We start from the raw sequence: 110,006 nt of genomic DNA on the forward strand, positions 1-110,006 counted from the left end.
TATTTGGCCTGTGTCCTTAAACCTCCATTGCTGAGAAGCGAGGGAGTCACGTCTCTCTTTCAATTAAGTTGCTGTTTAATTTACAACTACATGGCAAAGATGTGTCTCTTTGATAACCTGAGCATCTGTCCCTTTCCCCTTTGAAGTAGATTTCCTGGAGTTCTGGACAATGTCCTTATGGCAGGGATCTGCCAAGGATGTGAGAAAAGTATCTTATCTATATCCTGTTCTTTCTATGTACCTCATCTTTGGAATGCTAATGAGGATCTGTAGTCTAGGAAGTAGGGCTAGTTCAAACCGGTTCTGCAAAGTTCAAAGGGCCTTTGTTCTCTACCTGGCCACATGGCTTTTGGGGGCTCTTGGGAGGAGTGGCGCTGGACGCTGTTCATTGGCTGATTTGAATCTTTGTAAGGCGGGTTTCTGTGTCAATAAAGTCCCTGGATGAGAGAGGGAGGAGGTTCTTCTTCCCTTTCTCTCTCAGACAGGTATTGCTGGTCAATTTCCTTGTCTGTCCTTTTTGAACTCACTCATCGTGGCTTAAGCAGAAACGCCACACTGCACTGAAGGTGTGTAAAAATTCAGGTGTGGTGCTTGTGAAATATGAGCTGTAACCTATTTCTGATCCCGTGTAGATCCATCATTCCTGATGCAGAGCCCACAGAAGATGAAGTCCCTTCTGTAGTGCTCACTGATACCTCCTTGGGTGCCCTTTGCCCTTTGCCCGGAGATTGAATTTGTGGGCTTTTTACCGAGGGATGGTGCCAAGCACGTGTCAAGGTGTGTGCATGCCAATCTGAACTTTCCCCCATGGTTCAGTACAGAATTCTCAAGGTTTATTTCTGTAGATCATGACATACGTAAAAGTGGACACGGCATCATATGAAACACGCCCCTCGGTTAACTTTCTTGACCCTGGTGCAAGTCCTTGCCTTGAATGTGCCCTGGAACTTGAGGTCCAGATCAGCACAGTGATCAGGCGTTGGCAACAACATTTGATTCACATCTGCTGTGAAAAGAGTGGGTTCCACACAGACCGTACTAAGAACCTTGGAAAGATCATCACTTTGGCCATTTCTTACTGGGATTGTATCGTTTCAACTACCAATGACCCAAATGTGAAACAGGCAGGAACTTAATAGGAAAGAACCAACAGAACAACAGAATAAAGAGGCGATAATGAATGACTTATCCCAAAGACCCCCTGCCCTCTCCATCGCCTAACATTGGCTCAAAAGAATACTTGCTTCCTAGGTTAACCATGCCTGGTTAGCTCCCACAGGATCCATCAGGGACCTTCTGGTCACCAACCGACATGCCGCTTTGCTTCTTTAGGCTCTTGCTGCTTTCCTTTCATGCAATAAACCAACCTTTGTCCATTCCTCCCGTGAGTGAACTTATTGGGGCCCAAGGCAAGGCATGAGCAGGGGGGCTTCTCCTGAGGCCACCGTCCTCCCTCCTTCCCCATGCCAAGCAAAGGATTTTTCATTTACCCGAAGCTGTGGTGTCATCTGGGATTCAGGCCACATTCTCTGTCACACATGGTCACACATCTCTGGGATATATGGCTGGCCACAGTGAGAACATGACATGGATCAACCCAGCCCATCAGAAAGGTGTTCTCCAAAGGTGCCGAACCAACATTTAATGTCAAAAAGGAAAAGGAAAAGGAAACCACAGTTTTAGATATGCCCATTCTGTGGGGCAGTCAGGGTCAAGACTTTCTTTTGGGGGAGGTGTTCTAGGCTTCATTAATCACATCCAACGGGCTTTCCCGACTTACCTTGCCTCCCTTTCTTGGGATCTGCAGAAGCGTCTGTTGCTCTTGGTGGGACAGGAGACACAGGTTCTTCTCCCCAGACTGGAACGGAGACTTCCCTGCTTCCAGAGGAGTCCTGCACCTCCAGGTTTTATCCCCTTCCCAATGGGCAGCGCTTGCCTGACGTGGCTCAACTTGGCCAATCAGAAAGATGGTGACACCAGGATCTAGGGGATCAAGATCAGGTTTTGACATCCTTCATCTGAGTAGGGTCTGAGTGGGCTTGTGTGGTTTCTGACTCTCTCCCAAGAGGAAATAACGGCACCTCCTTGGCAGGAAATCGTTTTTAGAAGAAGACATCCTCATTCCATTTACCCCATTTAGACAACCTATGGATGCCAAAGTGAGCGCTGATACTGGCAGATCCCAACCACATCAGCTAAGCTCCAAAATGAACACTTTGTGGTCAGCCTTGTGGAAGGAGGGGTGCTTCCTTTTTGAAATGGCCTCCATGGAAATGTCTCTGCCTCCCTCCCCTGGCATCTTTTCAGAGGGTAGGCAAGTTAGCAGCAGTCAGACTGGGTTTTCCTGAGCTCTGCAGCTTTGACTAGTCGCCTAAACCAGATGAGGGTAGCCCATGGGTCACAAACCCTTAGTGAGTTAGGGACTGCATGCAAAAGCTGGCTCCGGCAGGTTGAGTGGATGAGGCCAAGAATGGATTCAACGGTGAAGAAGGAGGTTCCTCCACATGCTGTAGAGGGAAGTGAGGGATGGATGGGGGCTCATCAACCTGGGAAGGTAGCTCTCCTAGGAGAAGGAAAACTCCTAAACCTAAACCTTGCAGGATGTTTTTAGGAGAAGAAAAGGCTGAGGAGTAACCCTACCCAAATTTGGAGTGGAATCCCTAAGGCAATTTTTGGATGGCGCCTTGTATACCTCCTTCCGGCAACAACAACAACTTATTATTATTATTATTATTATTATTATTATTATTATTATTATTATTTATTTGTACGCCACCCATCTGATTGAGTTTCTCCAGGCACTCTGGGCAGCTCCCAATAGAGTGTTAAAAACAATACAGCATTAAATATTAAAATCTTCCCTTAATAGGGCTGCCATAACATCTCTTTTAAAATAGGATAGCTGCTTATTTCCTTGAAATCTGATGGAAAGGCGTTCCACAGGGCGGGCACCACTACTGAGAAGGCCCTCTGTCTGGTTCCCTGTAACCTAACTTCTCACAATGACGGAACTGCCAGAAGGCCCTCGGCGCTGGACCTCAGTGTCCGGGCTGCATGATGGGGGTGGAGAGAGACGTTCCTTCAGGTATACAGGACTGAGGCCACTTGGGGCCAAGCTGGTGCCAAATGTATTTCTCTGCTTTCCTTTGGTCCACATCAGCGAGACTGAAGGGGGGAGGGTCTTGCTGTCTGGGCAGCCCAGGACCTCCATACACACCGCCCAGGCTTGCACCCTGAGGAGGTCAGTTTGGTGGTACGGACGCAATGGTTTAACTTCACCTCCAGAGACTCACTCCTCTGTCTCTTGAGACCAACAGAGGCCAACAAGAACAGCAACCATTCCCACTCTCGTTTATCGGAATTATCTATGAGCTATGTAAGTGGAGTGCCAGAGGGCAGCTAAGGCTTACTGGGCACGATAGCTCTGTTCTCCCTCCTCTGTCATGGACAATCATCCTCTGAATGCCAACTGTTGGGAATCACAAGTGGCGAGTGCTCGGTTGCGCTGCCCTGCTCCTTGTGGGCTTCCCATGGGCTTCTGGTTGGCCATTGAGAGAACAGGATTCTGGACTCTGATCCAGAATCATAGAATCATTGAGTTGGAAGAGACCACAAGGGCCATCCAGTCCAACCCCTTGCCAAGCAGGAAACACCATCAAAGCATTCCTGACAGATGGCTGTCATGCCTCCGCTTAAAGACCTCCAAAGAAGGAGACTCCACCACACTCCTTGGCAGCAAATTCCACTGTCCAACAGCTCTCACTGTCAGGAAGTTCTTCCTCATGTTTAGGTGGAATCTTCTTTCTTGTAGTTTGAATCCATTGCCCCGTGTCCGCTTCTCTGGAGCAGCAGAAAACAACCTTTCACCCTCCTCTATATGACATCCTTTTATATATTTGAACATGGCTATCATATCACCCCTTAACCTTCTCTTCTCCAGGCTAAACATACCCAGCTCCCTAAGCCGTTCCTCATAAGGCATCGTTTCCAGGCCTTTGACCATTTTGGTTGCCCTCCTCTGGACACGTTCCAGCTTGTCAGTATCCTTCTTGAGCTGTGGTGCCCAGAACTGGACACAGTATTCCAGGTGAGGTCTGACCAGAGCGGAATACAGTGGTACTATTACTTCCCTTGATCTAGACACTATACTCCTATTGATGCAGCCCAGAATTGCATTGGCTTTTTTAGCTGCTGCATCACACTGTTGACTCATGTCAAGTTTGTGGTCTACCAAGACTCCTAGATCCTTTTCACATGTACTGCTCTCAAGCCAGGTGTCACTCATCCTGTATTTGTGCCTTTCATTTTTTTTTTTTTATTTTTTTTTGCCCAAGTGTAGTACTTTGCATTTCTCCCTGTTAAAATTCATCTTGTTTGTTCTGGCCCAGTTCTCTAATCTGTTAAGGTCATTTTGAAGTGTGATCCTGTCCTCTGGGGTATTAGCCACCCCTCCCAATTTGGTGTCATCTGCAAACTTGATCAGGATGCCCTCAAGCCCATCATCCAAGTCATTGTTGAATAAGACTGGGCCCAAGACAGAACCCTGTGGCACCCCACTAGTCACATCTCTCCAGGATGAAGAGGAGCCATTGATGAGCACCCTTTGGGTTCAGTCAGTCAGCCAGTTACAAATCCACTGAATGGTAGCATGTGAAGTTCTTAAGAGAGCCTCTTGACCTCACACAGGTAAACTGACGTAGACTCTCAGTCCCTCCCCACCCCTGACTGCACCACCAAAGCACACCCGCCTTCCGTCCACAAGATTGTTGGCCCCAAAGCTTAATGGGCATGGGACACGGCCAAAATAAATACTCATTTTAGGATTTGCTTGTTCCAAACATGCATTAACTGTTAATTTGAAGTCTTTCATTTGGCACCTGCGAGAGAGGAATGTTATTTCCTCCTGTGGGAGGGAGAGAGCACCCAGTTGGAGTTGGGGGTGGGGTGGGGGTGTAGGGCCCAGAGTTCAAAGAGTTCAGAAACTGAGGTGTGTTTTTTTGTTCTTGAGGGCATGTTAAAATCCATGAGGACCTCCAGCTCTTTGGAGAATGACAGTTGCATGATAATTCAGCAAGTCCAAATCTGAACCGAAAAAGGCTTACATTGCTAGTGTTAACACAAAATAAAATAAAATAAAATCTTTCCAGTAGCACCTTAGAGACCAACAAGGTTTGTTCTTGGTATGAGCTTTTGTGTGCATGCACACTTCTTCAGATACACTGAAACAGAAGTCACCAGACCCTTATATATAGTGGGAGGGTGGGGTGGGGTATTACTCAGAAGGATAGTAGGAGATGGGTGATTGGCTCAATGGGTATCATAAACCTGTTGACGACTGTTAATGACTGCAATCTCTTTACATGGTTCATTTTACATATCATAAATCCCTGCATATTTTATATAAAAAAACTCTATACCATTCAGTATTCCATTATTATGGCATCCAACATAACTTATTTACACTGTTGAATTTATATTAATGCTGCCAGGGTTTTCAGGTGTATACAATTCTTTTCCATATATTCAATAAACGCTTTCCAATCTTCTTTAAACGTATGCTCTTCAAGAAGAACAAACCAAGTGTTTCACAGAGGAGGTGAGACCCCACCTCCAGAGAGATAGGAGGGCTGTGGGAAAGAGTGGCCTTTGCTGCTGCAAGGCAGACTTGATCATTGGAGTAGGAAAATCTACTGTTGCAGAAATGCTACAGAACATGGGCATTGAAGCAGAAAAGTCAACCTCACTGTGAGGGAATTTTAATTATTTTTTAAAAAACGTTTTTGATCATTTTAAAATCTGTATGACTCCAGAGTCTGCTTCTGTGTGTGTCACATTCCTCCAGGGACTTGTCCCCTGCACTGGGTGATCTTCCTTCTCCCTACGGATCCCCCTCACCTTCAATACTGTTTCAGTACAGTTCTCTCTTCTCTGTTGAGAAATTCCTCATCTTGCCCAATAGCTTGAAGTGTGCAGGCTTCACGTTGTCCCACCTTCTCTTTCAGCAACGCAGCTAGGTCACACTCGCTGCAGGTGTACTTGTGTGCATTTTCAGCCAGGAAGACAAGCATGGCTCAAGTGTTGCAGGGCACGGCAGCAGCTCCCTCGCCAGCCATGACTCTTGGTCCTATACACACCGTGAGACAGCACTGGGCCAGTCCAGGGATGTGGAGTCTCTCATAGCAGCCCTAGAACCATTTACAGTATAAGGTAGTGATGGAGCCAAGGCTGGTGTTTGTGATGCTGATGGAACTGCCCAGAGAACATGGAGGTGAGCCATGGGGTGGTAGAAGTTCAAAGCAACTCCTTCTCTTTCCACAAGGCTGACCACAAAGTCTTCATTTTGGAGCTTAGCTGATGTGGTTGGGACCTGCCAGTATCAGCGCTCAGTTTGGCATCCATAGGTTCTCTAAATGGGATAAATGGAATGAGGATGTCTTCTTCTAAAACCATCTCCTGCCAAGGAGGTGCTGTTATTTCCTCTTGGGAGAGAGTCAGAAACCACACAAGCCCACTCAGACCCTACTCAGATGAAGGTTGTCAAAACCTGATCTTGATCCCCTAGATCCTGGTGTCACCATCTTTCTGATTGGCCAACTTGAGCCACGTCAGGCAAGCGCTGCCCATTGGGAAGGGGGATAAAACCTGGAGGTGCAGGACTCCTCTGGAAGCAGGGAAGTCTCAGTTCCAGTTTGGGGAGAGGAACCTGTGTCTCCTGTCCCACCAAGAGCAACAGACACTTCTGCAGATCCCAAGAAAGAGAGGCAAGGTAAGTCAGGGAAACCCACTGGGTGTGATCTTTGAAGTCTAGAACTTCCTACCCTGCCCCAAAAAAGAAGGTCCTGATCCTTTTGGGGTATATCTAAAGCTTATTGGGTAGATCTAAAGCTGTTAACTGACTGTTGGGGATCTCCAGCACTTTGGAGGACAGTTCCTATGGCCAGCCTAGCCACAGATTCTGAATTCAGGACTCTTAGCTGTCACCCAAGCCCAGCAATGGTGCTAAGGGGGAGCCAGACCCCCCCCCCATGTCTCCATTACGGGCTCCTCACTCACTGCCTTCTGTTCTCCCCCTTGCAGGATGCTCCTCGCTCGGACTTGGCTGCTGGCCCTGGTGCTCCTGGCCGGATTTTGGGTGACCCAGAGCTGTGATTCTGATGTGAAACATTCTAGTAAGACCTGGGGAGAGGCAGGGGAAAGTGGGGCTGGTCTGTGGGCGAAGCAAATGGTTCCCCTCCCTGTGATCACTCTTATTCCTCCCCAAACCAATAGCTTATAAGCTGCTTTGTGATGGCGAAAACTTGGGCGTCCTCTTACTCAATGAGTAGGGGGGTGATATTTATCTGTAGGTTAACTGCTAGTTCTTAATATGAAGGAAACATAGAAGCATGTTGGTGGCGACTGGGCGAACAGGATGCTGGACTAGGTGGGCCCTTTTGGCCTGATCCTGCTGCGTCAGGGCTATTCCTGTGTTCTTACTTCTCCCCGTCTTCTTTCCATCAAGCTGTTGCTCCAGCTCTCAACTTGGCCAGAGGCCGCCCAGCCTGTCAGTCCTCCACTTACTTACACCCCAGAGATCCGTCAGCCGGCAAAGCTGTCGATGGGAACTCTGACGGCGTCTTCTTTCATGGCTCCTGCACCCACACCAACTCTGAAGATGGACCGTGGTGGTACGTGGACCTGGGGGAGCAGTATTACATCTCCTCCGTGGTGGTGAAGAACCGCTTGGACTGCTGCGGCAGTAGACTCCTGGGAGCCCAGATCCGCGTTGGAGACTCCGTGGCTGACCATGGACAGTCCAACCCCCTGTAAGTTCCAGTTGCCTCTTCCTTCCCCACTCTCTCCTCAGCAACTACATCTTGGGAGACACCCTCAAGGTCACTTGCTCTGGATTAGTACACACACACACACACACACACACACACACACACACACACTTGCATATCATACATCCCTGCATATTTTACACAAACTAAACCAATCAGTGATCCATTATTACATCCATCAAAACTTATATATACTGTTGAATTTATCTTAATGCTACCAGCATTTTTAAATGAACACATTTTTTACCCATATATTCAGAAAACATTTTCCAGTCTTCTTTAAACGCATGTTCTTCTTGTTCTCTTATTCTATATGTTAAGTCTACCAGCTGTGCGTATTCCATCAGTTTAAGTTGCCATTCTTCTTTGGTTGGGACCTCGCTCGTTTTCCGTTTTTGGGATAAGAAGACATGGGGTGCGGTAGTGGCATACAGAAATAGTCTTTTTTGACACCTTGGAATTTCCCTCTGAATTATCCCCAACAAAAGGACTCTAGTTTTCTTTTGGAAATATACTTTTAAACATTTTTTTCAATTCATTATATATCATTTCCCAATACTCTTTTACCCTTTTACAATACTTCGTTACATCGCCAGCACTTATCTGATTTAGACTTACACATTTTAGCAAGTCTGCTCGGAGTTAAATACCATCTGTAAATCATTTTCAGGCAGTTCTCCTTCAGAGTACCATGCTGTGGACTTCAAATGGCTCTTCCAAAGTTTTTGGTTAACTTCTAGTTGCTTTTCCCTATACGTAATGTGGGGGAGACAGAGCAAGACTTGGTTCTGGCCATATTTCAAGACCTGCTTCTGTGTGGAATGGCAACAGCCATTTCCTGCTTCTTCTCTGACTCTTCCACTCGGATGCTGTTTCATAAGTTTCATAAGCCCAAGGCTGAACTTCTAATCTTTCCTCCCCAATGCCCCTCCCTCTCCATTAACCTCCCTTCTTCCCTGACACTCCTATCTCCCTCAGCAAGCACAAAGCTGAGCTGTTCCCTTTGACTCTTCTCCATCCTGCCCCCTGCACCAGTTATTTGGTACATAGTCCACTGGTGGGCTGCCCACTTTCCCTTTGACCCTCTAGACTTTGGACTGCAGCTCCCATCATCCATAACTATTGGCCATGCTGGTTGATGGGACTTGTTGTTGTTGTTGTTGTTGTTTAGTCGTGTCCAACTCTTCGTGACCCCATGGACCAGAGCACGCCAGGCACCCCTGTCTTCCACTGCCTCCCATAGTTTGGTCAGACTCATGTTGGTAGCTTCGAAAATACTGTCCAACCATCTTGTCCTCTGTCATCCCCTTCTCCTTGCACCCTCCATCTTTCCCAACATCAGGGTCTTTTCCAGGGTGTCTTCTCATGAGGTGGCCAAAGTCTTGGAAGCCTGTACTTCCAGTGAGCACTCAGGGCTGATTTCCTTCAGAATGGATAGGTTTGATCTTCTTGAAATCCATGGGACTCTCAAGAGTCTCCTCCAGCACCATATTGATGGGACTAGAGCCCAACAATATCCAGAGGCCCACAGATTAGCTATCGTGTCATACAACAACATTGACCATGCGATTCTCAGAGATGGACTGTGTGGGATGGACTCTGAGGTTCTGTTCCTACCCGCACGGACAAGTCCAGAGAGTGTCATCAGGAAGTGCTTTAGGAATCCCTGGCAGCTGTGCTACAGGGCTCCCACAGCCATGGAAATACCCCAGAGGGTTGACGGAGTCATTCTGAATTGCTTCCACCCCAAGGCTGACCACTTGTTTCCCTCTGCAGCTGTGGGAAGATTACAGATTATGGCCGTGGCTCCATCAGTACCTTCCATTGCCAAGGGATGAAGGGTCGATATGTGAGCGTGAACCACCCCGGAGAGCCAGCTATCCTGACGTTGTGTGAGGTGGAAGTCTATGGGACAAAGCTGGAGGATGAGCCTTAGAGATCACCAGCCATGTGTCGTGCGGAAAGGGGAACGGGCAGAACTGATGGATCCGGTGTTGGTTGTCCAATAAATATCCTTTGAGCAGCCTTCTTTTGCCTCTCCAGTTTGTTCCTCAGAACCAAGGGAGGTCTTGATTCTGCCTGTGCCAGGGAGCAGAGCCCTAGGGGAGCCCAAGTGACACCTATGTTCAGTTGAAAGAATATGTGCAGCTTGCAGACTTAACATATGGAACATGTATTTCCCAGACACAAGCACTGCTCACCTTAACCACGTCTGAACGCTCCCATGCTGGTCACCAGTCCAGGCTCTCCTTTGGGCTGGTGATTTTCAGGCACCCCACTTGTCACTTTCCCCCAGGATGATTCCCTTGATCGACCAAGCTTGTTACTCCACCAAAAAGAGAAATTGGGTTCATCGGACATGACTTGTTTTTGAGAAACCCATGCTGGGTGTTAGGAATCACAGCATCCTTTTCGAAGTTCTCGCAGACTGACTGTTGAATTATCTGTTCTAGGACCTTTCCTGGTATCAGTGTCAAGCTCACTGGTGGGTAGTGACTTATATGCGGAAATAAACCAGGTGGAGGTGCCCATCTGTTCTATGGCACAGAGCAACTGCCTTCCTGCATTGCAGTGGGTTGGACTAAATGACCCTTCAACTCTGCAATTCTCTGACTAGGCTAATTGTGGTGCTTAACTAGTCAGCCCAAGCCATTGCCTGACAAACAGATTGGTTTGCAAGCCTGTTCTTATACATTCTACCCACACAGATGCAGGTTCCCAAGAATTGGAAGGGATCCAGGGCATCATCCAGACTGACCCTGCTAAACCCACATCATATACCAAAAATGACCAGGGCTACCAAGACCCTCGTCCCTAGCAAATTCCGAGCAAAAGTTATCACAGTGGGCAAAAATGACACCTTGTGCTTTTTGGGTGGGGCAGGGGGAGACATTTCCCTCTTTATTTTACAAAGTTCAACACTGAAGTCTTACACAAGGCTAGTGTTTGCCCAAGTAAGCCTTGCACACCCCTGATAAACAGGTCTTGAGCAATACCTCTGTAATCATAAAAACCCCCAAAAGATTCAGGACAAACTGAAGAAAGTTCAGGAGGAGTGGCATGATTTCTGCAGCCCTGTGGGGTGTGTGCCCTTGGCGGGGGCCAAGTTCCCTAACACCTGTTTGTGCCCCTGCTGGTGCTAAAATCCTGCTTGCTGGATCCCCACAGACAACTGTTCAGCTGGACAGGATGCTGGACTAGGTGGGCCATTGGCCTGATCCAGCAAGCTATTATGTTGTTGTTGTAAAAAGTGGGTGGTGCTGGAGCCATGGGGGTCTGCCTCCCTGTTAGCATCAGGAACAGTCAAAAGATGGGCAAGGTGGGCTCAGAGCCAGAGACCTTCGGGGGAATCAAGAGCCCGGGGGGGGGGGACAGGAGTGGTGCAAAATGTTCCTCTTCAGTCCTTGTCCGCATGGAAATGGGGTGAGCAGGAGAGAAAGAGAGAGTTCTGGGAAATTACGGGGGAAATGGCAACGCTTGCATTAGCATGCTACTGTTACATGTTTTCAAAAGTCAGCCTGCAAGAGCAAGTTTGGGGAAGTCAGTGAGGTGTGGTAGCTGTGTGATTAAATCTGTGGTTCGGTGACCCTTGAAATGGGGAACCTGGAAACTAAGGCAAGAGGATGAAAGGTTGGGGCAGGAGACCGCTCACTTGGATTTCATGCGCTTGGGGTCTCTTGCCTGAACTGTGAGGTTGGCAGGACGCATTCCTGGTCCAAAGCTCCCTGCAGTGAACTCTTGGGCTGTTGTTCCTTGACAGGTGGGAGAAGCTGCAAAGATCTAATTCACATTAGATCAAATCTCATTCACATTCAGACTTTCTTCTTTACCCTGAGACCCAACAGACTTCTAACATGCTTTCGGGGGGAGGGGGGAATACAGCATGGTAGCCAACTAGGTTTTACTCAGAGCTATCATTTAAATTAACAGACATAACTTAGGGGCCATCACACTTTTGCTTAACCCATATTTTGATTGCATTGTGTACTAATTAATTTCCCCGGGGTCCAAGGTCTTTTCTTGGTTCAGCAGCCAGTAATTTTTCAAGGAAACATGTTTATTCTTTATTTTATTTTATTTTATTTTATTTTATTTTATTTTATTTTATTTTATTTTATTTTATTTTATTTGACCTGGGTGAAAGAAAGCCTTGTTTCACCCCTGCAAAAGAGGAAGGTCATCCTGGGGGTGTCCCAGGATAGCCAGTTGTTGTAAAATATGACCATCCCATAGAGAAAGATGACTCACGTTTTCACCATCAGGACAGCAGTTTATAGGTCATTGGTTTGGGGAGAAATAATAATAATAATAATAATAATTTATTATTTATACCCCGCCCATCTGGCCGGGTCTCCCCAGCCACTCTGGGCGGCCTCCAACAATCAAAATACAATACAGAGTCACAAATTAAAAACTTCCCTAAACAGGGCTGCCTTTAGGTGTTTTCTGAATGTCAGGTAGTTGTTTATTCCCTTGACTTCTGATGGGAGGGCGTTCCACAGGGCGGGCGCCACTACCGAGAAGGCCCTCTGCCTGGTTCCCTGTAGTTTTGCTTCTCGCAGTGAGGGAACCGCCAGAAGGCCCTCGGCGCTGGATCTCAGTGTCCGGGCTGAATGATGGGGGTGGAGACGCTCCTTCAGGTATACAGGACCGAGGCCGTTTAGGGCTTTAAAGGTCAACACCAACACTTTGAATTGTGCTCGGAAACGTACTGGGAGCCAATGCAGATCTCTCAGGACCGGTGTTATGTGGTCCCGGCGGCCACTCCCAGTCACCAGTCTAGCTGCCGCATTCTGGATTAATTGCAGTTTCCGGGTCACCTTCAAAGGTAGCCCCACGTAGAGCGCATTGCAGTAGTCCAAGCGGGAGATAACCAGAGCATGCACCACTCTGACAAGACAGTCTGCGGGCAGGTAGGGTCTCAGCCTGCGTACCAGATGGAGCTGGTAGACAGCCGCCCTGGACACAGAATTAACCTGCGCTTCCATGGACAGCTGTGAGTCCAAAATAACTCCCAGGCTGCGCACCTGGTCCTTCAGGGGCACAGTTACCCCATTCAGGACCAGGGAGTCCCCCACACCCGCCCGCCTCCTGTCCCCCAAAAACAGTACTTCTGTCTTGTCAGGATTCAACCTCAATCTGTTAGCCGCCATCCATCCTCCAACAGCCTCCAGGCACTCACACAGGACCTTCACCGCCTTCACTGGTTCTGATTTAAAAGAGAGGTAGAGCTGGGTGTCATCTGCATATTGATGAACACCCAACCCAAACCCCCTGATGATCTCTCCCAGCGGCTTCATATAGATATTAAAAAGCATGGGGGAGAGGACAGAACCCTGAGGCACCCCACAAGTGAGAGCCCAGGGGTCTGAACACTCATCCCCCACCACCACTTTCTGAACACGGCCCAGGAGGAAAGAGCGGAACCACTGTATAACAGTGCCCCCAGCTCCCAACCCCTCTAGCCGGTCCAGAAGGATGTTATGGTCGATGGTGTCAAAGGCCGCTGAGAGATCCAGCAGAACCAGGAAACAGCTCTCACCTTTGTCCCTAGCCCGCTGGAGATCATCAACCAGCGCGACCAAGGCAGTTTCAGTCCCATGATGAGGCCTGAATCCTGATTGGAAGGGATCCAAATGGTCCGCATCTTCCAGGCGTGCTTGGAGTTGTTCAGCAACCACCCGCTCAATCACCTTGCCCAAGAATGGTAAATTTGAGACTGGGCGATAGTTGGCCATATTGGCCGGGTCTAGAGATGTTTTTTTAAGAAGCGGTTTAATGACCGCCTCTTTCAGCGGGTCTGGAAAGATTCCCTCGCAGAGGGAAGCATTCACCACCGCGCAGAGCCCATCGCCCAGCCCTTCCCGGCTAGCTTTTATAAGCCAGGATGGGCAAGGATCTAGGATACAGGTGGTCGGTTTCACTCGTCCAAGCAGCCTGTCCACATCCTCGGAGGTAACAGATTGGAATTGATCCCATGAAACATGACTAGACAGGGCTCTAGCACTCTCCCGCCCCGGCCCTGCTCCCACGGTGGAGTCTACCTCCTTCTGAATCTGAGCGACTTTATCTGCAAAAAACTTTGCAAAAGCATTGCAGGAGATCTTGGGGTCCCTACCAGACCCCGGTGATAAAGGTGGTTCTGCTAGGTTGCGAACCACCTGGAAGAGTCTCCTGCTGCTGTTTTCCCTGTGTGTGTCTTGGGGGAAAAGACAGTTCTCCCTGGGTTTCTCCCTGTGTGTGTCTTGGGGGAAAAGACAGTATTTGGGTTTGTGTCTGACCCACAGACAAGTTCCCTTCTTACAACTCTTACCAACACCTGGCGGTTCAGGCTTGCAGCTCTGGGCATCCTTTCAGGCTTAAGGAAGCTGAAGTTCTGTCCAAGTCAGGGGAACCTAGCAGATGGCTTCACAAAACCTTTGAGATTCTAGATCCATGAATTTGCCCAGTCTTCTAGTACTCTATCCTTTCTCACCCTGCCTTTCTACCCCTCCCCCTCCTGCTTTTTCTCCCAGCGATCCATGTCTGTTTGTGACATCACAACAACTTTGACATCACCGTAGCCATTACACTTGGACATCATCGTAGCCATTGGCAACAACTACAGAAACAGCTGCACAACCCCCCCCCATTGGGAGGGGGCAAGAAAAAACACTACTTTAAACATGTATGCATTTAGAAACTTAGCGTTGCATTTGTTTTATATGAAACCAGGCAGACACAGTTTTGCTTTTTAAAAAAGGCATTTATTTAGGAATATATATATATATATATATATATATATATATATATATATATATTTAATAAGAATTTATTGGATTTTAGTAATAAACATACACAAAATACAAATATATACACTACAAAAACTACACAAAATACACACAAACACAACACTTATTTACTCATCCTTATCCTCTTTATAATCCTAAACTTGGGACTTCCTCACATCCTCTCTTTTGCGTTCATTTCTAATCTTCTTTAGTAACTTTGTAACATTGTAAAATCTACTTTCTTATATCTAATCTTAGTCTTACAATTATAATCAACATATGTTACATCTTAAATCTTATTCTTATCCAACAAAACATCAAATTCCACATCTCAACTTCTTTTATCCTTTCTTCACTTAACTTTGTTATACTGTAGCCTATATTTCTTCTGATTCCAATTTCAAATATAAAAAACACACCTTAACAAATACCTAAATGTTTCTTCCATTCTCATAGTCCGTTTTCCCCTCTGGTTTCGGAGTTCTGTGGTCAGCCTTTATAATATCCCCTTCAATTCATACTTTACCCCACCCCCTCCTGTCCATCACCACCCTTCCCATTACCTTTCCCATCCCCCACAGGTCTCCCCCCCCCAAATTCCCCCAATCCAGTTTCTTCGTCTTCTATTATTTCCTTCATGTTCAGTTTTACTTCTTTTTCTTCTGTTATTTCTTCATGTTCAGTTTTAAACTTAGTATTCCTCGTTGTAACTTCCTCTCCTCCAGAATGTAGCATTCTTCTTGATAAGTAGTTACTGTAACTTTGTCATAAAGTATCTCTCCTCCACTCTCAGCTCCGTATTGCATTTTCCATGATTGTTGTTCTCGAACCCTTGGGCTCCCACCCCAGGGGTTCACTGTATTGTCCAAACTGTAGGCTCCCTGCCTCTCACGCCAAGGGAGCCTTTCTTGTTTTCCAACTTGTGTGTCCTCCTTTTCAGCGAATCCCTCTGGATCAACATCCTTTCCATCTTTTCCATCGAGTGGGTATATAAAACAATTCTCTAAAGTAGTTCCAACCTGGGTAAACTTGTCTATAACTTTCTGCTGAAGTAGTTGAAATTCTAACAATAGTCTTTGCTGGAATGGTGTCATTGTTGAGTCTAGCAAACTTCAAGGACACCGTGGGATTTGAGTAGGCAGGGAGTGATGGGGTCTCAGTAATTTTCCAACTGCGCGATCCAGTCCAAAGCCGCCATTCCTTGCCTGACCCAGACTCCTTGGCCAGAGGGTTAACGGTATCTTCCCTTTTAATTTGTAGCCCACAAGAAGAAATAAATCAAACTCTCAGTCTACCCCCCAAACAGGGTTTTCTAAAGTATACAAAATCAGCGCTAAACTTTTAAGCAAGTCTTAAGCGGCTCCAGCTCCTTTGACGTTACTTTGATCTTGCCGCTGTCAGAGAGAGACGGACTTCCCCAGTTTAATCTCTCTCTGTAAGCCAAATTTTAGACTTTTATTTTCAAATTATACTCCGTACTTACAGAGACCTTGTTTTGAGTCCAAATAGAGGAAAAGTGGAGCGCTCAAAATCCATCAGTGCTCGCTGCTTCGTGTCTTCGGTTAGCGATGGTTCTTCAGCGCCGCACCGGAGCCTGGCTCGCTCAAGCCTCCCTTTTACAAGGGTTGCTCGAGAGCCAGGTCGGCACATCTGGCGCCCGATAGAACCCAAGCCCTCGGGATGCCCCTCCCGAGGTTTAACGGAGCCCGCAGCGCAGTTGCGGTCACTCCAAACCCCCGAAGACACCGGAGCCGAGATGGCTCCCGACTGCACGGAATGGCGCTCACACCGGAAGTTTATTTAGGAATATAAACTGCCTTGCTTCCGTCCTGCTGTTCTCTTCATTACTTTCACGATCGGTCTTGAGAAAAACCTCACCAGCTTCCTGGAAGGCAAACAACACGGTGAGTGGGATGGCCTCCGTCCAGCAGCCTCAGCCAGACCCTCCACTGGCTGCTGCCTGGCAACTTCACCCCGGATGTCCTTGTCAACTTCCACTGGTTTCTACCCATGAATATCCACTGGTGCCATTCACCCTGCGCCCAGAGGATGGCATCTGCCACCCCTGAGCACGTATTTCCCAGCCACAAGCACTACTCACCTGGACCACGTCCGAACGCTCCCATTCACACACGCAGACACACGCCATTCGAAGCCTCCCATTCACACACGCAGACACACACCATTCGAAGCCTCCCATTCACACACGCAGACACACGCCATTCGAAGCCTCCCATTCACACACGCAGACACACGCCATTCGAAGCCTCCCATTCACACACGCAGACACACACCATCCACCATCCCATGAAGAATGTCTGTGGACGCATTCACTCACCAGCCGCTCTGCATTCATTCATTCACACACACACACACACACACACACACACACACACACACACAGCTTCAAGTCATGAATATCCACACAGCCTCTGTCAACTGACTTCCAAAGGTGACCTACAGCCAGCTGACATCTGCAGCACCTTATGGCACCCACTGGCTTCTGAATGCAAACTCCACCAGCCAGCTTCTGCCAGGTCTGTTTCCAGACACCAGTCAGCTCCTGACTCTGGAAAGTAGCTGCTGTAATAAAAATTAGGTTCGGCCCCAGAAGGGAGTCCACGAACCCGAGGGAGAGCCTCAGCAGGGCTCCCCTCCTGTCAAGAGCACCTAAGAACAAATAGAGACGATAGAGAATCTCCCAAAGAATCTCCCAAAGCCCTTTATTAGAAAACTGCTGCAGCAGGGTGTTTTGCAAGCAAAAGACCCCCAACAAAGGCGCGCAAGCTCCTATATAGACTTTTGAAATTGCCCCCCCCCAGCTCAAGACCACCCCTCCATACATCACAAATAGGGAGGGTCTGTTAGCAGTGATCTGAGCATCCTGGATCCTGCCCCCCTGCCTCCTCTTGCCCTCCACCAAAAACCCATCAAGTGAAGCAAAAGATATTTACATTTCCCTATTTCCCAGCCAAGTTATGGTAATCACACCCTTTTGTCTGGCACTCAGGTATCAGGATGCCAGAGATTATCACTCAGGCAGAGGTCTGCTGAGTAGCTGGAGGGGCAACCTCCCCCTTTGTTCCTGAGACAAAGAAATACTTGGTCAGTTGGGAGTCAAAATGGAGTGAGGCCTGTCTTCCTGTGCTGTTTTTCAGACATGTGGCCTTATTTGTTTTGGCACATTAATAACAATTATTATATATAAATAAAATACCTTAAAATTCTTACAACACTGCCTTCAAGCTGCGATCCCACCCAGCAAGCAAACTTGCCTTCGCCCTGTTCCTCGGCATCCCATTGCGCGATGAGTGCCCCCTTCCTCCTGCCATTTTGCCTCCCTGAGGAAGGAGACCCCCCCCCCCAGACTGACGTCTGTGCTGGGAAGAGGGAGAGGCCCACCTTTATAGCCATGCAACTGACAGGTCCGTTTGTGACATCATAGACAGCCCACAGCCAATGGGAGCAGCTGTGGACGCAGCATCACCATAACCTCTTTGGGCATCACAACTGTGGCTGCACCTCAGCAGTGACTTATTTCTTTGTCTGTTCATTATTAAAAATACCATTGGTCCCCACCATTCACCTGTACTGATGCTCAGGTGGGGGAGATGTTTGGCCCAGCTGCTCCGGGTGTCTTCACACCCACCCCACTGGGAACCCGACACTTCCTCCTGGGACAAATCCTGCCACTCTCAGCTCATCCTGGCTGGCACCGTGGGGCCCAGGGCAGAGAGGGGCCCCCAAAGAGTGCGAGGACCTCCCACCTGGCTCTGACCTCCAGGGGGGACCTCCAGGGGGGACAGGAAAGAGGGAGGTGGATTTGGGAGGCATGGAATCAAAAGCGCTCATGAGAGAAGGTTGAAGGTGGGCAAATGCTCACATGGAAGCCTTTACGCACAGGAGCATGTATTTATGCACAATGTGGACACAGGTGTCATGCATGTCAGGTAAGTTTGGACAGAGTAAATAGAGAGCTGCCGCAGCCCCAGTGTGGATTGGAAGCGGCTTATGTCTCATTTTGGGACCTTTAGACAACACCCTCCTCATCCAAGTGGCAGCCCAGAGCTCCCCCCCCCCCGATTCATATGAAGTCCCTTTGTGTAGAACATGCTCTTGCACAGAACAGCCTAATAATAATAATAATAATAATAATAATAATAATATACATTTTTGCTCTTGCAGGTGCAACAGGCAGGAAAGGAGAAGTATTAGACTTTCATTCTTCTTGGAGTGATAGATTCACGTCTCTCCCCCCCCCCCCCTAATGCCTTTTCATACAAGGAATCAGGTACCCACGCCTGCATGAATGCCCTGGGGTGGACACAGTGGCACAGTGTGGGGGCCACAGGGGCAGTTGTCCCGGGAGCAAAATTGTTAGGGGCGCAAAATTTCAACACCCGGTGCTGCCTCAGTACAGCTGCACCCTTCTGTCGCTGGGCTCTGCTAAAACGACTTCTCAGTGCAAAGCAAGAAGGGACCTCTCCCCACAGCAGAATGGCGCTTCTTAACCCCCCCAGATGATGCCAGGTGCTGGCAACCCCCTTGCATCACCTCTCGCTCATTGGCTTCCGCTTGATCCATGCCCCCAGGGGCAGCACCTGCACTATGGAACTCCCTGCCACTTGAATCTACCCTTTTCCATGCATGCTGAAAATTGTTAACTTTTTTTAAACAAGCCAGCCTAGATATTTCAAAGGTTTGTGTGTTTTCGTCTAGTTTTTAGTTTTACTGGTTTTATGCTTCGAATGTTTTAAAAGGTATGGGGTTTTTGCAGTTTTTACTGATGATTTTATTGTTTTGTCAACTGCCTTGTGGTTTTTTTTTACAATTAAGTGGTGCATAGATGTTATGAAATAAATTAATAAATATTCTGTCTTGAAATATTGCAGTTGTTTTTGCCCTGGCCTCATTTGTGGTGAGGGACATTCCCCTTTTCTGCTTTTCTCTTTATAGGTAAAGGTAAAGGGACCCCTGACCATCAGGTCCAGTCGTGTCCAACTCTGGGGTTGCGGTGCTCACCTCGCTCTATAGGCCGAGGGAGCCGGCGTTTGTCCACAGACAGCTTCCGGGTCATGTGGCCAGCATGACAAAGCCGCTTCTGGCGAACCAGAGCAGCGCACGGAAATGCGGTTTACCTTCCCGCCGGAGCAGTCCCTATTTATCTATTTGCACTTTGACGTGCTTTCGAACTGCTAGGTGGGCAGGAGCTGGGACCGAGCAACGGGAGCTCACCCCGTGGCAGGGATTCGAACCGCCAACCTTCTGATCAGCAAGCCCTAGACTCTGTGGCTTTATAGGAAGTGATAAATGCTGAGTTCATGCAGCGCCCAATTTCTTCTGAAAACGACTGAAATATCCACAGGTATTGGGAAATGGCTGGTTCTATCGCTGCTTTACATTTCGGTGTGTTCAGGAACAGACACACATTCCTCAGAATAACAGAGCGGGTGTTCCGTCTGGAGATTCCTCTCTCTTTCTGAATAGCATTAACAAAACTCCACAAAGCTCTCATGCATAGATTTATTGAAGATAACCAAGGCACATGTAGAAATATCACTCACATTCCAATAGGCTGTTCTATGGCGAGAAGCTTTTTATGAATTTCTCTGTGGAGCTCTGTAAGGACAAAGTGAGCCTGCCCTTCTTCTTGGGTATTGCCAAAACTAGACTGCTGCTAGATTACAAAGGAGGAAGGGATGTACAGGGGAACTTTGGCTCCCGAACGCCTTGGAAGCCAAACGTCCGGCGTGGCTTCTGATTGGCCACAGGAAGCTCCCATAGCCATCATGATCAAGAGCCACACAATGAACAAGGATGAATGAAACTGATTAATGCTGCAGTTGCTGCTCTCTGGCACAGGCAAAATCCTAGACTCTCTGGGTTTTCAGGCCCCAAGAAGTCAGCTGGAGAGACGAAGGGAGCCCTCTCGATGGAAATTTATTGGAGAGACAACATCCATTTCATCACATTTGCCCTTCCCTCAAAGCACACACAGGTATGGACCTCTAGCACTGGTCTTCTGCCTTGATGCCATACACCTCCACCTCACACAAGGTCAAGTACTCTTCGTGGTCAGGGATCTGGACACTCACATAGCGGCCCTTGAGCCAATCACAGTTGAAGACACTGATGGATCCACTCCTGTTGTCTGTGATGGTCCCACAGCTGCAGGGAGAGAAAGAAGGTCACCCGTAGGGTGGGATCCATGTGGAATCTCCATCCTAGACTGGAGAAATGCACTCCTAAGCTTACAGCGTTCCTAATGATACCGCAAGAATGCGCTCTCCCTCTAAGGCTGGCCTCCTGGGCAGATCTCGTATCATTCGAGAATGTTGCTGCTACCTGTCATTATAGTCTAGACCAGGGGTAGGCAACCTAAGGCCCGGGGGCCGGATGCGGCCAAATTGCCTTCTCAATCCAACCCGCGGATGGTCCGGGAACCAGCGTGTTCTTACATCAGTAGAATGTGTGCTTTTATTTAAAATGCATCTCTGGGTTATTTGTGGGGCATAGGAATTCGTTCATTTTTTTCCTCCTTCAGTCCGGCCCCCCACATGGTCTGAGGGACTGTGGACTGGCCCACCGCTGAAAAAGGTTGCTGACCCCTGGTCTAGATCCAAAATAACTACCACCTGCTTGTTCCATCTCTGTTCCCAAATGTGGATCAGAGTCTCTGTTCCGCCCAGAAGAGCATAGTTTAAAAAGGAGACAGAACCCTCAATTTCTCCTACTCCCCAATTTTGACTACAAAGTGGAACTCTTAAGAGGTAACCAGTCCACATATCTGCCATGAACTGGCTGGATGCAGAGAAGCGGTGGGAGGCATCAGTTGGGGAACCCCTGAGGGAATCCCCTGGGGAAGAAGGCTCAGAGTCGGGGGACTGGTGGTGGGACAATGATACATGGAGAGAGGGAGAAGAGGGAGCCGACTGGGAGGAGGAGGAGGAGGTGTTGGAAACTGAAGAGGCAACAGGATTTTGTGAGCAGGAAGAGGCTGTGGCAGAGGGCGGTCCAGACTCAGAGGCAGGAGAGGAGGGGGCCTAGGAGACAGAGATGAGGCCGGCTATGGTAGAATCCAGGTGTCTCTCTCTCTCTCCTCCTGCAACCAGCTCCCCACCCCCTTGGTCTCCCCGAACACACAGAGAAATGAAAAGAGCAGAGGAGAGGTTGGTTGTGCACAGACGCAGTCTCTGATTGCTTGGGGGAAACCCTGGAGTGGAGGGGACTGTGGGAAGTCAGGGACCTTCAGTCCTCGCAATTGCCTCCTTGGGGCAAGACCTACTGGGAAGAGTTCCTGACATCACCAGGCCTGCGCTATCTTGGTTTCTTTGAATAAAAGTGGAACGCTCAGGAACCAAGAGGACAAGAACTTTTAAAAAATAATAATAATAGGGGGGAATTATTATTTATTTGCATTGTAAGCAAATGGGAACATTAGCAGGATTTTAATCTCACTTGTAAGGTAACAAAGATTATGGATATACAGTATTAGATGGACAAAAAATGTGGATAATAGATTGATGTGTGGTTGCAAGCGTTGGCATTACACCCAAGGAGGGGGCGGGGGGTGCCATGAGATTCAGAGAAATCTCTTTATATAGATTTGTAATTGACTTTGCTGTAAAATTATATTTGTAAAATCAAATAAAAATTATTATGATGATGAGAGAGAGAGAATTTCAATGACCATGGTAGGTTTTTTTTTTAAAAAAATTGCTGACCTACTCCTGACATACATCAAATGATATTGGATGGATCTGGGATGTCTTTGTTACAGGGATTGAGGGTGTGGGAAATGGAACTTACAGGCTGTTGGACTTGCTACGGTGAGCCATAGCGTTGCCTACACGGATCTCAGCTCCCTGGAGTCTGTTGCCGCAGCAGTCCTGGCGGTTTTTCACCAGCACGGTGGAGATGGCATACTCGTCGCCCAGGTCCACGTACCACCAGGGGTCCTTTTCCTTCTGCGTGTGGGTGCAGGAGCCCGAGCTGAAGGCCGCGTTACAATTCCCGTCCACGGCTTTGATTCCTCCTGTAAAAATCTCATGTCGGTAGATGGAGGACTGGAAGGCTGGGCGGCCTTTGGCCAAGTTGTGAGCTGGAGCGTGATCGGAAGGAGATGGAGGGAGAATAAATGGTTAGAGGGTTATACAGCCTCCATGTATGCTCCTCTCTGGACAAGAACAGGGAGCAGCAGAGACCAGGGGAGGCTTTGCAAAGCCCTTCAGGAGGACCCCCCCTTCAGTGATCAAAGAAGCTGCAACAGAAGAGGGAGGAATATTGCCACACTGATATTAAAATAGTTGCATTGCCAGATTTTAATTTTTCATGGCCATCCAACCCAGAGGTGAGGTTCTGCATTGTTTAAAGGCTTTTAAACCACCTTGGTAGAAAGGTGAACTGAACAAGCTCAGAGACGCGGCTTCTCCAACCTTGGAATGGCTATTGCAGGGTGCCAGAGTTCATGCCTCCCCCCCCCCCACCTCCCTGCATTTTGGGGGGAGCCCAGTCCTGCCATAAGCTGGTGGTACTGAGAGCTAGAGGCTGAGTCTGGTCCTTTCTCCTTCAGCCTGACACACCTCGCAGGGCTCTCGTGAGGATAAAATGGGGGTTGTCATTGTGCGGTGTAAGGGCAGGTCAAAATTGCAGTGACAACAAAGACGTTGCCCTCATTTCCTCCCAGTGAGAATTACATCTCAACACGATGTCAGAGATTTCAAGTGTGTTGACTGACTGCCATCCTAGTATATAATATCCCAGCACCTTCACCCACATTTCACCTGAAGGAATGAGCTACCAAGATGGAGGTCGCATTGGGAAAATGGGAAATATAAAGGTGTGCCAGCTCCCCCTCCCTCTCCCCAAGCAGTCCTGAAGGATAATGTAGAATATAGTCCTACGAGGGCCATCTTGGTACTGAGTACGAAAGCACACTGAACATGCTCAGAGACCGGCCCTCTCCAGCCTTGGCATTGATGTCAAAGGATGGCATTGTTCATGGCCTCCCCAGACCCATTTTTGGGGCATGCCCAGTTGTGCAATGGGTTGGTGGTACTGCGAGCTGGAGACAGCACCATCAGGATGTCTCTTGGAAACAGCAGCCACCTCCGTGCTTCATCCTGTCCTCTTCCTGGGGATGGATGAGCCTCAGTCGGAACGCAAAAGGGGGGAATCTGCTGGAGGGGGCAATGGAGGGGCAATGCCAGGGGCCCTTCCCAACCAAAGGAATGCACATGCCAGATAGTTAACTCTTTATTATCAAAGAGAACACGGTTGCTGCTGGAGCTCTGGAGACCTAGGCATGCCAGTCTAGCATCTTGGTAGGTATTTCCAGGTCTGCACTTTAGGGAGCGGTTGCAGCAACAGGGGACATTTCCTCTGCCTCCGTCCGACTCTTGCCTCCTGGCGGGAACAGTTCCTCCCAAATCACTGCCCCCCCTCCTGAGTTAGGCACCAGCCCCTCTTCCCCGGGCGCACACTCAGCAGCATCCTGCCAGTCCCTGGCAGGAAATCCCATCACTGCCTGTAAGCCTTTGGTTAACTACTTTTCTATGAATAAATGTGATTTCCCCACTGGATGAGATGTCGCCAGTTTGGGGAGGAATAGGAATGCTTTGGTGGTGGTGGTGGGGGAGAAGTATCACTTGGGTTGGGGTCTGACCCACAGGTAAGCCCTCCCTTAGCAGCTCTTACCACTTTGCCATTCAGACATGCAGCTCCGGGCGTCCCCACGTGCTGCCAGGAGCGCCAGGGCCAGGGACCAAGTCCAGGTGATGAGCATCCTGCAAGCGGGGAATGGAGACGGCCGTGAGGAGGAACCCGTGAACAGGGGCGTTCCTAGCCCCTTGGCCACCCGGGGCGGGAAGCGAAGAGGCACCCCTGGGGGCGGGGCATCGTGACGCGTGCGTGCGTCATGACGTCATGACGCACGTTCACAGCGCGATGCCAGGCCCCCGGGGAAAAAAAGGAACATAGCAGGCGCTTGAGAGCGCCCGCTTTGCTCCCCCCCTTCCCTTTTGGCTTCTTTCAGTGCCGAAAGGGGAGGAAAAAAGGAAGCAAAGCGGCGCTTTAAGCGCCGGCTTTGCTTCCCCCCCCCCATTCAGTGCCGAAAGGGGAGGAAAAAAGGAAGCAAAGCGGCGCTTTAAGCGCCGGCTTTGCTTCCCCCCCCCCCATTCAGTGCCGAAAGGGGAGGAAAAAAGGAAGCAAAGCGGCGCTTTAAGCGCCGGCTTTGCTTCCCCCCCCCCTTACAGTGCCGAAAGGGGAGGAAAAAAGGAAGCAAAGCGGCGCTTTAAGCGCCGGCTTTGCTTCCCCCCCCCCCTTACAGTACCGAAAGGGGAGGAAAAAAGGAAGCAAAGCGGCGCTTTAAGCGCCGGCTTTGCTTCCCCCCCCCTTTCAGTGCCGAAAGGGGAGGAAAAAAGGAAGCAAAGCGGCGCTTTAAGCGCCGGCTTTGCTTCCCCCCCCCCCCCATTCAGTGCCGAAAGGGGAGGAAAAAAGGAAGCAAAGCGGCGCTTTAAGCGCCGGCTTTGCTTCCCCCCCCCCCATTCAGTGCTGAAAGGGGAGGAAAAAAGGAAGCAAAGCGGCGCTTTAAGCGCCGGCTTTGCTTCCCCCCCCCCTTACAGTGCCGAAAGGGGAGGAAAAAAGGAAGCAAAGCGGCGCGTTTAAGCGCCGGCTTTAATAATAATAATAATAATAATAATAATAATAATTTATTATTTATACCCCGCCCATCTGGCCGGGTCTCCCCAGCCACTCTGGGCGGCCTCCAACAAATATCAAAATACAATACAGAGTCACAAATTAAAAACTTCCCTAAACAGGGCTGCCTTTAGGTGTTTTCTGAATGTCAGGTAGTTGTTTATTCCCTTGACTTCTGACGGGAGGGCGTTCCACAGGGCGGGCGCCACTACCGAGAAGGCCCTCTGCCTGGTTCCCTGTAGTTTTGCTTCTCGCAGTGAGGGAACCGCCAGAAGGCCCTCGGCACTGGATCTCAGTGTCCGGGCTGAATGATGGGGGTGGCTTTGCTCCCCCCCCCCTTTCAGTACCGAAAGGGGAGGAAAAAAGGAAGCAAAGCGGCGCTTTAAGCGCCGGCTTTGCTTCCCCCCCCCCTTACAGTGCCGAAAGGGGAGGAAAAAAGGAAGCAAAGCGGCGCGTTTAAGCGCCGGCTTTGCTCCCCCCCCCCCTTTCAGTGCCGAAAGGGGAGGAAAAAAGGAAGCAAAGCGGCGCGTTTAAGCGCCGGCTTTGCTCCCCCCCCCCCCTTTCAGTACCGAAAGGGGAGGAAAAAAGGAAGCAAAGCGGCGCTTTAAGCGCCGGCTTTGCTTCCCCCCCCCCTTACAGTGCCGAAAGGGGAGGAAAAAAGGAAGCAAAGCGGCGCGTTTAAGCGCCGGCTTTGCTCCCCCCCCCCCTTTCAGTGCCGAAAGGGGAGGAAAAAAGGAAGCAAAGCGGCGCTTTAAGCGCCGGCTTTGCTCCCCCCCCCCTTTCAGTGCCGAAAGGGGAGGAAAAAAGGAAGCAAAGCGGCGCTTTAAGCGCCAGCTTTGCTTCCCCCCCTCCCTTTCAGTGCCGAAAGGGGAGGAAAAAAGGAAGCAAAGCGGCGCTTTAAGCGCCGGCTTTGCTTCCCCCCCCCCTTACAGTGCCGAAAGGGGAGGAAAAAAGGAAGCAAAGCGGCGCTTTAAGCGCCGGCTTTGCTCCCCCCCCCCCTTTCAGTGCCGAAAGGGGAGGAAAAAAGGAAGCAAAGCGGCGCGTTTAAGCGCCGGCTTTGCTCCCCCCCCCCCTTTCAGTGCCGAAAGGGGAGGAAAAAAGGAAGCAAAGCGGCGCTTTAAGCGCCGGCTTTGCTCCCCCCCCCCTTTCAGTGCCGAAAGGGGAGGAAAAAAGGAAGCAAAGCGGCGCTTTAAGCGCCGGCTTTGCTCCCCCCCCCCTTTCAGTGCCGAAAGGGGAGGAAAAAAGGAAGCAAAGCGGCGCTTTAAGCGCCGGCTTTGCTCCCCCCCCCCTTTCAGTGCCGAAAGGGGAGGAAAAAAGGAAGCAAAGCAGCGCTTTAAGCGCCGGCTTTGCTTCCCTGCCCGCTTTCTCTTTCGGCCGCCGTTTGTTCTGTCGCCCCGGGAGCAGCAGCACCGCACACACTGTGCGCTGCTTCTCCCACGGCAACGGAGCGAGCGGCGGTGCGTGGGGGTGAGAAGCGGCGGCCCCTCCTGCCACTCCCCACGCACCACCGGTCACCCCAGGAGCAGCAGCGCTGCACAGACGGGGTGCTCGGCTGAGCGAGCACCCGTCCGTGCAGCGCTGCTGCTCCCGGGGTGACGGAGGGAGCGGCAGCGCGTGGGAGGGGCCGCCGCTTCTCACCCCCACCCGCGGCTTATCACCCTGTCACTGGGGGCGTACCGCCCCTACCGCCCCTCCCCAACGACGCCCCTGCCCGTGAAGAAGCCACAGGAGTCTCTGCTTCCCTTTTGCACCAGGAACAGGAAGAAGGTGGGGAAGGTGGGCACAGAGCTGGCTAGGAATTCTAAGAGGAGGCCTTCGGATGAATCAAGGGCCCTCCTGGCCTTCCTCAAATGGAGGAGCATTTTAAGGCAAGTGGTGTTCGTGCTCAGTCCTCCTCGGTAGCATGGCTGAAGGAGGCAAATCCTCTGTTTATTTTTTTATTTTTATTTTTTTAATTAAATTTTATTATACAGCAAAATCATACACATAACTCAACAGAATACATAACAATTTCAAAACACACACAGAAAGGAAACACACACACCTCTATATACAACCCGTACATAATTTAACAATATTAAAAGAATAATCCTAAAAAGAGGGTCAAAGGACAAACGAAAAAGATAAAAAAAGAGTGGGATTAGGAGGGAATGGGAAAAAGGAAGGGGGGGAGGAAGAAAGAAAAAAAAGGGGGGGAAAGCAAAAGGGGAAAGGGAAAAAAGAAAAGAGAAGGAGTAAAAAAAACTACATTAATTTTACAACTTACAACACTAATACAATATACAAATACATAAATTGGACTTCCGTTCGTGTTCTTTGTTTCTTTATCTTAACCTTTTTTTTTTCTCACACAGGTCTTGTTACATCCAGTCTAGTCTTCTATTTCTTTCTAATGATATGTTGATATTCAGTACCTACGCAGATTTCACCTTCCTATTGCCAGGAGATTTTGATGTTACTGTACTGGTTTAAATAATCAATAAAAACTTCCCATTCTTTTTGTGTTTTTTGTTTGAATTGACCTCTCATTCTTCCCGTCATTGCCGCTAACTGCATATATTCTGTCATTAAAGCTTGCCAATCACATATTGTGGGGATACTCTCTCCCTTCCAGTTTCTCGCTAAAAGAATTCTGGCCGCTGTGAGGGCATACATTGTTAATGATCTTTTTTCTGTCTTAATTTCTGGAGGTAGTATTCCCAGGAGAAAGGTTTCTGCCTTTTTCTTTATAGAGATTTTCAGAAGTTTTTTTAATTCATTATGAACCTTTCCCCAGTACTCCTTAACTTTCTCACATTCCCACCACATGTGGAAGTACGTTCCCAAACTACTTTTACATTTCCAACACAGGGGCGACTGATTTTTAAACATTTTTGATAATTTGACTGGGCTATAGTGCCACCTGTATATCATTTTCATGACATTTTCCCTTAAATTAATACAGGCTGTAAATCTGATGTCATCTTTCCACAGTTTCTCCCATTGCGTCATGAGAATATTGTGCCCAATATCTTGAGCCCACTTTATCATGGCACTTTTTACCAGTTCTTCTTTGGTTTCCCATTCTAGTATCAGATCGTACATTTTGGAAATGTATTTTCCTTTAGATTGAATTAACTGCGCCTCAAATTTAGATGTTTCATTGGCTATTCCCTCCTTTTTATCTGTCTTGAACCTTTCATTTAACTGGAAGTACTGTAACCATCCTGTCAGTTGATTACTTATCTCTTTGTACTCTTTTAATACAATATTTCCATTCTCCTCCTTTATTAATGTTCTATATCTTGCCCATTTGCCCTGCATATTCTTCCTCCTCACTGTGATTGTTTCTATTGGCGATGTCCATAATGGGATTTTTGGCTCCAGCATCCATCTATGTTTTGTCCAGATTTTAAACAGGGACTTTCTTATAATGTGGTTCAAGAAACCTTTATGGGCGCTTACCTTCCCGTATAACAGGTAGGAGTGCCACCCAAAGCGGTTATCAAACCCCTCCAAATCTAATGTTTCGGGATTTTCCAGATCTATCCAATCTTTTAACCATGTTAAGGCAGCAGCTGTATGATATATCTCTAATTCTGGAAGGGCAAAGCCACCTCTCTCTTTTTTATCTATAAGGATCTGATGCTTTATCCTGGGTTTTCTCCCGCTCCAGATAAATTTAGATATGTCTTTCCTCCATTTTTTAAAGCAGTCCATCCCTCCTAATATAGGGATGGTCTGGAATAAATAACACATCTTAGGCAAAATATTCATTTTCACCACAGCTATCCTTCCTGTTAGCGAGAGGTACAACTTATTCCATGTTTCCATATTACTTTTTATTTCATTCCATGCCTTGGTGTAGTTGTCCTGGTACAGATTGATGCACTTTGCTGTGATCCACACACCCAGGTATTTAACTTTGTTTTTGATTTCCAGGCCAGTTATCAATTGTAATTTTTTAGCTTCTTCTATTTCCATATTTTTAATTAAAAGATTTGTTTTTTTCCCATTCAGCTTGAATCCAGCTAAGTTCCCAAAAGTATTAATCGTTTCCAGTGCTGCTGGGATACTGTTTTGAGGTTCCTCAGTAGTGATTATTATATCATCCGCGAATGCCCGGATCTTATGGGATGTTGCTCCTATTTTGATTCCTCTAATTCTTTCATTATTCCTAATTGAATTTAGCAGAGTTTCCAATACCAAAATGAATAGTAATGGAGAGAGGGGACACCCCTGTCTCGTGCCCTTCTCAATTGCAATTCTTTCCGTAATATTTCCGTTGATTATTAAGTTTGCACTTTGTTTATTATAAATTGCTCCAATCCCTCTCTCAAACTCCTTTCCTAATTTCATTAATTGTATTTGTTTCTTCATAAACTCCCATGAAATGTTGTCGAACGCTTTTTCAGCGTCGATCAACATTAGGGCTGCAGGTTTATCATGATTAAATTCCAGGTATTCTAGGATATTGATAATATTTCTAGTATTGTTCTGGATGTACCTTCCCGGCAAGAAACCCGCTTGATTATGATGTATTATGTCCTTCAAAATCTCTTTTAGCCTATTTGCCAATATTGTTGTAAAAAGTTTGTAATCGCTGTTTAATAGCGATATTGGCCTATAGTTTGTCATCTGTTCAGGGTCCCCACCTTGTTTCGGTATTAATGTAATAAATCCTTCTGTCCATGAGCTCGGTACATCACCCTTTTCCATAACCTCATTGAATAGTTCTTTTAGTTGTTTACATATTGTATCCTCTATCTTTTTATAAAATTCAGCTGGTAATCCATCAGGGCCTGGTGTTTTCCCTGCTTTAGATTTCTTTATTGCGTCTTTAATATCCATTATTGTTATCGGAGCATTCAATATTTTTATTTTATCTTCTGTAATAATTGGTAGTTTGTGATTAATTAAATATTGTTCCATATCTTCTATATTCTGTTTTCCTTTTTTGTACAGATTTCCATAATGTTTTACAAAATTTTGTATTATTAATTTCGGGTCATCAATATAATTTTCTTCAATTTTTAATCTTGTAATTAGCCTCTCGTTTTGTTTTTTCTTCAACTGCCACGCTAAGAATTTGCCTGGCTTATTCGCAAATTCAAAGCAGCGTTGTTTCATTACTTTTAAATTCCATTCTAATTCTTGATCTATTACATTAGAATATTCAATTTTTAATAACCTAATTTCTTGTTTCAATTTCTCATTTTTTTGATCCTTATTCAATTCTTTCTCCTTCTTTTTTAATTCCTCCATTATTTTATTCTTTTTCTCCTCTTTCTTTTTTCTACTTATAACATTTTGTTGAATGAAGTAGCCCCTGATAACTGATTTTCCTGCATCCCACGTTATCTGTCTGTTGACCTCTTTATTCCAATTATGCTCAAAATATTCCATCATTACTTTTTTGGCCCCAATTACTACGTTTTCATCATTTAGTAGGGTAGTATTTAATCTCCACCTTCTCCTTCCTTGCTGGACTTTCCCCCTTAATGTCAATGAGACTGGGTTGTGGTCTGATATCGTTCTAGGTGAAATCTCTGTTTTCCCTATCCTTTCAATTAGTTCTTTCGTCATCCAAATGGCATCAATCCTACTGGCCGAATTGTTTGGTTCTGAAAAGTACGTAAAGTCCTTTTCAGACCTATGCTTGAATCTCCATACATCCACCAAGTCCATGGTTTTGACCAACTCAAAGAAGCTCCGAGGTAGCTTCCCCTCCTTTTTCCCTTTTTTACTTGTAGATCTGTCTATCTCTGGATCAATAACTCCATTAAAGTCACCCATGAGTATCATTTTCCTCCCAACGTACTCCAACATTTTCCCCTCCAGTCCTCTAAAAAATTCTGCCTTTCCTTCATTAGGAGCATATATTCCAATTACAATTATTTCCTCTCCTTGAGCAAATCCTCTGTTTAAAGGGGGCAGGTCAAGGGTGCTGGACCAAGAGAGAAGGTTAGCTGATAGCCCTGAGAGGCCTAAGAGAGAATAAGGTTAAAGACAAGGCAGGGAGGGGAATTGCGATCGCCAGCGGACAGTCTGGCATGTCTACACTACCCTTTGGAGAAGCACAAACTCGGGACGAAAGGGAGAAACATGCTAAGAGGAAGGCACACTCGGCAAACTCTCATTGTGATCAATGTCCCCACTGTGGAAGGAGGTGTGGATCCAGAATTGGCCACCACAGTCATCATCATCTACGAGGGATCGCTAAAGAAGAAGCATTGCTTTATTCTAGTTGCTTCTTGCTTAACTCCCATAAGAACTGTCTCTCTCCAGAGGGATAGAAATACCTAACAGACTTCTAGCCTGCCTTCAAAAAATACTTTTTTCTGGACTCAAAGCCTTGGAAGTTATATTGGTTTCAAACCAGATTGAACATCCAATATGGATATGCCCATTCAAGCTCTGGACTTCAGACATCACACCCAATGGGTTCCCCCCGACTCACTTTGGCTCTCCTTCTCAGGGTCAGCAGAAGTCTCTGTTGTCCTTCCTGGTGGGTCAGCAGCCACAGGTTCCTTCCCCCCAAACTGGCTCAGAGACCTCCTTGCTTCCACCTGAGTTCTGGATCTTCTATTTGGCAGTCCTGTTTTTATCATCTTCTGAAGGGGCAGCTCCTGCCTGGCTCAGAATTACCCAGCCAATCGGAGAGATGTTGATACCAGGATTGAGCCCATCAAGATCAGGTTTCCATATCCTTCTTCCAACTGGGCTTATGTGGTTGCTGACTCTCTCCCAAGGGGAAATAACATTTTGTTAAGGGTTATATTACTTAATCTGCAATAGCCAACAGCCAGGAGCAAGGAAGAAGTTGCATATTTGTGGGCAGGTGAGAAGATTATCTTGATGCCCTCAGCTGCTACAAGGTGTGCATCTGAGCCCACATGCATGCCCAGCCCTCGTAGGTATTCAACAACAGCTTTGAGAGGACCAAGATCTTTTGCTGGAATTTGTATGTGTGTCCAGTATTAATACGTGTTTGTCATGGACTGGTTGGACGCACAGGAATGGTGGGAGGAGCCAGCTAGGGAACCACCAAGGGAAGAAGGCGCAGAGCCCGGGGAGCGATGATGGGGAAATGATGAGTGGTCAGAGGGAGAAGACTGAGAAGAGGAGGTGTTGGAAGCTGAAGAGGTAACAGGGTTTGGCGAGCAGGAAGAGTCTGTGGCAGAGAGAAGTCCAGACTCAGAGGCAGAAGCTGAGGCAGGAGAGGAGGGAGGCCTCTTCATATACTGAATATCCTCCTTTGATAACTCTGCTCTTAACCGATACTTGCAGAGTGGAGGCCCATTCAGGATTTCCTGCTACGTGACTTGAGAGGGTCTCTGAGGTTAACTAGGGGCTGCTGTATTGTTCTCTGTTTCAGACATGTGGTTTATGTGCTTATGTATGTGCAGTTACCTTGTGTACTTAGGACACCCTAGAATTCTTTTAACACTGGCTACAAATAGGACGCGGGTGGCGCTGTGGGTTAAACCACAGAGCCTAGGGATTGCCGATCAGAAAGTCGGCGGTTCGAATCCCCTCAGCGGGGTGAGTTCCCGTTGCTCAGTCCCAGCTCTTGCCAACCCAGCAGTTCAAAAGCACATCAAAGTGCAAGTAGATAAATAGGTACCGCTCCGGCAGGAAGGTAAACGGCGTTTCCGTGCGCTGCTCTGGTTCACCAGAAGTGGCTTAGTCATGCTGGCCACATGACCCGGAAGCTGTATGCCGGATCCCTCGGCCAGTAAAGCGAGATGAGCGCCGCAACCCCAGAGTCATCCGCGACTGGTCAGGTGTCTCTTTACCTTTACCTTTACAAATAGGTAAAAGAGTCCATGACCAAGTAACACAAACCCATGCTAAAAGAAAAGAGAAAAGGGGAGCGTGTGGGTATATCTGATTTTGAAGCCTAATGGAACACCAAGTCAGGGTTCAGAGATCTGTGCCTCTTGCACGTGTTAAACTCAGCCCTTTGAAATCCTATACCAGCCGAGCACAGAAATCTCCCGCCCATTCTTTAGGTCCATATCCAGCGAGGGAAAGAGCTGATCCCTGAGGAGCAAAGTAGGGGTCCCATTGGCACTTGTGAGCTAGCTGACTATTGAAAATTTGAGGTTCAAGTACAGTTGGGTTCCAACTCTTCTCTGTGGAGAGGGGAAGGGCTTTCTGAGTAAGCAAATTATGACAGCGAACAATAAGAGCCATTCTCCCAGAGATTCATATGTTTGCAGGTGCCACTCTTGGGATATCCGAATCAGACATCCGTGTAGTGAGGTTAGGATACAAATCCTTCATGTTTGGGTAACTGAAGGGTCCTATAACAAGTGTTTTGAGCCAATGCTAGCTTATGGAGGGGTCTTTAGGTTGAGTAATTTGTTGAGTAAGACCGATATTCTGTTCTTTCTTCCCTATTGCAGTTCTTCCTGTTTCCCCTCTTGTTTAATCTGCATCGGGGCATACCCAGGATCAAAACTAGGGGGGGGGGGGGGAAGCCATGGTCGTCCAGGTTCAAAAACAAAAACAGCTTCAAAAAACAGAAAAACTCCCCCCCCCAAACAGAAAGCCCCAAATGGCAGAAAAACTCAGTTTCCCAGGATCCTCAGTCCTTGCAAAGGAACTACTCACCATGCAAGGGAACTCAGTTTGCCAAGCTCCCTTGCAACGATGAATCCTGGCAACGATGAATTCGCCCCCTGACACTGCCCAAGTCTCAGCCTGCATCCCCGTTTGACCAAGCAGGGTGCAGGCTAGGATCCGGTCTCTGATAGGCAAGCCAGCTCTTTGTCGGCATGAGGGAGGGGGAAACAGCCGGCGCAACACACACACACACACACACACATAGTGGCCAACTGCCTCGACAAGAGCGGAAGAGCGCAATTGTTATTGAGATTTTGGGAGGGGGAGAAAGACCAGTCTTGAGCTTTTTTTCCTTTTAGGCTGCCTATAACCATTTTATTTTATTTTTGCTTCTGGGGGGGGGGTCAGCTGCCCCCCTGCCCCCCTGGTAAGCCCATGATCTGCATACTTGGGGGTTGAAGGGATATATGCAGATATATGATGCCACTTAGACAATCTCTATAAGGAGGGGCCTGACACATACAAATAAATGATAATGAGTGAGAATGATCAGTGCTGCAATGCCTCCTTTCTGGCACAGACAAAACCACAGACTCTCTGGGTTTTGGGGGCTCAAGAAGCAAAAGGGAGAGATGAAGGAAGCCTGCTCAACGGGCATTTATTGGAGATACAAAATCTATGAAATCCCCTCCCCCCCAAACAAACAAACAAACAAACAAACAAAAAACCGCCACCCACAGGGTGCTGATCCCTAGCACTGGTCGTCCAGCTTGGTGCCATAGACCTCCACCTCGCACAAGGTCAAGTATTCGGCCCGTCCTTGGATGTTGACGCTCACATAGCGGCCCTTGAGCCAATTGCAGTACAAGGTGCTGACAGAGCCAAGGCTGGTGTCTGTGACGGTCCCACAGCTGCAAGGGGGGGGGGGAGAGAGAGAGAGGGAGAGGGAGAATCAGCTGTAGGGTGGGTTTAATGTGGAATCTCCATCTAAACTGTGGAGGAGTACATTCCTAAATATATGCTATTCCTCATGATCCCAGTCAAAGGGTGTGATGCCCAGTCTTCCCCAAAAGCTGGCCTCCCTGGAGTTAATAAATAATAATAATAACAATAATAATAATAATATATGTATACCCCCCCATCTGGCTGGGTTTCTCCAGCCACTCTGGGCAGCTTCCAACAAAATATTAAGACAATAAAACATCAGACATTAAAAACTTCCCTGTACCGTACAGGTCTGCCTTCAGATGTCTTCTAAAAGTCAGATAGTTGTTTATTTCCTTGACATTTGATGGGAGGGCGTTCCACAGGGAGGGAGTCACCACCGAGAAGGCCCTTTGCCTGGTTCCCTGTTACTTCACTTCTCGCAGTGAGGGAACAGCCAGAAGGTCCTTGGAGCTGGACCTCAGTGTCCAGGCAGAACAATGGGGGTGGATAAACTCCTTCATATCACTCACTACCTTTCATTGTAGTCCAGATTAATTACTACAAAATCACCACCACCCACCTTTTCCATCTTTAGTCACTGTCCCACCCTTGTAAAGGGGGCAGGATGGAGGTTGGGGGAAATGGAACTTACAGGCTGTTGGACTTGCCATGGTCAGACACAGAGTCTCCTATACGGATCTCAGCTCCCAGGAGTCTCTCACTGCAGCAGCCCTGACGGTTTTTCACCACCACGGCCGAGATGGCATACTGGTCGCCCAGGTCCACGTACCACCAGGGGTCCTGGTCTTGATTAGTGTGGGTGCAGGAGCCCGAGTTGAAGAGCCCGTCACAATTCCCGTCCACAGCTTTGATTCCTCCAGTAAAAATCTCATGTCGGTAGATGGAGGACTGGAAGGCTGGGCGGCCTTTGGCCAAGTTGTGAGCTGGAGCGTGATGGGAAGGAGATGGGGGGGGGGAGAATAAATGGTTAGAGGGGTATACAGCCTCCATGGGTGCTCCTCTCTGGACAAGAACAGGGAGCAGCAGAGACCGGGGGAGGCTTTGCAAAGCCCTTCGGGAGACCCCCCCTTTCAGTGATCAAAGAAGCTGCAACAGAAGAAGGAAACCAATGGCTGCCACAATTCCCATCCACAGTTTTGCTCACTCCTGAAACATCCTGGTAGGAAAAAATTGCAGTGACAACAAAGACATTGCCCTTATTTCCTCGCAGTGAGAATTGCATCTCAACACGATGTTGGAGATTTCAAGTGTGTTGGCTGCCTGCCATCCTTGTATATCTCATAGCACATTCACCTACATTTCACCTGAAGGAATGAGCTACCAGACTGAAGGTCGCATTGGGCAAATAGGAAATATAAAAGTGTGCCAGCTCCCCCTCCCTCTCCCCAAGCAGTCTTGAAGGATAATGTAGAATATAGTCCTACGAGGGCCATCTTGGTACTGAGTATGAAAGCACACTGAACATGCTCAGAGACTGGCCATCTCCAGCCTTGGCGTTGATGTCAAAGGATGGCATTGTTCATGGCCTCCCCAGACCCATTTTTGGGGGTGCCCCCATGAACAATGGGCTATTGGTGCTGAGATCTAGACCAGGCATAGGCAAACTCTGCCCTCCAGGTGTTTTGGGACTACAACTCCCATCACCCCTAGCTAACGGGACCAGTGGTCAGGGATGATGGGAATTGTAGTCTCAAAACATCTGGAGGGCTGAGTTTGCCTGTGTCTGATCTAGAGGCTGCACCATGAGGATGTCGCTTGGAAACAGCAGCCGCCTCGGAGCTTCATCCTCTGCCTGTGGGTGGAACAGCCTCAGTCCGGACGCATAAAAGAAGGAATCTGCTGGATGGGTCCAATGGAGGGGAGATGGTGTCCCCCCATCACAACTTGTCAGGTCTGAACCCTTCGGATAACTAATTCAGGCTTTGCAATCTTAATATTGGGTAAGATGGCTCCCAAGTTTCACTGTCACAACAGCAGCTTAGAGGTCACTGGTTTGGGGGGAATAGGGGTGCTTTGGGGTGGCGACGGAGAAGTATCATTTGCATTTGGGTCTGACCCACAGACCAGCCCTCTTTTGAAGCTCTTACCAATGCCTCGCAGCTCAGGCTTGCAGCTCTGGGCCTCCCCACGCCCTGCAAGGAGCGCCAGGGTCAGCATCGAAATCCAGGTCAGGAGCATCCTGGAAGGAGGGGAGGGGAGACAGCAGTGAGGGAGGGGTCTGTGCTGGGGCCACGGGGGTCTGCCTCTCCCTGAGCCCCAGGAAAGTAAAAAGAATAATGAGGAAGGTGGGCTCAGAGTCAGTAAGGAATGCTGGGAGGAGACCTTTGGGTGGATCATGAGACTTGCTGGCTAGAGAGCTCCACACCTTCCCCGAAACGGCCAGGGAGAGCGAGAGTGTTCCTTGTCAGCATGGAAACAGGGTGAGGGGGAGAGAGTTTGGAGAAAGCGCTGAAAAATTATGAATGGTGAAATTTGCATTAACAGTGCTATAGGAATTCTAAGGTCTTACATATATATAATATAAATGTACATAAATGTACAAGGCAAACACATACATAAATATATAAACCACATGTCTGAGACAGTACAGGAGAACAATCCTGAAGCCATTTTGGCTCTCCCAAATTGACCATCAAATATTTCTCTGCAAGGAGGAAGGAAATGGGAAAAGCTTTCCAATTGTCTTTGGACTGTAGGGGCTGACACCTCCCTGTAAATACAGCTTGGCAAGTATCTGTTAAGCTGAGCACACTGTCAATATGCATAAGAGATTCAGGAACTAAATATTGACCATCTCCAAGGAATGGCCAGGCTACCCAGAAAAGGCAATTGATAAGGCATTATCAGGTATCCTGGCAGACAGGAGAGAAGCAACACAAATTTCTGGTGGGGACCACCTCTTTTTGTGATGTATGTATGATGTTTTGGGGGGTGGTCTTGAGCTACTGGGTAGGCAATTTCAAAAGTCTATATAAGAGCCTGCACACCAATGTTTGGGGTTCCTCTCCTCCCTCCCTGTGTGGGGTGAGTGAAGACCCTGTTGCAACAGTTTAATAAAGATCAGGCTTACTAGCTGCTTTGCTTCTCAGTATTCTCTGTTTGGCCTCTGTTATTTTCTCCTACTGATTCAGTCGTTCAGTCATGTCCGACTCTTCATGTCCCCATGGACCAGAGCACGCCAGGCACCCCTATCCTCCACCGCCTCCCGCAGTTTGGCCAAACTCATGCCAGGCGCTTTGAGAAACTGTCCAACCATCTCATCCTCTGTCGTCCCCTTCTTCTTGCGCCCTCCATCTTTCCCAACATCAGGGTCTTTTCCAGGGAGTCTTCTCTTCCCTTCAGGTGGCCAAAGTACTGGAGCCTCAACTTCAGGATCTGTCCTTCCAGTGAGCACTACTGATAGAGAACCTATATAAGGACTCTATACGGACTCTTGGGTACCCCATACAGGAAAAAAGGAGCAGTTTTTTCTTATAACAACAAGCGGGTTTGTGTACCCGCTTAAGAAGATGCAGTTTTCAAAAGCCAGCCTGCAAGAACTCACAAGAGGAAGTTTGGGGAAGTCAGTTAGGTGTGATTAAATCTGTGGTGTGACAATGGAAATAGGGAACCTGGAAATGATGTGGCAAACTGTTGAAAGGGTGGGGCAGGAGACAGAGGACTTGGGTAGCGCGTGGTGCTGATAACGAGAATAAGACAAGGGAACACAGAACCAGTGAAACGGCAGACACACAAGTAAATGTGTGAAAGATCTGGATTTTGTGTGCTTGGGGGTCTCTTGCCTGAACCATGAGGTTGGCAGGACACCATTCGTGACCAAGAGCAAACGCTGCCTGTTTTGCTACCGTTGCCTAGCTTCCCGACCACAAGGCAATGAACACTTTGGATCGCTGTCCCTTGACAAGAAGGACAAGCTGCAAAGGTGCTTAAAGATGCAGGAGGCAGTTCCTCTGGCAACGGGCCTCATTGGGGGTCCCTAACACACTTTTTAAGATGCCTCCAAAAATATAGGGTGGTAGCCAACTAGGTTTATCTCAGAGTGGAACAACTGAACACACCTATCTTGGCCATTCTCATTTATTTCAATGTGTCTACTCGGAGCGATACTACCCATAATTTTCTGGGTAAAGCTCTGGACTTTCTTTCGAAGGTGTGGGGATATTCTGGTCTTCAGGTATCACACCCAACGAGGCACCTCCCTCCCCTCCAATTTTATTTATTTCATAAAATTTAAACCACTTGATTGTAGAAAACCTCAAATTGGTTCACAAAACTTACCTTGCTTCTCTGTGTTGGGATCGGCAACCAGAGCTTCTTCCCCCCAAACGTCTCCTCTCTGCTTCCGTATGAGTCCTGGAGCTTTCGGGCAGCAGTCCTGGTTTTATGCTCTTCAACTCCCCCAATCAGGAAGATGTTGAAACCGGAATTGCACGCCCTTCTTGCAATCGGGCTTGTGCAGGGGCGTAGCAAGGGGGGGGGCGGGCTGCCCCGGGTTCCATAATGGAGGGGGTGTCAAATTATATAGGAATTTTTGTTTGAATTTTTTTTTAAATGCCTGCCCCCAAAGGTCTTATCTTACTATACTAGGGATTATATAGCTATATATGAAATTTCATGCATATCAGTTAATATCTTGACCCTCCTCCACCAAAATAGCTGTTTACATGGCTGTTTTCCTATGTCGTGAAGGCTGAAATTTCAGTTCAGTGGAGCACTTACTGTTCCCAACACTAACCCTGTGGAAAGCCACCTAATTAGACTTTAATTTGATTTTGAGATGTTTTTAGGAGGCAATTTAATTATTGTTTGATTTTATACCAATGTTATGTATCTGATGTTAGCCACCCTGAGCCCGACTTCGGCCAGAGAGGGCGGGATATAAATAAAAGTTTTTTATTATTATTACTTATTATTCCTTTGTAAGAAAATATGAAATAACGTAAAACAATTTTTTGCGGGGGGGGAATCAATGGGGGGGTTGACAAGAAATTTTCCGCACTGGTACCATCTAACCTTCCCATGCCTGGGGGGGGGGGCGAATTTTTTTTTGCCCCGGGTACCCATTTACCTCGCTACGCCCCTGGGCTTGTGTTTGTTTCTGACTCTTTCCCAAGAGAAAACCTTTGATTAAAGGTCGGATTCCTTGGTCTCCAACTGCCAGCACATACAAAGGTGCAAGGAAGAAGCTTGCATTTATCAGGAGGTTAAAAAGTTTTAATTTTTTAATTTTAAAATTGTGTTTTTTATTTAAAAATTTCTTGATTTACAAAAGTATGTGCAATGTCTCTCTCTTGTATTTTTTCCATGTAACATTTTTACAAATCAGTTTTATTTGTTGAGACATTAGGAAGAAAAGGGGGAAAGAGGTGGATGGGGGGGGAGAGATGGGGGTGACATTGTTTCTATTTTGCTTAATACATGTAGGGTTTGGTGTCAGCGTTGCTTGTGCAGGTTCGCTGTTGTTCGCTTGTGTTCCTTTAGTGGTGAGATTGGTTGGGGTTGGCCTAGGACAGGGGTCAGCAAACCCTTTCAGCAGGGGCTATCCATTGTCCCTCAGACCTTGTGGGGGACTGGACTATATTTTTTTGGGGGGGAGAATAAATTCCTATGCCCCACAAATAACTCAGAGATGCATTTTAAATAAAAGGACACATTCTACTCATGTAAAAACACCAGGCAGGCCCCACAAATAACCCAGAGATGCATTTTAGATAAAAGGACACGTTCTACTCATGTAAAAACACCAGGCAAGCCCCACAAATAACCCAGAGATGCATTTTAGATAAAAGGACATGTTCTACTCATGTAAAAACACCAGGCAGGCCCCACAAATAACCCAGAGATGCATTTTAGATAAAAGGACACGTTCTACTCATGTAAAAACACCAGGCAGGCCCCACAAATAACCCAGAGATGCATTTTAGATAAAAGGACACATTCTACTCATGTAAAAACACCAGGCAAGCCCCACAAATAACCCAGAGATGCATTTTAGATAAAAGGACATGTTCTACTCATGTAAAAACACCAGGCAGGCCCCACAAATAACCCAGAGATGCATTTTAAATAAAAGGACACATTCTACTCATGTAAAAACATGCTGATTCCCAGACTGTCCGCGGGCCGCATTTAGAAGGCGATTGGACCGCATCGAGCCCCTGGGCCTTAGTTTGGGGACCCCTGGCCTAGGGTGTGCTTGTTCATTTGTGACTGGCTGTGGTGGTCTTTGTTTTCCTGTGTGAGTGGGGTGGGTGAGTGTTTTGGATCAGGTTAGCCATGTTTTGGATCAGGTTATACCCGGTACAGGTTTTTTTTTGTCACCCCCCCCCCCCACATCTGCCCACACCTCTTCAAGTCACAGTGAGCGTTTTGCGTTCCCCCACAATGCTTTGCAGCACCTCAAAGGCTTTGCAAATAGTCCACAAAACTATTTGCTTTGGAGCTTATGGGCATGGTTGGTACATGGCCAAAACAAATACCCTTTTCCGTGTTTCTTTGCATGATAAATTTCTTATATTCAAATCATTTGGCACAAGCCAGTGAATTATTTTTTTATTTCCACCTGTGGCATGCAGTTGCAGATAGGCTGGAGAACACACAACCCATAACCAGATGTGGGTTGTGTAGCTGGACCCACTGGTGTTGGCACCTGGGAACAAGAAAGAAACTGAGTACAGGAAGGAGAAAACTTGGTGTCCCCAATCTTGGTCTCAACATCTTTCTGATCTGCTTAGGTTTTTCTGAGCCAGGCAAGAGCTGCCCATCACGAGGGAGATAAAACCAGCAGGACTGCTCAAGAGGAGGTCCAGGACTCTTCTCTAAGTGCTCACAGACCAACTGTTTGATGATCTGTTCTAGGACCTTTCCTGATATCAATGTCAAGCTCACCGGTCGGTAGTTACCTGGGTCTTCCTTTTCCCCCTTTCTGAAGATGAGGACAACCTTTGCCCGCCTCCAGTCTGTAGGGACCTCACCTCTTCTCCAAGAATTCTCAAATATAATAGACAAAGGCTCTGAAATTACATCCGCAAGCTTCTTTAGTTCTCTTGGATGCAGCAGCTCATCAGGTCCTGGAGATCTGAATCCATTTAAACTTAAATATTCTAGGTGTCCCCTTACTACCTCTTTTCCTGTCTGGGCTGCAGCTCCCTCCTTGCCTTGTTTATTCTGTGATCACCAGGTTGGGCTTCACTTTCCTTTTGGGTGAAGACAGAGGCAAAGCAGGTGTTGAGTAATTCCACCTTCTCTCTGTCACCCAAGAGCATTTCTCCGTCTTCCCCACGCAAAGGACCTACCGCTTGCTTGTTCTTCCTCTGGCTTCAAACATAGCCGAATAAATCTTTTTTCTTATTTTTAACCTCTCTTGCAAGCTTAGGAGCCAACTCGTAGGGGCCAAGATTCCTTCAGACCCCCAATGAATTATTTGAGGGGGCCAGCCCCCATCCCAGTTAATGGAAATTGCCATTCAAATGGTGTGCATGTATTGTCATGTTATGTGACTGAATACCTGAAGTGTAATATTTTATTCAAGTTGGAACCCCTGTTTGCAAGCCTGAGCTCATTCTGAGCTTTAGCCAGGCTGACCTTCACCCTGCAACTGTTGGTAACTCATGTATCCTCCTCTGTTGTGATTTCTCCTTTCTTCCATTTCTTATACACGTCCTTCTTAACTCTCAGGTCATCTGTAAGCTCTTTATGCAGCCAAACTGGTTTCTTTAGATGCCTCCCATTCCTTTCTTAGAATCATAGAATCATAGAATCCTAGAGTTGGAAGAGACCCCAAGGGCCATCCAGTCCAACCCCCTGCCAAGCAGGAAACACTATGAAAGCATTCCTGACAGATGGCTGTCAAGCCTCTGCTTAAAGACCTCCAAAGAAGGAGACTCCACCACACTCCTTGGCAGCAAATTCCACTGTTGAACAGCTCTTACTGTCAGGAAGTTCTTCCTAATGTTTAGGTGGAATCTTCTTTCTTGTAGTTTGAATCCATTGCCCCGTGTCCGCTTCTCTGGAGCAGCAGAAAACAACCTTTCACCCTCCTCTATATGACATCCTTTTATATATTTGAACATGGCTATCATATCACCCCTTAACCTTCTCTTTTCCAGGCTAAACATACCCAGCTCCCTAAGCTGTTCCTCATAAGGCATCGTTTCCAGGCCTTGGACCATTTTGGTTGCCCTCCTCTGGACACGTTCCAGCTTGTCAGTATCCTTCTTGAACTGGGGTGCCCAGAACTGGACACAGTATTCCAGGTGAGGTCTGACCAGAGCAGAATATAGTGGTACTATTACCTCCCTTGATCTAGACGCTATACTCCTATTAATGCAGCCCAGAATTGCATTGGCTTTTTTAGCTGCTGCATCACACTGTTGACTCATGTCAAGTTTATGGTCTACCAAGACTCCTAGATCCTTTTCACATGTACTGCTCTCAAGCCAGGTGTCACCCATCCTGTATTTCTTGTTGAAATTGTCTTCCTTTGTGCCTTCAATATTTCTCCTTGAAGAAGCTCCCATCCATCTTGGACTCCCTTCTCTTTAAGTATTTCTGACCATGGTCCCTGAAGCCTTCTTTAAGTCCGGAGTGCATGTCTACACTCTGTAGAATGAAAACCAAGAGGATACGATCATTACTTCCTCCCAGTGTTTCATTGATCTTCCTTCAAGTTACAAGAAAGGATTCTAGCTAAACACCAGGAGGAACTTTCTGACAGTAACAACAGCTGTTCATCAGTGGAACTGACTCCCTCATGATGTGATGGGCTGTCCTTCCTTAGAGGTTTCTAAGACAGGTGGCTATCTGTCATGTGTGATCCAGCTGAGAATCTTGCATTGCAGGGGGTTGGACTAGATGACTCTTAGGGTCCCTTCCAACTCTACAATTCCATGATTCTGTGAGAAGGAAGCCTCTATGGCAGGGGTCAGCAACCTTTTTCAGCCGTGGGCCACTCCACCGTCCCTCAGACCACGTGGTGGGCCGGACTATATTTTGGAGGGAAAAAATGAATGCATTCCTATGACCCACAAATAACCCAGAGATGCGTTTTAAATAAAAGCACACATTCTGCTCATGTAAAAACACACTGATTCCTGGACCGTCCATGGGCTGGATTGAGAAGGCGATTGGACTGGATCTGGATTGCCTATCCCTGCTCTATGGTCTCCAGGGACAGACAGGTAATCTGGGTGCCCTCTCTTTATCCCCTCCTAAGTATTTGCCTTGGACTCATGGAAATAACTCCTGCCTGTAGACACAAGGATCCTCAAGGCAAGACTGGCCTACCCAGACTGGTTGTTGTGTTCAGAAGAGAGAGAAATGCCCTTTGTCTCACTTCTGACTTGAATTCAGGTGAGGGGGGCAAAGACATTTCCATGAGTTTGTAGAGACCATGCCTCCCCTCTCTCCACAAGGCTGAAAGCAAAGTCTTCATTCTGGAGCTTGGTCTGTGAGATTGGGACCTGCAAGAGTCAATACTCACATTCTCATCCATCTGTGCTGTTTATGAAATAAACGCAATGAGGAAATACCATTATATTCAAAGCAGATCTCCTGCTGATAAGGAGGTGTGTCTTCCCCCTCTTGGCAGAGAGCCAGAAACCACCCAAGGCCACCCTGAAGAAGGATGTAAGCGCCTGATTTTGACAGCCAAAATCCCAGTGTCAACATCTTTCTGATTGGTTGGGTTGTTCGGAGCCAGACAAGAGCTGAAAGGGGATAAAAACCAGATGGGGCAGGACTTTGCTGGAAGCAGGGAGGTCTCCGTGTCAGTTTCACTAAGAGGGTGGGTCGTTCTGCTGATCCCAAGGTGAGTTGATGTGATGCCTGAAGCCTGGATCATGCCCCCCACACCCTGAAAGGGCATATTGAAAACTGCATTTAAAAAAGGGGGATTTGTTGAAGAACTGTTTAGCATTCTCCAGCATTCTGGAGGATGACTGTTCTCCTGGCCAACACGACCCTTGATAGATCTGAATGCCTCTTCTGCACTCCTGGCTGTCTCCAAAGCCCCAGCTAGATCACAGCTAGATCACACATGACAGAGGCTGCTAAGGGGGAGCCAGACCACCACCCATGGCTCCAGTAAGAGCTCCCTGCTCATTGCCCTCTGTTCTCTCCCCGTTTGCAGGATGTTCCTCACCTGGACTTGGCTGCTGGCCCCGGCGCTCCTGGCAGCGCATGGAGAGGCCCAGAGCTGCAAGCCTGAATTTCAAGGTGCTGGTAAGACCTGGGGAAAGGGAGGGGAAAGGAAAGGGAGATTGCTCTGGGTTCAAGGCAAGAGGTGTCCCCTTCCCCACACAGAGGGCGCTCTCATTCCTCTCCAAACCCAGGGCCTGTAAGCTGCTTTGTGACAGTGAAAACCTGGGAGGCGTCTTACTCAATGCGTGAGGAGGTGGCATTGCCCCATGGTCCACCACAAAGACTGAAGGACGAACCAAAGGCTTGGATCATGACCTGGCAAGCCACGATGAGAGCACAAACCCCACATTATCCATCAAGATCCAGGCATTTCCATCCAAGGGGAGAGTAAACTTGAGGCTATTGGGTTGTGGAGTGGAGGGGCAGGAAGTGGTGGAAACATCATCATCATCATCATCATTATTATTATTATTATTATTATTATGTCTCATTTTGTTTCATGCCACACCCTCCTGCCATGGCTCCCATGTTGTGGCTGACACTGGCAGCACTTTCTCAAAATTCAAAGTCGAAACAAAATAGAAAATTCTTTCCAGTAGCACCTTAGAGACCAACTGAGTTTGTTCTTGGTATGAGCTTTCGTGTGCATGCACACTTCTTCAGATACACGAAAGCTCATACCAAGAACAAACTCAGTTGGTCTCTAAGGTGCTACTGGAAAGAATTTTCTATTTTGTTTCGGCTATGGCAGACCAACACGGCTACCCACATGTAACTCAAAATTCAAAAAATGCCTGCTGGTCCAGACTTATTATATAAGTGATCTCCCAGGTCCGTGCAGAGTCAGGTGTGTTCTGTAAAGGACCCTGGACCCAAGTTATTCAGGGCTTTCTAGGGGAGCAGCAAGACTTTGAATACGGCCCAGCAGGTGCTCAGCAGCCAGCGCAGTTCCCTCTACGCAGGTGTAAGAGGTCAAGGTTTTCCATGCAATGCAACCTGGCCGCAGCATCCAGGTGGGTGGGGTATAAATTATTGCTACTGTCCTGCATTCTGTGAGGCTACCCTGGCCTGAATCACAGTGGCTAAGCTGTCCTTGTCCAGGAAAGGGTGGGGTTGGCAGACCATCCTAAGGGGGTTATTAATGCTTCTCACTCGGGAAAGGTGGGTCTAGGAGCTCCCCCAGACTCTGCACCTCTTTCTTCGGAGGGAGGACAACCTCATCCTGAGATGCTGAGCTCCCCAAATCCCAGACCTGGGAACAGCTCACCCACAAAGTCTCTGTCTTACCTGGATTATTGATCATTCTAATGTGTGTGGGGTTTTTTGAAACCACGTTGAGGTTTTATTAGAACCAGTCACGATATTGATTTTGTTAAAGGTAAATATCTCAGCACATTGGCCCTGCTGTTGTTCTGTTATCGGCGGGGTTGCCACCAGTTCTTAGTTTGAAAGAAATTTTAAAAGAATGATGAGTTTTCTGTTTCCTTCCCATCCTGCATGCAGGCTTCCCAGAAGTCTTCTTCTTCTTCTTTGGCGATCCCTCGTAGCCGAGTAAGATTGTCTTCCATAAACACAGTTTTAACAATGAGTCCGTAAGTGACTGTGGAGGCCAATTCTGGACCCACACGTCCTTCCACATTGGGGACATAGGGCAGGAGTTGATCACGGTGTGGATTTGCCAAGCGTGCCTTCCTCTTAGCACGTTTCTCCCTTGGGTCCTGAGTTCGAGTGTCTTCAAAGCCCATGACACCTTTGGTAAAGGCTGTTCTCCAGTTGGAGCGCTCGCAGCCCACTGTTTCCCAATTGTTGGTGTTTATACTACATTTTATTAAAATTTGCCTTGAGATAGTCTTTAAACCTCTTTTGTTGACCACCAGCATTACGCTTTCCATTTTTAAGTTTGGAATAGAGTAGTTCCTTTGGAAGACGATCATCAGGCACCCGGTGCTAGGGTTTTTGCGCCCTAGGCGAGATCACGTTCTGGCGCCCCCCCCCCACGGCCAATTGGAGGGAGGGAGGGAGGGAGGGAGGGAGGGAGAAGGAAGGGGTGAAAGAGAGGGAGGAGGGAGGGAAGGAGGGAGGGGGAAGGAAGCCTGCTCTTGCGAGAGGCGGTGGCAGGATGAGCGCCCCAAAAGGAGTGCTTTCGGGGTGCTGATCGTGTCGCCACCTCTCGTAGGGGCAACCGCATCTCCCTTCTCCCAGGCTCTCTGTGGGGTGGGCAGAGGGAAAGCGGCTCAGACGGAGCCCTCCCTCGCCGCTTGCCCCAAAGCAGCGGGGCTAGGCAGGAGCTAAGCGTCTCCTGCACAGCCCTGCTGCTCCAAAGCAAACTGCGAGGGAGGTAAACGGAGCCCTCCTTCAAGGCTTTGAAGCAGTGAAGCTGGGCAGGAGCATCTCCTGCTCAGCCCCGCTCAGTGCTGTCAAGTATCCCGTTTTCCCCGGGATTCTCCCTTATTTCAAGCAGTTTCCCTCTGCTCTGCCTTATTTTTTATTTCCCTTAAATTTCCCGTTTTTAATGGAAGCAGCTCCTCCCCTGCTGGCCAGGGACTGGGTGGGAAGACCTCGCCTACTTGGAGAGAAAAGCCTCAGCCCTCAAAGCAAGTGGGAGCCGTTTCCCGCGCTTACAGGGGGGTGTATTCCTCCCCCTGCATCAGCCCCTATCCGTTGCCGCCGAGCCCCTCAGCCGGCCAATAGGGTTAGCTGGCGGGCAGAGCCTGGCTGCCTTTGAGCAGCTGCTGCTTCCTGTCCTGTTTTGATGGGATCAGACAAGAAGACGATGGGGCTCCATTGCGCGGAGCACATGGCTGCCCTCCTCTTTGCTGGCTGCCCTCCTCTTTGCTCCACTCACTTTTGCTTCTGGCTCCGCCCACCACTGACATGTGATTGTCCCCGGGATAGGTGAGACTGCTGATCCCTTATTTTCAAATCCAAAACTTGACAGCTATGGCCCCGCTGCTCCAAAGCAAGCCGCAAGAGAGGGAAACAGAGCCCTCCCTCGCAATTCGCCCCAAAGCAGAGGTGCTGGGCAGGAGCTAAGCGGCTGCTGCCCAGCCCCGTTACTCTGCCGCTTGCGGAGCGGCGGTGGGGGGCGGCAGGGGGGGCAGGCTGGCCAGCGCCCAGGGCCGTCTTAAGTCTATAAGGCGCCCTGGCGCGAAGGCAAAGAGAGAGAGGTGTGCGACTGTGTACAGTAGCCGGGAAGGGAGGCAGACGGCGGGAGGGGGAGCGAGCGAAGGAGAAGAAGCCCCAGGATGCAGGGGCATACCCAGGATCAAAACTAGGGGGGGCAAGCCATGGTCATTCAGGTTGTGACATTTCAGCACGGAAAAGGCGAATGAAACCAAAATTTTAAGAAAATTATATATAATTATAGCAGTGCTTTATTACGGTAGTTATTGCAATTATTTGCTTGAAAATTTCTTTAATTTTTATTCTAGTTACATGTCTTATACTAATATATGCATATAAAGATAAAGCCAAATACTCGTAAGATTTGCCACATTTTGAGAGGGTTTTCCAAGCAAAGTGAGGTTTGCTGTATAGAGGACAGGATTCTAAACAAATAAATCCTTGCATGTTAAGGCTTTAGTTTTGTTTAATTTGCTGCAAGACTTGGCACTGAACCTCAGCTAAAAATGCACACACACACACACCTCCTAAATAAACATCGGACAACTCATTTATTTTTATTTTTAAAAGAGAGAACAGTCCACCCCTTCTGGATGTGCGTATGTGTCTGGCTGCTGGCTTTACACAGCAGCACCAGATCCGGGCGGAATCCGCCCTGCGCTTTCCCTCTGGCCTTTTCGCTGCTAACTTTTTCCAACTAAGTTTAGCGTTGGAATCAAGCCGAGGAGCAGCGGGAGGCGACTTCTTCTTGTCTTTCTTTTCCTAAGGGGAGGACGGGGGGGGGGGGCAGGAGGGTTTTCTCGCGATGGAGGCACCAGGGCTCGGGTTAGGAAAGGCGCAGAGGCATGCATGGTCATTTTGTTTGCTTCTAGGGGGGGCATCTGTCCCCCCCCCGCCGCCCCTCACTGGGTACGCCCATGCCAGGATGTGAGGTGGCAGCTGCCAGCAGTGCCCGCTGCCCGGGCCGCCGGGCGAGGGCACAGAGGAACACAGAGGAATTGCCTAGTTCGCCTAAATGGACGTGCCAGCCCTGATGACCAGTCCAACGAAGTTGATGTTGAAGAATCATTGCTTCAACACTGGTGATCTTTGCTTCTTCCAATACACTGGAAGTATCTGGTTAGCCACTGAGAGAGCAGGATACTGGCCTAATCCAGCTGCAGCAGGCCTCCTATTTGTATATTTATTTTCCATACTGCCCTTCATCCGAGGCTCACAGGGTGGTTTCTCGTGTTCTTATTTCGCTTCCACATCTTCCTCCTTTTATTCTGCAACTCCAGCTCTCAACTTGGCCAAAGGCCGCCCAGCTTGTCAGTCCTCCATCTTTCCACACGAGATCATTGCGGCAGCAAGCAAAGCTGTGGATGGGAACTGCGGTGGGGACTGGTATAAACCCGGCACCTGCACCCACACTCTGCTAGACACGGAGCCTTGGTGGTACGTGGACTTGGGTGAACAGTATGCCATCTCCGTGGTGGTGGTGAAGAATCGCGGGGACTGCTGCGGCGAGAGACTCCAGGGAGCCCAGATCCGTGTGGGAGACTCTGTGGCTGACCATGGCAAGTCCAACCCCCTGTAAGTTCCCATTGCATCTCCCCTCCCCACTCTCTCCTCAGCAACTACATCTTGAGATCCAGTTACAGGTAGGTAGCCGTGTTGGTCTGCCATAGTCAAAACAAAATAAAAAAATCCTTCCAGTAGCACCTTAGAGACCAACTAAGTTTGTTCTTGGTATGAGCTTTCATGTGCATACACATGACAAAGCTATTTTTAGCCATCTCACCCCTTGCCTTTTCCTGTAAGACCAATTGCAGTCGTTAACAGTCGTCAACAGGTTTTCCACGCTTATCAGCCAATACCCCTCCCCACTCTCTCACTATATATAAGGGTCTGGTGACTTCTGTTTCAGTGTATCTGGAGAAGTGTGCATGCACACGAAAGCTCATACCAAGAACAAACTTACCGGTAGTTGGTCTCTAAGGTGCTACTGGAATGATTTTTTTTTTTTTTTTACTACATCTTGAGAGACACACTCAAGATCACTTGCTCCAGATTGGTCACCTCACCTTGTAGTTTATGGCATCTGGGAGGTACTGTAGGGGATTCCTGTTGTTCCAGAATAGGTCACCAGGAAAAAAATGCACCGTGGCAACAGGCAGAGTTCGCCTGCAAACTCCTGCTCCCCCTGCTGCATCTCCAACTTCCTCCCTGACTTCCCAGCTTGGAAGCCTCACTGCTGGCTCAAGCTCAGTGTGCCCAGGACAGAACTTCTTGCCTTCTCCCTGACGACACCCCACCCACCCCCTTCTCATTCACTCTCTATATCCACTGACAACACCCAAGGATCTGACACAAAGCCCAGACTTTCCCTTGGCCCCCTATATTTAGCTAATTGCCAAATCACGACATCTCTTTCAGTCATGCAATGTGGCCTCAGTCTGGTCTTCTCGTGTCTACCCAGAACTCTGCTGCCAAAAATCTTCGCCTCTTTTCTTGCTCTGCATTCAGGCCACCTCTCCTGAAATCCCTAGGCTGGCTTCCTTTCCCATCCAAGATACTTGTCCTTACTCTCAGATCCCTCCAGGGTCAAGTCTTATCTCTCCATTTTAAAAACCTCCGTTTCAAGGGTTATCCACACTTATCTTTCCTCCACTCTTTCCATGCACAATCCATGATTTAAAGCTACACACACACACACATACACCCTGAGCTTTGCCTGTGAAAAGCTGCTCTTTTAAGCTCAACCAGAGCAAACAGCAACCTACAGAAAACCGGAATTCACATTTGCCCTGATTCATTTTTGAAGAACAAGTTTTCACAAGGAAAGCTTGAGGCAATTTTTTGAAAAAGATATTCTTGGACCCAAAGCAGACCTCTGCCTGGAAAGAGCTGTGCCAAAGGTCAGTGCGAACAAGGCCTAACTCTGCACTTTCCCATCACTGCAACCTTGGCTCATCCACCTCTCCTACCCTCATCACATGCCTCTCACAGTGATTCTGCTCTTGCTGCCTTGTGCTTCTCAGGGCTGATAATAAAGGACAATGGGCAGTGGCAGAGCTTCATGCTCCAGAACCGGGGGCGGGAAGCAGGCGGGGGTGGGGCTGGCGCATGTTCTGGGGCGTGGCACGCTGCCTGCAGGGGCGGGGCGCACGTTCTGGCGGCAGGGCGCACAGCGTGGGTGGGGGGGCAGCCGAGATAGAACCCTACCGGTATCGCGCTGCCCGGGGCGCCCTGCCCCCTACGCCCCGCCCTTCCTACGCCAGTGACAATGGGAGCTGCATTCCTCTGCCCTGCTGTGACCAAGCTTGAATAGATGTGCTTGGAATAACCATGCGTTCTTCTCCTGACCCCCCAGGTCTCCATTCCCCTATTTCTAGAAGCTAAGCACATTGACCTCCCCTCTCACTCTTTGTAAAACAATATGTACATGTCTGGAACTTTTAGACAACAATAATTAACAAGAACAACAATATTTGGGAAGGCAGGCAGCCCACCTGTAATGTGGTGGGCATCTGGGAGTCGGTTCACAGGCACACATAAACTGGGTGGTTTTGAATTGATCCCACCACCATTTTCTCTCTACAGCTGTGGGACCATCACAAACACCAGCCTTGGCTCTGTCAGCACCTTGAACTGCAATTGGCTCAAGGGCCGCTATGTGAGCGTCAACATCCCGGGAAGGGCCGAATACTTGACCTTGTGTGAAGTGGAGGTCTATGGCACCAAGGTAGAAGACCTGTGTTAGAGCTCAGTAGTCGCTCTCTCTGTGTGTGTGTGAATGTGTTGGTGTTGGGGAGGGGGGGACAAACAGGGGAGATGAAATAAAGAATCGTTTCCCAACCATCTTCTTCTGAACTGGCTTCTTCCGTCTCTCCTAAGCAAGACGCAGTAACTGGTGACCCACAAGTTTTAGATGAGCACAGAGCACTTCATGCTTCATCACAGGGAAGATCCCTTTGTTCCAGACTCTTCTTGCACCAATGTTCTGTAGGACGACCCAGGCACTCACATTGGTTACCAGGTTCTCCTCTGGCCCTGAAATAAACACTCTTGGTCACCCTCACCTTAACTTAAGCCCATCAAAGGCACACTCAACGACATTTCTGCAGTGGGTCAAACTGCAGTTGGTGAAGGTGCCACACACACAGTCGGCCTTCATAAGTCACTTTCTCATGGGATGTTCTTGTGGTATTTGGGTCATGAAACCTTTGACCCAAGTAGTGCTGCTGCCTGGCGCTGCAATCAATCAGCTTTACAATCCTCTCCGGCATCTAATGGCCGCCCAGTCATGCTTCTCTCAGCTGCAAGCTTAAAAGCTTCTTCAGCAGCAGAGTTAGCACAGGGTACGGTGGCTTCTTAAGGTCTGCTTCTTCCGTGGTGTCTTAAAATAAATCAACTGGACACCAGTGCTACTAATCTAACAGAGCTTTATTGTAGTAGCACACACAAAACGTCCTACAGACTCGAGCTGCATGTCTGCAGCGTTGTCACTCAAACACCAGAAAGCAACAGCATCAGTCAGGGGAAAAACGAAACCAAACCTCCCCTTTTCTCAGACAAAGGAAAATGCAAGTATAACTGTGGGCAAGGCACCCAGGATTAGAACACCTCCTGAACAGTTAACTCTATGATGACCAGAAAACCTGACTGGGCTGTCTGAGGGGGATCTGAACACCATGTACTTTAATTGGGGAGTTGCCAGGCACCTGTCCATCACCCACAGCTTAGCAAAAGGCTGAGTTCCTGAACATAAACTCATCAAGGTTCCAGCAAATCCATATACATTAAAATAAAATAAAAAATTCTGCCGGTGGGGTCACAGGTTCCCTGCAGTAGGAAATGTTGATCCCCTTTAAAGGTAAAGGTAAAGGGACCCCTGACCATTAGGTCCAGTCGCAGACAACTCTGGGGTTGTGGCGCTCATCTCGCTTTACTGGCCGAGGGAGCCGGCGTACAGCTTCTGGGTCATGTGGCCAGAGTGACTGAGCTGCTTCTGGCGAACCAGAGCAGTGCACAGAAACATTGTTTACCTTCCCGCCAGAGTGGTACCTATTTATCTACTTGCACTTTGATGTGCTTTTGAACTGCTAGGTTGGCAGGAGCTGGGACCGAGCAATGGGAGCTCACCCCGTCGCGGGGATTTGAACCGCAGACCTTCAGATTGGCAAGCCCCAGTGGTTTAACCCACGTGGGTTTATGTATTCCTCTTTCTGACAGGAGGGTGCCAGCACAGTCATATAGCAACAGTCCACAAATCCCCTAAGGGGCTCCCAGTTCCCATTCCACACAGAAGTGAGCCTTGAATAGTGACCAGAATGTGCCTTTTCCCTCCTCCCCAAACCCTGTGATTATGAAATCAACATGGAACTACAAAGTAACTAGTGCGCATCAAGCAATCTTGCATGTATCCCCTGCATAGCTGTCAAGTTTCGGATTTGAAAATAAGGGATCAGCAATCTCACCTATCCCGGGGACAGTCACATGTCAGTGGTGGGCGGAGCCAGAAGCAAAAGTGGGCGGAGCAGCAATGTAAACTCCAAGCGGGCTCGGGCTCGGAGCAGAGCAAAGAGGAGGGCAGCCAGCAAAGAGGAGGGCAGCAATGTGCTCCGCGTGATGGAGCCCCATCGTCTTCTTGTCTGATCCCATCAAAACAGGACAGGAAGCAGCAGCTGCTCAAAGGCAGCCAGGCTCCGCCCACCAGCTAACCCTATTGGCCGGCTGAGGGGCTCAGCGGCAACGGATAGGGGCTGATGCAGGGGGAGGAATACACCCCCCTGTAAGCACGGGAAACGGCTCCCACTTGCTTTGAGGGCTGAGGCTTTTCTCTCCAAGTAGGCAAGGTCTTCCCACCCAGTCCGTGGCCAGCAGTGGAGGAGCTGCTTCCATTAAAAACGGGAAATTTAAGGGAAATAAAAAAGAAGGGAGAGCAGCGGGAAACTGCTTAAAATAAGGGAGAATCCCGGGGAAAACGGGATACTTGACAGCACTGATCCCCTGGGACACAGCGACTGAGGAGAGTAGAGAATAGAAAGAGATGAGAGGACTGTCTCACGGACCCGCGGATCGCCCGTGATCAAGGTGCGAGCGGCAAGGTCGCTGGGTCTAAGAGCATGGCACGGCCAGCACTCTCTGGAGCCACTCCTAGATGCAGGGGCACCTGTTTATTAAAAAATAATAAGATTTGGCCAAAAACAGGTCCCCGGAAAAGCTGATCAATCGCCAAACGATTTATATTTTTACTGCCACATATATTTGTGAACAGTATGCTCAACAATTCAACGACTTTGGAATTTACTGCTTCATTAAACTTCAGACAGCAGGCTTGGACAGCAGCCCAGAACTGGGAAATAAGAGTGGAGCCCGGAAAAGCTGCGCGGTTTAAATTGACAGATGAATAAAAAGAGAATATATACCAAATATACCAAACTGTACTCGGCAGGTGAAAGGACACGTGGCTGTTTAACATGAGGAGAAACGATCGACCAGGGGCTGAGGACTTTTGAGAGTTTAAGATCGGAATGTGGAAAATATGAGAACAACAAGAAGAAAGCAGAAATTTATAATTGTGTGAGATGATTCTTCAGAGCTCCAGAATATGGGAAGTCCGTTCAAAATTTAATAATTAATAATTTGGATTTTATTTTGGTCTCCCCCCCCTTGAATTGGATTATGATTTGATTTGATTTGTTACTGATTGGATGCCTTTAATGGAAAATTAATAATAAAATAAAATAAATAATTATTATTTAACAACAACAAAGAGAGAGTGGGAAGAGGCAAGTGGAAGTTACATGGGGTTGGATTTGTGACCACGTGTGATTTGGCATGTGATTTCGCAGTATTTGAGGACTTAAATGCTAACAGTGGGTCTCCATTCTCTGCATCTCCCCAGCAGCTCCCCTCAAGAGCCCCTCCGTCCAACCACCTCATGCCACGTGGGCAGGTGCGATGCAGGTAGGGCTTGAAAGGGGCTCATGACTCAGTCCCAACCTGGGTATCAGTTTGCAGCTCTGAGCTTGGATTTTATATAATGCTTAGTTCCCTGGAGAAAAGCGTTTCATGCTTCTGGAACCCACTTCTTCATGGTGTTTTGAATTTAAGACATCTTTGATGTGAAAACCCGTCCACTTGTTTTCCTAACCACAACAACAGTACAGGTGAAACTCAAAAAATTAGAATATCGTGGAAAAGTCCATTTATGTAAGCAATTGTTTTCATTAGCTACTGGAGTTTAATATATGAGATAGACTCATGACATGCAAAGCGAGATAGGCCAAGCCTTTGCTTGTTATAATTGTGATGATTTTGGTGTTCAACTGATGAAAACCCCAAAGTTGAGATGGTTAATTTGGGGTTCTCATCAGCTGTACGCCATAATCATCACAATTATAACAAATAAAGGCTTGACATATCTCGCTTTGCATGTCATGAGTCTATCTCATATATTAGTTTCACCTTTTAAGTTGAATTACTGAAAGAAATGAACCTTTCCACGATATTCTAATTTTTCGAGTTTCACCTGTAGTACAAAGTTGTTCTTGAGGGTTGTCTTACAAACACCTTGGCCCTTCCTAAATCACGGCCCATCTTCCTGACGGGTTGTAAACCTCTATGGAGCTTCATGATAACAGCTTCAGGAAATGTCAAATAAAAACAAAACATTAATTATATCTAATTTCTGGTGTTAACCCCTCCCCTCCCCGCACTATTATCAGGAATCGCTTCAAGGAGTTCTGGCCCTGAACACTGAGGAACCCGGAGAACTGAGGGAATTTCTGTATCTGCTTCCTCTTAGAGCAGAATTCACCAACCTCTCTAGTTGCGTGACTAGTTCCCTCTGTGATAGATCCTTAGCAAATGGGACTTGCAGTTCCCACACATGGTCAGCCCACTTTCTGGCTCTGTTCTCTAGCATGGGCAAACCATGCGCCCTCTTGGTTTTGAGGGCCTGGTGAACAAATTGGAGAGACAAAAGAAGGCTGTTCAATGGATATTTATTGGAGAGTCAACATGGGGGTCAACTAGCTCGAGTGATCCCTAACACTGGTCACCCAGCTTTGTCCCATAGACCTCCACCTCACACAGCGTCAGGGTGGATGCATGTCCCGGGAGGTTCACACTGACATAGCGGCCCTTGAGCCAGTGGCAGTTGAGGCTACTGAAGGAGCCACGCCTGGTGTCGGTGATGTTCCCACAGCTGCAAAGAGAAAAGGGAGGTCCGTCACATCTTTGTCCCGACTCCTCTGCATGGCAGTGGGCTCACAAAACCATCCATAGCTGCACTGGAAGAGCCCTGAAGCCACCTAGGCCAGCATCCTGCATTCACAGTGGCCAACCAGGTGCCCCGAAGGAAGTCCACAAGTGGGACTTCAGAGCAGCAGGGCTCTCCCCATTCCCTGGGAGTCCCAGAAACTAGTATACACCTCTGACAGTGGAGGGAGAACATACCCATCATGGATAGGAGCCACAGAAGGCCTTATCCCCCGGGACTTGTCTAAACCTCTTTTGAAGCCATCCAAGATGGTGGGGATCACGGTTTCTTATGGGAACAGACTAACAGCTCGAAGCTCAGAAGTGAGCTTCTGTCGGCTGCCTTTCCAAAGAAGTCAGAAGCCATCTTGGTACTGGAAAGTGGGCAGCTCACCAGTGGAGTTGGGAGAATAAGCAGGAGACCAGACAAGAGGTGACCAGAATTTGGGAAAGTTTTAATATAGGAGAGAAGAAACATGATTCGGCAACAAACTGTCAGGGACTGGACTGAGGAGGAATGGTACAGATGTAGAGCAGTGGGAAAAAGAAGGTACCTTTTATCATATGTGGTGGGAATGTAAGAAGATGAAAGGATTCTGGGATATGATATACAATGAAATTGAGAAAGTGTTGAAATATACATTCGTTTAAAAACCAGAAGCTTTTCTATTGGGAATTATAGGTACAGACATTAAAAAACAAGACATAAAACTTTTCCAATATGCTGTAACCGCAGCGAGAATCTTAATTGCACAAAAATGGAAACAGGAAGAAACACCGACAAAGGAAGAATGGACAGTGAAATTAATGGAGTATGCGTGTCAGGATAAGGTGACGGGAAGAATCCGAGAACAGCGGGACCAGAAGTTCATCAAAGATTGGACTAAATTTGCAGATTATTTGAAGGACAATTGCACTGAACTGAATACGTTGGTAGGATTGTGAGAAGCTTTGTAGATTAAAGAAGGAAAGTCATTGCAATATGAAATTTTAGTGATAAGTTTAAGTGTGATAATTAAAGCAATGATTAATATGTGAAGTATAGATATTAGTGATGAATGTTAGGATATCATAAGGAGGGTTTGAAGGAAGTCATGGCCTTAAGAGTTGAAAAGATAATGTGATGGATTTTATTATTGTATTGTTATAAAACCAATAAAAATGATATGGGGGGGGGAATAGATGTAGAGCAGTGGTTTGCAGAAGGTCATAGTTCCGAGGCTGCAGAGGGGAGAAGCTGGGAAATATTGGGAGAGCAGCAGGAAGAAGAAGCACCAGGGGAGAGACAGCTGACAGACTCAGTGTCTCTAGAAAGCATTCCTGGCCCCCCACCCTCCCAGGACCAGGCGTGCATTGAGAGTAGTAGAACAGAAATCTCAGAGACAGAAAGCACTGATCAGCCAGCGCAGGGATGACGTAGAATAGGAGGGACGGAGGGGGTGAGACTTTACTCGGAGCAACGTCATTATCTAAGAGACACTACGTTCCTTCTTCTCTCTCTGTGAATATTGAATAAACCACTTGGTAAGAAGTCTTTTTGCTTATCTGCTTCTTGGCTGACACTATGGGAGGGATCAGATTCCCTGAAGCCTGACACAAACTTAATATGGAGGTCTTCAAAGATGTGCAGGATCCACTTTTCTCCTACTCTCCCTTCTCCCCAATTATGAATGGGGGGGAGGAACTGCAAGATGAGAGATGCAGTTGCTGCAGAGCAGGTGGGGAGGGAAGAGGCAACTGGAACTTACAGGGGGTTGGACTTTCCATGGTCAGCCACGGAGTCTCCCACGTGGATCTCAGCTCCCAGGAGTCTCTCACTGCAGCAGTCCTCACGGTTCTTCACCACCACAGTGGAGATGGCAAACTGCTCCCCCAGGTCCACATGCCACCATGGTTCTTTTTCAGTGCTGGTGTGGGTGCAGGAACCATGGAAGAAGTCCCCGTCACAATTCCCGTCTGTGGCTTTGCTTGCTGATGGAATAATTGGATGTGAGTAGATAGAGGACTGACAGGCTGGGCGGCCTCTGGCCAGGTTGCGAGCTGGAGAAACAACATGGTGGAAAGAAGATGGGGAAGAGAAAGGAGAACATGACTAGAGGAACAGCATTGTGTGGGTTTACTGAGATTGTAACTCCAGCAAAAAAAGAAATGAGATTCATAGAACCATAGAGTTGTTGTCTGGCACGACTTGTTTTTGCAAAACCCATGCTGGGTCTTAGTAATCACGGCATCCTTTCCTAAGTGCTCACAGATGGACTGTGGAATTATCTGTTCTAGGACCTTTCCTGGTATCGATGTCAAGCTCACTGGTCGGTAGTTACCTGGGTCTTCCTCTCCCCACTTTTCGAAGATGGGGACAACATTTGCCCGCCTCCAGTCTGCAAGGACCTCACCTCTTCTACCAGCTCCATCTGGTACGCAGACTGAGACCCTACCTGCCTGCAAACGGTCTTGCCAGAGTGGTTATCTCCTGCTTGGACTACTGCAATGCACTCTACATGGGACTACCTTTGAAGGTGACCCAGAAACTACAACTAATCCAGAATGTGGCAGCTAGACTTGTGACTGGGAGTGGCCGCTGAGACCATATAACACACCGGTCCTGAAAGACCTACATTTCTGAGCACCATTCAAAGTGTTGGTGCTGACCTTGAAAGCCCTAAACTGCCTCGGACCTGTATACCTGAAGAAACATCTCCACCCCCATCGTTCTGACCAGACACTGAGGTCCAGCTCCAAAGAAGAAGAAGTGGAAGAGTTTGGATTTGATATCCCACTTTTCACTACCTGAAGGAATTTCAAAGCGGCTAACATTTTCCTATCCCTTCCTCCCCCACAACAAACACTCTGTGAGGTGAGTGGGGCTGAGAGACTTCAGAGAAGTGTGACTAGCCCAAGGTCACCCAGCAGCTGCATGTGGAGGAGCGGAGACGCGAACCCGGTTCACCAGATTATGAGTCTACCGCTCTTAACCACTACACCACACTGCAAGAAAAGAGGTTATAGGGAACCAGGCAGATGGGCTTCTCAGTAGTGGCACCCACCCTGTGGTATGCCCTCAAATCAGATGCCAAGGAAATAAAACAACTATCTGACTTTAGAAGACATCTGAAGGCATGATGTGGAATTAGCAGGGGGTGGAATTGCTCTCCCATCATGGCTTGTCAGGTCAAAGCTTTGGTTCCCCCTTCAGGCTTTGCACTGGATCATGGGAAAATGATGCCAAATCACCACACACTGGGTAAGATGATGCCCAGGATTTCATTGTCACAAAGCAGCTTAGACGCCACTGGTTTGGGCAGAAATAAGAGTGTCCTATGGGGATAGGGGGCACCCTTTGGCTTTGTCCACAAACCAGTCTCCCTTTCCCCTCCCTTTCCCCTGGTCTTACCAGCACCTCGCAGGTCAGGCTTGCAGCTCTGGGCCTCTGCACCCTCTGCCAGGAGCGCCAGGGCCAGCAGCCAAATCCAGGTGGGAAGCATCCTGCTAGGAAGAAGGACAGGTGTCAGTGAGCCCGTACTGGAGCCATTCGGGGGGCGGGGTGTTCGGCTCCCCCTTAGTACCATCACAGGGTTTTGGTGACAGCCAAGAGCGATGAAGGGGCATTCAGAATCAAGGGCCATGTTAGGCATAATGTTCTTCAAATTGCTAGAGATCCCTAACAGACTTTTAACAGACTTTAAAAATAAATAAAAAAGACAGCTTTAGCTCTACCCAAAAAGGATCAGGACCTTCTTTTCTGCGGAGGGGGTAGGATAAGAAGTTCTAGACTTCAAAGATCACATCCAACGGGTTTCCCCGACTTACCTTGCCTCTCTTTCTTGGGATCTGCAGAAGCGTCTGTTGCTCTTGGTGGGACAGGAGACACAGGTTCTTCTCCCCAGACTGGAACGGAGACTTCCCTGCTTCCAGAGGAGTCCTGCACCTCCAGGTTTTATCCCCTTTCCCAATGGACAGCGCTTGCCTGACGTGGCTCAACTTGGCCAATCAGAAAGATGTTGACACCAGGATCTAGGGGATCAAGATCAGGTTTTGACATCCTTCATCTGAGTAGGATCTGAGTGGGCTTGTGTGGTTTCTGACTCTCTCCCAAGAGGAAATAACGGCACCTCCTTGGCAGGAGATGGTTTTAGAAGAAGACATCCTCATTCCATTTATCCCATTCAGAGATCAGATGGGTGCCAAAGTGAGCGCTGATACTGGCAGGTCCCAACCACATCAGCTAAGCTCCAAAATGAACACTTTGTGGTCAGCCTTGTGGAAGGAGAAGGAGTTGTTTTGAACTTCTACCACGCCATGGCTCACCTCCATGTTCTCTGGGCAGTTGCATCAGCATCACAAACACCAGCCTTGGCTCCATCACTACCTTATACTGGAAATGGCTCTAGGGCTGCTATGAGAGACTCCACATCCCGCGACACCTCTTTAAAAAAAAGAAAAGGAAAAGGGCTGGTCTTTGTGATGCTGACACAGCTGCCGAGAGAAAAGGAAGGTGAGCCGCAGGGTGGTATGAATTCAAAACAGCTCATTCTCCCTCCTAAAGTTCTAGTTACAGGTAGGTAACCGTGTTGGTCTGCCATAGTCAAAACAAAATAAATAAATAAATAATTCCTTCCAGTAGCACCTTAGAGACCAACTAAGTTTGTTCTTGGTATGAGCTTTCGTGTGCATGCACACTTCTTCAGATACACTGAAACGGAACTCACCTACCCTTAAATACAGTGAGGGAGTGGGAGGGGTATTACTCAAAAGGGTGGTGGGAATGGGGGATTGGCTGATAGGTGTGGAAAACCTGTTGACAACTGTTAACTACTGCAATTGGTCTTACAGGAAAAGCAAGGGGTTAGATGGCTAAAAATAGCTTTATCATGTATAATGAGATAAGAATCCAATGTCTCTATTCAGAGTGGTGGACTCGTAATCTGGTGAACCGGGTTCGATTCCCCGCTCCTCCACATGCAGCTGCTGGGTGACCTTGGGCTAGTGACACTTCTCTGAAGTCTCTCAGCCTCACTCACCTCATAGTTTGTTGTGGGGGAGGAAGGGAAAGGAGATTGTTAGCTGCTTTGAGGCTCCTTAAGGGGAGTGAAAGGCGGGATATCAAGTCCAAACTTCTTCTTCTTCTTCTTCTTCTTCTCCTCCTCCTCCTCCTCCTCCTCCTCCTCCTCCTCCTCCTCCTCCTCCATCTCCATGGTTTTAAGTTTGGTAATAAGTTGCAATTCAGCAACTTCTCTTTCCAGTCTATTTCTGAAATTCTTTTGTAATAAGACAGCTACTTTGAGATCTTGTATAGAATGCCCTGGGAGACTGAAGTGTTCTCCTTCTGGTTTCTCTGTCTTGTGATTCCCTCCTAAAGGTTAGGATAACCACTGCTGATGTGGTTAGGAACTGCTAGTATCAGTACTCAGTTTGGCACTGTCTGTTCTCTTAATGGGATTAATAGAATGAGGATGTCTTCTTCTAAAATCATCTCCTGCCAAGGAGGTGCCGTTATTTCCTCTTGGGAGAGAGTCAGAAACCACACAAGCCCGCTCAGATGAGAAATGTCAAGAGCTGATCTTGATTCTCTGCATTCTGGTGTCAACATCTTTCCAATTGGCTGGGTTGTTCTAAGCCAGGCGAGAGCTGCCTATTGCAAAGGGGATAAAACCTGGAGATGCAGGACTCCTCTGGAAGCAGGGAGGTCTCCTCCATTCCAGGTTTGGGAGGAGGATCTGTGGTTGCGACCCACCAAGAAAGGCAGCAGATCCCAAGAAAGAGAGCCAAGGTAAGCTGAGAAAAACCATTGGATGTGATCTTGGAAGCCTAGAAAATCCCCTGGACCTGGAATTGGCATATCTGAAACTATATTTTTAATTTTTAAAAGTCTGTTAAAAGTTCATTAGGGATCTCCAGCAGTTTAAAAAAGAAGAAGGGCATCTGCATGGCTGCATGGCCTTTCATCAGTCTGGGTGTATTATTATGGATTCATTTTTCTTTTTTCTGTTTTCCTATCGTACATTGTTTCCGTACAGACTTCCCAACACAGCATTCCATGGAATTCATAAAATACCTTTGTTTGTCCATTTATCCACCCCGTTATTCCCCCTCTAGTTACAGGTGGGTAGCCGTGTTGGTCTGCCATAGTCAAAACAAAATCGAAAATTCTTTTTTTTTTTTTATAAGATTTTATTATTTTTTCATGAAACAAAACAAAACAACATTAAACCTACATACATAAACACCATAAAAACATAATAAACAATCAATAACACAAAAATACAACAAAGCAATACAACAAAACAAACTTATACAAACCTTGCTAGATACTTATCTCTGTTTCTAAACTTGTTTTAACTTCTTAGGGGGACTTCCCCTGGTCCCTCCTCTGTCTTCAAAAACATATATACTTTTAAGGTAGCTTCATTTCTTTTGTCATTAACTTAAACTCAATATTCTAGTATTTCTTAAATTTATCTAAACAGAAATATTCCTTAACATATATTCTATATCTTATCATCTTCTTGTACAAATAGGTCTATCCAATCAAATATTATCTTCTTTAAACATTTATAGCTCTACTTACACTTCTAAAGCCGATTCTTTTATATATTCCTGCACAAACATTCAAACATTCATTTTAACATGATTAACTAAATAGTCTTTAAATTTCTTCCAATCTTGTGACACCTTCTCCTCCCTCTGGTCTCGGACTCTGGCGGTGAGGTCTGCAAGCTCCATATACTCCATCAGTTTCATCTGCCATTCTTCAATAGTCGGTATCTCTTCGCCCTTCCAAGTTCTTGCCAATAAAATTCTAGCAGCTGTTGTGGCATACATAAAAAACACTCTATCCTGACTGGGTATCTCATCATTGGTCATGCTCAAGAGAAGAGCCTCTGGTTTCTTGCAAAAGGTAATTTTCATTACCTTCTTAAGCTCATTATAAATCTTGTCCCAGAAGGCCCTTACCCCTGAACACGACCACCACATGTGATAAAAAGTACCTTTTGACGATTTACATTTCCAACACACGTCCGACATTTTAGAGTTCATTCTAGCTAGCTTAACTGGTGTCAGATACCATCTATATATCATTTTCATTACATTTTCTCTTAAACTATTGCAAGCAGTAAAATTAATATCTTTCCTCCACAATCTCTCCCAGTCATCCATCATAATGTTATGACCAACATCTTTTGCCCAATCTATCATTGTTGATTTAACCAACTCATCTTTAGTATGCCACTCTAGCAACAAATTGTACATCTTGGAAAGGTTTTTTGAGTTCGATTCGATCAGTTCTGTTTCCAGTTTTGATTTCTCCACCTGAAAACCAACTTTTTTATCTAGTTTAAATGTTTCGTGTACCTGATGATATTGCAACCAGTCAGGGACTTGACTTTTGACTTGATCATAGCTTTTCAACTTAAATGAGTCCCCTTCTTGTTGCAATATGTCCATATATCGCAACCATCTAGCAGACATATTTGGTCTCTTATAGGCCTTAGCCTCCACTGGCGATATCCATCTAGGTGTCTTTCTCTCCAGTAAGTCTTTGTACCTAATCCAAACCTGATACAAAGATTTTCTAATTATATGACTCTTAAAAGTTCTGTGAATTTTAACTTTGTCATACCAAAGGTATGCATGCCAACCGAACATGTTGTCATATCCCTCCAAGTCCAACACATCTACATTCTCTAATTTGAACCAATCTTTTAGCCAGCAAAAGGCAGCTGCTTCGAAATAAAGTTTTAAATCCGGCAGGGCAAAACCACCTCTCTCTTTGGAGTCTGTTAACACCTTAAACTTAATTCTCGGCTTTTTGCCCTGCCATATAAACTTCGATAGATCCCTTTGCCAAATCTTGAAGCAGTCCATCTTATCCAAAATTGGTATGGCTTGGAATAAAAACAGCATCCTTGGTAGAACATTCATTTTAATGGCGGCTATTCTTCCCATTAACGACAGTTTCAGTCTTGTCCATATCTCCAAGTCTTTTTTTATCTCTATCCACAGTTTTTCATAATTGTCTTTGTACAGGTTCACATTTTTTGCTGTGAGATTGATACCTAGATATTTTACCGATTTAACAAAATTGAGGCCGGTGCCCTCCTGTAATCTTTGTATCTGTTCTGCACTCATGTTTTTACTTAAAACTTTGGTTTTCTGTTTGTTTAGTTTGAAGCCAGCTACACGTCCAAATTGTTCAATTAATTCTAAGGCTTTGGGGACACTGCTTTCCGGTTCTTGTAGGGATAGCATCAGGTCATCTGCAAAGGCGCGTAGTTTGTGTTCTTTCTCTCCCACTCTGATTCCTTTTACCTGTTTCTCTTTTCGTAGCATGTTTAAAAGGACCTCCAGGACCGTAATAAATAATAAAGGGGAGATAGGGCACCCTTGTCTTGTTCCTTTTTGAACTTCAATTTCTTCCGATATCACGCCATTTATTATTATTTTAGCTCTTTGTTCAATATAAATGGCTTTAATACCATTTAAAAATCTTTCTCCAACTCCCATCTTTTCCAAATTCTTTTTCATAAACATCCAAGATATTTTATCAAAAGCTTTCTCCGCATCAATAAACAATAGTGCTGCCTCGGTATTTATGTTTCTTTCCAGTTTTTCTAAAATGTCCACAATAATTCTCGTATTATTGCTTATTTGTCTTCCTGGAAGGAAACCCGCCTGTTCTTTGTGTATATAATCCTTCAGCACTCTTTTCAATCTTGTAGCCATAACGTTTGCAAAAATTTTATAATCCACATTCAATAAGGAAATTGGACGGTAATTTTTCATTTGCATTCTATCTGTGTCTGGTTTTGGTATCAGCGTAATAAAGGCTTCTTTCCACGTTTCTGGTGCCCTATCTCCTTCCAATATTTTGTTGCATACTTCCTTCAATGGCTGTGAGAGCCAGTCTTTGAGAGTCTTATAAAAATTCTATAACCAACAGTTGACTACAACGATGGATTAGAGGGGGAATCGAAAATTCTTTCTAGTAGCACCTTAGAGACCAACTGAGTTTGTTCCTGGTATGAGCTTTCGTGTCATACCAGAAGTCACCAGATCCTTAAATATAGTGGGGGAGTGAGTAATACCCCTCCCCACTCCCCCACTATATTTAAGGATCTGGTGACTTCTGTTTCAGTGTATCTGAAGAAGTGTGCATGCACACGAAAGCTCATACCAGGAACAAACTCAGTTGGTCTCCAAGGTGCTACTAGAAAGAATTTTCGATTCCCCCTCTAATCCATCGTTGTAGTCAACTGTTGGTTATAGAATTACCCCTACTTGTAGATTCACTTTACTTTTGTATTTTTTTTTTAATATACCCCAAAGCTTTCCTACTCCCTTCTTATCTGTTTTTCATCCCTGATCCTTATTTTGGCCGCCACGTTCTGCGCATTCTGTCGATATCTGCAGCCCAGCAGATGGACTTTCCTCAATCTGAACATGATTCCCCACCTTGTCCTCCCACTTACTGCCATCTCCCTCCCTTGTAGGATGTTCCTCACCTGGACCAGGCTGCTGGCTCTGATGTACCTGGCAGGGCATGGGGAGGCCCAGAGCTGCAGGCCTGAGCTGCAAGGCATTGGTAAGACCTGGGGAAGGGGAAAGGGAGGGGAAAGGGTGGCCGGTCTGTGAGCAAAGCCCAATGGCTTTTCCAAGTGCACTCTTCTTCCTCCCCAAACCAGTGGCCGAAAAGCTTTGTGACAGTGAAAGCTAGGGCGCCATCTTGCTCAGCGGACGGGGATGTGGCATTTCCCCATGATCCATTGAAAAGCCTCAAGGGTGCACCAAACCCTGGACACATGCAGTTTCTGGACCAATTGAAAGGGAAGCCCCACATGGGGTGTGCATGAATCACAGTGGCCAAGCTGTCCCTGTCCAAGAAAGGGCACAGTTGGCGTATCGACCTAAGGGGATAGTGAGTGCTTATAACTGTAGAGTTGGAAGGGACCCCCAAAGGTCGTCTAGTCCAGCCCCCTGCAATGCAGGAATCTCAGCTAAAGCATCCATGGCAGATGGCCACCCAATCTCTGCTTAAAAATCTCCAAGGGAGGAGAGGCCACCAACTCCCAAGGGAGACCGTGCCACTGATTCTCCTCTCACCACAGAGGTCATCTGAGGCTCCAGTGAAAAAGATGGATCTAGGAGCTCCAAAAAAAACCCTCTGCACCTCATTCTTCAGAGACAAGTAGGTAGCCGTGTTGGTCTGCCATAGTCAAAACAAAATAAAATAAAAAATTCCTTCCAGTAGCACCTTAGAGACCAACTAAGTTTGTTCTTGGTATGAGCTTTCGTGTGCATGCACACTTCTTCAGATACACACAAAAGCTCATACCAAGAACTAACTTAGTTGGTCTCTAAGGTGCTACTGGAAAGAATTTTTAATTTTATTCTTCAGAGAGTTCACAACCCCATTCAGAGCTGGTAAAGTCCCTAACTTTACCTTATGATGCCTTATGAGGAACGGCTTAGGGAGCTGGATATGTTTAGCCTGGAGAAGAGAAGGTTAAGGGGTGATATGATAGCCATGTTCAAATATATAAAAGGATGTCATATAGAGGAGGGAGAAAGGTTGTTTTCTGCTGCTCCAGAGAAGCGGACACGGGGCAATGGATTCAAACTACAAGAAAGAAGATTCCACCTAAACATGAGGAAGAACTTCCTGACAGTGAGAGCTGTTCGACAGTGGAATTTGCTGCCAAGGAGTGTGGTGGAGTCTCCTTCTTTGGAGGTCTTTAAGCGGAGGCTTGACAGCCACCTGTCAGGAATGCTTTGATGGTGTTTCCTGCTTGGCAGGGGGTTGGACTGGATGGCCCTTGAGGTCTCTTCCAACTCTAGGATTCTAGGATTCTGGATCTGGGAACTGCGCACCAAGAAAGTGATTATTGATTACAGAGTTGGAAGAGACCACAAGGGCCATCCAGTCCGGTGGGTGTTGTGTTTTGTTTTTGCAAACCACTTGGAGGTTTTATTACAGTCAAATGCAACAACACAAACAGAATGAGATTCATTCTCAATTTATTGCTGCTGCTGTTAACCTACTGATAATATGAAAGAAACGTAGAAGCATCTGGGTGGCCACTGGGTGAACAGGATGCCGGACTACATGGGCCCCTTTGGCCAGATCCAGCGGCTGCAAGTCTCTTCTTAAGTTGATCTTTCTCTTTCCATCTTCTTTCCACCATGCTGTGACTCCAGTCCGCAACTTGGCCAGCGGCCGCCCAGCCTGCCAGTCCTCCATCATCTCACATCCACTTATTCCATCAGCAAGCAAAGCCGTAGATGGGAATTGTGACGGGGACTTCACTCACGCCTCCTGCACCCTCACCAAGTTTGAGAAAGAGCCATGGTGGCATGTAGACTTGGGTGATCAGTATGCCATCACCGCCGTGATGCTCAAAGGCTGTCTGCAATGCTGGTGCGAGAGCCTCCAGGGAGCAGAGATCCATGTGGGAAATTCCATTGCTGACCATGGCAAGTCGAACCCCCTGTAAGTTCCCGTTGCCTCTTCCTTCCCCACTCGTCCTTCCCAGGAGACACTCTCAGGCTCACCTTGCAGATTAGTTAACTTGTAGCTCCTTTGTTCTATTCCCAATCGGGGGGGGGGGGGAGCAGGGGGAAGTGGATTCTGCCCATATTTCAAGACCTGCTTCTGTGTGGAATGGCAAATGTGCTAATTCCTGCTACTGGGTGGAACGGCCTCTCTGACTTCTCCACTTGGATGCTTCACTCAAGTTGTCTCAAGTTCAGTAAGTCCAAGACTGAACTTCTCATCTTCTTTCCCTCCCTCTTCTTTCACTTTCCCACTTCCCTGACGCTCCTGCCTTCTTCATCAAGCATGAAGCCATGGCTTCCTACTTTGACTGTTCTCCATCCTTCCTCCTGCACCACATTTTTAGTTTGTTGCCAGGTGATGTCGCTTCTCTCATAAACTCATGACAAAAGATTTTCCACAATCTGTTGACTCTAGCCCCTATGGATGAGACGGCCCTGGAAATATACAAAGAAATGTTCAGGGAAAGTTAATCTTACCTACTAGTGTCTTAGAGTTTTCAGGTCAAAGTGTACCACTTTGTACACTTTGTATATTTCATAGGGTCTCTTAATTTTCATTTCATTTGTATTACAAACCTCAAGGAATTAAACCTACAACAGACTTACATGGATGGTTTGAAATGAGGATTGGACCAGTTCATGGAGGATACTCTCCGTGGGTTCTGTCCCTACCTGCCTGGTCCAGTCTGGGGAGTCCCTGACACCTGTGCTATTGGGTAACTTGGAGCGTTTGCTCATACATGTGTGGATAGACAGAGTTATTTTGAATGGCTTCCACCCCAAGGCCGACCTCCCTTTTCTCTCTGCAGCTGTGGAAACGTTACAGACCCCATACGTGGTTCCATCAGTACCATCTTCTGCCAACAGCTCAAGGGCCGATACGTGAGTGTCAACCTCCCCGGACGGAAAGCGGCCCTGACCCTGTGTGAGCTGGAGGTCTATGGGACAAAGCCGGGTGCTAAGTGTTAGGAATCGCCAGCCAGGTGCTTTTGGGTGGCGAGCAGAGCAGATTGAGTCGCCCGCTCTCCAATAAAAATACTTTGCGTAGGCTCCGTTTGTCTCTCCCGTTTGTTCATCAGGCCTTCAGATCCAAGAGGGTCTGTGATTTTTCCTGTGCCAGAGAGCAGGCTGAGTGGCCCCTTCTGGGGCTGCGAGTCCTGTTTGCATATCGACGAATATGAAGATGTGGAAATTCCCTCGGTGACCAACATTATGAAGTGGCTGCACCCCACAGTTGTCGTTTGTCGGGGTGAGGTAGATAGAGTTGCCATTTGACCAGTTTCCCCCAGACATATTCTGGGATTCAAGGGCAAAATTACCACCCAGGGGGGATTTTTCTAAATCAGCAAGAAGTGTGTGCCCCCAAAAAGCTCAAAGCGATTTCCCCAAAAAAGCTCAACAACTTTTTTGTGTCGTGATTTGGCAACCCTATTACATAAAATTAATTTCTTAGTTTTTACTGTATTTGACATTTCCTCAAGCTGCTTTCATGAAGTTTAGGAGAGGTTTGGAACCCTTCAGGAAAAAAGCTGGCAGCTAATGAAGGAAGCGCCAAGGAGTGTGCAAGACAGCTTTGTACGACTGTTGTTGTGGTTAGGGAAATAAACAGAGTGGACGAGTTTTTAAGCCCAAGGTGTCATAAAAACAAAGCGCTGTTAAGAAGTGGAATTCAGAAGCCTGAAACTCTTGTCTCGAGGGAGCAAAGTATTGTACAAAATCCAAGCTCAAACTGCTACCCAGGTTGGGAAGGAGTAAAGACGCATCTAACCTCATGAACCCTCTTCAGTTATTTATTGTTATTGTTATTTGTTATATACATACCACTGTTGATTAAAAAATCACTGGGTGGTTTAGAATATGAAAATACAACCCCCCACAGGTTGCATAACATAATAATAACAACAAAATAAGAATACACAGAGTTGTTCAGTCGTTCAGTCGTGTCCGACTCTTCGTGACCCCATGGACCAGAGCACGCCAGGCACGCCTATCCTCCACTGCCTCTCGCAGTTTGGCCAAACTCATGCCAGTTGCTTCGAGAATACTGTCCAACCATCTCATCCTCTGTCGTCCCCTTCTCCTTGTGCCCTCCATCTTTCCCAACATCAGGGTCTTTTCCAGGGAGTCTTCTCTTCTCATGAGGTGGCCAAAGTACTGGAGCCTCAACTTCAGGATCTGTCCTTCCAGTGAGCACTCAGGGCTGATTTCCTTGAGAATGGATAGGTTTGATCTTCTTGCAGTCCATGGCACTCTCAAGAGTCTCCTCCAGCACCATAATTCAAAAGCATCAATTCTGCGGCGATCAGCCTTCTTGATGGTCCAGCTCTCACTTCCGTACATTACTACTGGGAAAACCATGGCTTTAACTATACGGACCTTTGTCGGCAAGGTGATGTCTCTGCTTTTTAAGATGCTGTCTAGGTTTGTCATTGCTTTTCTCCCAAGAAGCAGGCGTCTTCTAATTTCGTGACTGCTGTCACCATCTGCAGTGATCATGGAACCCAAGAAAGTGAAATCTCTCACTGCCTCCATTTCTTCCCCTTCTATTTGCCAGGAGGTGATGGGACCAGTGGCCATGATCTTAGTTTTTTTGATGTTGAGCTTCAGACCAATACACAGAGAGGCACGTTTAAAAGGCCATAGTTTATTTAATCAGCCCAAGGCCTGAGTGAACAGGAATATTTTCACCTGGTGCCTAAAAATACCAGTATGTAAAGGAAGGTGCCAGACAGTCCCTGCCAAAAAAAAAGGCCCGTTCTTGTGTTTCCACCCTCTGGGCATCTCATGGAGGGAGGGGGCACATGAAGAAGACCCTCAGATGATGAGCGAAGGGTCTGGGTCAGTTTATATGGGGCTTCAAGACCTTCATGCATTGAAAATTGGGTACTTGGGTGAGGCAAGGGGTGCTGAGGGGAGCTGCCACTCACTATTAACATTTAAGTATTTAAATATTGTGAAATCATGTGTCAAATTACACATGTTGACGTACGGAATCCACTGACGCTCTCAACACCCCATAACAGAATTTTGTCAGGAAAGATGTATACTTAATGTAAATACTATGAACTTACATAATGCAACACACCCACTGTGTGCCCCCAAATATGTGAAATTCTGCCCGCGGCAAACAGTGAGGCAAATGGAATTGTATTTAGCAGAAACTGAACTGCAGGAGGATGGAATCAGCTCTGCTCACCTCATGTAAAACAATGATCTCTGAAGAAAGGTTGCCGCGTTTGGGACTTTTTAGTTTAGAGAAAGGCTGAGTAAGAGGTGACAGGATAGAAGCTTTAAAAAGTTGTGTATGGCATGGAGAAGTTGGTAGAGAAAAATTGTTGTCCCTCTCTCATAACACCCAAAGTCAGGGTCATCCCCGAAGCTGAATGTTGGAAGATTCAGGACGGGGGGTGAGGGGGGGAGGCTTTACTCACGTAGTGCAAAGTTAAACTGTGGAACTCCCTGCCACAGGAGGCAATGATGGTCACCAACCTGGAGGGCTTTAAAAGAGGTTGAGACAAATTGATGGAGGAGGAGAGGGCTATGGGTGGCTAGTAGCCAGGATGGCTCTGCTCTGGTTCTGAATAACAGTTTCTGGAAAGCACTGGAAGGAAGAGGGCCCTTGGGCTTGTTGTAAGAAAAAATCTGCCCTTATTCCCTTATTGGGTACACAAGAGCCCTTGCAAAGTCCTTTGCAGGTTCTCCATCGGTAGGAGTAAAAAACAGAGGCCAACCAGAGAAGATTGAGAAGCAAAGCAGCTAGTAAGCTTGATCTTTATTGAAGCTGTTGCAACAGTGGTGATTTTCAGGGGAAAGACCCAGAACAATGAAGGCATGCTCTTATAAAGACATTTCAAAATCCCTCCTGGAGTCTAGCCCACCCCCAGAAACATCAATCACAGAAGAGGTGTAACCCAAGACCACTCCCCCCCATACATCAGAGCTACATCACAAATTGGGGAGGGTCAGAGGAGGTAACTTGGGAATTTTCCACACCTGTGCCCAGAGCCGTCTTAAGGGGATCTGCCGCCCTGGCGCGGCTATCCCTCCGGCGCCCCCGCCATGCCGCCTCTCCGCCGCCTCCCTCCCGCGCTTGCCGCCCCTTGGGAAGGGGGTGGGCGAGCGGGGGATGAGGGGCGTGGCGCTGGAGCGGCGCGGGGCTCTGCGCGCCCTTCCAGCGCTTCCGGGACGGGAGGCGAGGGCGGCCGGCTCGCGCTCCCGCGCGCATCCGGATGGCGCGGCGCAGCCGGGCGGCGCGGCTGGGCAGCTTGTGCTTCATCGGAAGCGCTGGAAGGGCGCGCAGAGCTGTGCTCCTGTGCTCTGCTGGGCAGCCAGAGGGCGTGGCGTGGCCGGCCAGCTCCCTTGCCGGGAGTCAGAGGGCGCTGCCGGCAGGCGCTGCCAGCGGGGCTGGAGGACGGAAGCGCCCTCCAGGCCATTGCGCCCTGGCGCGCCGCGCCACCAGCCCCAATGGATGAGACGGCTCTGCCTGTGCCATCTCTCCTTGACCCCTCCCAGACACACATTTCTGCAAAACAAAAGGTTTCCTCCCTGGCCGGTAGGGCTAATGGCTGTCGTTTGTGGGGGAAATGGCCCATCCTCAGGCAGAGACTTCTCACCCCCTCCCTGCAGATGAAAACACTTGGCCAGCTAGGAGACAAAATGGAGTGAGGCCTGTCTTTGTCTGTTGTTTTCAGACATGTGGCCTTATTTGCTTGCTACATTACTAACTATTATTATATATATATGAAAGACCTTAAAATTCTTATAACATGCTTGAATGCTTCTTGCTAGTTTCCCACGGGCTTCTGGCCGGCCGCTATGTGACTAGGATGCAGGACTAGATGGGACCCCACGGGCCTCATCCAGCAGGGTGGTGGTGGTTTTTGTACAAGGTGTGACGGGAAAGTTTGGTGAATGTTCACAGAAATTGGACAGGGAGAAATATTCAGACATACAGGCCTTCAAAGTAGGCCCCCTCTGATACAATGCACCGTTGACAATGCACCGTCTTCCTGTCAGAGGGGATGCATGCAAGATTGCTTGATGTGAACGAATTACCTTGTAGTTTTGCTTTCATCATCACAGGGTGTGGCGTCGCGAGTCGGAAAAGGCATGTTCTGTTCACTATTCAAGGCTCCCTTCTGTGTAGAATGGGAACTGGGAGCAGCTTAAAGGGTGCAAGAAACAGGGACCATTGTTGTTTCAGAATAGCACAGAGATCCCTGAATCCTCACCTTGGCTTGCAACATGTCAAGGGTTCTTTTCCACAAGGAACTGGGCAGTAGTTGAGCATCAGTTCATTACCATGACAACTGACATTCTCCAAGGGCTGGAGGTCCCTAAAGGATTTGTAACATGTCTTCAGGAACATAAACAAAAAAACTGTGGACCCTACACTCAACCCCATCTCCAACTGGGTGCTGGCTCCCTCCCACAAGGGGAAATAACATTTTTCTCTGGCAGGTGTCCAATGAACAGAATATATGAAAGCCTTCAAGTTATCATTTAACACGTGGGGAACATGCAAACTCTAAAATGAGTATTTACTTTGGCCAGGGTGCAATGATGCCCATTAAACTCGAAATTCAGTAGTTTGCTGGATCACTGTGGAGGGAAGGAGGGTGTGCTTTTGTAATGCAGTCACTGATGGGGAGGGACTAAATGTTAACGTCAGTTTACATGTGTGTGTGATGGAAAGAGGCTCCATTTAAAAATTCAGATGAGCCTGGATGAGACCAGAGGCCCACCTACCATACCCTCCAACATTTCTCCAGTGAAATTAGGGACATCCCATTGCAAAATGATAATTTTACTATTTTATACCCCACACATCTTACTGGGTTACCCCAACCACTTTGGGCAGCTTCTAACGCATATAAAAACATAATAAAACATTAAAGAATTTTTTTAAAACATTCCCTATACAGGATTGTCTTCAGGTGGCTCAGAGGTCAGATAACTCTATACCCTGCAACCCTTCTCCAATGAAAATAGGGACGTCTTAAGGAAAAGCGGGACATTCCGAGATCAAATCAGAAACCGGGACAGCTTTTCTAAATCTGGGATGTCCCTGGAAAATAGGGACACTTGGAGTCTGATCTACTAGTCCAGGATCCTGCTCTCTCAGTGGCCGATCAGGTGGCCATGAGAAGCCTGCAAGCAGAAGAGGAGTGCAGCAACACTCTCCTCATTTGTGATTTGCAGTACCGTAATTGGGATTCGGAGGCATATTGTCCTGGACAGTGTTAGCATTTCACCCCTCCCTTTGTGAGAATCGTATGACTTGGTGATCAGAGAGAAGGGGGAGGGAACTGAGTCTTTGAACTCCTTTTTAGCTTCTCTGAGACTCAAGAAGTGTGTGTGCTATGCTATCTCTGCTGTAGATAAGATGTGTGGAAGGAACTTAGCCACACAGTCTGTACAATCTGTATATATATTGTAGCTTGTAGAAATAAAGAAGAACTGCTTCAAGTAAATGCAGCCACAGCATTTATTGAACCTCTGGAGTTAGTGCAGGTGCTCATAACACACCGTTGTGAGTCCAGGTATCAGGATTAAGCTGAAGGTGTTCCAGTCTTCTTGCCTTGCCCAGTCAGGGCACAAAGAGGGGCACAAGACGTGGATAGAACCTGGCTTAAATCCACAGACAGATGAGGAAGAACTTCAACATTATGACTAGTTGAAACAAAATTTTAAAAAAATCTTCCAGTAGCACCTTAGGGTAAAGGTAAAGGGACCCCTGACCGTTAGGTCCAGTCGGAGACGACTCTGGGGTTGCAGAGCTCATCTTGCTTTACTGGCCGAGGGAGCCGGCGTACAGCTTCCGGGTTGTGTGGCCAGCATGACTGAGCTGCTTCTGGCGAACCAGAGCAGCACACGGAAACGCCATTTACCTTCCCGCCAGAGCGGTACCTATTTATCTGCTTGCACTTTGACGTGCTTTCGAACTGCTAGGTGGGCAGGAGCTGGGACCAAGCAACAGGAGCTCACTCCGTCTCAGGGATTCAAACCACCCACCTTCTGATCTGCAAGCCTTAGAAACCAACTAACTTTGTTCTTGGTATGAGCTTTCGTGTGCATGCACACTTCTTCAGATGTGCTACTAAGGTGCTACTGGAAAGAATTTTTTTATTTTGTTTCAACTATGGCAGACCAACACAGCTACCTACCTGTAACAAGAATTATGGCTAGTTGCCACAGAAGGTCTCGTTCCCACTCTGACACTCAACTTGCATGGATAATAGATAATCCTGAGAGGAGACTTTGGTAGTCTTGGAAAGACTCGGGAAATCTTAAATTGACTGCTGCCAGCTGGCCTACACTTGGACCTTGTTCCAGGGGAGGGAGGCAGAGATGTTTCTATGGGTTGGAAGAGGCTGTTTCAACACAGAGGTGCCCACCCATTCTCCACAAGGCTGACCACAAAGTGTTCATTTTGGAGCTTAGCTGATGTGGTTTGGACCTGCCAGTATCAGCGCTCACTTTGGCACCCATCTGATCTCTAAATGGGGTAAATGGAATGAGGATGTCTTCTTCTAAAACCATCTCCTGCCAAGGAGGTGCCGTTATTTCCTCTTGGGAGAGAGTCAGAAACCACACAAGCCCACTCAGACCCTACTCAGATGAAGGATGTCAAAACCTGATCTTGATCCTGAGATCCTGGTGCCAACATCTTTCTGATTGGCCAAGTTGAGCCACGTCAGGCAAGCGCTGCCCATTGGGAAGGGGATAAAACCTGGAGGTGCAGGACTCCTCTGGAAGCAGGGAAGTCTCAGTTCCAGTTTGGGGAGAAGAACCTGTGTCTCCTGTCCCACCAAGAGCAACAGACGCTTCTGCAGATCCCAAGAAAGGGAGGCAAGGTAAGTCGGGAAACCCACTGGGTGTGATCTTTGAAGCCTAGAACACCTCCCCCAAAAGAAAGTCTTGACCCTGACTGCCCCACAGAATGGGCATCTCTAAAACTGTGGTTTCCTTTTCCTTTTTGACATTAAACGTTGGTTAGGCACCTTTGGAGAATAAGAGTTCTCCAGGCCAACCCAATAGCGCTGCTAAGGAGGAACCAGACCCCCGTGGCTCCAGCCTCGTCTCCCCCTCACTGCCTTCTCTGCTCCCTCCTTGCAGGATGCCCCTCATCTGGACTTGGCTGCTGCCCCTGCTGCTTCTGGCAGGGCGTGGGGAGGCCCAGAGCTCCGAGCCTGACCTGGAAAGTACCAGTAAGAGCTGGGGAAAGGGAATGGAAAGGGGTACTTGCCTGTGGGCAAGCAAAGTGGTGCCCCTCCCCTGGCACAGAGGGTGCTCTTATCCCTCCCCCTACCAGTGGCCTACAAGCTGGTTTCTGGCAGTGAAAATCTGGAGGTCACCTTACTCCGTGCATTGGGTAGGGGGCCTAGGAGAGTGGAGGAGCAGCAATGAGTAAGCTTTCCGTGTTGTGGCTGGCATCCACAGCAATCTCTCAAAATTCAAAATGTAGCCACTGGTCCAAAATATAGGTGACCCTCCAGGTCTAGGCCAGGGCCCAAACTCCTTCAGTTAACCTGCTCCCAAGTTGTTCAGGTGTTTACATGTTGGAAACAAGACCTTGAAGATGCCCCGGCAGGTAACTGACAGGTGTAATATGTATTATCCACTCTGCAACTTGGCCGCAGCATTATGCGCCAGCTGCAGCTTCCGAACCCATCCCAAGGGACGTCCCACATAGGGTGCATTACAGCAGTCCAGTTGTAACATTACCAACGCATGCATCACCGTGGCCAAACTATTCCTGTCCCGGAGAGGGCAGAGTTGGTGCACCAACCTAAGGTGAAAATGGATGCTTCCTGCCACGGAGGTCATCTGAAGCTCCATTAAGAAAGATGGATCTAGGAGCCCCCAAAAACTCATCCTTCAGAGGGTTCACCATCTCATCTGGCAATGGGGAAGTCCCCAACTTCTGGACGTGGAAACTGATTGCCCACAAAGTCTCATTCTTGCCAGGATGATTATGATGACTGCAAAACACTCGGAGGATTTATGACTGGCAAATGCAATATAAATTTTGTAAAACAGAATGACATCTATTCCCGGCTTATTGGTAGTGCTGTTATTTGTAGGTTAACTGCTAGTTCTTAATATGAAGGAAAAGTAGAAGCATCTGGGTGGAAACTGGGCGAACAGGATGCTGGACTAGATGGGCGCTTTTGGCCTGATCCTGCAGGGTCAGGGCTATTCCTGTGTTCTTACTTCTCCCCGTCTTCTTTCCATCAAGCTGTTGCTCCAGCTCTCAACTTGGCCAGAGGCCGCCCAGCCTGTCAGTCCTCCACTTACTCACCTCTATCAGTAGCTGGCAAAGCTGTCGATGGGAATTCCGACGGGGTGTACCCTCATGGCTCCTGCACCCACACATACACTGAATATGGACCATGGTGGCATGTGGAGTTGGGCGATCGGTATGCTATCTCCTCTGTGGTGGTGAAAAACCGTGCAGACTGCTGCAGCGAGAGACTCCTGGGAGCCCAGATCCGTGTGGGAGACCACGTGATTGAAAATGGCAAGTTCAACCCCCTGTAAGTTCTCGTTGCCTCTCCCCTCCCCACTCGTCCTTCAGGAAAGGCATCCCAGGAGACACTCTCAGATTAGTTAACTTGTAGCTCCTTTGTTCTATTCCCAATCAGGGTGGGGGGAGCAGGGGGAAGTGGATTCTGCCCATGTTTCAAGACCTGCTTCTGTGTGGAATGGCAAATGTGCTCATTCCTGCTGGGTGCAGGGGCGTAGCAACGGGGGGGGGCGGTGCGCTCCTGGTGCCACGCCTCCGGGGGGTGCTACGGCACGCCGTTTGCCGGTGCCACCACTCCAGCCCTGTTCTGACGGTGCCAGAATACAGGATGGGTGACACCTGGCTTGAGAGCAGTACATGTGAAAAGGATCTAGGAGTCTTGGTAGACCACAAACTTGACATGAGTCAACAGTGTGATGCAGCAGCTAAAAAAGCCAATGCAATTCTGGGCTGCATCAATAGGAGTATAGCATCCAGATCAAGGGAAGTAATAGTACCACTGTATTCTGCTCTGGTCAGACCTCACCTGGAATACTGTGTCCAGTTCTGGGCACCCCAGTTCAAGAAGGATACTGACAAGCTGGAACGTGTCCAGAGGAGGGCAACCAAAATGGTCAAAGGCCTGTAAACAATGCCTTATGAGGAACGGGCTTAGGGAGCTGGGTATGTTTAGCCTGGAGAAGAGAAGGTTAAGGGGGGATATGATAGCCATGTTCAAATATATCAAAGGATGTCATCTAGAGGAGGGAGAAAGGTTGTTTTCTGTTGCTCCAGAGAAGCAGACACGGGGCAATGGATTCAAACTACAAGAAAGAAGATTCCACCTAAACATTAGGAAGAACTTCCTGACAGTAAGAGCTGTCCGACAGTGGAATTTGCTGCCAAGGAGTGTGGTGGAGTCTCCTTCTTTGGAGGTCTTTAAGCGGAGGCTTGACAGTCATCTGTCAGGAATGCTTTGATGGTGTTTCCTGCTTGGCAGGGGGTTGGACTGGATGGCCCTTGTCATCTCTTCCAACTGTAGGATTCTAGGATTCTTTGATTCTGCTCACGGCTGCAGCTGCATGTAGAGGATCCTCCATTTGCGGCTGCAGCCACGAGCAGAGGATCCTGGCACCGTCCATACGGCGCTGGAGTGTCGGCGCCGGCAACCCGTTGCATAGCGTCCATGTGCAGCATCGCAACGTAGTGACACATGCATCGTATGTAGCGACACTGTGCATATGCGTTATGTGGCGACACCCCGCCCCCAGGTGCAAGTCATGTTTGCCGCTCCAGGTGCCCGAGCGGCTTCCTACGCCACTGACTGGGTGGAACGGTCTCTCCGACTTCTCCACTTTGATGCTTCGCTCATGTCTCAAGTCCAAGAAGTCCAAGACTGATCTTCTCATCTTTCCTCCCCTCCCTCTTCTTTCGCTCTCCCTCTTCCCTGACACTCCTGCCTTCTTCATCAAGCAACTAGGCATGGCTTCCCCTTGGACTCCTCTCCATATCTGGTTTGAATCCTTCCCTCGAGAGTAAACAAGATTGCTCCCTCCTCCACGTGACAGCGCTTCAGATATCTGAAGGTGGCTCTCATATCTCCTCTCAGTCACCTCTTTTCCAGGCTAAACATATCCAGCTCCCTCAACTGTTCTTCATAAGTGGCATTTGCTGCCAAGGAGTGTGGTGGAGTCTCCTTCTTTGGAGGTCTTGAAGCGGAGGCTTGACAGCCATCTGTCAGGAATGCTTTGATGGTGTTTCCTGCTTGGCAGGGGGTTGGACTGGATGGCCCTTGGGGTCTCTTCCAACTCTAGGATTCAAGGATTCTAAGGCTTGGTTTCCAGACCCTTGGTCATCTTGGTTGCCCTCCTCTGCACACCTTCCAGCTTGTGGCGCCCAGAATTGAACACAGTTTTACAGATGTGTTCTGGAAAAGGCAGAATAGAGAGGTACAATGACTTCCCTTGATCCAGACACTAAATGCAAAGAGGTGGAGGGAACATTCTTGTAAAAGGGTAAAAGAGTGTTGGGAAATGATCCATCTGAAGAAGTGTGCATGTACACGAAAGCTCATACCAAGAACAAACTTAGTTGGTCTCTAAGGTGCTACTGGAAAGAATTTTTTATTTTGAAAAACAATATTTTAAAGTACTCCCTCCCCCACCAAAGAAAAAAGAAAGAGTCCTTTCTGCTGGGGATAATTCAGCTTGAAATTCCCAGGTTTCAGAAAAGGTTATTTATGTATACAACAACTGTTGCCCGTGTTTTGTTAGCCCAAAAATGGAAAATGAGCAAGGTCCCAACTAAAGAAGAAAGGCAACTTAAGTTGACAGAATATGCACAACTTGCAGACTTAACATGTAGAATAAGAGAACAAGAAGAACATACGTTTAGAGAAGATTGGAAAACGTTCATTGAATATATGGGAAATAATTGTGTACACATTTATCGTTGACACGATGCCTGACCTGACACATGTTGACCAGCTGATAATTGTGGTTTGATACCGATCCACTGTCCCCTTCTGCTACTTCCCTTTCCATGCCCACAGCTTCCCCATTACTTTTCTGGCCATCCTGGGGCACCCCCAGAATGACCTTCCTCTTTTGCAGGGATGAAACGAGGTTTTCTTTCACCTGGGTCAAAGACAAAACAAAATGAAAAAATAAAAAATTCCTTCCAGTAGCACCCGAGAGACCAACTCAGTTTGTTCTTGGTGTGAGCTTTCGTGTGTATCTGAAGAAGTGTGCTGTCCTGCCAACCTCACAGTTCAGGCAAAAGACCCCAAGCGCATGAAATCCAAGTGAGCGGTCTCCTGCCCCACCCTTTCATCCTCTTGCCTTAGTTTCCAGGTTCCCCCTTTCCAGGGTCACCGAACCACAGATTTAATCACACAGCTACCACACCTCACTGACTTCCCCAAACTTGCTCTTGCAGGCTGACTTTTGAAAACATGTAACAGTAGCATGCTAATGCAAGCGTTGCCATTTCCCCCGTAATTTCCCAGAACTCTCTCTTTCTCTCCCGCTCACCCCATTTCCATGCGGAAAAGGACTGAAGAGGAACATTTTGCACCACTCCTGTTCCCCCGCCCCCCCCCCCGGGCTCTTGATTCCTCCAAAGGCCTCCTCTTAGCATACCTGGCTGGCTCTGAGCCTACCTTGCCCATCTTTTGACTGTTCCTGCTGCTAACAGGGAGGCAGACCCCCATGGCTCCAGCACCACCCACTTTTTACAACAACAACAACATAATAGCTTGCTGGATCAGGCCAACGGCCCACCTAGTCCAGCACCCTGCCCTCAAAGCGGCTGAACAGTTGTCTGTGGGGATCCAGCAAGCAGGATTTTAGCACCAGCAGGAGCACAAACAGGTGTTAGGAAACTTGGCCCCCGCCAAGGGCACACACCCCACAGGGCTGCAGAAATCATGCCACTCCTCCTGAACTTTCTTCAGTTTGTCCTGAATCTTTTTTTTTGGGGGGGGGGGGTTATGATTACAGAGGTATTGCTCAAGACCTGTTTATCAGGGGTGTGCAAGGCTTACTTGGGCAAACACTAGCCTTGTTTAAGACCTCAGTGTTGAACTTTGTAAAATAAAAATGGAAATGTCTCCCCCTGCCCCACCCAAAAAGCACATGGTGTCATTTTTGCCCACTGTGACAACTTTTCCTCAGAATTTGCTAGGGACAAGGGTCTTGGTCGCCCTGGTCATTTTTGGTATATGATGTGGTCAGTCTGGATGCTGCCCTGGATCCCTTCCAATTCTTGGCAACCTGCATCTGTGTGGGTAGAATGTATAAGAACAGGCTTGCAAACCAGTCTGTTGGTCAGGCAATGGCTTTGGCTGACTAGTTAAGCACCAGGATTAGCCTGGTCAAAGAATCGCCGTGTTGAAGGGTCATTTAGTCCAACCCACTGCAATGCAGGAAGGCAGTTGCTCTGTGCCATAGAACAGATGGGCACCTCCACCTGGTTTATTTCCGCATATAGGTCACTACCCACCAGTGAGCTTGACATTGATACCAGGAAAGGTCCTAGAACAGATAATTCAACAGTCAGTCTGCGAGGACTTCGAAAAGGATGCATGGGTTTCTCAAAAACAAGTCATGTCAGATGAACCCAATTTCTTTTTGATGGAGTAACAAGTTTGGTCGATCAAGGGAATGCTGCGGACATAGCGTATCTTGATTTCAGAAAGTTCTTTTGACAAAGTTCTCCACGATATTCTTGCGAGGAAGCTGGTAAAATGTGGGTTGAACGAGGTAACAGGTGGATTTGTAGCTGGTTGGTGGATTGAACCCAAAGAATAAAAAAATTGTCCAGTAGCAGCTTAGAGACCAACTGAGTTTCTTCTTGGTATAAGCTTTTGTGTGCATGCACACTTCTTCACAGCTGAAAATGCTGGCAGCATTAAGATAAATTCAACAGTGTAAACAAGTTTAGATGGATGCAATAATGGAAAACCAATTGGTATCATTTTTGTAAAATATGCAGGGATTTGTGATATGTAAAATGAACCATGGAAAGAGAAGAAGGGAAGTCACTGATATCTTAAGGATGCAAAATTCATATTTTAAATTGTAAAACAGAAAATTTAACAAAAATTATATATATGAAAAAGAGAGTACTGTATGAAGTTTTCAAGTTCTCTAAATTATGCTTGCCTGAAACAAAGAATAGTTCCTCTCACAAATAACAACCAAGCTTGAAACCCCCATAGAATTATAGAATCATAGAATCTTAAGAGTTGGAAGGGACCCCCAAGGGTCAATGCAGGAATCTCGGCATCCCTGAAAGAGGCCATCCAAACTCTATTTAAAAACCTCAAAGGAAGGAGAGTCCGCCACCTCTCATGGGACTCTGTTCCACTGCTAAACAGCTCTCACTGTCAGAAAGTTTTTCTGAATGTTTAATCAGAATCTCCTGTCTTTCAACTTGAAGCCATTGGTTCAAGTCCTACCTTCCATAGCAGGAGAAAACATATCTCATATCTCCTCTCAGTCTCCTCTTTTCCAGGCTAAACATACCCAGCTCCTTCAACCACTCCTCATCAGGCTTGGTTTCCAGACCCTTGGTCATCTTGGTTGCCCTCCTCTGCACAAGTTCTAGCTTGTCAACAACCTTCTTAAACTATGGCGCCCAGAAATGGACACAGTATTTCAAGTGTTCTTTAACCAAGGCAGAATAGAGCAGGAATATTACTTCCCTTGATCTGGACGCTAGACTTCTGTTGATGCAGCCTAGAAGAGCATTAGTCTTCTTTTGCTGCTGCATCACACTGTTGACACTTGTTCAGCTTGTGGTCCACCAAGACCCCTTAGATCCTTTTCACATGTACTGCTAGTAAGCCAGGGGCTCCCACAGACATGGAAATACCTTGGAGGGTAGACGGAGTCATTCTGAATTGCTTCCACCCCAAGGCTGACCACCTGTTTCCCTCTGTAGCTGTGGGATCATCACAGATTATGGTCGTGGCTCCATCAGTACCTTCCATTGCCAAGGGATGAAGGGTCGCTATGTGAGCGTGAACCACTCTGGGCGAGCTATCCTGACGTTGTGTGAGGTGGAAGTCTATGGGACAAAGTTGGAAGATGAGCCGTAGGGATCACCAGCCATGTGTCGTGCGGAAAGGGGAACGGGCAGAACTGATGGATCCGGTGTTGATTGTCCAATAAATATCCTTTGAGCAGCCTTCTTTTGCCTCTCCAGTTTGTTCATCAGAACCAAGGGGGGGGGTCTGTGATTCTGCCTGTGCCAGAGAGCAGAGCCCTAGGGGAGCCCAAATGACACCTTGTGGGGCCTGCAAGTCCTATTTGCCAGGAATCCCTCACAAAGAGAACTAGTCGCACAACGAGGGAGGCCAGAGAATTCTGCTCTAAGAGGACATGGGTGGAGAAATCCCACCTGTGTGCATTATTCCCCAGAGTGGCTGGGGGAACCCAGCCAGATGGGCAGGGTATTATTATTATTATTATTATTATTATTATTATTATTATTAACCAGAACTCCTTGAAGCAATTGCACCTCAGCATTGTTGATAGTGAGGAGATACCACCACAGGTTACATACAATTAATGTCTTGGTTTTTATTTGATATTTCCTCAAGCTGTTACCATGAAGCTTGGCAGAAGTTTAGAGCCCTTCAGGAAGATGGCAATTCCTTCTTTCAAGGTGAATAATTAGCTAAGACATCCCTCAGGAACGCCTGTGCACCATGGTTGTTGCGGTTCAGGAAACAAATGGAGGGAATGGATTTTTACATCAAAGATGTCTTAGAAGCAAAACTCCAGGAAGAAATGGATTCTGGAAGCAGCAGGGAGAACCCACAGAAACGTGGCTTGGAGGAAATAGCTCCTTCTCCTAATGACATTTCGATCCAAGTTGTCCCTTGCCCTTCTGTCTTCTGCAAGTGGATCTCCTGCTGTCACAGTAAGATAGATTAGAAGGGGGGACCCCTAAACTCCTGGGAGTAAATAGCCTCAAACCAAGAGAGAAACTGGGGGGAAGAAACCTTCTGTGTGGAAGGACATTGAGACATCAGAAAAGACAGGATTATTCACCCCTCCATACCAATGAAAGCACAACCAATTCAGGACTGAAGCAGAAAAACCATACTGTTTTCTTTCTTTCACCACCCTAGGCAATTGATACAGCCTCACTAGGGTCAGCCCATTGACTTTTCATCATAGCTGTCAAGTTTTGGATTTGAAAATAAGGGATCAGCACCCTCACCTGTCCCGGGGACACTCTATGGTTCTCAGGGACAGTCCACGCCACGGTAAACCCCCCCCCCCAGGCTACAAATTAATTTACACCAGGAAAGAGCTCCCAGGAAATCAGGGCAGAGAAAAGAAAGCACTTATTCACACAGCACACGGTTAACCTCTGGAACTCCCTGCCACAGGGAGCAGCGATGGCCACTAACTTGGATGGCTTTAGGAAAGGATTAGGCAAATTCATGCAGGAGGAGAGGACCACTGATGCTTCTGGCCAGGTTGGTTCTGCTCTGCCTCCAGTTAGGGGAAGCAATGCTTAATCTGAGCACCTGTTGCCGAGAAACATTCGACTATTTTTTCTTCTTCTTTATATATATATCTGTCTGTCTGTCTGTTTGTTATTAGGTATTATATTCCACCTTTTTCTCCAAGGAGCTCCCTGGTCCCAGTCCTCATTTAATCCCCACAACAGTCCTGTGAGGTAGGTAGGCAGGCAGGGCTGAGAAAGGCAGGGACCCAAGGAGTCCCCGGACTCCAACTCTCCTTCCCGGAAATAAGGGAAATTTAAGGGATATCAACAATAAGGGATAGCAGCGGGAAACGGCTTGGAATAAGGGAGTTTCCCGCAAAAAAAGGGATACTTGACAGCTATGCTTTTCATGCCTGTATCAAAAAGAATCTGCAAAGATGCAGGAAGCAAATTCTCTGGCTAGCGGAGCTGAACCAAGGTAAAAGGTTGCCTGATAAGTCAAAAGAGGGTGCTATGGAAATGACGAGGGGGGCGGGGCACATCTTTGAAGTTGTTACAATGTTACAAATATCTTGCCTGAATGCATCCTTTCGACTTGACAGCTCAGGGAAGATACCTAGCTTTATAAGTTTGTAGAAAATCCATACTTTAACCAACTCTCCATTAAACCAGTTACAGGTAGGTAGCCGTGTTGGTCTGCCATAGTCAAAACAAAAAATAAAAATAAAAAATTCCTACCAGTAGCACCTGAGAGACCAACTAAGTTTGTTCTTGGTATGAGCTTTGGTGTGCAGGCACGAAATGTATCTGAGGAAGTGTGCATGCACACGAAAGTTCATACCAAGAACAAACTTAGTTGGTCTCTAAGGTGCTACTGGTAGGAATTTTTTATTTTTTATTTTGTTTCTCCATTTAACCCTTAAAGAAAAGTGAATTTGGGCTCCACCTCCCTCCACGAACCAAGAAGCAGGAAGTCACGTAGGCAGCAGGAACAGGGCGTCTCGCCATAATTCCCCACCCAGGGAGTGACCAAGGGGGGAACAACAGACACCCGCAGAGGCAGTTGAGCAACTCCAGTGTTCTGAAAGCCGAGTTTTATTGTACTTAAGAGGTCTTGGGAAAGTGAGAAAGTGACCTAATGTTGAACTTGTGTAACCCTTGTAGACCCCTCCCCATTTGTGTCATGCCACTGGTGTAGTGATGTTGTATCTATGATGCCTCTCAAAGTGTATTTCTGGGGGAACGAGGGAAGTTTTAAAAGAGGATGTCACCCCATGCTGGGGGTTCTTACTCCTGGGGAGACCTGTTGTGCAACAATAAGGATTGTGGTCTACTGACCGCTGTTTTGCTCCAAATTACTTGGCTGGAACTTCCTTCTTTTACTGACCGCATGGACTCACAGGGGACTTGCACCCCAATGAGCTGGCTTGTTTAAAGACAGGGCAGGAAGGTGAATTAGGACAACCACTGGACAGCCTAGCATGTCTAAACAACACATTTAAACCTAGTTTAAGTCAAATCCAGACTTGCTTAATTATTCTGAGGAATGTAAATCTCCAAGGGACTGGAACTTGCCTTCAAAAAAATGCAATTTCTGGACTCCTAGAACTCACAGACTACTCTCTCCCCTCCCACTGGGTGCAGACTCTGTCCTGCAAGAGGAAGTAAAATTTGTCCCTAGGCAGTGCCAAGTGATTTGAATATAGGAAGCCTCCAATTTCTCATTTAACACATGTTTGCAACAAACACTAAAATGCATATTTATTTTGGCCACATCCCAGCCATGCCCATTAAAACCCAAAGTCAATACTGTAGTCTGATGAAACATTGACAGCCTCAGTCTACCTATGGGAGGTCAAGAGGCTCTCTTAAGAATTTCATAGCAACCTTCTGGATCAGACCAGAGGTCCATCTCCTCGTCCAGAATCCTGTTCTCTCCATTGCCAACCAGATGCCCATGAGAAGCCCACCCAGTAGGAGAGGAGTGAAACAGCGCTCTCACTACTTGTGGTTCCCAGCAACTGGCATTCAGAGGAGGAAGAACATCATCATCATCATGGCTAGGCCTTAGTTGCCCTCTGGCACTCAACTGCTATAGATCACAGAGTGTGGTGGTCATGCCAGGGCTCAGGAAATCCCAGACTGGCTGCTGCCAAAACTCACTTTAGCATCCACCTACTCTCTAAACGCAACAAGGATATACAGTACTGTTAAACTCAAAGCAGATCCCCTGATGATAAGGAGGTGCAAATTCCCCCTCTTGGCAGAGATGTAGAAACCGCACAAGGATCTTGATAGCCAAAATCAGTCTTCCTGATTGGTTGGGTTGTTCTGAGTCAAACAGGAACTGCCTGTTTGAAAGGAGATAAAACCAGGAGGGGCAGGACTCAGCTAGAAGCAGGGAGGTCTCCGTGTCAGTTTCAAGAGAAAAACCTGGGCTTGCCAACCCAGAGGTGCTGATCCCAAGAAAGAGAGCCAAGGTAAGTCTGGGAAATCCATCGGATGTGAGCCTTGAAGCCTAGAACATGCCCCCTCTCCCCTAAAAAAAAGGAAAACCTTGACTCTGAATGGGCATATCTAAAATTGCATTGCTATTGTTAAGGTCTTATATAGGACTGTTAGGAATCTTTGGAGGGTGACCGTTCTGCCCAATGTGGTCCTTGATTGACCTGAATGCCTCTTCAGCACTCCTGGCTGCAACCAAAGCCCTCTGGTGCTGCTGGGGGGGGGGGCAGACCCCCATGGCTCCGGCAGGGGGCTGTCCCTCACTGCCATCTCCACTCTGCCCTTGTAGGATGCTCCTCACCTGGACTTGGCTGCTGGCCCTGGTGCTCCTGTCAGGCCATGCAGAGGCCCAGAGCTGCAAGCCTGAACTGCAAAGTATTGGTAAGACATGGGGAACACAAGGGCCAGTCTAGGGGTCAAACCAACACTTTGGAGTTTTATTACAACCAAGTACTAGATAGACTTTATTAAGTAAACAAATAGGATTCAGTTTCAGTCTGTTGGCCCCGCTGTTTTTGGACAGAGAGACCCTGGGTCAACCTTATAGGATCATATAATCGTAGAGTTGAAAGGCACCCCGGGGGTCATCTAGTCCAACCCCCTGCAATGCAGGAATCACCCCTGACAGGTGCCATCCAACCTCTGCTTAAAAACTCCCAGGGGAGTCCACCACCTCTCATGGGAGACCATTCCACTGCCAGACAGCTCTTACTGTCAGAAAGTTTTTCCAAATGTTTAGTAGGAATCTCCTTTCCTGTAACGTAAGGCCATTGGTTCGAGTCCTACCCTCCAGAGCAGGAGGTGGCAGCTTTTGAGATATTTGGAGATGGCTCTCATATCTCCTCTCAGTCTCCTTTTTTTCCAGACTAAACATATCCAGGTCCTTCAACTGTTCCTCATAAGGCTCAGTTTCCAGACCCTTGGTCATCTTGGTTGCCCTCCTCTGCACACCTTCCAGCTAGTCAACAACCTTCTTAAACTGTGGTGGCCAGAATTGGGCACAATATTCCAAGTGTGGTCTAAGGCAAAATAGAGTGGAACGATTACTTCCCTTGATCTGGACCCTAGACTTCTATTGATGTAGCCTGGAATAGCATTCACCTTTTTTGCTGCTGCATCACACTGTTGACTCATGTTACGTTGTGGTCCACCAAGACCCCTAAGCGAGTGCAATTCAATAAAAAGTCAAGTAGGGCACATGGCTGTGGTATAATCAAAAAATGCTACCACATCTGTGGTACTGTATTCTTTAGTGTCACTGCTCGTTCTCAGCATGAAAGAAATTTAAATTTAAAAATAATAATAATGAGCATGCTGTTGCCCTCCTGTCCTACTTGTGGGCTTCCCAGAAGTATTTGAGTGGCCACTGCAAGAGCAGGGTGCTGGATGAGATAGGTTGATCTCTTATTGCCCTTATTTGCCCCCCCCCCCACACCCTCATCTTCCTTCTTTTATTCTGCAACTCCAGCTCACAACCTGGCCAGAGGGCGCCCAACCTGTCAGTCCTCCATCTTTCCACACGAGATCATTGCAGCAGCAAGCAAAGCTGTGGATGGGAACTGCGGTGGGGACTGGTATAAAACTGGCACCTGCACCCACACTCTGCTAGACACGGAGCCCTGGTGGTACGTGGACTTGGGTGAGCAGTTTGCCATCTCTGCTGTGGTGGTGAAGAACCGCGGGGACTGCTGTGGCGAGAGACTCCAGGGAGCCCAGATCCGTGTGGGAGACTCTGTGGCTGACCATGGCAAGTCCAACCCCCTGTAAGTTCCAGTTGCCTCTTCTCAAAATCTCCTTTCAGAAATCTCCTTTCCTGTAACTTGAAGACATTGGTTCAGGTCCTCCCCTCCAGCGCAGGAGAAAACAAGCTTGCTCCATCTTCCGGGTGACAGCTCTTGAGATATTGGGAGACGGCTCCCATATCTCCTTTTCTAGGCTAAACATACCCAATTCCATCAACCGTTCCTCATAAGACTTCCAGACTCTTGGCCATCTTGGTCTCCCTCCTCTACACAGGTCCCAGCAAACATAATATGTACAGTTTTAATTTTACCAGTGTTTAATTGGGGCTTTTTGGGGATAATGATTGCTTTTCTGTGCTTTTTGCAGTTCTTCTTTTTATCCGTAAGCCATGCTGAGTCCCATCAGGGGAAAAGACAGGCCATAAATAAAAACATATACACCCCCCACCCCAATCCCTCCTTCTCATTCACTCTTTGTCCTCTTTGAAAGGCACAAATACAGGATGGGTGACACCTGGCTTGAGAGCAGTACATGTGAAAAGGATCTAGGAGCCTTGGTAGACCACAAACTTGACATGAGTCAACAGTGTGATGCAGCAGCTAAAAAAGCCAATGCAATTATGGGCTGCATCAATAGGAGTATAGCATCTAGATTGTATTCCGCTCTGGTCAGACCTCACCTGGAATACTGTGTCCAGTTCTGGGCACCACAGTTCAAGAAGGATACTGACAAGCTGGAACGTGTCCAGAAGAGGGCAACCAAAATGGTCAAAGGCCTGGAAACAATGCCTTATGAGGAACGGCTTAGGGAGCTGGGTATGTTTAGCCTGGAGAAGAGAAGGTTAAGGGGTGATATGATAGCCATGTTCAAATATTGAAAAGGATGTCATATAGAGGAGGGAGAAAGGTTGTTTTCTGCTGCTCCAGAGAAGTGGACACGGAGCAATGGATTCAAACTACAAGAAAGAAGATTCCACCTAAATATTAGGAAGAACTTCCTGACAGTAAGAGCTGTTCGGCAGTGGAATTTGCTACCAAGGAGTGTGGTGGAGTCTCCTTCTTTGGAGGTCTTTAAGCGGAGGCTTGACAGCCATCTGTCAGGAATGCTTTGATGGTGTTTCCTGCTTGGCAGGGGGTTGGACTGGATGGCCCTGGTGGTCTCTTCCAACTCTAGGATTCTATGATTCACAGAACACCCCACTTCCTGGATCAGGGATGAAGTCAAGGCTTTCCTTGGTCTCCCCTCCTCTGCCCGACCTCTTCAGCATATTGCCAAGTCACTTCGCTTCTCCTTCCTCTGTGAAGTTGCGCTTTCATAGAATCATAGAGTTGGAAGAGACCACAAGGGCCATTACTACTATCTCACTTCCTTTTGAATGCTTGGTCATCTGTTCCAGGAAAGCATCATCTGTGTCCTCAGTTTGGCTTGGGGATCTGTAGTAAACTCCCACAATGAGATCACTGTTATTTTTCTCTCCCTTAATTTTGACCCAGATACTCTCAGTTTGGCTTTGAAGTTTTAAATCCTGGATCTCTTCACAGGTATACACATCCCTGACATATAATGCCACTCCTCCTCCTTAGCCAGAGCTCTGCTCCACCACCAGATCCTCGCCCACCTTGACCCCTGCGGCCCCCTCCTCTTGGGTCCTCCCCTGACTCAACCTGGCCGCCTCCCGTCTACTCTCTTCTGCCAGAAGCCACTAGCCCTCCCTTGGTGGCTCTGAACTCCCTTCAATCCCTCTGCTCTGAGGTCCATTAGAAGCCCCTTGTCCTGCCTTGGCACAGCCACCTGGCCCCTCAATCTTTGTAAAGACTTGGGCATGCAGTGTGCCCTTAAAATAACACCAGCGGTTAATAATGAAAATCGGGGAATGTGGGCAGCCCACCTTTGAGCGATAGGAATGGGGGGGGGGTGACATGTGGGAGTCCTTTCACATGCAGGTTGAAAACTGCTTTGAGGTTTTTTCCCCCCTTTAAAATATAAAGCGGCATAGAAATGAAACGTATGAATAAATATATGAATATACCCATAGACTGAGCTGTTTTGAATTAATAATCCCCCCCAGGGCTCACCTCCACTTTTTCTCTACAGCTGTGGGACCATCACAGACACCAGCCTTGGATCCATCAACACCTTGTATTGCAACTGGCTCAAGGGCCGCTATGTGAGCGTCAACATCCCAGGAAGGGCCGAATACTTGACCCTGTGCGAAGTGGAGGTCTATGGCACCAAGGTAGAAGACCAGTGCTAGGGGTCGGCAGTCTCTGCGTGTGTGTGTGTTGCCGGGGGGGGCAAGCATGGTGAAATAAAAATTAATTTTCTGGTAAACTTCCTCTGAATTGGCTTGTTTTCTCTCCCGCATCCTTGTGAGAGATGCTGTCCTTTTGCCAGTGGCACAGAACAGGGCACCTGCCGTCTAAGGATCACCCCCAAGTCTTCATTAGACCCACACTCAGGCCTCGAGATTTCATCACAGAGAGGAAAGGTTAAAATCATAGAATCGTGCAATAAAATAATTGTAGAGTTGGGAGAGACCCTAATCCAAGTCCTTGCCATGCAGGAATCTCAGCTAAAGCATCCATGGCAGATGGCCACCCAACCTCCGCTTAAAAACCTCCAAGGAAGGAGAGTCCACAACCTCCCAAGGGAGACCATACCAAAGTCAAACTGGTCATAATGCCGGGGGCTTTTCAGCTGAGAAAAAGAAGGGGGGGATAATAAGAGGTGTGTGAAATTATATATAGCACAGAGTCAGTGGATAGAGAAAAGATTTTCTTCCTTTGTTCTCAACAGAAGCACTCAAGAAAAGGAGGGATTTCTTCACAGTTAAACTGTGGAACTCCTTCCCACAGGAGGCAGGGCTGGCCACCCATTTGGACGGCGTTTGGAGAGGATTAGGCAAATTCGTGGAGTGGGAGGCTATCATTGGCTCCTAACCATCATGGCTAAGCTCTGCTTCTGGTGCCTCGGAATAATGGGAATCGCAGCTGGCAATTCCAGGGGAGTTTCTGGTGATAGGGAAATTTACCCGCCACCACCTTCCCCCACCGCTATGCCTCCCCGGTAGCGAGTGCGGGACTCGTGAACTCACTAAAAGCCCGACGATGAGCGGGCATTCTTTCCCCCTTTTTTATGTCCATCTCCCTACACTTCACATGTCGCACAAGCACCACATAAAACCCTCGTGATGAAGGGTTCCCCAAAATCCCAATTTGCGTTCCGAAAAAAAAAGCCTCTGGAAAAGCGCTTCTGTCAAACAGCGCTCCGCTGGTCTCCATTTTCTCAATGAACGGGAAACCCACCAATCAGGAGCATGCATCCAGCTCAGCCTGCAAAATGGAACGTTCAGGTCAGCTACTATGATTCAATCATCACCTTCACGCTTGACTGAACACTAAGTGGGTTTTGACAGGCTCCCTGCTGGGAGAACAATGGAATCGAAACCAAAATGTAACCAGTTGAGGAAACTATTAATTATAACTTGCAACAATGTATCAAATGGACAATTTAGACGCTGGGTGGCCCAATTTTGACAGCTCGAAGTATTTATTATTGTAAAAATCCACAACTCCTGAACGCAGTGTCCGATTTGCTTGGTTCGGGTGTCTATTTGCTCCTTGTAAAATAACCTTTTTAACCCCTCGGTCCCCGCCATCCTCCGATCATCAGAAGTATATTATTTCAATACTGCATAATTTTTGGACTCTCCACTTAGTGGCTTTCATAATCCCCTAAGCAGCGAGTCACGTCCGCAGGAGGAGATGCCCCCTCCCGATAATCCAGTCAAGCACCCATCCATCAGCTACCATGGCAGCAGACATCCTCCTAGGAGCTTTCTATTGTCCTGACGCAGAAGAAACCTTCAATGTGTATTGCACCCACCCTGGATCCATTCACCGGTTCCTGCCATCCTTCCTGATATGCAAAACTTGTTTTTCCCCTATGTAAATTTTACTGTAACCTCCTCTCTCCCCTCCCATCTCTGACGTTTCTGTGATGTATTTCGCTATGTATTCTGGGCTATCGCGGGAACTTTTAAAAGTCCAGGACACCCTTTGTTCGGGGTTCGGATCCTCCTGAACCTTGTTGCGCAATAAACTCCTTTGCTTTTGCTCCAATCTCCGGCTGGTCTCCATTGCCTCCGCAGCGAACCACGGGCTTCCTCCGTAGGACCGGGAGCTGAGCCTTCTCGACCCGGAAATTTCCGTAACAGTCTTGGTGCCGAAACCCGGGATCTGCGTTCTCCCGTGGTGGCCGGGGACCCCATCGAGTCTTCAGCCGGCATCGGGACCCTCTTCTCCCGTGGAGACCCCATCGGACCTCCGGCCATCCTCCGGGCGGTAATTGCAGGTCCCAAGGGGAGCCAACCGGGGAGCAAAGGCAAAGCTCAGCCGGCTTCGTCTTCAACGATCCAGCGGATCGCAGTGGAAGACGCGTAAGTATAAATCCAGTGCACTGGTGTGTGTGGGAAGGGGGGAGGAAATCCTGGCAACCGCAACTCTGCTTTCTTACCTATCAATTCTTGACTGTTTCTTGGTCTGTCCAGTGGACCACTGCTCGACTCGAAAAGGGGAGTTCTGAGCTCTATCTCTTTTCCTACAATACCCAGTCAGCCGCCCCGTTAGCTGGTCTAACGAACGCAAGGGACTGGGCTCTTTTTCTACTTTGCCAGCTGCCAAAGGGGCAAAGGACTTCTCTGCACTATCCCAGACCTCAGCCGCCCCGGTCGGGCCATGTAAAACACGCTGGTCGTGCGTGAGCCCGCTTCCGAACGCAAGGGAGGTTTTTCCGGACCGTTTAAACTCTATCCAAAGGGCTGCCCGATCTGGCACTGCAGTGGCAGGCGTCCAGTAGGGCTCCCTTCCTTAGCTGTTGATGATAGGTAGGAGGTTGCCAGGCTTGGGGTTATTTTGCACGGGTGGAAATGGGAAATGAGAAATAGGAATAGTGAGAAGAAATAGTGAAAAGAGGAACACGGAAGAGAAAGGAAGAGGAAGGGAGCTCCAGAAAAAAGAGGAAAGGAAAGAGGTAGTTTAGTGTAGATCCCCCTGGTCAGCCGCCCCGCTAGCCGATCTAGTGAACGCAAGGGACCAGGCTAGATTATTGCAACGTTGTGTATTATTTGCTGTTAGAAAACCCCTCTGTCCCACTCCCCTTTGTGAAATTCCCGTTTTACTGAGATATCTCTCCCCTCCCTCTTTCCAAAACCCCAGGTTCCTCTTAAAACCAAGGAACAATGGGCGCCAAGGCTTCGAAGCCCAGTCGTACTTCCGCTGGGAGGAAGGCTTCTTGCAAGCCTTCTTTTGCCCAGCCGGAACCCGACTCCCCCCTCGAGTTTGTACTAGATCACTGGAAAGAGATTCCGGGCTCAGAATTATTATCTAGGCAGAAGTTGCAAGAACTCTGCGAAAACACCTGGCCATCATTTACTGAGAAAATGACATCTGAACTCCGCTGGCCACCGGAGGGATCCTTCAACCAGGATCGTTTGAATGCTCTAAAGAAGCACTTACTTGAGGAAAGACCCCGCCAATTGGACTACCTAAAGGCTTTTGAGGTCGTATACCAAATCCTCACTACTCTGAAGGATTCCCCGGCTCTCCAGATGCCTATGATAAAACCTCCTAAGAAAGCCTCTAGGAAACCCAAGGGAGGTCCTGCACCGCCCCCTTATGAGGATCCATCGGACGATGACTCTATGGATCAGGCCATGGCGCTATACTATAATAGACCCAGACAAGCACCCACAGCTCCCCCTGCACAGAATGATGTCCCTGGGCAACATAATCTCCCGGGACCCGAAAATGATGCAGACCCGAACAATCAGGCAGGAGCTCAAGGCGGGCAGCTAATAGTCCAACCCATGGACCAGGAAGAGATAGCCACAGTATCCAACGACCAAATGGAGCCTGACCCGGTCTTAACGCCGGTCAGTGACCACGCTGCTTATACTCTGTCGCCCCACTCCAATCCTCTTGAGAACGTGGAGGGCATGACCACCCGCTCTATGGTGCAGACTGCTAAGGACCTTGCCATCCGCATCCAGGGTGCCTTTTCGCCATCTGCTTCCCGGCAGCCAGTAAAGGGAAAGGCTAAAGGGAGTGGGGGAATCAATCACCAGGCGACCTCCTACCAGATGCCCCTACGTGCCTTCCCCATCCCTCCTGCAACTCCGGATGGGGCCCCGCGGATGATTTACACCCACCAGCCCTTCCGGACTGCAGACTTAGTAAACTGGGCAAACGTGATGCCCTCCTTGAGGGATGACCCTGACAAGTGCCACCGGCAAATCGCTACAATCTTCTCTTCCCATCACCCTTCTTGGACGGATGTCCACGTACTCTTAAATGCCCTATTCAATGAGGCTGAGAAGGCTGACATTCTCAGTAAGGCTGAAGAAGCCCTAAACCAGGAAAACTACCAAGAAGGAAGACCTCAAGGGGTGGAGGCCCTGACACCTAGGGATCTCCGTATTGAACCCAACCCTGCTTGGGACTTCAATACCCCTAATGGCGTCTGGTGTCTGAATCTGTTTAAAAAGGCCATCTTAGACGGCATTAAAGCTTCAGGACAGCGCTCCATAAACTGGACTAAAGTTCAGACTGTGATCCAGGGTCCCAATGAACACCCGTCGGACTATTATTCGAGGTTGGTGGCGGCTATTAAAACCTGGGGCGGAATAGACCCCGAGAATCCGCACCATGATATAATAGTAAAAGGGTTTTTTAAAGATCAAGCAACGCCAGACATCCGGAAAGCCTTAAATCTCCTGGTTGGCTACGACGGAAAAACTTTTAGCGAAATATTGTCCATCGCCAAGTCCGTCTTTAATAACCGGGACGAAAAGAAAAAGAAAGACACCAAGGCTGAGGATGAGGCAGTGCTTGCTCTCAGCATGGAACCCCCTTACTTCCCAACCCCAGGATTCCCGGCAAGAGGGCGAGTCAGAGGAAGAGGAAGAGGAGGGGGACCAACCGCGAATCCAGCAATGCCACGACCTTGGGGCCCCTCTACTGGCCTTTGCTATCTGTGCTCCCAGCCAGGGCACATAAAACGAAATTGCCCATATTTGTACCCGGGGAGCCCTTGGGTTGAAGCCACCACTCGCCCAGCCCCTGAAGGAAATCCGCCCTATGCAGCCTTTCCTCAGCACCCACCTAGGCACCAAGGGTACATCAACCAACAGATGGTGCAACCTCCTCCACCAGGAAACTGGCCTCCGCAAAGTGCCCAGGGCCCAATGGTCCAGCCAACTACTGGATCACAACCATCAGCACCCTTCAGTGCTCCTCTGCCAGTCCAACCAACACCCCAATCTGCTCAAACCCCTGCTTCCGAAGCTAGAAGGAACCCAGCTAACCCATATTGACAATCAACAGGGGATCTCACCCAAGCCCAAGCCATCTGTCCCGTGTTAGCTCTATCTCCAGAAGATCCCGTCTGTACTATTGAGATAGACGGACACCCCTACTCCTGTCTCTTGGACACCGGGGCTACTTATTCAACTTTAACCAGTAGCCACCTTAGACCCGGAGAAGAGACTAGGAAAGTAATGGGTTTGGATGGGATACCCCGCACCTGCCCTCTGTCACAACCAGCAAAGGTTACTTTGGGACCCTTATTGGCCGAACATACTTTCCTCCTTACCTCTAGCCCAGTTAACCTGTTGGGGCGAGACCTCTTGTGCAAACTAAATGCCACCATTACCTGTTCCCCTGATGGCATCTACTTACATATGCCAGATGAGTCAGTGGCATCTTTCCAGGGGATCTTGCAAGAGGCTAGAGATGAGCGCCAATTCCCCGACCTTCCTTTGGAATTGGAGCAGGAAATGCCACCCTGGTTGTGGGGGACCGAGTCTACCTCTGTGGGGCTTTTAAAGTCAGCAACCCCAGTGCGAATCTCCTTCAAGACTGACCAACCATATCCGTGCGCAAAACAATACCCCATACCCCCAGAAGCCATTGAAGGACTGACACCTATGATACAGGACTTTTTGGAACAAGGAATATTGGTTCCCTGTGCCTCCCCTTGCAATTCTCCGATACTCCCCATTAAAAAACCGGGAGGTGAAGGAGCCCCTGTGCGCTACCGCTTTGTACAGGACCTTCGGTTAATAAACCAATTTGTAATACCCCGGCATCCGGTGGTGGGAAATCCAAACTCCCTCCTAAATGCAGTTCCACCAGATACCACATGGTACAGTGTAGCTGACTTGTGTTCTGCATTCTTCAGCATACCTGTTGCCCCGGAGAGCCAATTCCTTTTCGCATTTACTTGGGGACCTGGCCAATTAACCTGGACCAGATTACCCCAAGGATATGTGGAATCACCGGCCATCTTTTCAGCAACCTTGCACCGCGACCTCCAGGATGTCAATCTCCCTGCAGGCTCCTCCTACTTGTTATATGTAGATGATATACTCATTTGTTCTAATAGTGAGGAGGCGTGCAGGAGAGACACTAAATACCTCCTTATACAGCTAGCCTTTAAAGGGCATAAGGTGTCCCCCAAGAAACTTCAATTCTGCAAACAGGAAGTCAAGTACCTTGGGCACATCCTTGGGATTGGAACCAGAAGCCTGGCTACCGATCGCGTGGAAGCTGTCGCCAAGATACCCTTACCCCAGACTAAGAGACAGTTGAGGGGGTTTCTAGGAATGTGTGGGTTCTGCAGAGATTTCATCGTAGGATACAGCCAAATTACCAAGCCCCTCTCTGCAATGACACGCCAGGACCACCCAGATAAACTGCAATGGTCAGAGGAAGCCTTTGCCCAATTTGAACGGCTGAAAAGGGAGCTCCGATCCGCCCCTGCTCTAGGGTTACCAGACTATCGGTTACCCTTTAATCTATTCGTCCATGAGCAAGAGGGAGTAGCTTCTGGGGTCCTAACCCAATCATTCCGGGACCGACAAAGACCTGTAGCTTATTACAGTCTCCAATTGGACACCACAGCAAAGGGATCCATTAGCTGTCTAAGGGCAATTGCTGCTGCTGCCATTTTACTCCAGAAGGCACAAGATACAGTACTAGGACATGAGATCGTTGTGCACGTCCCACATGCAGTAGCCACCCTGCTGACTCTCAAAGGAACTCACCATTTCTCAAATCCCCGCCAAAACCGGTACGAAGCTCTCCTTTTAGCCCCGTCGAATGTAACCATAAAAAGGGTTAACTCTTTAAATCCAGCTACCCTTCTCCCACTACCCGAGGATGGCACCCCGCATCACGATTGTACCCAAATAGTCAGACAGGCAGAGAAACCCCGTGAGGACTTGGACCATCTACCCCTGCAAAACCCAGACCTCATCCTATATACCGATGGGAGCTCAAAGATCGTAGAAGGGGAACGGAAGACGGGGTACTCTGTGGTGTCTGATTTCGAAGTGGTGGAGGCAGAGCCAGTAAACCCCCAGTATAGTGCTCAAGCTGCTGAGTTAATTGCACTCATCAGGGCTTGCGAGCTAGCAGAGGGACAGCGAGTAACAATCTACACCGACAGCAAGTACTGCTTTGGTCTAGTCCATACCACCGGACAAATTTGGCTTCAGCGAGGCTTTCTTACCGCCTCAGGCTCCCAAATCTCCCATGCTGCCTTAGTGGAGAGACTCCTAAATGCTATCCACTTACCAAAAGCTATAGCCGTAGTCCATTGCAAGGCACACACTAAAGGAAGGGATCCTGTCTCAAAAGGAAACAGACGGGCTGATCAGGCCGCCCAGACAGCTGCCCTTCAGGCCATAAGCGAAAGCACCCAGTTCCAATGTATCCAACTGCCTGCCGAAATTGATTTCAGCCTAATGTATGATGGTGCAGGGAAACAGGAACAGGACATGTGGGCATCCATCGGGGCAAAGCTAACCAACGGGATATGGTCCCTGCCTGATGGAAGAATCATTATTCCTAAGGCTTGGACCCCTAAATTTGTTAGAATCCTACATCAACAAACCCATTGGGGAAAGACCAGGCTCATAGACTACGTCCAAAGGTGCTGGTATGCCCCGGGAACTGCCATGGCCGCTACCGCAGCAACTAAGAATTGCCTTACATGTCAGTCCTTCAATCCCAAGAGGGAACCAAAACGTCCACCAGGGGCTAGACCATGGGCTTTTGTCCCTTTTGAGAGTCTGCAGCTCGATTTTATCGAACTACCCCCATGCCAGGGGTACAAGTATGCCCTCATCGTAGTAGACCAATTTTCCTCTTGGGTAGAAGGGTATCCGGCTAGAAGAGCCACCGCTACAGTCGTGGCAAGGGCCCTTTTGCAGGAGATCATCCCGAGGTTTGGGGTCCCACGCAGGCTGGACAGCGACAGGGGGACCCATTTCACTGCAGAAGTGGTCCAACAGATTGCCAAGGCTTTGGGAATCAAGTGGGAGCTACATACTCCTTACCATCCAGCGTCATCAGGACAGGTGGAGCGCATGAACCAGGAGGTAAAGGTACAGCTTGGAAAGTTATGCAACAGCACTGGACTCAAATGGGTGAATGCGCTGCCCTTAGTGCTCCACAACATAAGGAGTGCCCCTACAGGACCCTTAAAGCTCTCTCCTTTCGAACTATTGTTTGGTAGACCCCCCCCTGTGTACAATACACAGTTTCCCCTCTCTGAACTTGACCTGGGGGAAGCGGAACTTACCACTTATGTGATTCAATTCCAACAACAATTACGCCGCCTCCACCAGTACGCGGCTGTAGAGGGCCAGAACTTACCAGCTGATATGGCAGTACACTCCTTCCAACCTGGGGATTGGATCCTCACCAAGGTATACCCAAAAGTGCCCCTGCAACCCACCTGGGAGGGCCCCTTTCAAGTGCTCCTCGTCTCACCCACTGCTGTTAAAATTGGGGAGAAGAACTCCTGGCTACATCATACTCGATGCAAGCTAACCCAACCCCCTCCGGACAATTTTGAGAGTGGGGGGGAGGACTATACGTTTGATAAACCCCCTTCTGCTCCAGACTCCTACATCGACGACCAAGATCCCGAAGAACTACAGACCGGACCTGATTCGGAGCCACAGGATCGGGCTCTACAGACCGGACCTGATTCGGAGCCACAGGATCGGGCTCTACAGACCGGACCTGATTCGGAGCCACCGGATCGGGCTCTACAGACCGGACCTGATTCGGAGCCACAGGATCAGGCTCTACAGTCTGGACCGGACCCCGGCGCCACCGAGTGGACATCGGAGCTCGTACCGGATGGCATCCGACTGCGCTTGAAACGCAATTGATAGATCAACGCACCCCAGCATCGCTCCCCAGTTCCTGTTCACCGCACCCCAGCATCGCTCCCCAGTTCCTGTTCACCGCACCCCAGCATCGCTCCCCAGTTCCTGTTCACCGCACCCCAGCATCGCTCCCCAGTTCCTGTTCACCGCACCCCAGCATCGCTCCCCAGTTCCTGTTCACCGCACCCCAGCATCGCTCCCCAGTTCCTGTTCACCGCACTCCAGCATCGCTCCCCAGTTCCTGTTCACCGCGCCCCAGCATCGCACCCCAGTTCCTGTTCGTCGTACCCCAGTTCCTGTCCATCGCGCCCCAGTCCCTGTGCCACCGTTCCCAAGTCTCCAGACATCGTTCCCGCCTGTGTTTTCGGACTTGCCGCCATTGACAGCTTTTGACAGCTGTTTGACAGCTCTCCGTGTTTTCGGACTTGCCGCCATTGACAGCTTTTGACAGCTGTTTGACAGCTCTCCGTGTTTTCGGACTTGCCGCCATTGACAGCTTTTGACAGCTGTTTGACAGCTCTCCGTGTTTTCGGACTTGCCGCCATTGACAGCTTTTGACAGCTGTTTGACAGCTCTCCGTGTTTTCGGACTTACCCCATTGACAGCTTTTGACAGCTGTTTGACAGTTTTCTGCCTTTTCAGAATTGCCGCTACTGAAAGCTTCTGACAGCTATTTGACAGCTCCCCGTGTTTTTTTCGAACTGGCTGTCATTTGACAGCTTGCCTTGGACAGCTTACTTCGACAGCTTTTTTTTTTCCTAAAAAAAAATGAACCCCATCACGATACTCTTCCTTTTCCCTTTCCTGGGCAGGCCCCTCGCCTGGACCTCTGAACACTGCCCTGGAATAATGACTGACTACCAATACCTGGACTTCCACCTTTTGGAACAGGGTGGAAAGCAAAATCCGGACCGGATTGGGGATTTTGACTTTTGCCTTCCCGAAAGCAGGACTCTGTTACGCCACTCACTGGTCCCCAAGATGAATGGGACACAGCAGTGGGAACTGTTTGTACGCTCCAAGGACTATAGGAGGCTGGGCTCAGCCTCCGTCATCCTAGATCAAGGGAGCTATCGCCTTACCTGTGTCAATGGCTCATACCTCCTCTTTAGCCATGGAGAGGTATCCAAGAGCCCTAATTGGACTGAAGTGCAGCAAGGTGGGGGCTCCCACACTTTTACTGACACTTCTTCTTCCCCCACGCAAAACCTCATTTTTGGGTTTCAATGTACCCGCCTGGTACCACCGCCTTCCAGACCCCTGATCCAAGGTATCTGCCTGAGACGTTTCTGTTGCTTATGGGACCTGGGTCCCACTAAGGACTGGAAGGGCTCTGACTACCTGGAGGGCTGGTATCACCCCATCCTGCCCTCAGACCCACCAGTTTGGGATCACACCGGACCCCTGCGATGTGGAGGAATTGCCAAGACAGCCACCCTGTTGAACACCACTGATCCCCTTCACCCTGTTGGAACTGCTCCACGTCGCCTGGCTGCAGACTCTTCCATCCCTGAGCCAGACTTCCTCTCATCATGGGATCAAAACTCCTTCATCCAACTCCTTGGCAAGGTGGCCAAGGAGACAGAATACCCGAACTGTTGGATTTGTGCCCATGCCCCAAGCCACCTCCGGCAAGGACTTCCCCTGGTTCCTTTTGCAGTCACCCTGGAACAGCTCCGCCTAGGAAACGTGGCTTCATGGAACCTCACTGCCTTAAACCTTACCCACCAGTATCTGTATCTCACTGGTCCTACCCACGGACCCCTCTGCCGTGTTTTCTCTGGAGATGGTGCCTCAGTAGGGACTAGTTCCTGTGACATCTCTCTGGAAATTCACGAGAATGGACAAGTGACTGTTAGTACCCAATCAAAATCACATTTGGTCACTGACCTTCCATCAGCCTGGGCACTGGCAGTAGGTGCCAATCCAGTGGACCAGACCTCGCGCCCCAACATCGCCTTCCTCCACAGCTTCGCCTCTGGCAGACTCGGGACCGACCTAGCCGGACTGTGGTGGATCTGTGCCCACCGTGCCTACCGATGGGTAAGCCCCCACATGTCTGGCTCCTGCTACCTGGGGTACATTGTCCCAGGGGTACGCGTCACCCAAGACCTACCTACTGGGAGACTGCGGAATAAGCGGGAGGAGCAAGCCCTCTCCGACCTGTCTGATGTGGCTGCAAATGGAGAAACCTGGGGAAGAGCCCTATTCCCAGCATACGGCGCCGGTTCAAACCACGTCGATATCCTGAGGCTCACCGATGTCCTCCTCAAATTCATGCGGGAGGCTGAGCAAATCACGGATTCGCTGACCACCGAACTCTCACAGGTGAGACAACTTGGAATTCAAAACCGAATTGCTACGGACTTTTTATTATCGGCGGAGGGCGGGACTTGTGCTCTGATTGGCTCCGAGTGTTGCACATATGTGACAGATCAAACCCTGAACATTACAGGACATTTGAACAACATCCACCGTCTGACCTCCACTTTGCACGACATTCAACATGAAGGAATGTCAGACTTTGATCTTTGGAGCTGGTTGCCCAACTTGGGGTGGGCGAAACAACTTTTAAAGGGTATTTTTCTGGTCATCATAGTAATAGTGTTGTGCATGTTAGTGCTTTGTTGTATCTCTCGTTGCTGGACCCCATGCTGTTCTTTGACCCGCTGTCCCTTAAACCCACCTTCCTCCTCCATGTTTCCCCTCCGGGCTTACTATCATGGCCAGCCCACCTTCCCTGAATACGTCCAGTTAAGACACCTGGGGGAAGGTGAGTACCAAGTTACGGAGGTGTAGGTGTGGAGAAAAGGATTTGTGGTTCTGCGAACCAGATTACAAATCTTATCTCCAAGTGCGGGACTGATAGGGAAATTTACCCGCCACCACCTTCCCCCACCGCTATGCCTCCCCGGTAGCGAGTGCGGGACTCGTGAACTCACTAAAAGCCCGACGATGAGCGGGCATTCTTTCCCCCTTTTTTATGTCCATCTCCCTACACTTCACATGTCGCACAAGCACCACATAAAACCCTCGTGATGAAGGGTTCCCCAAAATCCCAATTTGCGTTCCGAAAAAAAAAGCCTCTGGAAAAGCGCTTCTGTCAAACAGCGCTCCGCTGGTCTCCATTTTCTCAATGAACGGGAAACCCACCAATCAGGAGCATGCATCCAGCTCAGCCTGCAAAATGGAACGTTCAGGTCAGCTACTATGATTCAATCATCACCTTCACGCTTGACTGAACACTAAGTGGGTTTTGACAGGCTCCCTGCTGGGAGAACAATGGAATCGAAACCAAAATGTAACCAGTTGAGGAAACTATTAATTATAACTTGCAACAATGTATCAAATGGACAATTTAGACGCTGGGTGGCCCAATTTTGACAGCTCGAAGTATTTATTATTGTAAAAATCCACAACTCCTGAACGCAGTGTCCGATTTGCTTGGTTCGGGTGTCTATTTGCTCCTTGTAAAATAACCTTTTTAACCCCTCGGTCCCCGCCATCCTCCGATCATCAGAAGTATATTATTTCAATACTGCATAATTTTTGGACTCTCCACTTAGTGGCTTTCATAATCCCCTAAGCAGCGAGTCACGTCCGCAGGAGGAGATGCCCCCTCCCGATAATCCAGTCAAGCACCCATCCATCAGCTACCATGGCAGCAGACATCCTCCTAGGAGCTTTCTATTGTCCTGACGCAGAAGAAACCTTCAATGTGTATTGCACCCACCCTGGATCCATTCACCGGTTCCTGCCATCCTTCCTGATATGCAAAACTTGTTTTTCCCCTATGTAAATTTTACTGTAACCTCCTCTCTCCCCTCCCATCTCTGACGTTTCTGTGATGTATTTCGCTATGTATTCTGGGCTATCGCGGGAACTTTTAAAAGTCCAGGACACCCTTTGTTCGGGGTTCGGATCCTCCTGAACCTTGTTGCGCAATAAACTCCTTTGCTTTTGCTCCAATCTCCGGCTGGTCTCCATTGCCTCCGCAGCGAACCACGGGCTTCCTCCGTAGGACCGGGAGCTGAGCCTTCTCGACCCGGAAATTTCCGTAACACTGGCAAGGGGAAATTCTGTCAAATAAAGCCTGGAAAAAGAAGCCAGTGTCTCTGAGATCAGGGCAGCTGCTGAGGCCAGAAGAGAGCAACCCTATCTGGGGAAGCTCAGAGAAGGATGAGCCCCTTTGGCACAAGGGGGGGGGGCAGAGAGCAAGGGTGGCGACTTTAGTGATGGGGGACTCGGATGGAGTTCAGACACCTTCCACACCCCACAGGCTGTGCAGCGGGCACTTCTGCACCCTAGGGAGTTGTGCCCCCCCCCCGGACACCTGAGGCCCCCCCCCACGCCAGGGCAGGCAGCACCAGACACCCCTGAACCGATCCCAGGGACTCCAAACCCCACGAAGCTGCTTTGCTGCCACCTGGTGGAGTCACTCGGCTGCTGCGTAAGAGCCTGCAGGATCAGGCCAGCGTCCTCTTCTCCCAGTGCCTGCGGGAAACCAGCAAGCAGGGCCTGAGCGGCAGAGCCTCTCCCCCCCACCCCCTGTGGCTCCCAGAAATTGGGATTCAGAAGCATGGCTGCCTCCGACTGCAGAGGCCGAACAGAGCGAGGTTGGAGCTGGTCAAAAACAGGGAAGCTGGAAGGCTGGATTTCTGAGTCAGAAAGATCACTCAGGCACAAAATCCCAGGAAGTGGCCCATAAACATGGCCCATCACAAGAGGAAAAGGCTCTGTGCAAGCAAGAGCTACACCCTCGTGCAAATTAATTGAAACAAAGCGTGTTTTCTATCTTACTCGTAATCCTGTACTCAAGACAAACATGGAAAGACAATTGATCATTATGGTGTCAGAAGCCTGCAGCCAATAGAAGGAATGATGCGCTCGCCACAATATATTGAGGTTCTATGAAAGAGTTATTCCAGAGTTGGGAAAGAGGTATCTTGATTTCTTTTACGGGATTCCTGCCCACAGTAGTAGATATGATAGTCGGATGACTATCATATCTACTACTGTGGGCAGGAATCCCGTAAAAGAAATGGAGTGGCCCTCATAGTCAACAAAAGAGTGGCGAAAGCTGTACTGGGATGCAACTTCAAAAATGATAGAATGATCTCGATACGAATCCAAGGCAGTCCTTTTAACATCACAGTAATCCAAGTTTATGCACCAACTACCAGTGCTGAAGAAACCGAAATTGACCAATTCTATGAAGACCTACAACACCTTATAGAAATGACACCAAAGAAGGATGTTCTTCTCATTATAGGGGATTGGAATGCTAAAGTAGGGAGTCAAGAGATAAAAGGAACAACTGGCAAGTTTGGCCTTGGAGATCAAAACGAAGCAGGGCAAAGGCTAATAGAGTTCTGTCAAGAGAACAAGCTGGTCATCACAAACACTCTTTTCCAACAACACAAGAGACGACTCTACACATGGACATCACCAGATGGGCAACATCGAAATCAGATTGATTATATTCTCTGCAGCCAAAGATGGAGAAGCTCTATACACTCAGCAAAAACAAGACCTGGAGCTGACTGTGGCTCAGATCATCAGCTTCTTATAGCAAAATTCCAGCTTAAACTGAAGAAAGTAGGAAAAACCACTGGGCCAGTAAGATTCAATTTAAATCAAATTCCTTATGAATACACAGTTGAAGTGAAGAACAGGTTCAAGGATTTAGATTTGGTGGATAGAGTACCTGAAGAACTGTGGATGGAGGCTCGTAACATTATACAGGAGACAGCAACGAAAACCATCCCAATGAAAAAGAAATGCAAGAAAGCAAAGTGGCTGTCCAATGAGGCCTTACAAATAGCGGGGGAGAGAAGACAAGCAAAATGCGAAGGAGATCGTGAAAGATACAGGAAATTGAATGCAGATTTCCAAAGAATAGGAAGGAGAGACAAGAGGGCCTTTCTAAACGAGCAATGCAAAGAAATAGAGGAAAATAACAGAATGGGAAAAACCAGAGATTTATTCAAGAAAATTGGAGATATGAAAGGAACATTTCGTACAAAGATTACCACAATTAAGGACAAAAGTGGAAAGGACCTAACAGAAGCAGAAGACATCAAGAAGAGGTGGCAAGAATACACAGAGGAATTATACCAGAAAGATATGGAGGTCTCATACACCCCAGGTAATGTGGTTGCTGACCTTGAGCCAGACATCCTGGAGAGTGAAGTCAAATGGGCCTTAGAAAGCCTTGCTAACAACAAGGCCAGTGGAAGTGATGATATTCCAGCTGAACTATTTAAAATTTTAAAAGAGGATGCTGTTAAGGTGCTACACTCAATATGCCAGCAAGTTTGGAAAACTCAGCAGTGGCCAGAGGATTGGAGAAGATCAGTCTACATCCCAATCCCAAAGAAGGGCAGTGCCAAAGAATGCTCCAACTACCGCACAATTGCACTCATTTCACACGCTAGCAAGGTCATGCTTAAAATTCTACAAGGCAGGCTTAAGCAGTATGTGGACCGAGAACTCCCAGAAGTGCAAGCTGGATTTCGAAGGGGCAGAGGAACCAGAGACCAAATTGCAAACATGCGCTGGATTATGGAGAAAGCCAGAGAATTCCAGAAAAACATCTACTTCTGCTTCATTGACTATGCAAAAGCATTTGACTGTGTCGACCACAGCAAACTATGGCAAGTTCTTAAAGAAATGGGAGTGCCGGATCACCTCATTTGTCTCCTGAGAAATCTCTATGTGGGACAAGAAGCTACAGTTAGAACTGGATATGGAACAACTGATTGGTTCAAAATTGGGAAAGGAGTACGACAAGGCTATATATTGTCTCCCTGGTTATTTAACTTATATGCAGAATTCATCATGCGAAAGGCTGGACTGGATGAATCCCCAACCGGAATTAAGATTGCCGGAAAAAATATCAACAACCTCAGATATGCTGATGATACTACCTTGATGGCAGAAAGTGAGGAAGAATTAAAGAACCTTTTAATGAGGGTGAAAGAAGAGAGTGCAAAATATGGTCTGAAGCTCAACATCAAAAAAACTAAGATCATGGCCACTGGTCCCATCACCTCCTGGCAAATAGAAGGGGAAGAAATGGAGGCAGTGAGAGATTTCACTTTCTTGGGTTCCATGATCACTGTAGATGGTGACAGCAGTCACGAAATTAGAAGACGCCTGCTTCTTGGGAGAAAAGCAATGACAAACCTAGACAGCATCTTAAAAAGCAAAGACATCACCTTGCCAACAAAGGTCCGTATAGTTAAAGCTATGGTTTTCCCAGTAGTAATGTATGGAAGTGAGAGCTGGACCATAAAGAAGGCTGATCGCCGTAGAATTGATGCTTTTGAATTATGGTGCTGGAGGAGACTCTTGAGAGTCCCATGGACTGCAAGAAGATCAAACCTATCCATTCTCAAAGAAATCAGCCCTGAGTACTCACTAGAAGGACAGATCCTGAAGTTGAGGCTCCAGTACTTTGGTCACCTCATGAGAAGAGAAGAATCCCTAGAAAAGACCCTGATGTTGGGAAAGATGGAGGGCACAAGGAAAAGGGGACGACAGAGGATGAGATGGTTGGACAGTGTTCTCGAAGCTACTAACATGAGTTTGGCCAAACTGCGAGAGGCAGTGAAGGATAGGTGTGCCTGGCGTGCTCTGGTCCATGGGGTCACGAAGAGTCGGACACGACTGAACGACTGAACAACAACATCTTGATGGTACTGGGATATTGCAGCAGGACCCAGCCCCCCTGTCACACATCAAAATTGGTGAAGAAATTCAGGACAGAGCAGAAAATACAGGCACTTGATTGGCCAGGGAATTCCCCAGACGTAAAACCCCATGGAGAATTTGTGGGCTAAATGAAAAAGTCGCCTCCGTGCTGTAGACTGTACGACTATGGAGAAGCTCATTCAAGTATGGTACAGGGATCTGAAAATGAACAGTGACTGTTCGAAGCTAGTAGGCTCCATGCCAAACCATGTTCAAATGCAGCTTAAAAACAGCGGAGGTCATATGCATTACTAATGCACGTATATGTGAGTTTTGTACATATATATGTGAGTTTTGTGGGATGTGGGTGGTGCTGTGGTCTAAACCAGAGCCTAGGGCTTGCCGATCAGAAGGTCGGTGGTTCAAATCCCCGCGAAAGGATGAGCTCCCGTTGCTTTGTCCCAGCTCCTGCCCACCTAGCAGTTCGAAAGCATGCCAGTGCAAGTAGATAAATAGGTACTGCTCCTGCAGGAAGGTAAACGGCGTTTCCATGTGCTGCTCTGGTTCACCAGAAGCGGCTTAGTCATGCTGACCATATGACCTGGAAGCTGTACACCGGCTCCCTCGGCCAGTAAAGCGAGATGAGCGCCGCAACCCCAGACTCGGACCTAATGGTCAGGGGTCCCTTTACCTTTACCTTTGTGTTTTGTACAATAAACTACATTGTTTGTTTCAATTAATTCCACAGGTAGCTAGACCTAGAAGCCAGGTGCCTCCTCTAATGGAGCCATCTAGAAAGGGCCACCCGCCCTCCCGCTTTGACCCAGGAACAGGGCCAGCTCATGCCTTGTGGCATCTCCTTTGGGGCCAGCTGCTCCCCCACCCTGGGACGCACTCTGCCCTTCTTTCTAGAAGCAACAGGTCCAAGCCCCAGCTTGTCTCTTGCCAACCGCCAAGATGTCCCACCTTTGCATGCCAGGATGCGAGCGGGCCAAGGAGTCCCCAGTCCCCTTGCCTAATATGCCAGTGCTGTTTGATGGGGCAGAAGCCTGTGCCCCACAGAGCAGCTTGTGAAAACAGTCTCCGTTTCCCCGTTTCCGAGCAGTGGGAGTGCCAAACTTTGTCCCTCAAGATCAAAACTGACCACTAGCCCACTCCAGGCCCGTTTCACCCTCACTACTGAAGTGGTCCCACCTCTGTCCTTAGGCATAAGAACATCAAGAGCCTGCTGAACCACAGAATCAGAGAGTTGGAAGGGACCCCAAAGGTCATCCAGTCCAACCCCCTGCAATGCAGGAATCTCTGCTAAAGCATCCATGACAGATGGCCACCCGACCTCTGCTTGAAAGCCTCCAAGGAAGGAGAGTCCACAACTTCCCGTTCCACTATCAAACAGCTCTTACCGTTGGAAAGGTGTTCCTGATGTTTAGTCGGAATCTCCTTTCCTGTAACTTGAAGCCATGGGTTCGAGTCCTACCCTCCGGAGCAGCAGAAAACAAGCTTGCTCCGTCTTCCATGTGACAGGCCTTCAGCTATTTCAAGATACTGTATATTCTGACGTATAAGACTACTTTTTAATCCAGGAAAATCTTCTCAAAAGTCAGGTCGTCTTATACGCCGGGTGGAGAATCTGCGGTCGAGTATATCTCAAACTCTATATTTTAACAGGAAAAGTTGGGGGGTCGTCTTATATGCCGGAAAATACGGTAGCTTATCTTGTCACCTCCCTATATCTGGATCAGTCCAACGGCCCATCTAGACTGTTCTCTCAGCGGCCAACCAGATGCCTGGCCATTCCACATTCCCCGAGGACATCGAGACGGGACTGGGCCTGAACACCTTTGCCTTCTGGGAAAACATAGTGGAGGCTTCCGGGGTCAGAATCCACCCCCACCCCCAGAGAGCCTGCTGTCAAATCACTGTGCAGCCCCCCTACCTCCCCAACCCTCAGAGTTCAGAGTCTCAAGGCAGACGCAGCACTGGGCTGTCGTACATCACTCAAGGCCCTGATGTTTTGACACCTGACTGTATTGTGCTTGGTGTGGAAGGGGCCGCAGCCCCAAACACAGGCAGCTGGGCTCAGGGAAACTCCCTGGCACCTCCAGCTAGAGCAGGCCTAGGCAACCTTCGGCCCTCCAGATGTTTTGGACTACAATTCCCATCATCCCTGACCACTGGTCCTGTTAGCTAGGGATCATGGGAGTTGTAGGCCAAAACATCTGGAGGGCTGGAGGTTGCCTATGACTGAGCTGGAGCATCTCAGGCAAGCAGGGCGAGGAAGACCCAAGACCCTCGGAATCCCGGCGGCACAGAGAATCGGTCGCAGCCCTGGGGAAAATGGGCCCACCGGTCCGACCCCGTCTGTAAGGAGGCTGCGGAAGCTTGGAGTTTTTTGTGTGCCACAATTCAGGGTTACGGAAGCAGGGGGGTTTCCATCCTCAGCACTGACCTCCCCAGAGTCAGTCTTATAAGGGAATCAGAAATTGAGAGTTGGGAGG

At 48.2% G+C, this 110,006-nt stretch overlaps 4 protein-coding genes across 4 annotated transcripts; 3 read left to right on the top strand and 1 right to left on the bottom strand.

The window, feature by feature from the left end:
* Window positions 1–7,287: 7,287 nt before the first annotated feature.
* Window positions 7,288–9,787, top strand: LOC117050500 (fucolectin-like). The gene is made up of 3 exons (XM_033156169.1): window positions 7,288–7,321; window positions 7,457–7,808; window positions 9,600–9,787. Exons 1-3 carry the CDS (start codon window positions 7,288–7,290, stop codon window positions 9,757–9,759), a joined length of 546 nt encoding a protein of 181 aa, XP_033012060.1. The 3' UTR covers window positions 9,760–9,787.
* A 10,814-nt stretch (window positions 9,788–20,601) lies between these two features.
* Window positions 20,602–58,713, bottom strand: LOC117050501. Its single transcript, XM_033156170.1, has 12 exons — window positions 58,674–58,713; window positions 58,051–58,342; window positions 56,104–56,279; window positions 44,931–45,017; window positions 41,399–41,438; window positions 36,877–36,968; window positions 35,421–35,712; window positions 34,596–34,752; window positions 33,119–33,123; window positions 24,290–24,378; window positions 22,403–22,694; window positions 20,602–20,761 (listed from the first exon to the last, which is right to left on the bottom strand). The coding sequence occupies exons 1-12, from the start codon at window positions 58,711–58,713 to the stop codon at window positions 20,602–20,604; spliced, it is 1,722 nt and encodes a 573-aa protein (XP_033012061.1).
* LOC117050403 (fucolectin-like) lies at window positions 44,528–51,845 on the top strand. Its single transcript, XM_033156056.1, has 4 exons — window positions 44,528–44,597; window positions 44,919–45,010; window positions 49,333–49,627; window positions 51,638–51,845. The coding sequence occupies exons 2-4, from the start codon at window positions 44,920–44,922 to the stop codon at window positions 51,795–51,797; spliced, it is 546 nt and encodes a 181-aa protein (XP_033011947.1). The 5' UTR covers window positions 44,528–44,597; window position 44,919; the 3' UTR covers window positions 51,798–51,845.
* Window positions 58,714–65,791: 7,078 nt separating the features above from the next.
* LOC117050502 lies at window positions 65,792–90,851 on the top strand. Its single transcript, XM_033156171.1, has 10 exons — window positions 65,792–65,882; window positions 67,496–67,787; window positions 68,662–68,807; window positions 68,973–69,106; window positions 75,852–76,062; window positions 77,106–77,391; window positions 82,806–82,958; window positions 87,121–87,212; window positions 88,300–88,594; window positions 90,669–90,851. The coding sequence occupies exons 1-10, from the start codon at window positions 65,792–65,794 to the stop codon at window positions 90,826–90,828; spliced, it is 1,860 nt and encodes a 619-aa protein (XP_033012062.1). The 3' UTR covers window positions 90,829–90,851.
* Window positions 90,852–110,006: the final 19,155 nt, after the last annotated feature.

This window comes from Lacerta agilis, chromosome 7, assembly GCF_009819535.1.
Source record: "Lacerta agilis isolate rLacAgi1 chromosome 7, rLacAgi1.pri, whole genome shotgun sequence".
Taxonomy (NCBI): domain Eukaryota; kingdom Metazoa; phylum Chordata; class Lepidosauria; order Squamata; family Lacertidae; genus Lacerta; species Lacerta agilis.

Coding starts and splice junctions, on each gene's coding strand:
- LOC117050500 (XM_033156169.1), top strand. CDS start 7,288: ATGGCGAAAACTTGGGCGTCCTCTTACTCAATGA. Junction 7,322..7,456: donor GGCGTCCTCTTACTCAATGA/GTAGGGGGGTGA, acceptor CTGCTGCGTCAG/GGCTATTCCTGTGTTCTTAC. Junction 7,809..9,599: donor GGACAGTCCAACCCCCTGTA/AGTTCCAGTTGC, acceptor TTCCCTCTGCAG/CTGTGGGAAGATTACAGATT.
- LOC117050403 (XM_033156056.1), top strand. CDS start 44,920: ATGTTCCTCACCTGGACTTGGCTGCTGGCCCCGGCGCTCCTGGCAGCG. Junction 45,011..49,332: donor GCCTGAATTTCAAGGTGCTG/GTAAGACCTGGG, acceptor CTGCAACTCCAG/CTCTCAACTTGGCCAAAGGC. Junction 49,628..51,637: donor CATGGCAAGTCCAACCCCCT/GTAAGTTCCCAT, acceptor TTCTCTCTACAG/CTGTGGGACCATCACAAACA.
- LOC117050501 (XM_033156170.1), bottom strand. CDS start 58,713: ATGGAGCTGGTAGAAGAGGTGAGGTCCTTGCAGACTGGAG. Junction 36,969..41,398: donor AGCTACACAACCCACATCTG/GTTATGGGTTGT, acceptor CCCTCCTTCCAG/GATGCTCCTGACCTGGATTT. Junction 35,713..36,876: donor GCCTGAGCTGCGAGGCATTG/GTAAGAGCTTCA, acceptor ATCACGCTCCAG/CTCACAACTTGGCCAAAGGC.
- LOC117050502 (XM_033156171.1), top strand. CDS start 65,792: ATGTTCCTCACCTGGACCAGGCTGCTGGCTCTGATGTACCTGGCAGGG. Junction 69,107..75,851: donor TTGTCGTTTGTCGGGGTGAG/GTAGATAGAGTT, acceptor AACGTTGGTTAG/GCACCTTTGGAGAATAAGAG. Junction 82,959..87,120: donor ACAAAGTTGGAAGATGAGCC/GTAGGGATCACC, acceptor CTGCCCTTGTAG/GATGCTCCTCACCTGGACTT.